The 107,702-nt window shown below is 44.1% G+C and overlaps 1 protein-coding gene and 1 pseudogene across 2 annotated transcripts; one reads left to right on the top strand and one right to left on the bottom strand.

The window, feature by feature from the left end:
* The first annotated feature begins 18,696 nt into the window (after nt 1-18,696).
* LOC120936296 (b(0,+)-type amino acid transporter 1-like) lies at nt 18,697-70,595 on the top strand. 2 transcript variants are annotated; one of them, XM_040348536.1, is made up of 6 exons: nt 18,697-19,498; nt 45,479-45,612; nt 49,410-49,539; nt 57,890-58,014; nt 66,949-67,036; nt 69,883-70,587. In XM_040348536.1, exons 1-6 carry the CDS (start codon nt 18,752-18,754, stop codon nt 70,111-70,113), a joined length of 1,455 nt encoding a protein of 484 aa, XP_040204470.1. In that variant the 5' UTR covers nt 18,697-18,751; the 3' UTR covers nt 70,114-70,587. The 2 variants fall into 2 exon arrangements, with proteins under 2 accessions (XP_040204470.1, XP_040204471.1); XM_040348537.1 differs by lacking the exons at nt 45,479-45,612; nt 49,410-49,539 and having other exon boundaries at nt 69,883-70,595.
* LOC120938738 lies at nt 63,155-63,306 on the bottom strand (annotated as a pseudogene).
* Nucleotides 70,596-107,702: the final 37,107 nt, after the last annotated feature.

The following is a 107,702-nucleotide window of genomic DNA, read 5'->3' as shown; positions in this document are numbered from 1 at the left end:
GAGATCACTTTACTAAGATTAGATTGTTAGTACAGCGGCTCCTACTGAGTTCTTCCATTTGTTTTCATTCAGCCTGCTGGGTTGAATATAAAAAACAGATAGTGTGCACCAGGCTTAAGGATTTCAATTCTAGGTAGAGCTGTATGTCTTTCAATAGGCATTCACTAAGGCCCCTTCACTTGGGTATAGCTGTTGACTAGGAATGAGCTCAGGCTTGTTCGGACGTGAGTTCAAACATGCCTGAGCTATCCAGCCTGGAAGCTATCAAAGCCAACAGCCAATCATAGGCGATGTGTATATATACATTCCTCTGCCACTTATGACTGTCTGTCTTCTGGGTGGAATAGCTTATAATCCACCTGAGCTCATCACTGCTGTTGACTCACGATCCATGGTGGATTGCTGTGTCAGCAGCAGGTGGCCTGTGGTTAGCAGGTGTAGCACTACCCTTGTGAGGACTGCTGGTAGAATCTATACCCCACTGATTGCCCTGACTCTGCAAGTTCTTTGACACCTCTGACACCCTGGGTTCAGTCATTCTTACCAACTATCACCAAAATAATGAACTTACACAATATCAGTGAAACTATATAGATTTGTTTACTGAGGCAAAAATGGCACATAGAAAAGCATAATATAAAACTGTACATCATAAAGGTAACTTGTTAGAAAAAATAAAGCACTAGTATGCAATGTGACCATGCAATCTAAAGACTTCTACTTAGTAACATAAAAGAAATGCAAAGCAACACAGTACATATGTAATCCATTTAAATCCTTGAAGCCTATGTGAACAGGCAGCAGAGAAGCAGGAGACTGACACTTAACAGGACTATGTCAGACCACTCCCCTCTATCTTCTCAGCCCATAGGCATTTGACATCAAGTACTGACAAACATTCAGCAAATGATTGTAATTAGGTTGGCTGGCTCCTTTAAATAACGTTCCAGAGAAATGTGAGCAAACCCCCTTACGCTAAATAATATAAGTCTCCTAGTAAGATGAGGAAAGAACATAAATTGGTTAATAATAACTCAGTGGAATCCGGCAAATCTTCAGCTAGCACTCAAATAATCAATGAAGGAAATAATACTTTGGGTGGTGAAGCAAATTTAGCTGTTGTGTAATCAACTCCTTGTAATCGCAAACTTTCCCTGTTTAAATTCCAAGCACCTGGTCACCATATACAGTTGTGTTTAAAAGTTTGCATACCCTGGCAGAAATTGTGAAATTTTGTCATTTATATGTAGCACTACCCCCGTAAGAGCTGCTGGTTTAGATTTGGGCCTGCCATTACCTTACTGTTCACCATGCCTGTCCTAGGGGTCCTTCTTGAAGAGTTACAAATGTCCACACCAACACTTGTTTTCTTTTTCTTCATGGGTTTTATTAAAGTTCCATTAGAGGGGTAGGGAGAGATTGAGGTACTTTGCGGATCATGGGTATGATCTTGGATCCAGAGGACAAAACGTTTCCACACTGGATTCAGCAACCACCGGATAGGCCTCTCTCACTGACCTAGCAGTCGGTGCGAAGCTCGTTCAAAAGTCTCTGCCACAGACTTGATGAGTGCCGTCAAGTCGTTACACAGTTCTCTGCCACAGGATCATGTAACCGCACACACACTTTGCAGAGTTCCTGTCACGTACCTGGTGGCTGAGCCCGATATGCAGGGAGCGGTAACTCTTACTCCTCTGACCCCTGGTAGAGCAGACAGGGAGTTCGAGAGTGCAGAGTTGCACAAGCACCTGATGTGAACGCTGGTGCTGGAGCTGAGTAAAACTTCTGTGGTCTCCAGGGATGCTTCAGTGGTGCAGGTGCAGACTGGATGGCTGGCAGACTGGAGGTGGAGGTACCAGTAGCAAGAGGCTGCAGCAACGGGCGAAGGTGTACTGTAGTACAGACACAAGCAAGTCCAAACAGGCCGGGTCATACACAGGCGGGCGGATCAGGTACAGGAACAGTAGGCAGAGTCGTGGCTCAGGCCGGTCAGCAACAGGCGGGCAGCAGACGGATCAAGGGAGAGGCAGAAGAGTAGTCACAAACAAGCTGAAGTCAGGGCAGGCAGAAGTCTGGAGCAATCAGGGACAAGCCGGGTCTCAGGAACAGGATCGGTAGCAGATAACGGGTAGCAGGTGGCTCTCACGGAACGCTGTAGACCGAACAGCAAGAGGCCCCAGTGTCAGGTCTCTTAAATGTCCAAATTTGGCACCGAAATGGCATCAGCACGTGCCCGTGCGAACCAATGCGCCGTTACCGCAATTGCGTACGCCCGTGCGCGACGATGCGCCGCTACTGCCATCTAGTGGACAGGGTTGTTCATGACATTGCCCCCCTCCAATGGGCAGCCTCCGGATGCCCAACTGGGACAACTTAAGTGGGTGAGAGTCTTTAAAGGACTGACCTTTCAGCGTGGATATTACACTCAGGTTCCCACGAGTTCTCTTCGGGGCCATATCCTTTCCACTTACCAGATAACGGGTAGCAGGTGGGTCTCACGGAACGCTGTAGACCGGACAGCAAGAGGCCCCAGTGTCAGGTCCCTTAAATGTCCAAATTCGGCGACGAAATGGCGTTAGCACGTGCCCGCGCGCCACTGCTGCTCGTGCCCATTAAAGTGCCGCGATTGCGCGCTCCTGTGTGCACTGATGCGCCGTTACCGCAATTGCGCGCGCCTGTGCTTGCCGATGCGCCGCTATCGCCATCTAGTGGACAGGGTTGTTCATGACAGTTCCAAAGAAATTACACAGCTCATGGTGCCAGGATCTTTTAGCCAAGCCGGCCACACAGTGCGGTAAATTGGTCAGGATGCATCCTCTAATTGGATCCACAACTGTTCGGCTTCTTCTCGCAGGCAAAACAGCACAGGACCACCCCTGGACCAGCAGGCCCCCAGAAACCCCTGGGCCCACTTTCAGCAACAGAGCCTCAGGGCAGCAGGCCCTGAGATCAAAAGGCTACTAACACATCCCTGAGGCCAGGAGGGCCATCAGGTCAGGATCGGAAGACCACCGCCAGAACGGTGTCTGTCCCTTAAGTACCCCTCCCCAGAATGCACAGCGGCAGGGACCACGTCACTGAGCTGCTCCTGGGAAAGAGGCACCCAATACACCCAGCCCATCGCATTTCCAACCCTGACTCCTGGTGACAGCGACACCCGCAGTCAGGCGGAAGATGTGCAACTGTCAGTAAAGGTTCCTCCCGCTGGTGATACTGCCTGATATTTGGCGTGCAGTACTGTGGTTCACCACCAGGTGTCTCCTGGCAGTCTGGAACTGCCAGGGGAGCTCTCTCCTGGTGGTATTATGTGATCTTTGGGCTGCAGTACTGGCGTCCACCAGCGGGGGGTTCCTGGCAGTGTGGGGCCGACATCTCCTGCGATCAGGCATTACCTGAGCCTGATTGTAGGAGATGTGTATAAATACCTGGCAGTGACAATTAGACCTTGCCTTGATATCTTTCTATGCGCCCTGAACCTGAAACCTGTACCTGAGCCTGAAATCCTGTGATCCTGTACCCTGTGCTCCGTACCTATACCTGTTCCCCCTGTGATCCATCCATCCCCTCCTTGTCTTGTTTGTGCTCCCTTTCCCCAGCTGCTGACCTCCCGTTGACGATCCTGGCCTGGCCCTGTTGTGATTCCGGTTTGTCCCTATTACTTGTACATATTGGTCTATTACTGTTATTATTTGTGGTTTCTGTTGGTGTTGGTTGGAGTGTTTATTGGAGGTTGTTATTTTAATATTATTTCACTATCCTTAATAAATTATATTTGTACTTAAAACACGTCTGGTTTCCCTCTGTTACAGTCTACACAGTTCTGATCACATCTGATTCATGACTGTATATCAAGGCCCTCCCTGATCAGAAGTGGCTGCACAGAGGAACCATATTGGTTCCGTTGGCTTGCTGAAATGAACCCTAACGTGATTCCCTATTATGCTTTGCTGGTGTCTAAAAGTGGTGACTATCTACGCCAGACACTAAAAGAGTGGACCCGTGACCAGCTGCTTGAGATTATCTGTTTGGCCCACTCCCAGGTTGACCAAGGTTGTGTTTTGTTTGGAGAGGTGCAACCTTTGATCCAAATATGTGCTGAGCTAGCACTGTCCTGTGTTCCAGGGACCTGTGATGATTTTTCTCCCCCTTTCAGTGCTGATCAGGTGTAATCTCTGGTGTGGCTGCTAGAGGATGATCCCTCATGCTTTTGTGAGCACTATTCAGTTTGTTCCCGGCAAAAACTTTTGGAATGTATTCACTCAGTACAGACCCTTGTCAGACAGGCAGCATGTGATTTATTCTTTGTCCAACCAATACTCTCTGCATTGTCTGATATGTTACAATCAATCCCAGCCAACCCACAGCAAACCACTTCTACGATCAGACACCTACCTTTCTCAAGAGTCTTTTCTCCCATCACCCAAAACCCCAGTTGCAGTTCAGTATACACTGCTTCCCACCAGATACCAATATCTAGTCTCTGCTCCCTGTACCTATCCTGCATTCAACCCACCTGTCTCTTCTCAGCTGCCTACAAATCCACAAAAACTTCCTCCAGCTACTGTTACCTCCTCTCTGCCATATCCCAAACACGTCTAGGTTCCCTCTGTTGCAGTCCACACAGTTCTGATCACATCTGATTCATGACAGCAACGCAGTTGAACTGGAACAGAAACCCATAATTTGGCATGAAATTCTGAGCTAAAGTACAGCTCAGATAACTAAATTTACAAATAATGCCTACTCAACAGGAGCAGGGCTCTACACACTCCCCCCACCGCAAAAAGACGATGTCCTCGTCGTCGAGAAAAAAAACACTCTCACTCCTAAGAGTCAGTGCCTGAATCCAAAAAACTTGGAGAAAGGGAAGGGGTAAAACAATGAAAGAAAATTACACATTTAACATGAACATACAGTAAAGTCACATCTGTGTACATTACTATTTCCCTGTCTCTCTATCTAATCCACCCATTCTCCGGTGGTTCGACAGAGGATCCAAATGCACCTGAAAGACAAAATCAAAACAGACACAGGCAACAATATAAAACGTCTCACTATACAACAGGAAGCAAAGCCTCACTTCCGGAGAAATTAGCCTCTCTTTCCCCATATATATACCTTATTAGGTGTGAGTAGCTGAGGGTAAAAGAGAGAAAAAAATCCAGTTTTGCTGAGCAAACTCTCACCACCTAGTGGCAGAAGAACAGCACGACCAAAGTCCTCAAAATACAGGTACTGGACCCGGTAGGGAATGAAGACTGAATACCTCTGGATTGGTGGGTGTTTAAAGGCAACACAAATATTGGTGACAACTAAGGTCATAAAAAATTATTGGATTTATTACACCACATATTTATATATCAATATTTTTACAAAATGTCAATACAAAGTTAAAATTTGTAGAAAAATACTGTATGTCACCGCATGCCCCATGCCCCCTTCTTCAATTATACAGTATCAGTTTCTAGAAAAGAAAACAAAAATATAATACATAATCAATAACAACAACAAACAGCAATAAGGACAAATTCAGACACGACTGGGCATGAAGGAGAGGGGAACTGTCAAAGAAAACACTCCCATAAAAGGAGGGATCATCACACTCACCCTCTCCGTGATGGAGAACACCCCAGGATCCAAGACCCGAACACCCAAACCCGAGCAGCGGGCGTCACAGAGGACACAGCGAGTCAGTACAGGACCGATGATTTCCCAGACTCCAACACCATAGGGGGCGGAATAAAGAAAGAATTCCTCTTAGGCCAGCATCCAAAAATGAGGCTCATCTCCCGTAGTGTCACTAAAGGGTATGCGGATATATATGATATAAATAAACATCAAAATCTCTAAATCAATAGAGTGTATATATATTCCAACACCAATAAAGGTGGAGGAGAACACTCACCAATCCCAAGAAAAAAACCCACTCGCAGAGAGCTCCGTCCCCTCACACACACACTGGAAGGTACGGGTCTTGTACAGAGAAAACAAGCAAATAACCGCATAAACTCCCACTCCTTCTGGAGTTAGGAGAGAAATGGATGCCCAGGCCACCCCCTTGGCATCCTTAAATACCTACCTTGATCACTGATTGGCCTAATGATAACCTCCTCCACTTGATCCTTGAAAATTGGCGGGAAAAAAAGGAAGCCTCCAAAGGGCCCATAGACTGCAGGGGGGAGATAAAATTCCGGACGCCATTGCGTCTTCCTGTCCCCCTGTTATTGGGCCGCGTCACTCCCGTGTGCCCGACGCATACACATACGTCACTGGGTCACGTGTCCCTGACGCACAGCGCCACAAGGAGGCGGCGCATATACAGAAGCCACGCTAGCATCCCATGTGTCCCTAGCGCAGCGCGTCACCATGACGCGGCACGCACAGGACAACAGCGCCGGCATCTCCCACCGCAATATGCGGCGACGCAGACGCCAGACGTCAACGAAAGACAACAACAACTGTGCAGCGTCACCAAAAGGCGACGCCAGGAGTACAGCGCAGCAGGGGGAACCTCCACAAGTACATGGGGATCCCCCGAACCACACAGGCCCAAAAACCGGAGGATATTTCAAAACAGAAATCCCCAAATTCCATCCTAAAAAAGGGGAAAAAAAACCATAATGTTAATATTCATAAAATAATATTTAAGGAGGTTTGACAGAGGTAAAAAAGGCCAAGAGGGGGAATAAGTCTCATAGCCATTGTCCCTATTAAAAAGAGAAAATGGAGACTGATGGAAAACCTCCCCTGAAAGGACCAGAAAGGGGCAAAAGATGTGAAACATTGCCCTAAGTGATATAGAAAGCTTACCGCTAAATTGCACAACGAAGCGTTCAAAAAGTAAAGACAAAAAAACACCACTGCCGGGGGGTTAAAAGCCCTATTGGATGCAAAAATTGCATCCCTGATGGGCCGGGAAAACACCAGAGGCCGGTGCTACCTCCGGCAGTGGATGGGAGGAGATCTGGGAAAAATCTCAAGGACCTGACTCCAACTCGCATCCATCCCCAGACCCCCCAGTGACCAGGGCTAGGGCGCCACGTCTCCTATGGGTCCAGGAGTGTTCCCCAATTGTAGGCCCACATATCTGAAAAGGTCCACATCTGGATGCTGTAACAGGATCAGAATGCATAGACACAATGTTAGTTATATTTGCAAAATTCCTAACAATATATACACAATATCAACCAATTGAATAATCAATTGATTCCTGTAATACATTTCTTTAATTTAAAAAAGAAAAGGCAAAACAAAACAAAAACAGAAAATCCTACTTTTAAGATTCTAACGGACTATATCCTCAATTCGGAAACCGGGGAAGAAATTCCCTGCATGTATTACAGGAATCAATTGATTATTCAATTGGTTGATATTGTGTATATATTGTTAGGGATTTTGCAAATATAACTAACGTTGTGTTTATGCATTCTGATCCTGTTACAGCATCCAGATGTGGACCTTTTTAGATATGTGGGCCTACAATTGGGGAACACTCCTGGACCCATAGTAGACGTTGCGCCCTAGCCCTGGGCCCTGGGGGGTCTGGGGATGGATGCGAGTTGGAGTCAGGTCCTTGAGATTTTTCCCAGATCTCCTCCCATCCACTGCCGGGGGGGGGGGGGGGTAGCACAGGCCTCCGGTGTTTTCCCGGCCCATCAGGGATGCAATTTTTGCATCCAATAGGGCTTTTAACCCCCCGGCAGTGGTGTTTTTTTTGTCTTTACTTTTTGAACGCTCCATTGTGCAATTCAGCGGTAAGCTTTCTATATCACTTAGGACAATGTTTCACATCTTTTGCCCCTTTCTGGTCCTTTCAGGGGAGGTTTTTCATCAGTCTCCATTTTCTCTTTTTAATAGGGACAATGACTATGAGACTTAATCCCCCCCCCCTCCTTGGCCTTTTTTACCTCCGTCAAACCTCCTTAAATATTATTTTATGAATATTAACATTATGTTTTTTTCCCCCCCTTTTTTAGGATGGAATTTGGGGATTTCTGTTTTGAAATACCCTCCGGTTTTTGGGCCTGTGTGGTTCGGGGGATCCCCATGTACTTGTAGAGGTTCCCCCTGCTGCGCTGTACTCATGGCGTCGCCTTTTGGTGACGCTGCACAGTTGTTGTTGTCTTTCGTTGACGTCTGGCGTCGCCGCATATTTGGAGGTTGGAGGAGAACCACCTTGCCTTCAAAAGAAAGATCAAAACTCATCTCTTTTGATATCAAAGGAGAAAGGAACAACAAGCGCCCAGAGACGATTTAGTTTGCATGTGCCATGCTATATAAGTTTTTCATTCATTCATATTGCGGTGGGAGATGCCGGCGCCGTTGTCCTGTGTGTGCCGTGTCATGGTGACGCGCTGGGCTAGGGACACATGATCTGTAACCTGGCAACCTTGGGATGCTAGCGCGGCTTCTGTATATGCGCCGCCTCCTTGTGGCGCTGTGCGTCAGGGAAACGTGACCCAGTGACGTATGTGTATGCGTCGGGCACACGGGAGTGACGCGGCCCAATAACAGGGGGACAGGAAGACACAATGGCGTCCGGAATTTTATCTCCCCCTGCAGTCTATGGGCCCTTTGGAGGCTTCCTTTTTTCCCCGCCATTTTTTAAGGATCAAGTGGAGGAGGTTATCATTAGGCCAATTAGTGATCAAGGTAGGTATTTAAGGATGCCAAGGGGGTGGCCTGGGCATCCATTTCTCTCCTAACTTCTGAAGGAGTGGGAGTTTATGCGGTTATTTGCTTGTTTTCTCTGTACAAGACCCACACCTTCCAGTGTGTGTGTGAGGGGACGGAGCTCTCTGCGAGTGGGGTTTTTTCTTGGGATTGGTGAGTGTTCTCCTCCACCTTTATTGGTGTTGGAATATATATACACTCTATTGATTTAGAGATTTTTATGTTTATTCATATCATATATATCTGCATAACCCTTTAGTGACACTACGGGAGATGAGCCTCGTTTTTGGATGCTGGCCTAAGAGGAATTATTTCCTTATTCCGCCCCCTATGGTGTTGGAGTCTGGGAAATCATCGGTCCTGTACTGACTCGCTGTGTCCTCTGTGACGCCCGCTGCTCGGGTTTGGGTGTTCGGGTCTTGGATCCTGGGGTGTTCTCCATCACGGAGAGGGTGAGTGTGATGATCCCTCCTTTTATGGGAGTGTTTTCTTTGACAGTTCCCCTCTCCTTCATGCCCAGTCGTGTCTGAATTTGTCCTTATTGCTGTTTGTTGTTGTTATTGATTATGTATTATATTTTTGTTTTCTTTTCTAGAAACTGATACTGTATAATATTTCCCTGAAGAAGGATGTATACTTGGTAACTGGCCGCGGGCCACAATTAGCGGAGCGGGCAGATGCCACTCCTTAGATGTGAATGGAGGGTCCAATTGGGTCGGACTGACCGTGTAAAAGGGGACCATGGCTGCTTTCACACTGATGCGCTGCGGTTTACTCGCACCACAGGTGTAACAGTGTACATTTGGCTTTTCTGTACTTTGCAATAGATTTCTTTTATATTCTGAAGGTTTGGTGCACTTTCACAAAGCTCACCAAACTCGCAAGTAATAATAGAAGTCTATGGCTCAGTGCAGGTAACCCGCACCAGCACTGCTCTGCATCTGCGGATTAGTTTGAAAGCAGCCCAGTAACCACCAGAGAACAGATATGCCCATATATACCCTGTGATTTTAGTAATAAACTGACCTATAATAACAGTATTCTATTCTTTCCCAGAGCCGGAGGTCGCGGGCCACATCAGAGGGCTCCGCGGGCCACATGTGGCCCCCGTGCCACTGGTTGGGCACCCCTGATGTATACCATTTGAAACGCGATGGAAATTGTCCTGCACACCCTTAGCCTAGTCCTGGGGCATGCGGTGACATACAGTATTTTTCTACAACTTTTAACTTTGTATTAAAATTTTGTAAAAATATTGATATATAAATATGTGGTGTATTAAATCCAATAATTTTTTATGACCTTAGTTGTCACCAATATTTTTGTTGCCTTTAAAATTCCACCAATCAAGAGGTATTCAGTCTTCATTTGATACTAGGGATGATGGCAACCACATGCCACTATACATGAACTACCTTTTCTGGACCAGTAGGGAATCTTGACTCCGAAGTCTTCCGGTAACCTAACACTACCTAGCTACATAGCCACAGTTCTTCAGAAAAATAAAATCTTATTTTTCTTTTGGCAGAGTGAAAAAAACAAACCCGGACAGTCACTGTAAATTGTCACCAGTAAAACCAGGGATCGGGCAAAATCAGATGTCTCCAGGCCTCTTCTCAGTTATTTTTCTCAGCTGGAGAAACTTTCAGCAGCAGCTGCAGATAAGGAGTGATGGATCGGAAACACTTGGAGGACCATTTAAAATAGACCACAGGAATGTAAACAAACAACATGGGTTCCCCCCAGTCCATTGCCAGGCCCTTCAGGTCTGGTAGGAAAAGAGAGGGGAGAGAGAGAGCGGCCACCCCCTCCTGAACCGTACCAGGCCACATGCCCTCAACATGGGGAGGATGTCCCGATGTTGATGGGGACAGGGGCCTCATCCCCATAACCCTTGCCCGGTGGTTGTGGGGGTCTGCAGACGGGGGGCTTATCGGAATCTGGAAGCCCCCTTTAACAAAAGGGACCCCCAGATCCCACCCCTCGTTTTTTCAATGACTTTTATCTGTAATGTCGGGACCCGACAATTCATTATAACCGCGAGTAGTTTTAAATGACTTTTTTTCCTTTAGAAATGTCATTTTGTGCAGGGACTGTTATAAACTTTTATTGTTTTACTTTAAGCATTAATAAAATCACTGCTTCCGAAAAAACTGACTTTTTTTGCATTGATACATGTCCCCTGGGGCAGGACCCGGGTCCACAAACACTTTTTATGACAATAACTTGCATATTAACCTTTAAAATTAGCACTTTTGATTTCTCCCATAGACTTTTAAAGGGTGTTCCACGGCTTTCGAAATTGCCGTGAACACCCCAAATTGTTTGCTATTCGGCGAACGGGCAAACAGCCAATGTTCGAGTCGAACTCATGTTCGACCCAAACATAAAGCTCATCCCTATTACACAACCTATCACATTGCGATAATATTTTTATATGGATTATAAACGGAAGGACTTATGAATAAATGGTTGTGGAATGAATCATCTGAGTTTCCATTATTTCTTATGGGGAAATTTGCAGTGCCTTGCATTACAAGCATGTTTCCGGAACAAATAATGCTTGCAAACCAAGGTTTTAATGCAAAGTGTTTTTTTTTTCTCTTTTCTTTTTTTTTCTTTTGTTGTTTTGATAAAGATAAAAACAATCTCTATAAGCAGAGAAATCAATACTTAAATAACATACTTGTGTAAAGACCAGAAGAGGTAGGATTGGGACTTTAAATGAGACCTGTGGGTGTGTGTAATGATGTGGATATGACACATGAAACTGATTGCCAAAGATCCCTAGGAACAGTACATGATAGTACAATTGGAAAACATAATAAGACCATATAGTAATAAAGCATTCGTGATGTAAAAATACAGTCGCACAAATTCAACATAAGTTGATATAATTATATACATTTAATAATAGAAAATTGATCACTAGGGCATAGTGATTTAAGTTTGCACAAAGGGTAAGACCTATCTCTACCTGGGATTATACACCCACAGGCCTATATCCCTGCATATATATGTGTGTAAAGACCAGAAGGGGTAGGATTGGGACTTTAAATGAGACCTGTGGGTGTGTGTAATTATGTGGATATGTCACATGAAAGGAAACTGATTTCCAAAGATCCCTAGGAACAGTACATGATAGTACAATTGGAAAACATAATAAGACCATATAATAAAAATAAAGCATTCGTGATGTAAAAATACAGTCGCACAAATTCAACATAAGTTGATATAATTGTATAAATTTAATAATAATAGAAAATTGATCACTAGGGCATAATTAACGGCAGGCAGTAAAATTCATGACATCAAATAATTACAATTCAGACATAAAAAATATATACAAATTCATAAAATGAGTACAAGCAAAGAACATGATTAGTAAGATATATTAGAAAAAACATGATTGGGCATCACTAGATGGACACTCTACGCATTTCATGGCCTCCCGCCACTCATCAGGAGTCTGATGCATGTGTTGTACTCTAAATAGGATGTGAAACAATTTTAGTGGTTATCTAGGTATTATGCTCCAGGATGGAAAAATATATAAAATATATATATTTTTTTTTACCACCCCCCCCCCCCCTTTTCTCTGTCTGTTTCTCTACTTTATGGTTTACAGATTTTATATCATCCTGCATCCAGTATGCATTATACATATACTTTCAAACTTGGTGACCGTTGGCCCGCCCCTGCTGCTGTATCCGCTTCGGATCACACCTGTTCTTTCCCCGCCTCAGTCCCGGGTGAGACCCTTCCTACCGGATTCCCGCACACCTCCACCTTTGGAATTGCTTCCCATTTCTGGGTTACTCTATGAGTAATATAGCAACTATTTGTTCTATATATTTTTCCATCTTGGAGCATAATACCTAGCTAACCACTAAAATCGTTTCACATCCTATTTAGAGTACAACGCATGCATCAGACTCCTGATGAGTGGCGGAAGGCCATGAAACGCGTAGAGTGTCCATCTAGTGATGCCCAATCATGTTTTTTCTAATATATCTTACTAATCATGTTCATTGCTTGTACTAATTTTATGAATGTGTATATATTATTTATGTCTGAATTGTAATTATTTGATGTTATGAATTTTACTGCCTGCCGTTAATTATGCTCTAGTGATCAATTTTCTATTATTATTAAATTTATATAATTATATCAACTTATGTTGAATTTGTGCGACTGTATTTTTACATCACAAATGCTTTATTTTTATTATATGGTCTTATTATGTTTTCCAATTGTACTATCATGTACTGTTTCTAGGGATCTTTGGGAATCAGTTTCCTTTCATGTGACATATCCATATCATTACACACACCCACAGGTCTCATTTAAAGTCCCAATCCTACCCCTTCTGGTCTTTACACATATATATGCAGGGATGGAGGCCTGTGGGTGTATAATCCCAGGTAGAGATAGGTCTTACCCTTTGTGCAAACTTAAATAACATACTTGTTTTAGATATCTATACAATATATTTCCTTTTTTTAATTAATTTTTTTGCAAGAGCTAAAATGCCTGATTACATTTCTTTGTTCTTTGTGTATTTGTGTTAGAAATGGCAATAAAAAGTAATTAAATAAAATAAAAAAATAAAAAGCAATGCAAAGTGTTGAGCATAAGGTGAAATAAAGTGCTTTTTTGTTAACTTTTAATAAAGTTTAAAAAATGTAAACACTACAGGTCATTGTTACAGTTCATTGCACAAGACTCGCCATATGCACCATCAGGGCTTTTTTTCTCATAAAATAGGTGCAGGGATTTCTGTTTTTCCGAGTCGTTCTTTGGCTCTGTCCCCTAACTACTTCTGAGCATCGTCCCTTGGTTCCACCCCTACCCCCCCCCCCCCTTCCACTACTGACACTTTTATTGAATAGAGAACCAAGTATCATTTTGTGGTGCTAAATAATTTGTATGGAGCCAGTAACGATAGACCCCCCCAGCAACAACAGATCCCTATCAGCAACCATAGATCCCCAGCCGTAATAGATCCCTCAGAAACAATTGACCCCTGCTGCAACAATAGACCCCAAGCAATAAAATACCCCCCCCCCCAGTAAAAATAGATTGACTCCAGAAACAATAGACGACCTCAGCAATAATAGATCCACCTGCATCAATAGACCCCGAGCAACAAAATAACCCCCAGTAACAATAGATCCACTCCATCAACAATAGATTTCCCAGCAGCCAGCAGTAATAGACCCTCCAGCACACCCCAGCACCTCTTGTCATTACATATACTCAGTCCTGCAGGTGCCGGAACTGCGTTCCCGCTGAAAAAACCCTGTGCCCCATAATGTACGCTCATGGTGTGAATGGGCCCTAAATGACCTGGTTGCTGGATGTGCTCCAATGTCTCTAGTTATCGGTATAGTTTAGGTGGTTGGTTTTGTGTGTGAGCTTGTTTTATTTCTACCTGTCTGATCCTCACTTTCCCCTGATGAGCGGAAGTTTTCTTTTATCTGTCCTTCTCAGGGAATATCTTATTTTGGATAAAATCATGTCTACACAAAGTCAGCGTTCTGGTGCTTTAACCTTTAGTTTTAGATAGAACACTTTGTTATAACGGATTTTCATGTTTTATTGTTTTTATTTTTCCATGGCGTTTTTAATGTTTTTATAATCCCTAAACGCCTAATGTGTAACTCACCAAATATTTCAGCTAAGGCCTAAGTTAGGCAACCTATGTTAATGTGTATGTATGTGTCAGTTATATCTGTTATTTAAAAAATTGATGTTAAAGTTCCTAAGGGGTAAAGTCTTTCAACTTGTATTTGTCCGTAGTTTGCAGGGAGTTGTGATTGCCTAAAAGAAAAACTAGATTTTTTTATAGACAGAAATTAGTGAAGCTATACAGTCTGCCAAAAAGGTAAGAATGTAGGGCCAGATTCACAAAAGATTCTGTGATCCGCCCGTCGTAACTATGCGGCTGATTCATAGAATCAGTTACGCATAGATAGCCCTAAGATCCGACAGGTGTAATTGACTTACACCGTCGGATCTTAGGATGCAATTCTAGGCCGGCCGCTAGGTGGCGATTCCATTGCGGTCGGCGTAGAATATGCAAATGACTACTTACGCCGATTCACGAACGTCCGCTTTGCCCGTCGCTCTAAATTTACGTTGTTTCCGTAGAGATGCGTCGCGTAAAACTAAGCATGCCCTCTAGGTGGTCTAACCAATGTTAAGTATGGCCGTCGTTCCCGCGTCGAATTTTTACATTTCACGTCGTTTGCGTAAGTTGTCCGTGAATGGCGCTGGACGCCATTTACGTTAACGTCGAAACCAATGACGTCCTTGCGACGTCATTTAGCGCAATGCACGTCGGGTAATTTGACGGATGGAGCATGCGCAGTACGTTCGGCGCGGGAACGCGCCTAATTTAAATGGTGCCCACCCCATTTGAATTAGGCGGGCTTGCGCCGAGCGGATTTACGTTACAACGCCGCAAGTTTACAGGTAAGTGCTTTGTGAATCAGGCACTTACGCTGTAAACCTGCGGTGGTGTAACGTAAATGGGATACGTTACGCCGCCGCTGCGCAACGTATTTGTACCTGAATCTGGCCCCAAGCAATTAACATCTTTAAAACCTGTGCTGGCCCATAACAGGACTGATGATGATGACAGCCTGGCAGAGGGGGTATAGGAGCGTATTTGGCAAAGCGGTTAGGAACACCTATTTAAAGAATAAAACTAAACTTAGCCAAACTTAGGTAATTTTTGTTTTTCTTCAAGTGCCCCCAAAAAATCTGTCTAAAACCAAAATATATTGGCTGCACATACACTTTAAAGTCTGTGTAAGGTTAGATCCAGCCTCATAGTGCTTCAAAGTTTAAATCTTTTCTATTTTAAAATTATAAAGGAACAAAAATGTATTAGAAAATGGCCAGAATTTCCAGCTCACCTCTTATTGACACACTATCGAAAACAAAATCATATGTATTAATGTAATCATAATGTAATGTACTAATGTAATCATATGTATCTTGCAACAATATTACCCTGGCCTCCTTGAAAATGGAAATGGCCAATCAGTGGCTGCTTAAAAAAAGAAACAGAATTATGCTACATGTTTCATGACCTTCCGAGGCTTGTCCTAGCACTTGCCGCCCACAGTAAATATATGTAATTACTTTGAAGTTAAAAACCAGGGTTATATCAGCAGCTAGCTGCCATAACCCCAGTATCGTTATTTACTGTGGCTGATTTTGCATCTGATAAAAGTGGTGCCACAGGTGCATTCACCGCAGGATCACTTTTATAGGCGGCGAGAGAGATGCCCCGGATGTTTCTGAGCTTACCGGAGCCATTGGTACACCCAGAAGCGATCCGGTGCGGCCGATCACTGGGCAGGAAGTCAAGATCGCCCACATTCATCTCTATGCCCTTGGAGGTCTGAAAAGACCTCTGACATTGCTTCTGGTTCTTGGGCATTAACAAAGGACTTTTTTTTATTAAAGTAAAAATGTCATAAAAAAAAACAGTTCTTTTTTTTTTAAAGGTAAATGAAAGATCTGGGGTCTTTTGACCCCAGATCTCTCAATAAAGAGGATCTTTCATGCATATTTCTATTACAAGGGATGTTTACATTCCTTGTAATAAGAATAAAAGTGATACAAAAATAAATAAAGGGACAGTGTGAAAATAAAAAATAAAAAGTAAGATAAATACGATTTTTTTTTTTTTAGAACGTCCCATCCCTCCTTGCTTATGCGCATAAACATAAACATATGTAAGACAAGAGGGAGAGCAGTGCCAATTAAGTGTAGCAGTAAAGGTTTTAATAGGCACAATAAGTAAAGCAACTCACAGGATTGTGGTTGACAATGCTCCTCAGTAAGTGGACAGACCCCACTGTGGGTGGCCAGCTGGCCAGCGTTCCTCCTCGACGGGACAGGATGACTCCCTCTGCAGTGTCGGTGAGCGGCAACACTACCAGGAGGTGTTACGAGAGTCCCAGGTGGATGAGGATCAGGCTGGTGTCGTGGGGGTCACTAACAGTGGGCATGGTGGAACGCCGGACAGCTGGCCACCTATAGTGGGGTCTATACACTTACTGACGAGCATTGTCGACCACAATCCTGAGAGTTGCCTTATTTATTGTGCTTATTAGAACTTTTACTGCTACACTTAGTTGGCGCTGCTCTCCCTCTTGTCTTCTCTGCAGAGTCACTTCTAGCTGCTCTACAGCGGCTGCCACTCAGTTAGCACCTTGGGCTTTCTTCCTTGTGTGACTGTCCTTATTGTGATTCATTTATTTGCTTATCCAACCTAGCGTGTTTGGGTTTGATAGCATCTAGTATGCCAAATTTCTCACCTCTTAAACACATATGTAAGTAGCGACCGCACATGTAAATGGTGTTCAAACCACACATGTGAGGTATTGCTGTGATCGTTAGATTGAGAGCAATAATTCTAGTGCAAAACTTCCTCTGTAACTCTAAACAGGTAATCTGTAAAAAATTTGAAACTATCGCCTATATAGATTTTTAGGTACCGTAGTTTATCGCCATTCCATAAGCGAACGCAATTTTAAAGCATGACATGTTAGGTATCTATTTAATCAGCATAACATCATCTTTCACATTATACAAAAAAAATTGGGGTAACTGTTATGTTTTTTTTTTTTATTCATTAAAGTATTTTTTCTAAAATAATTGTGTTTGAAAGACCACTGCGCAATTACAGTGGGACATAAAATTTTGTAACAATCGCCATTTTATTCTCCAGTTTCTTCGCTAAAAGTATATATAATGGTGGGGGTCTAAGTACGATAATTTTCTAGCAAAAAATACTAATTTAAAATTGTAAAGAAAAGTTCCAGAAAAGGCTTGGTAAGCAAATGGAAACAGTAGCATCAGTGTATAGGTACTCTTGCACATCTAAATTTGATTGTTGATATTTCCGTTGTATCAATTTTAATCTACTCCTCAAGAATCTAAGAACCTATCTTTCTAGTATAATATTGTGATAATATTGTGATTTAAAGTGTGTGTGCAAATCTTTTTTTTCTAGTTTTGGAATTCCTTTTTTTTTTATTTGGCTCACTGGAGAGATTTCCCCTTAAAGTTTTGTTCTGGAGATACAGCAGGACGTGAAGGGAAATTTCTACCAGTTGAGGTGTTTTCCTTTGTTAGAAGAACAGGTGTCATCCATGAAAGATTTACCCTCACCTCTTGCCGTGTTGAAAACCCCAAAACATTTTGTTTTTTCCATCACTTTGATTCTCTGTGACAATGGTCAGTAGGAATACACAGGACACAAAATACAAACTTTGTAATGTAGTAAATCCTTCCTCGGTCTATCCAAAACAAAAGTTTTGGCTTTGAATATACTTTTACCATTTACGTAAGCCCCTTGTGATCATTTACAGTCTAAAAAATATTCTCTACAGATGATAGACCCATGTAAGGGCAGCATAGTAACATTTTCATTTACTGACCCAAGGACTTGTCTGAGTCAATGGCAGGTGAATTAAGAAACCTGTTTTTGGCCAGCTACAGCTCCTATATTGTAGCATCTTTTATTCTAAAGCCGGGTTCACACCTATGCAAATTGAATGTGTGTTTCCCTGCATTCAATTCGCATAGCAGGAGAATGTGACTGGCTCTCTATGGAGGCGGGTCCGGTGTGGTGTGCCGGAAAAACGCGTGCCTTTTTGGTGAGTTTCAGTTTCGATTTCAGCCCAAAATTCAGGCTGAATATGGATCTGAACTGGTGAACCAGCATGCCCCGGACCCCTGCTGTGCACCGCATGCGGCGACAGTGTGAACCCGGACAAAAGCATGCTATAATTTGTATTATTCCATAGCTAAAGTGCCCCCATAGTAGCCTGAACTAAGAGCACAAAACTATACCTGATGATTGCATTTATGTTCAGTCATTACTTTTGGAAATATGCATCACTGGTTTAACGTAATTGATTATTAACAGCAGTAATAAAGGATCTGTGTTATTCTTTGTAATTATTAACATTGGTGTTAATTGTCACACTTTAGCTGTGAAAAAGCACACTTTGTTTTAGAAGAATCCAAAAAAAGAAGCCTCTGGTATTCCACGATGCATCGAAGGACAAAAAGAGACTCCTCTTCATCCTATGATGGAAAAATGGAACATGAGACCCAAAAATTACAACTCAAACGTGAACTTGGCCTGGTTAGTGCTGTGTCACTGATAACTGGCACCATGATTGGTTCTGGTATCTTCATGTCTCCTCAGTGGGTCCTCCATTACATGGGCAGTCCTGGAGCCAGCCTGTTAATATGGGCAGCCTGTGGTGTTCTATCGATGTTAGGTGCCCTTTCCTATGCTGAACTTGGCACTGTCATTAGGGAATCTGGAGGGGAGTACATTTATATTTTACGGAATGTTGGCACCTTACCAGCCTTCCTTATGGCATATACATCAATCATTGTGTTAAGACCAGCTAGCATTGCTGCTATCTCAATTGGTTTTTCAGAATATGTGGTGGCTGCATTCTACCAGGACTGCCCACTGCCTCAAGTAGCGGTGAAGTGCACAGCAGCTGCCTGTATCCTCGTCCTGAGCATCATCAACTGCCTCAATGTAAGGCTTTCTGCTTCTTTGATGAACTTCTTCACAGCTGCCAAGTTGATTGCCCTGTTGATCATAACTGTGGGTGGTATGGTTTTCTTGGCCAAAGGAAACACTCAAGTCTTCCAGAATGCCTTTGAAAATACAGCTGTAGGATTTGGTCCAGTTGGAGTGGCTTTTTATCAAGGACTCTGGTCTTATGATGGATGGAACAATCTGAACCCTGTAATAGAAGAACTGAAAAACCCAGAGGTAAGTTAATGCACCAAACACAATCAATACATAGTACATGCTTGCTAGGGATGAGCTTCGTGTTCGAGTCGAACGTATGTTCGACTCGAACATCGTATGTTCGATCGTTCGTCGAAATACGAAACAAAACGGGTCGTTTGCGCCAAATTCGAGTGACGCGCCACGGCCCATAATTCACTACAGCATTGCGCGCTGATGATTGGCCAAGCATGCTCTATGACCCGCATGCTTGGCCAATCACAGCGCCGTCAGTACAGAGAGCCGTAATTGGCCAAAGCCAGGGTGGCTTTGGCCAATTATGGCTCAGGGGGTTTAGTACACGCCCCACACTATAAAAGGCAGCCTGCAGGTCAGCCTTGTGTAGTGTGTTCCGGCGCTGGTTAGAGATCAGTCAGAGATAGAGAGCGTGTCATTTTTTCTAGGTAGATAGAGCAGGCAGGCAGGCAGGTTAGTCAGTTAATGTTACAGTGTGTAGAGGATATATATACATCCCAGGTGTTGTACATATATTTATACACTGCATAGCTTAGCAAGATCAGTTCTTCCTAATTTACTGGCAGGTAATTGATTGTGCTAGCTGCAGTATTCTCACGTGGTTTATTGCCTGTCTCCTCTGCAGTGTGCACCATAAAGCTACACAGGCCCAGCAGGTACAAAATTTAAAGGCATTTTTCATTTTTTTTTTATTTAAGCATCATGATGATGAAAATTCCTTTAAATGTTGTACCTGCTGGGTGTCTATAGTATGCCTGTGAAAACGTCTTTGAGAAACCGGGTTTTGCCCCAGGGAACATGTATCAATGGAATTTTTTTTTAAAAATGGTCGTTTTTCTGGACCAGTGTGTTTAATGATGCTGCATCATTAAAATCACTGCTCCAGAAAAAACAACAGTTTTTAAAACTTTTTTTCCATTGATACATGTTCCCTGGGGCAAGACCCGGGTTCTCAAAGACGTTTTCCGACAATAACTTGCATATGGGGCTTTAAAATGAGCACTTTTGAATTCGAACATTCGAGTCCCATTGACATCAATGGGGTCCGCTCGAAGGTTCTGGTGCGAACCGAATGCGGGGGTGTTCGGCTCATCCCTAATGCTTTCTAGCAAACTTGCATTTCCAGGGGTTCTGCAGATTATCTGTTAATGAAAGGTGGGACTGCATCAATTTATGGGTAGAACATACAGTACTGTGCAGAAGTTTTTGGCAGGTGTGAAGAAATGTTGTAAACTTAAGAAAGCTTTAAAAAAATAAATCTAAGTGTTTTTATCAAATTACAAAATGCAAAGGGAGTGAAAAGAAATAAAATCAAAATAAAATCAGTATTGATTGGTGTGAATACCCTTTGGCATCAATTCCTACATTTCCACACTTTGTACACTTGCACAATGCCAGGGATGTTGTAGGATTAGAGTCAGTTGTATGATTAATTAATTATACCAAGCAGATGCTAATGATCATTAAAGTTTTTGTATAGTAATTTTTTTAACTTTTACCTATATAATAAGGCTTATCTGTAGGTAAAAAGAATATCTCCTAAACCTGTATGGTTTAGGAAATATTCCCCTCACAATGGGCCGCTGACTTCAGCGGTGCATGCGCCTAGGGGATTCTCGGCTGAAAGCCCGGCAGACGCTGTGCATATTAGCTCATTATGCCTTTTGCCTTATGCCGCATACACACGATCGTTTGTCTGATGAAAACAGACCGATGCACTGTTTTCATCGGACAAACCGATCGTGTGTGGGCCCCATAGTTTTTTTTCCCATCGGGGAAAAAACGTAGAACTTGTTTTAAAATTATCTGATGGTTAAAAAACTGATAGAAAAAAACGATCGTCTGTGGGCAAGTTTCCATCGGTTAAATCGGTTAAATCAGTTAAAAATCCACGCATGCTCAGAATCAAGTCCACGCATGCTCGGAAGCATTGAACTTCTATTTTCTCAGCATGTCGTAGTGTTTTACGTCACCGCGTTCTGACACAAACAGATTTTTAACTGATGGTGTGTAGGCAAGACTGATGAAAGTCAGCTTCATCGGACATCTGTTGAAAAAATCTATTGGTCCGTTTTCATCGGATGAACCGATCGTGTGTACGTGGCATTACAGTTGTACACAAAAAAAAGTGTCAGCGGGTATACAACCGCTTTAATTTCATTTGTATGTTGAAACACAGTCATTACCCGAAACAGAAATACCTGTGTAGGAGGTTTAAAATTAGGTGAGGAACAGTCAAACTCTGCTACTAAGGTGAGGTTGTGGAAGACTTGTGTAACAAATCATGAACCATGGCAAGACTGAGCACAACAACAAGACACAAGGTAGTTATACTGCATCAGCAGAGTCTCTACCAGGCAACGATTTCAAAGCAGACTGGGATTTTTATGATGTGCAGTTCAAGCTTTTTGAAGAAGCACAAAGAAATAGGCAATGTTGAGGACCGCAGACTCAGTGGTCAGCCAAGGAAACTTAATGCAGCATCATGCTTACTTCCCTTCAGGCATGAGCTTCGAGTTCGAGTCGAATGTTCGCCTGTTCGGCGAACAACGAACAATTAGGGGTGTTAGGGGTGTTCACGGCAAATTCGAAAAGCCGCGGAACACCCTGTTAAAGTCTATGGGAGAAATCTAAATTGTTAATTTTAAAGGCTAATATGCAATTTATTGTCCTAAAAAGTGTTTGGAGACCTGTGTCCTGTCCCAGGAAACATGTATCAATGCAAAAGTTTTAAAAACGGACGGTTTTTCAGGAGCAGTGAATTTAATAATGCTAAAAGTGAAACAATAAAAGTGTAATATTACTTTAAATTTCGTACCTAGGGGGGGTGTAAAGTCAGCATGTGAAAAAGCGCATGTTTCCCGTACATAGAACTGGTCTGCACTGTCATTTCTGAAAGAAAAAAAGGCATTTAAAACTGGCTTTGCGGCTCTAATGAATTGTCGGCTCTGGCAATTACAGAGATGATTCATTCATAAAAAATAAAAATAAAAAAGCTGGGGGTCCCCCTAAATTCCATTAACAGGCCCTTCAGGTCTGATATGGATATTAAGGGGAACCCCACCATCAATTTAAAAAAAAATGACGTGGGGTTCCCCCCAAATATCCATACCAGACCCTTCAGGTCTGGTGTGGATTTTAAGGGGAACTCCACCCCAAATTTAAAAAAAATGTCGTGGAGTTCCCCCAAAAATCCACACCAGACCCTTATCTGAGCACGTTAACCTGACCGGCTGCAGAAAAGAGGGGGGGACAGAGTGCGGCCCCCCCCCTCTCCTGAACCGCACCAGGCCACATGCCCTCAACATGGGGAGGATGTCCCCATATTGATGGGGACAAGGGCCTCATCCTCACAACCCTTGCCTGGTGGTTGTGGGGGTCTGCGGGCAGGGGGCTTATCAGAATCTGGAAGACCCCTTTAACAAAGGGGACCCCCAGATCCTGCCCCCCCCTATGTGAATTGGTAATGGGGTACACTGTACCCCTACCATTTCTTGAAGGAAGTGTAAATAGTTAAAAAAAAAAACACAGACACCGTAGAAAAAAATCCTTTATTAAAAAAAAAAAATAATCCAGCGATGTAAATCCACTCTCGGCCCGGCCCCCCGCTCCAACGTTGTCTTCTATCCAGCGACGGATGATCTCTCCAGCGACTGGTGATCAGCGGTCCGGTCCAGCGATGAGAAGATCCAGAGCGCAGCAGGCGAGCTCCTCTCTCCGCTGGACACAGCCCAGCGGAATGACGCGCTGGAGCTGTGACATTTCTTATATAGGGGAAGCGGCCACCCGTCACGTGACCCCGCCACCTCTGAGGCACCCACGTATGTCACTGGGAAAGCCCGGTCTTTCCCGGTCTTTCCCAGTGAGGAGCTCGCCTGCTGCGCTCTGGACGGATGGATCTTCTCATCGCTGGACCGGACCGCTGATCACCCGTCGCTGGAGAGGGAACTCCATCCCAAATGTAAAAAAAAATGGCGTGGAGACATGGCTGCATATGGGGGGGGGACATGGCTGCATATGGGGGGGGAGACATGGCTGCATATGGGGGGGGAGACATGGCTGCATATGGGGGGGAGACATGGCTGCATATGGGGGGGAGACATGGCTGCATATGAGGGGGGAGACATGGCTGCATATGGGGGGGAGACATGGCTGCATATGGGGGGGAGACATGGCTGCATATGGGGGGGAGACATGGCTGCATATGGGGGGGGAGACATGGCTGCATATGGGGGGGAGACATGGCTGCATATGGGGGGGGGAGACATGGCTGCATATGGGGGGGGGAGACGTGGCTGCATATGGGGGGGAGATGTGGCTGCATATGGGGGGGAGACATGGCTGCTTTTGGGGGGGGGGACATGGCTGCATATGGGGGGGACACAAGGCTGCATTTGGCAGGTCCTGACTCCCAGACGCTCGGGGCTAAAAATGTGCTTGGATGTTGCCCCACCTTCTGGAGTCTGCAGCGCCAATGGCGGGACGCGGGACGTGTGACGTCCATCATAGGCGCTGCAGGATCCACGGCGGGAATTACAATTCGGCTGCCGCACGGCTCTCCTCGGCTTCTCTGACTGCCAGTGCCTGCCCTGCTGTGACCGCACACCAACTTAAGGCTGAGGCTGCTAAGGTAGGTGACTCAGTGTGCTGTGGAGCCCTTACTGATCTTCAGTTGACCTAAATGAACATAAAAGCTGCAATACTGTTCACAATAAGAAATTGTTGTTCACAGAATTACAGGTTTGTGATTAGATTGCTAACATTGCCAGTTTGATGTATCCGTAAGGTGTCCTGTGGGGGGAGAAAAACCCTGTATTCGAGTGAGAATTTTTATTTTTGTCCTTGTAGAAAAAATGACAAAAAATACAAAAAAAATCAGCAGTAATAGCAATAGTGGCAATGGTAAACGTCATACATTTATCTCTCTACAAACGTATTGAAGATTTCAAATACTGTGTCATTCCCACTATGTGAATCATATGTACGGTATTTGTCAGGATTTACTGAAGTATGCTAGCCTAGTCATTTTTACCACTTCAGCCCCAGAAGAATCCCCCCCCCCCTCCTGACCAGAGCACGTTTTGCGATTCGGCACTGCGTCGCTTTAACTGACAATTGTGCAGTCGTGGCACGTTGCACCTAAACAATTTTTTTATTTTTTTATTTATTATATGGTTATTTAAATTTTGTTTTTCTGTTCAAAATTAATATAAGCTGTTTCTTGGGTACTGTGCCACATGAGTGTAGTAATGTGTTGTTCAATGGCATTAGTTAATTTTTTTTTGGAGGGGGGCCCCATACAACATTTTGCTATGGGGCCCTGTGATTTCTAGTTACGCCCCTGCTTAAGGGCCTGTTAATGGAATTTGGGGGGACCCCCAGCTTTTTTATTTTATTTTTTATGAATGAATCATCTCTGTAATTGCCAGAGCCGACAATTCATTAGAGCCGCAAGTCCGGTTTTAAATGCCTTTTTTTCTTTCAGAAATGACACTTTTATGCAGGGACAGTTCTATATACGGGAAACATGCGCTTTTTCACATGCTGACTTTACACCCCCCCTAGGTACAAAATTTAAAGTAATATTACACTTTTATTGTTTCACTTTTAGCATTATTAAATTCACTGCTCCTGAAAAAACGCAATTTTTTAAAACTTTTTTTGCATTGATACATGTTTCCTGGGACAGGACCCAGGTCCCCAAACACTTTTTAGGACAATAACTTGCATATTAGCCTTTAAAATTAACACTTTAGATTTCAAATGTTCGAGTCCCATAGACTTTTTTTTTTTTATCTTAATTTTTCTTTATTGTTTTCCAAAGAATAGACATATCTACAGATTTATATGTTTACATGACTATAGTTTACATTGTCTGGTACAGTTACATTATATTTCTACATATAACCAAGCATATATTATTTAAATTCCTTAATTTACCCCATCCCCACCCTCTCTTCTCCCCCCTCCCACCCTCCCTATTAATATTATGAATTTGTTATAAAAAATAGAGGCAGATATCTTGGTCTAGATTGTCTTTTGATTGGTTGACATGGGATAAAATAAAGGGGTAAAAGAAAAAAAAATAGACTGAGAAAGAGAGCGAAAAGAGAGAGAAGGAACACAAGAAGGGAGAAAGGGTCTAATCTCAAAGACCTGGAAAGGGAATCCAGCATATCCAGAACTGGATAGAGCGCTATTGGATTAATTTATCCTTGTCATTCGGCTTTATCATCTACTGGGATAAGGGGAGGGTTTGTGGTCCCCCTATAGAGACTATCTCTCCACGGGTATTCCCATTTCTGTCAGCCAGGGCTCCCACACTCTTCTAAACCTGTTGTAGTTTCCTTGCTTAATAAAGGCCACCCTCTCGCACCAAATCAGAGCATTGATGGTTTCAACCCAGTTCTCGACTGTTGGAGGAACATGCGCTTGCCATCTCTGTGCTATTAGCTTTCGAGCTTGGAAAAGGCACCTAAGCACGCTTTCCAATGCTCCTGCCGGGATTCTATGGTCTTCCGTGTCTCCTAGGAGGCAAGTTCTGGCCTCCGGCTCTAAAGAGGTCTTAAAGATTTTATTAATCCTATTTATCACTTCTATCCAATATCTAAAAAGCTTGGGGCATCTCCAGAACATGTGGATAAAATCCCCTGTTGCTTTGCATCTGGGGCATTCATCATTTGCATTCCAGCCTAGTACAAACATTTTTTTAGGGGTGTGATAGACCCTATACAGTAGGAATAAATGGGACAATCTCTGTGCAGGGGCAATTGACACCAATGTTCCTCTCTGTAAGATTTGGTTCCACTGCTCAGAGGTTAGCAATCCAATGTCTCTTTCCCACCTTTCTCGGCTTTTAGAGACCCCGGTTTGACTTATGGCTTTAGCCCCCAATTTCCCGTACAGTACAGAGATTTGACCTTTTGTAATGTTAGTCTGAATCATTTTAAGGAGCGCAGGGGTATGGGTCCTAACCATCGGATGGATCTTAAACTGGGTTTGGAGGGCGTGCCTGACTTGTAAATAATTAAAGAATGTTTTGTTTGGTATGTTGAATTCACCCCTCAATTTCGAAAACGTTTTAATTAAGTTTCCCTCATACAAGTGTAATACCCGTGTTATCCCCTGATTCTCCCAGATCTTAGGGATTTCGATATCTTTGAGTTCTGTCAAATTTTCATTGTGCCCAAGGGGGGCATACTCAGTTACACCAGTATATCCCAGCAAAGCTTTAGTAGTTTGCCACACCTTGTTGATTAGCTTTACAGTTGGGCACTGATGATGAAATGAGTTTGCCTCCAGGGCTTCTATTAGGATTTTATGTGGGGACCTTAATAGGATTAATCTAAAGTCGTTATTACCCGGATTTTGAATACCACAACCCACCATGTGTTGCAACTGAGATGCCAAAAAATATGTTCTAGGGTGTGGGACCGCCATCCCCCCCTCCTTCACCGGGAGCTGCATAGTCTGCAGTCTAATTCTGGCCTGGCCTCCCTTCCACATTAACTCCCTGAATAGTGTTTCCATTCGTTTGAACCATATTTGGTTCACCCAAATTGGAGAGTTGTGGAGAACATATAATATCTGGGGCAGCCAGATCATTTTTATCAGGTTGCATCTCCCAGCTACAGAGAGGGGGAAGCGGCCCCAGACATCCTTCTTTAATCTCAGTCTCAACAATAGTGGAGCTATATTATTGGTGGTGTACTCCTTAACTTCACTAGTGATCCAAACCCCCAAATATTTCAATTTTGTTGATATTTTCAGCTGGGGCATTTCGGCAATTGTCTGATCCCCCAACGGATCTAATGGGAGTAGGGCCGACTTATCCCAATTAACACTTAGCCCCGAGAATCTTCCAAACTCCTTAACCATTTGGACCACTGTAATCAGCGAACTATCCACATTTCCTATAAAAAACAGGACGTCGTCCGCAAAAAGCGATATCTTGTCCTCCTCTATACCTCTTCTAAACCCTTGTATGTCTTTATTTAATCTGGTTTTGATAGCAAGAGGTTCCATAGCAAGTGCGAACAGAAGCGGTGAAAGGGGACAGCCCTGTCTCGTCCCTCTCTCGAGCTCAAATATATCTGAGACTTCACCGTTAATTTTAATTTTTGCTCGTGGTTCGCTGTATAGGAGTTTGACCCACTTAATAAATGTTGGGCCAAATCCAAAGCTTTCTAATACCTTCCATAGGTATGGCCACTCGATGCTATCAAAAGCTTTAGCGGCGTCTAAAGCCAACAGAGCTCTAGGGCCCTCATTGTCAATGGGAATCTGTATATTTAAGAAGGCTCTTCTGATGTTTTTGCTAGTTGACCTGTTTGGGATGAATCCTGATTGATCAGAGTGGATAAGGCTCTCAATACACCCTTTTAAGCGATCTGCCAGTACTTTGGCAAGGATTTTTGCATCTGTACAGAGCAATGATATTGGGCGGTAGGAAATCGGGTCTAGTTTATCCTTTCCCTCTTTATGGATTACAACAATCGTTGCCTCCATCATGGAGGAGGGAAGCTGCCCTTCCAAAAAAGCACTTTTCAATGTCTGAAGCAATTCTGGTAGCAAAGCTTCACCAAAGCGCCTATAGATCTCTATTGGGAGCCCGTCCGGGCCGGGTGATTTGTGGCTGGACATCCCCGCTACTGCCAACTGTAGTTCTTCCAATGTAACTGGAGAATCCAACTTTTCCCTATCTTTATCTGACAGTGTTGGAGCTGGAATTCCCTGGAAGAAGGTTTCCATTCCTTCGTTTCCTCCCCTTGATTTATAGAGAGATTTATAAAAGCCGTGGAATATTTGTCTTATCTCACTACCATCTGTAGAAATATCACCTGTTAAGAACCTAATTGCCAAAATATTTGAAGAGGGGGAGTTGGCCCGAGTCAGCAAGGACAAGACTCGCCCCACTTTCTCCCCCTCCCCAAATTGGGTTTGTCTTTGAAATATTCGATGGTTCTCTGCCTTTCTCATAGTAGCCATTTTATAGACCTTCTGTTTGTCGAGCCACTCTCTTTGCCTGCTTGGGGACGGGGTCTCAATATATCTTTGTTCAGCTAGCATCACTTCACTTCTAAGATCCTCCTCCCATGTCCTAGACTCTCTCTGTACTCTTGCCACTCTCTGGATCAGCAAACCCCTCAAGTAAGCCTTCAGCGAATCCCAGACCACTCCAGGCTTTGCAGAGCCTGTGTTTATTTCGACATATTCTTTCAAGCTATTTAACAGCTCCTGTGAGTCTCCCAACAGCTCAAGCCAGTATGGACTAATTTTCCACTCTCTTAGAGAGGTGTTCTTACTCCTCCTAATCACTAAGTCCAATGGTGAGTGGTCTGAGATTCCCCTTGGCCCATATTCTATCTTCTCAACCATGCCCAGAGCCAACTCGTTTCCCAAGGCCATGTCGATTCTGGACAAAGTAGCATGGGAGCTAGATAGACAAGAATACTGTCGGATACAAGGATGTCGAGTACGCCAAATGTCCTTTAATCCCATCTCATCCAGAAAATGGGCCAGTCGGCTCCCTTGTTCCATATTTGGATCGTATGTCGAGGGGAATCTATCATAGGCTCTGTCTAGCACTTCATTATAGTCACCCACTGCTATTAAGGGAATGTCAGTTTTGTCCAACATAAATTCCACTAATTTCTGTAAGACATCAAACTTAAATGGGGGGGGGATATAAATATTGGCAATAATATACTGTTTATTTTCAATAGAGCAGGCCAGGAACACATACTGCCCCTGCTCATCTATCGAACTTCTCTCACATGTAAATGGCACACCTTTCCCCACCATTATGCTCACTCCTCTCGAATATGAGGAGTGTACAGAATGGTAGCGAAACGGGAATTTTCGTAGACCCAGCTGGGTCATCGTGTCCTTGGTCAGGTGTGTCTCCTGTAAGCAGAGTATCCCTGGCCCCCTTCCCTCCATTGAAGCCAGCACCAGTGCTTTCTTAGTGGGGTCCCCTAGCCCTCGTACGTTCCAAGATTTAATCCTCAAAGCCATGGACTAAATAAAGTAGCAATGACATAAAATAGGATAGCATAGCATAGAGCAACCAATTTTTTCTCATCCCCTTCTCTCTCCCCTTCCCCATCTCTCTGCCACTTATCAAAACCAAGACCTCTCCTCTCCTCTATGATGACCAAGATACCTCTTTCCCCCAAAATTCCCTCCCACTTTTCCACTCCCCCCTCCCAACCTCCCCCCTCCCCAATCCCCCCTCCCCCCTGCCCACCTGGGCTTCCCCATAGGGCTTCACCTGTGACCTCACCACCCTCACCTAACCGCGACCATCCTCCCATTCTCACACTTATTCACCTCTCTCCCTCAGCAGAGGAGCGAGAGCCTCTCATCTCCCCCCCCCATCCCCCAGTCAAATTCAAATTCCGAGCCTCCATCTCTCAGGGCCGAAAAAGAGAATATCTGCCTTCCCCCCCTCCCCAAAAAAAAGAAAAAAAAAGAGAAGAAAAGAAAGAGAAAAAATAAATAAATAAATAAATAAATAAAAAGGGGGGGGAAATAAAGAAAGGAGGAAGGAGAAGAGGGACTCCACAGTTGTTCAAATTAGTCCAATTTACCCAACCTACATAATTGGAATCATTAGCGTAATAAAAGTGAACATAGTACACCCCCACCCCCCAGTTAGTTGGGTAAACCAATTATCCGTGTATGTGGTAGCTCAGGCAGACTGGAACCTCTAATAATATATGAATAAGCATAATACAACTATAAAAGTGTCAATAAAGTGTCAATCAATTCAAAGCAACACCCTCTATACCCCAAATACCCCCCATCCCCTTATAGAAAACGAAGGGTCCCCCTCCTTCTCCCCTCCCCCACCACCTACCCCCTCTCCCTCTCCCTAAAGCAAGAAGAGAAAGCCTCAAAGTGGAATATTTAGTGTCATTAATCTTATAGTGCAAGTTTCCTTGTATACCCAATTGAACTATATATAGAAAAAAAAAAAAAAATGTCAGCTAATTGTCTGTAAATATACAGACTTAAAGACTTAAACAGTTTGGGATCATTAGCAATTTGCATATGAACGTTGTGTGACTATATAAGTAACAGTGAGTGACAATAAGTACGTATCACACCCTCCCTAAAGAAAAAAAAAAAAAAAAAAAAAAAAAATTCTCTTCCTCTTATTACCCCCCCCCAAAAGAAAAGGATTTCAATATAATATATATTTTCATTGCCTTCAGAAACCTCCCCCTCCCCCCCTCCCCTCTCCACTTCTAAAAAAAAAAAAACCCAAACCCCCCCCCCCCGAATAGTGAGTCATTATAGTGTTATTATTCTGTAATGTTATTCTCCTTGTGTAATCGATCAAATTGTGAAAAAAAAGAAAAAAAAAAGGGGAAAAAAAAAAGGGGAAAAAAAACAAAAAAAAAAAAAAAAAAACACCCCCCCCCCCCCACAAAATAGTGAGTCTTTATAGTGTTGTTCATCTTATAGTGTTTTTTTCCCTTGTGTAGGCAATCAAGTTGTGAGAGAGAAAAAAAAAAAAAAAAAAGGGGGAAATTATTTTGGTAGCATAGCTACTACCTTAAAAAAAGAAAAGAAAAAGAAAATGTCCCTCCAAAAAAAAGGGGGAAGACATATAGTTATGTTGTATTGATGTCTAGAGATCCTTGCTGTTTGCCTCCAGCCATTGTACCACCTCTGCCGGTGAGTTGAAAAAAAAGGTTCGGCCCAAGGCTGTAACCCGTAAACGGGCCGGGTACTGTAAGGCGTAGACCACCTTATGTTGCTGTAGGGTGCGCTTTATTTGCGTAAATTCCGCTCTGCGTTTTTGTAGGTCTGGAGAGAAGTCGGGGTAAAATGAAATTCTTACTCCGTTGTACGTAATATCTCCCCTTTCCCTGGCTTTTTGTAGAAGAGTGACTTTATCGCCATAGTAGAAGAGCTTAAAAAGTAGTGATCTAGGGCGCCCTCCTTCCTGCGGGGGTTTGAAAGGAACTCGATGGGCCCTCTCAATGGAAAAAAAGGGCGAGAAAGTGTCAGGGCCAAAAATTTCCCTGAGCCAGCCCTCTATGAAGAATATAGTGTTGGGCCCCTCACTCCGTTCCGGAAGACCAATCACTCGAACGTTATTTCTTCGAAGTCTGTTCTCGATTTCATCTAGTTTGGCTGCTTGTTGGTTTGTTTTCTCCTGTAGTTCCCAGAGTTCCTTCTCAAACGGATATAGGGTGTCCTCTACCGTACTAACTCGTTCTTCCAGGGTAGTGACTCGTTCGACAGTCTTGCGCATGTCTTGATGAATTGAAGAAAGTTCGTCCCTCAGGCTCTTTAGCTGGTTGTCGAAGCCTACCATGAATTCCTTACAATCATTGACAGCCCGCAGAACATCCTTCAATGTGGGCTCATCTACTGGTTCAGGACTGGGTAGGGTGGTAAGATCTGATATCGCAGGCGCAGCCAATGCAGTTCCGTGTACCTCCCCCCCAGGTCCTTTAGCGGTCTGGGCCTTAGTCGCAGTTGAGTTTGTGGGGTTAGTTGATTTAAGGACCCCCGACCCCTGACTTTTCCTAACAGCCGATGATCCTACAGGACCCTTGGTATGTGTAGCTGATGGCGATAGGCCTCCTTTTATAGGCGATTGGGATACAGGCTGAGAGGGGTGAAAAAAGCGCTCCAGCTTAGCTGCTGCAGCCTGGCTACCCTTTTCCTTTCCCTTAGCGGACCGTGTGGTAGGGGCTCCCTCTGAGTGTTGCTGATCCTCAGGCCCACGTTTATTGGTCATGGTGAACATGGGGACGAAAAAAAACACAAAGCAAAACGTCTCACCAGTAATGGAGAAAAAAAAAGGGGGGGGGGGTAAATCTCCTAGCAGCACCTCAGTCCTGTCAGTACTGTCAGGGACCCCCCTATCCTAATAGTCTATGATAGTCTATATGGGAGCGCAATCCCCCTTTGGGGTAAAGTAGCCTGCAGGTTATGGAAGTTATAGTTCTTGTGATGTAGCATATGCCCCATATACACTAACCATCACTCTATGCAAATAGCAAAATCAGTTGATTTTTATAGATTCTCATAGAACATTTAAGTCCGCTCCTCCCTTTTCTCTCCCCCCTCCTTGAAAGGTAACCAGATCCACTATCCTCGTTCCTCTACAGATACCAGTCTATTGGAAATAGAAAGAGGTAACACAGGGATTCAACAAAGTCTCAATACCAGGGAATAGAGCAGCCACCAGGGAGCCTTAAATGGCTATACCTGCATATTGGAGCAGTCTCCTTACCGGTACCTCCGTAAACAGTGTCCCGGTCCTCTGTGGTCTCCTCTATCCCCTCCGGTTGTACCACTGATGGGGCCCGTCGCCTCCCTCCGGCTCTCCAGTCCGTCTCTCCAGCTCCGACCAGCGTGTCAGCAAAAACCCCCCTCGCGAGATCCCATAGTCTCGCGATATCTCGGGAGCGGCGTCGGGGAAACTCCAGTCCCACACTTCTCTCCTGCACAGTGCGATGCAGCTCCGACCGAGCAGACCCACGGGCGCACAGCTAGGAAGCAGTCAGGGGACCCGCTCGCTGCCCGGCACCCAGCAGCCACAATATTCCTCCTTCAACTCCGGTCAGTCAAACACAGTCCAAGGCGGGAGGTAGAAGGCAGTTTTTTAAGATGGTGACCTCCAGGGACAAAGGTCCATTATTAGATGCAGTGGTTCTCACACGGGAACGGGGAGGTGCGGAGGCTCTCACACTCTCATGCTTCCACCACTCTCGCTCTCACTCCCTCATGCATCCGGTCACGCCCCCATCCATTAGTCCCATAGACTTTAACGGGGTTCTAAAGTTCACAAAAAAACTCATCATAGTGTAAAATCCTCAAAAAATGTATTGAATATCGGCATCTAACGTGTTAAAAATACATTATGATTGAATAGTCATATGTAACCCGACTGGAAGTGACTGAACACACAAACGACCCTACACTAGCATAGATAGTGGTCACTGCCCCTGGTACAGCGTGCGTTCCACTGTCTGGGCCGGTAGAGACGTGTCAGGCATTCAGCTGGATGCGTTTCGTCATCTATGTGTGACGTTATCAAAAGCAGTATGTAACCAGTCAGGTTACATACTACCAGATCAGACAGTGGAAAGCACACAAAAGTGAGTGCACCCCTCACATTTTTGTAAATATTTTATTATATCTTTTCATGTGACAACACTGAAGAAATGACACTTTGCTACAATGTAAAGTAGTGAGTGTACAGCTTGTATAACAGTGTACAATTGCTGTCCCCTCAATATAACTCAACGCACACCCATTAATGTCTAAGCCGCTGACAACAAAAGTGAGTACACCCCTAAGTGAAAATTTCCAAATTGGGCCCAAAGTGTCAATATTTTGTGTGGTCCCCATTATTTTCCAGCACTGGCTTAACACTCTTGTGCATGAAGTTCCCCAGCGCTTCAGAGGCTGCCACTGGAATCCTCTTCCACTCCTCCGTGACAACGTCACAGAGCTTGTAGATGTTTGAGACCTTGCGCCTTCCATTTCATGATGCCCCATAGTCTGGAGACATGCTTGGCCAGTCCATCACCTTTACCATCAGCTTCTTGAGCAAGGCAGTGGTCATGTTGGAGGTGTGTTTAGGGTCAATATCATGTTGGAATACTGCCCTGTGGCCCAGTCTCCATAAGGAGGGGATCATGCTCTGCTTCAGTATGTCACAGTACATGTTGGCATTCATGGTTCCCTCAATAAACTGTAGCTCCCCAGTGCAGGCAGCACTCATGCAGCCGCATACCATGACACTCCCACCACCATGCTTGACTGTAGGCAAGACACACTTCTCTTTGTACTCCTCACCTGGTTGCTGCCACACACCCTTGACACCATCTGAACCAAGTAAGTTTATCTTGGTCTCATCAGACCACAGGACATGGTTGCGGTAATCCATGTCCTTAGTCTGCTGGTCTTCAGCAAACTGTTTGTGGGCTTTCTTGTGCTTCATCTTTAGAAGAGGCTACCTTCTGGGACGACTGCCATACAGACCAATTTGATGCAGTGTCAGGCTGACCCCCCTCTCCTTCAACCTCTGCAGCAATGCATATGTTTATTGCCCAAAGACAACCTCTGGATATGACGCTGAGCATGTGTACTCAACTTCTTTGGTTGACCATGGCGAAGGCCTGTTTTGAATGGAACCTGTCCTGTTTAACCGCTGTATGGTCTTGGCCACCATGCTGCAGCTCAGTTTCAGGGTCTTGCCAATCTCCTTATAGCCTATGCCATCTTTATGTAGAGCAACAATTCTTTTTTTCAGATCCTTAGAGAGTTCTTTGCCATGAGGTGTCATGTTGAACTTCCACTGACCAGTAGGAGAGAGTGAAAGCGATAACACCAAATTTAACACACCTGCTCCCTATTCACAACTGAGACCTTGTAACACTTAGGCCTTGTACTCACGACCGGATCTGTGCGCTGAAAACTGTCTGCCGGACAGTTTCCGGCGTACAAGGCTGATTTTTGTTTGGTTACGCTGGCTTGTACACACCAGCGGACCAAATTACCGTCGTACCGGAACGCGTGCACGTAAACCACGTACGACGTCACTATAAAGGGGAAGACCAAACTTAATGGCGCCGCCCTCTGTTCCTCTTTTGCTAGTTACGGGTTTGCTCGTGTTAGTGAAGGTTTGGTTAGAGCTGATTCGCGCTTCTCGGTCTCCAGGCTTTGACAGCGTGTATTCACGGGTTCAGTGCGTGTGCTTGCGGTAACGTAGTTGTCATTCGGCTATAGGCTAGCAGGTTGTTTCTGCTTTTGCAGTTGCATCCTGTGCGCTCGTATCTGTTTGTCACGCGTTCGTCGCAGGTAGTGCTGGATTTGCGAGTGCTTTCTGTTTGAGTGTGTTCTTGACTGACCAGCCGGCCGGTTTGAAGCCATGATGGAGCAGCAGCGTCAATTTTCGCGAGTTGGTGCTGTTTATGGGATGGCTGCTGGATATGTTCATTATTCCAGTACTTTGGCCAGAAACAGGGGGCGGAGGCGTTTCTGGACCAAGAATTGGTTGCGCCAGCGTGACCAGTTCTCACATATGCCTCTGCTTAGGGAAATCCAGGAGAATAATCCTAATGACTTTAGGAACTTTCTCCGCATGACGGACCCCGTATTCAACAGTCTGCTGGATCTTCTGTCCCCCTATATCACGAGGCAGGACACTGTGATGCGCCAAGCCATCACGGCCGAGCAGAGGCTTATTGCCACGTTGCGGTACCTGGCGACTGGGAGGAGCCTGCAGGACCTCAAGTTCTCGACAGGCATCTCTCCGCAGGCGCTTGGGGTCATCATACCGGACACGTGTGCTGCCATCATCAAAGTTCTGCATGAGGAGTATATTAAGGTAAGTTTCCTGGCTGTAATAATGTGGCCAACTAACTTTATTTTTAAATTCCCAGATATGCTGTGTGTTTAACTAACGTTGCCTTTTCTCCCTATGCATGTTGATATAAGCTTTACATGTTTTATTCTTGGCCTACCTGCATATTTGTCCCTGACCCAATATTAACCTGTCCAGCATGCTATCCTAGGGACAAACCCACCTTGCCATTTTTTCAAACACGACTTTTTGGTTTTTTTGTCCCCCCCCCCCCTTCAAACTTTTTTATTCCCCATCAGAGGGCTGTGGAGTCTCTTAATTAAGTGGCCCTATATATTTCATTCCCCAAATTCTCCCTGCACATTTTTCAAATGCAATTTTAATACTGTGAAGTTTCACAAGGATGCTTGTAGGATGTTTATGTGCCAAAGTACTAAATCTCTTTTTTTGTTTGTCCCCACAGCTACCCTCCACACCACAGGAATGGCAGTCTGTGGCTTCCCAATTTGCCCAGCGGTGGGATTTTCCTAACTGCGGTGGAGCAATAGATGGGAAACACGTCCGCATTGTGCCCCCACCCCACTCGGGGTCCTACTATTATAATTACAAGGGTTATCATAGTATTGTGTTGATGGCGGTGGTGTCGGCACAGTATGAGTTTCTATATGTGGACGTGGGAAAGAATGGCCGGATGTCTGATGGGGGAGTGTTCGCACGGACTGATTTCTATGATCGTCTCCAAGCTGGTGGTCTGGCATTGCCACCAGATGAAGAGAATGTGGAAGGACTTCCGTTTGTGTTCCTAGCGGACGAGGCTTTCGGGCTTGGTCCTCACCTCATGCGGCCTTTTCCCCAGAGGACCCTCACCTCAGAGAGGAGTGTGTTTAATTTTCGGTTGGCCAGGGCTCGGAGGGTAGTCGAGAATGCCTTTGGGATACTCACCAACCGGTTCCGCCTGTTCAGGACATCGATACATCTGGCGGAATATAAATTGGACACCGTTGTATTTGCCTGCTGCATTTTGCACAACTTTTTACGCAGGCACTCCCAGACGTACCTACCCGACATCGGTTCTGAGGCAAGACTACCCTCAGATCCCCTTCCCGGGCTGGACACTGGTCGCGCTGGCTTGGCCCCCCAATCAGCTCGTGAGGTACGCGACAAATATGTTGAGTACTTCATGGGTCGGGGGGCCATTGCTATGCCAGATCATATTTCTTTCTAATTTGGCCCCCAAAGAAAGGAATATTCTCACAACTAATAAATAATTAGACCATTGGACTTTATACAGTTGTTTGTCATTAATGCTTTTTCTCTTTTTATCTGTCTTCCTGGTTTTCAAACTAACTTCTGCAATTTTAGTTCATAATTGATTTCTCCACTTTTAGTAAATAACCACATTTTGCACAGTATTCACTCATCTACAAACAGGGTATTGAGTCTAGAAATAAGAAGCAACTCCATTTTAAAATTTTGAGGTCAAGTGTTTTAATTTTTGCTTGTTCATGACCACAAAAATTCTTTTAGATTTTTTTCATTACTCCCTGCTTTTGTACTTAGGAGTCTACAATATTTTTTGGACTTTTTTTTTTTTTTTTTTCAGGTAATTCAACCAAAAATATTATCAAGATTATACATTTTTCACAGTTTTGTTTATCAAATATAGTTCGATTTATTGTTTACATATATATATATATATATAGAATATTTTTGGTGGGGTGTTTACCGCCTTTGTATTTTTTCTTCTCGGCATATTTTTTTTTTTTTCCATTTTTTTGTGTGTTTTTAAATACGAATATTTGTTGGGGAGATTTAGGAGTCAAATCTCGACTTCACTAAATTCAGTGATTAGAGAGATTTATAATTCTATATATATATATATATTTTATTTTTTTGGGTGTTTATTCTTTATGGTCTAAACTTTATAGTATCCAAAAATGTACAACATGGACAAAAAAAAAAAATTAAAACTTATAAAAATATCAAATTTCACAACAGCAGTCAGTCATGGTGTGCTTTCACACTGGAACACGCCAAAATTTGAAGATACACACATTCAGTGCAAACTCGCCAAATGTCATTGGTTCAACAGACAAATGGCCACATGTGCTATCTGACATCATGGGTGATCAATGTCTGTGTTTTGTGGGAGCAAACCCTTCCTCTCAACTACTTGAGGATGTAGGAGGGGGTTGGACCCACAAAGCACAAACACTAGATATTCTGTGATGGCAGATAGCACATGTTGGCACACTGTGTGTGTATCTTCAAATTTTGGCGTATTCATTATTAAAACAGTAAAAATGTTTGTGGGGGCGGGGGATGGGCGGGGGGTGTTTCAGTCTTTGACACGGCCCATCATGTCAATAATATTTTTAAAATTAGATTCGATGACCATCATTCTTTGCCGCATATTGTCCATTTCCGTGCTGCATTCCAAAAGGACATTTGTTACATTCTGTTCCATGACAACCATCCTTTCACGCATATTGTGCATTTCAGTGCTGCACTCCATTACCTGTTGAATAATTATAGCAGCACTTGCACGTGAAAATATTGACACACCATCCTCCTCCCCTAAAAAATAAAAAAATGGGCATTCAAAATTTTTTTATTTGATGAGGCCTATCTACATATGTTTTATTTAAATCAAGCTAGGGTGACACTGACCTGATGGGCTTCTCCTTTCCACCTCTTCGACATCTTCTATCACTCCTCCTTCTTCCACCACCTCCCCATCATCTTCTATCACTCCTCCTTCTTCCACCACTTCCCCATCATCTTCGACTCCTCCTTCATCCATCAATCCACCTTCTTTCAATTCGCCAAATTGTTCTTCCGCCACTTGCCCTTCATCTGCTAGAAATTCTAAGTCCAAAATTACTTCTTCCTCCTCTCTTCCTTCCTCCTTTCTTCCTTCCTCCTCTCCTTCCACATCCTCTTCTCCTTCCACATCCTCTTCTCCTTCCACATCCTCTTCTCCTTCCACATCCTCTTCTCCCTCCACATCCTCTTCTCCTTCCACATCCTCCTCCTCCTCCACATGTCGAGATGGAAGATTTTGGCCTTGTCTGGCCCTCTCTGCCTCCTCCAAATGCTGGCGACTTCTTTCCCCTTAAATAACAACAAAAAAAATGTAGACTCATCAGCACACAGATATTGGAGAGCATAAATCGCACACATTGCTTAGAAGAGGCTTTCATTTAGTTACTTTTATCTTTCACCAAACCTACATTTTGGAATTACTTCTATGGCAAGCTCTGATCCTGCCCCTTTTTAGCAAAGTGACACACATGGATGTCCCCCCTAAACTGTATTTCTGGGAGACCCTACCAAAACCCATTTTTGATTTGGGGAGACACAGGTGCTCTGCATTGCAGATGTGAAAACATCTGCTTTATTACCACTGTTTTTAGAATGAATCCTGTTTGCCTTTCACATTCTCCGAATTATATTTTTTATAACTAGCTTTTACACAAAGTTTACCAACAAAGTTTTTGGCCAGTGAGCCATGTCCAGGTGTGTTGTTCCTGGAATAACCGAGCCTTTCTGAGAAACTATGTGATGTTACGTGGTTTACTAAGAACACTATTTGTAAATATGTAGTTATTTATGTCCTAAAAAATAAATGACAACATGTCTTTAAAATTACAAGCAGGCCAAGGAGGCAGATGGTGAAATATACATGGCAACACATTATTGCAGACTATCAACCCCCCCCCAACCCCAAAATATATTTACTTACTTTTACGCAGAATTTTAAGTATCTTCTTCATCTGATGTGGCTCCCTCAATTTTAAGTCTGACCAGCGTTTCCTCAGCTGTTCCTTGGACCTGGTGATCCCAAACATCCTCTGCATTCTCCTCGCCACCTTGTCCATAATATGTGCCTTTCGGCGGTTAGGGGTCTTGTATGGCCCTAATTCACCATCATAGTCCTTCCTCCACATGATGGAAACTAACTCCACCATTTCCTGGAACCGCATATTAGTGGCTTTGTATCTTCTTTGCCTTGATCGGGACGTCCCTGCCTCTGTCCCTTCACTTGTGGCATGAGAGCATCGTGCCCGCTCGTGTGACATCGCCATCTTTCTTTTCCCACAGAGATTATGGGCGGGGAAAAGATGAATTGTTACGCCATGGGCGGAGAAGAGGGCGGCGTTTAATACATACGCGGAGTGTAGAGAATGCAAACAACGTGTTTACGTAGTTTACGCGGAGAATCTTCGAGCGCATCCAGAACATACACAGTTAACGCCATATTTCCTAAACACATTGATTAGGGGCCTAGCAAAGGTGACGAGGGCGGGGTTTAATAAATACGCGGAGTGTTTAAAAGGTGCACGCCGTGATTACGCATCTTACGCGGTAATTAGGCGAGCGTGAGAAACGAGGAGCGAGAGACAGGAAGGTAAGGAAATTAAAAATGGGATCAGCAGAGGCCTAGAAAATGTAGACACATGGGATGGGGGTTTGGCCTGTTGGTTGCACCCTTTTTAAGCTATTCTGTCTATGGGGTACCACAATGTTATTTTGGTGTCCAAATGCTTTTGGACACCTCACAAAATAGAGATGTGAACAATGCTGTACCTCATTGACAAGTTTTTGAATGGTGTATTCTGATCAGGCAAAGTATTGTTCAAGTGTTGGTTGTACAGAGGTCATTAGGAAGTGTGATTGATTGATTGATTTTAATATTTCTTTACAGCGCCACATACACCCTGAAGGGTGTGTCTAAGCGCTGGAAGGAGGTCCGCTGGTCTATTCTGGACCAAAAAGCAATCCAAGGGAAGAAAGAAAAAAGACTTCGTAGACGAACTGATGGCTCGTGTACATAAATAAAAAGGGAAACCATATAAAGTATCAACAATAAAAACAAATGGTAGCAAGGGGGTTTGGAGTGAGGGGGACATAGGGTGAGGGAAGGAGGGGCCAGGTCAGTTTAATTAGGCGTGGTCATAATCAACTTGCCCCAAAGAGGAAGGTTTTTAGAGCCTTTCTGAAGGTAATAAGAACAGTGTACTTCCTCAAAGACAACGGGAGAAGGTTCCAAAGCGAGGCGGCTCTGGCTCTGAAAGATCGGCCACCGAACGAAATCAACCTTACTAGAGGGATGACAGCAAAGTCCTGATCGGCCGATCTCAGTGCCCTGGGGGGGTGGTAATGTATGGCCATGTTATTAATGAACAGTGGGCCATGTTGTTTGAAGGCCCTGAACATAACACACAAAGCCTTGAATTCAATCCTCCTTGCGCATGGGAGCCAATGAAGTAGTCTGAGAACGGGTGATATATGGTCCCATCTTGAGGTCCCCGTAATCAACCTAGCTGCCTGGTTCTGCACCAGCTGCAGCTTGGAGAGCCATTTAGTAGGGAGTCCAAGGTATACCACATTGCAAAAGTCAAGACGTGAGATGACTAAGGCCTGTACTAGTGTATTTCTGTGTGTTTGGGAGAGCAGATGTTTTACCCGTCGCAGCATCCGAAGATAGTAAAGGGCATTCTTGGTACAATTCCTCACCTGTGGAATCCAGTGTCTTTTATGTCATCCATTGTCAGGGGCATGAGATTTACACATGAAAGAGTGCCTAGATGAATACTGTCATTTGTAATCATTGTTTATTTTTCGATATTAAAAATAGTTACTGCAATGTTAAGAATGGCTCTGCATCTAGCAAAGCAATGTTTGGTACAACCAATGCGGCCGAGCTGCCAATCATTGTTTAAACAAGAGAGACTGTGTTTGTAATTAGATATAGGTAATAAATTTGAAGACACATATTATATCAAGGTCAACGCTGATCCTTTTGAATATCTATTTTTCTTTGGTTTATGTTTTGCGAATCTAGACTCAAAAAGAAATATCATATTTTATAACGGGAAATGGACCAACTACAAACAAAGGAAGCTATAGAGGCCTTACTACAAAAATATCAGGACACGCCCATCCTGTGGAATTCCAAACACGCGTTATATTGTAATAAAGATGTACGAGCGGCAGCACTAGAGGAGCTAGCAAACTATATGCAAACATGGGTGCCAGGATGCACTGCCAACATGGTGAAGGATAAACTTGCCAACCTGAGAAGCACATACAGAAGAGCATATAAAGCTAATAAAAGCAAAAAATCGGGAGCAGCAGCAACACAAGCAAAGGAACCCAAACTGTGGTATTACAAACAGATGGCTTTTTTGCGGGACGAAATGGAAGGCAGGAAAACGATGTCTAGTCTTGCTTCCAACCTTTCCTCCATGCTACCTTCCAGCGGACATTCCCCAGATGACCACAGCCCTGAAGAGTCGGAGGAAGAGGGCCTGGCTGACAGAGATGCAGATCTGCCACCCTTCGATGAGGAGGTATAGTAGTTTCCTCTATATTTCTGACCTAAATAATTAGTGGTGGATTAATGATTTGATATTGTAAAAGAAAAGCCAAGCTGGGAAAAAGCACAAAAAAAGGTGTCAGGGATGACAACTGCAGGGGTCAGAAGTAGAGTCTATTCAAGTAATAATGAACAGAAAATGCTAAACGAAAAACATGAAAATGAGTGTGGTTTTATTTAGCGAAATTGTAAAAAATGTCCTTTTTTTGGCACACAGGAAGAAGAGATCAGCCAGGAGGTGGCAGATCCTCACGTGTCTGTCAGCCAGGAGGAGGCCGGGGTCAGTGGCAGCCAGGAGGAGGCCGGGGTCAGTGGCAGCCAGGAGGAGGCTGGGCCCAGTGGCCTGCAGCAGGTCCCCCCGGCCAGGAGAACCACCACCAGCCAGTCTTCTCCCCCCAGGTGAGGCCATCAGGCCGAAGGAGGCAGTTGAGGCCTGTGGAGGAGGCAAGCCTCTGCATGATACAGGAGGCAAGCGCCATCATGAGGGCCCCCCTCAACCCCACAGAGGCCTTCAGTGCCTCATTGGCACACGATTTGAATGAAGGGGAGGAGGGCCAGAGAAGACTGGCAAAGGCCCTGATGAACCAGGTCCTTTGGTGGATGCAGAAGGGCCTGCTGACCCCAGACACTGGGCTATGTGACCCGGCCCGGCTTGCGGAACACCATCCTCCTGCTGCCACATCGACCCCACCTGCAAGAGCCCGTGTAAGATCCGCTGGAAGGCTGCCTGGAGGGAAGGCTGGAAAGAGGAGGAAACGTTGATTCTCTGCCTTCCATTTCCTTCCACATAAAGGACATATTGTTTGGACTACCACAGTTTGGGTTCCTTTGTTTCTGTGCTGCTGCTTCATATTTTTGGGTTTGGCTCCTGAGGCTTGGAAGTTTATCCTTCACCATGTTGGAAATGCAAGTTTGCATATAGTTTGCTATCTATTCTAGTGCTGCCGTTCTGTTTATTTTTTGTGATGACATTTGCCTAAATAAAAGGCTTTTTGCTTTCATTTGAAAACATGTCTATTGTTTGTTATACTGTGGGGATTATTAGGCAGCAAACCTTTAATAAATATACAATGGGTCATTTACAAAGGACACACTCCTTGGGGGGGGGGGGGACATTTGGTGTGCCAACATGGTTCAATATTCTCAAATGAAACATAAAAAAAAAAAAAAATTAAATAAAAAAAAAATAAACATGTAAAAAAAAAATAAAGAAAATGGTGACATAACTAGAAACAAAAAAAAAAAAAAAAAAAGATGCACATTCCTTTACAAAAATTACTACAATAAATTATGGAGGACCACCAACCAAAACACACGTCTGGCATAGAAAACCTTATTAAAGGATTACATCACAAGCAAGAAATGTGACATTTCAGTATGGGACAACTCTATTGAAATTGCATCAGCAAGAGAACGGGGTTATTCTAGCAAGAGAAGAATTAATAAAACGAGGCAAGAAACTGTGGTTTAGTGCGCCTTTTTAAGACATTGTTCTCTTGCTAGAATAAAAGGTTTCTAATGACGAATGTGCCATATCCCAAACAAACGCGAGTTTTACCTGAACGAGCGCTCCCGTCTCCTCATTTGGACTGAGCATGCGCAGGGTTTTTGTACGCTGCTTTTGTGTACAGACGACCGAACATGTCTGATGGACACGATTCCAGCAGACTGTTTTAAAGCAAGACCAGGAAACAGTTGTTCGTTGGAAAACGGTCTGGCCGACGAATGTTTGCTGGAATCCTGTCCGTTACTGCCTACACACGATCGAACATGTCCGCTGAAACTGGTCCGCGGACCAGTTTCAGCAGACATGTTTGGTCGTGAGTACGGGGCCTAAGAGTTATGTAGCACTACCCCTGGAGGAGCTGCTGATTTGTTTTGGGTGGCACATTACCTTGTGGCTCTTCCGCCGTCCTAGGGGTGTATGGTGCATATAGCAGTAATGGAATGTCCACGACAGGTGTCTTTTGCTGTGCTCTTTATTACCCAGCCGGGTAAAAACAGTAAAACTTGTGATGAAGAGTAGAGGTGAAGTAAAAGAAGAAGTAGCAGACTCAGTAGCAACAATAGGGAAACAGTCCTGCTCCCAACAATGCTTTGTATTCTTCGCCCTTTAGCCAGAGTGGGTATAGCGCACCTGGATAGGCCTACTCTCACCAGCCTGGCAGCCAAGGTATCGCTCGAACTTGAAGGAAAAGTCTTTGCCACAGACCCTCCTGAAATGGACTGAGAGGTGACCAGTCTCTCAGTGTCTGGCTACCTTGATCCCCGGTGGTTTGTCGAGACCCTATTGGATCGCCAGCCTCTCATTGGCTTTCCTCAGATGGACTCCCCACCGAACAGCTACCTCGCTTGAGATCTTCAGGGTTGGGAACCCAGTCGACTACTGGGCTCCCTGCTACAGGGCTCCCTGGCTCGAGGTCCGTGATGGTCGTTTAGCCTCGGGCCTTGTTGGCCAGAGGCTGTACTTCTACCAAGTAGGCCCAGCCATCCTGACTGGGGCCTATGATTTCAAGTGATCCTGAGCTGTCTGTCTCACGAGAGGAAGCTACTTAATGGAGGAAACCAGGGGAGGACCTGCCCAGGATGGGACCTAGCGGAAGGCTGATGTCTCGGATAGGCCTGGTGACTCTATTAAGGGATGATCTACAATCCATGTTACCCTACAGTTTCGCCGGGTCGGCTTAAAGGCTCTTAAACCGTATGGCTGGAAGTTCGGGTACCAAATCCTGTGGCAGAGAATTTCGGACTGTTCACTTTTGCTTGCAATCAGTCTGTGGCAGAGCTGCTACGCCAGGTGAGGGTGCCTATCCAGGTGAGCAATACCCACTCAAGAGGAAGTGGTGAGTGAATTTTTTGGAACTTAGAAGTTTTCCCCAGTGATCTGTACTATGCGCCTGAACCTTCCCCTGCTCCTCCATCCTTCTACTTTCTTGCAAATTATGAGAAAAATAAAACCTAACAGCTAAAGGTTTTACAACTTGTGTGGACATTGGACTTCTTTACAGACATTCTTCCCCTAGACAACGAATGTTGAGGTAATATGCAAGGCCCAAATCTAATCCAGCAGCTCCTATGGGGGTAGTGCTACATATATATATATATATATATATATATATATATATATATATATATATATATATATACACACACACACATATTTATATATATATATATATATATATTAAATTATTATAATTGAAACAAATGATGAAAGCAGTAGATTATGATGATTTTTTTTTCATTTTCGTTTATTGTGTTTTAGGTGAGTCTCCCACGAGCGCTGATGATTTCTATTCCACTAGTAACATGCATCTATCTCCTGGTCAATGTCAGCTATTTTGCAGTGATGACTCCACAGGAATTTCTATCTTCAGATGCTGTGGCCATCAGCTGGGGGTCAGTTTATTGGTTATATTAACAATTATAAAATTCTATTTGTTTTGGGACTAAAGCTAGCTCAATTGCTCCCCTATTTTTCTATCAATAGGTTTCTTATTTTAAGCATTTTATCAAAAATACTCCCCAACCCTTATATAGTGATGAGTGCATTTATTTCCTTAGAAACAACATTCGACCCAGACTGAAATGACTCATAGGAAGCAAACTTCACCGTGCCTCTTTTTGATCAATCAGGTAAACTATCTGCTCTACTAGCACAGTAGTAATCTAGGGCCATATTCTCAGTGAAGTTACGATGGAGTAAGTCAGATACTCCATCGTAACTCCCTTTTTTGGCCAGTGTATCTATGCTCCTGATTCTCAGAATCATTTTTGCATAGATACACTTAAGATCCGCCATCTGTAAGTCACTTACACTGGCGGATCTTAAATGCAATGACGCCGGCCGCCGCTAGATGGCATTTACGTGAAGGAGTTATTTGCATATGCAAATGATCCTTCTACGCCGATTCCCAAACGAGTTCGCGTCGCGTAACCGTCGCTAACGTCGTTTGCGTAAGCGGAAATTTAGTCCTGCTATATGGAGGATTAAATTTCCGCAAGTCTCGCGTAGGCCATGTTACGGATGGCGTCGGGTCCCCGTCGTGTTTTTTCGTCGGGTACGTCGTTTACGTAAGTCGTTCTTGAATACGACTTTACGTCAATGACGCACACGTCGGCGTCATTGACGTTTTCCGCCGAGAACTGGAGCATGCGCACTGGGCTTTTTGCAGCCCGGCGCATGCCCAGTTCTTTCGCATCGGGGGCGCGCTTCATTTGAATAGAAGACGCCCCCTTGGAGATCCGCCAGGCTACGCCGGGACACTTACACTCCGCTGTCCCAACTTATGGAGCAAGTGTTTGGGGAATACAACACCTGCTCCAGTAAGTTGGGACAGCGGAGTGTAAGTGCCCTAAGCGCAGAAGGCGGATATGGCCCCTAGTATTTTGGACTCTGATTTTGTTTATCCTGGGAGCCCATGTTGCATCCTGGACCTTAATCAGACTGGGACACCTGGTCAGATGGTTAGTGGGATCCAAAAGGGTTCCTTCTTTTATTGACTGACAGGGGAGCAGGACATTATTGGAGAACCTTTACATTGCATTTATACTAAAAAATAAGTGCCTTATGGGCTTGTTCAGATGGGCACAGTGGGACATATAGCATAAAATGTGCAAATATTTTGGCACCCCAGGGCCACAGGTATTGAATATGTAGCCAGGTATTGTAACATGGACCCCTCTAATGGAAAAAGATAAATTAACGTTGCAGATTACCGTTGTGGGACAACAAGTCCTGGCATATCCATTCACTATGTTCCCAATAGCACTGCATGCTATCTATTGATTGGACAACAGACTGAAAAGATGGAGACACTGTTAAAAAAATTATTGTGGGAGATGCATATTCACTATGTACAGGCGGCACTGCTTTACAGCTGAAGGAAACTATAGTTCCCAAGGAGCCATCAAGTCAGAGAACAGTGGAGGCATGCTTATTGAACTGCTTAGGCAAACTCGGGGCTCTTGACCCCAGAACTGGGAAAGAGAACAGACATCCAGGCTAGAGTGCTGAGCCATCTAGGAACTTGCCCAACAGTGCAGCCTAAGCAGCAGTGGCCACAATGTTCCAGTGGGGGTTGGCCAGCCATCCTCTGCATCCAAGGCATTCAAGTGCTGGTTTGCCGGCCCTCTTCTTGCATCCATGGTGTCCCAGTGCGGGTTTGCCGGCCATCTTCTGCATCTCACAGCCCAACACAGCCTCATCCTCCTGCTCCTTGAGCATTTCCCTGCCTGTTTAGTCTACCATAAAACACTATCATTGTATCCATGCAGGATTGCCCCATTTACATAGAATTATCTATTTTTTAATCTGTTACATTTCTTGCTGCAGTTAGGTTGTTCTGCAAGCTAACTTCAATAAACACCCCCCTAATAGTTTGTAATTTTGAATTGAAAGTAGACGGAAACCACCAAACATCCCCAGCTGTGCACGATTGTAAACTAGATACCAGAAGTAACTATCCTAAGACTGCACTATTCTATCTCATAGCAATCTGTATAGATCTTGGTAAAAATGGTACAACTGATAAACGTAGTCAAAAAATAGCCAGGGTTCAGTAGCCAAATCGGGTAGTCAGAACAAGCCAGGAAATTAGGAAGCCAGAGATCAGCATAGTCAGAGGCAGCAGACAGAATCAGGAACCATACAAGACATCTGCCAGGCAAGTCTTCAATAGGAACACAGCAGAGAGTCTCTAGATATGTTGACCAAGGTGAAGGCATTGAAGAAATGGACCAGGCAGTTTAAATAGCCATAAGGGGCTGGCTGTGGGCTTGACTGACTAGCAGGAGATGATCAACAGGCGAGCCACTGTGGAACGATGAGTACTGGCAATTAACCGACAGCTGAGCAACCTGAGCACAGAGAAGGAAGGGCTGAGAGCCCAGTTTTGACAGTTTGGTATAGAATTACTCTGTATAAACTAAATATGTGACTCTAAATTTGGAGTCCATACAGTAGATTTTGTATTTGGCTCTTGAAATTAGACAACATTTTTTTAACCTGGATTGCAGCCTTAATGATTTATCAATGTTCATCATGTGAGATGATGTTAGGAACTCACTTTAGGAGAGCTTTTTTTAGTTTTTTTTTACTAAAGGCTCATCAGTCAATCAATTAACAAAATAAAATTCACTTTGCAATTACATTTTTCTGGGAGCTTAGTGAACATGGTGAAACTTCACTTTGTAAAGAACACCCAATCACGTGCAAAGAAAAAAAACACCATTTTAGATCATGGAAGTCAGCAGAGCTTCACCCTATTCATTAAGCTCTGGGGATAATTCCCCTGCAAAGTGCTATTTTCCTTGAAAAGAGGACAGTCCGGGCCAGGTTCAGATAGAATTGCCTATCTTTAGGCGGGCGTAGCGTATCTCAGATACACTACGCCGCCGTAACTTAGTGAGGCAGGTACCGTATTCACAAGGATCTTGCGTCCTAAGTTACGGCGGCGTAGTGTAAATGGGCCGGCGTAAGCCCGCCTAATTCAAATTATCCAGGCAGTGGGCGTGTTGTATTATAATGAGCCTTGACCCCACGTAATTCACGCTCCTAACGAACAGCGCATGCGCCGTCCCTGAACGTATCCCAGTGCGCATGCTCGAAATCACGTCGCAAATAGTCAATGCTTTAGACGTGAACGTAACTTACGCACAGCCCTATTCACGTACGACTTACGCAACCGACGTAAACAACGGAAAAATCGACGCTGTCCCGACGTCCATAGTTAACATTGGCTACGCCTCATATAGCAGGGGTAACTTTACGCCGAAAAAAGCCTTATGTAAACGGGGTAAATCAATGCGCCGGGCGGACGTACGTTTTTGAATCGGCGTATCTAGCTCATTTGCATATTCTACGCGTAAATCTACGGAAGCGCCCCTAGCGGCCAACATAAATATGCACCCTAAGGTACGAAGGCGTAGGAGACTTACGCCACTCGTATCTAGGCCAAATCTATGCGTAACTGATTCTATGAATTAGGTGCATAGATACGACGCGCTCATTCGGACATACGACGGCGTATCTGGAGATACGCCGTCGTATGTCCTTTATGAATCTGGCCCAATGTCTTTATTACAGGACAAATTGCCCTCACAGCATCTTGTATATTTTGCCTGCCTCCTGCCATTAGTGCCTTTAGAAATAAATCTGCTTTCTGAGTTATTTTATATAGTCATTTTTATTGCAGACTGAAGGTTCTGGGAAGCTGGACTTGGATAATGTCTCTAGGTGCGGCACTTTCTACTTTCGGCTCAGCAAATGGAGTATTCTTTAGCGGAGGACGCGTGTGCTTTGTGGCAGCCAGAGAGGGTCACTTGGTAGGCATTATTTTTAAGTCATTATAAAATGGTACTCAAAACATTATAAAATATTAGATCAAGATAGCTTTGTGACAATGTCCTGATTTGTATGTCACGAAACCCATTTATGGTATCCCCAGACCTTTTTTTCTCATGGTGGTGCAAATTTACATTGGTTTTGTTGCATTGGTTTTCTCCATTTGACAATGGGTAATTATGTATCTATAATCTCATGTCAGTATAAATCTGGCTATAGATATAGAACAGTCCAGCATGCAAGTGTGGTCTCACAATGTCTTGAGCTTTAAACAGGAATACATTGGCGCCAAATTCGAGTGGCGTGTCACGGCCTATAATTCACTGCGGCATCGCAGTGCATTGCTGGCTGATGATTGGCCAAGCATGCACTATGACCTGCATGCTTGACCAATCACAGCTTGCAAAAAACGGAGAGACATAATTGGCCAAAGCCATGGTGGGTTTGGCTAATTATGGCTCAGGGGGTTTAGTACACGCCCCACACAATATACGGCCGCCTCCCTGGCAACCTTGTGTAGTGTGTTGCGGTGGTTTACAGAGACAAGACAGAGAGAGAGAGAGAGAGTGTCATTTTTTGCAGTTAGATAAGGCAGGCTGGCAGGCTAGTCACTTAGAGTTACAGGCCCAGATTCACGTAGGGCGACGTAAATATATGCGGGCGTAGCGTATCGTATTTACGCTACGCCGCCACAACTTAGAGAGGCAAGTGCAGTATTCACAAAGCACTTGCATCCAAAGTTACGGCAGCGTAGCGTAAATGTTCCGGCGTAAGCCCGCGTAATTCAAAGTAGGCTGGTGTGGGCGTGTTTTATGCTAATGAATCGTGACCCGACGTGATTGACGTTTTTAACGAACGGCGCATGCACCGTCCGTGAACGTATCCCAGTGCGCATGCTCCAAATTTTGCCGCAAATAGTCAATGCTTTCGACGTGAACGTAACGTCCAGCCCCATTCATGGACGACTTACGCAAACGACGTAAAATGCGACGCTGTTCGTACGTTTCCGACGTCCATACCTAACATGACTTACCCCTGCTTTATGAGGGGTAACTTTACGCCGGTGTATGTCTTACGTAATCAACGTATCTTGCTATGCCGGGCGCACGTATGTTCGTGAATCGGCGTATCTAGCTAATTTGCATATTCGATGCGGAAATCTACGGAAGCGCCACCTAGCGGCTAGCGTAAATATGCAACTAAGATACGACAGTGTAAGAGACTTACGCCGCTCGTATCTTAGCCAAATTAATGCGTAACTGATTCTAAGAATCAGCCGCATAGATACGACGGCTCTCATTCGGACTTACGACGGCGTACATGGCGATACGCCGTCGTAAGTCCTTTGAGAATCTGGGCCACAGTGTGTAGAGGATATATATGCATCCCAGGTGTTTTTTATATATTTATACACTGTATTGAGTTTAGCTAGATCTGCTCTTCCTAATATACTGACAGGCAGGCAGGTGATTGTGCTAGCTGCAGTATTTTCAAGTGGTGTACTGTCTGTGTCCTCTGTACAGTGTGCACCTAAAGCTACGTAAAGCGGGTGTTTCTCATATTAGAGGCAGGGATCTGCTCATATTAATACCACAGGCAGGGGATCATTCTGCAAGTACTTTCACGTGGTGTACTGTCTGTGTCCTCTGTACAGTGTGCACCTAAAGCTACGTAAAGCTGGTGTTTCTCATATTAGAGGCAGAGATCTGCTCATATTAATATCACAAGCAGGGGATTATTCTGCAAGTACTTTCACATGGTGTACTGTCTGTGTCCTCTGTACATTGTGCAACTAAAACTACGTAAAGCTGGTGTTTCTCATATTAAAGGCAGGGATCTGCTCATATTAATAACACAGGCAGGGGATCATTCTGCAAGTACTTTCACGTGGTTTACTGTCTGTGTCCTCTGTACAGTGTTCACCTAAAGCTACGTAAAGCTGGTGTTTCTCATATTAGAGGCAGAAATCTGCTCATATTAATACCACAGGCAGGGGATCATTCTGCAAGTACTTTCACGTGGTGTACTGTCTGTGTCCTCTGTACATGTGCACCTAAAGCTACATAAAGGAGACAACAGGAAGTGAGAGGAAATCTACCCCTAGGAAGGGAAATTCTCTTCTGTAAGATGTGTCTCCTGTCCACTGATGCTTTATCACCAATCCTTGTTTCACTAAAAAAAACTACATTTTTAAAAAATCATTCGTCATTGGGACAGAAAGTGAGTTGCAATCTTCTGAACAGATGCACACAGACAGCAAAACAAATGTTACAGGGGTGATAACCCTTCTCTATGTTTTCCGAAAAGCTTAAAAATAGATTTTTTGGCTGGAGCTACACTTTAAAAAAGTACCAGTTCAAAATTACAAAGAGATTCTACTTAACAACAAACCTACAGTCCCGGTGTTGTTTGCACCGCCTGTATACTGCTGTTTAAAGTATATAGGAGGTGGGGAAACCCATGCTATTTTTTAAATAATTTTCATCCATATTGCAGAGACCAGACATTATATTAAAGCCGCAAGCAGTTTTAACCACTTAAGACCTGGACCATTATGTAGGTTAAGGACTTTGCCCCTTTTTGCGATTCGGCACTGCGGCGCTTTAACAAACAAAATTGGCGTAATTTTTTCCCACAAATAGAGCTTTCTTTTGGTGGTATTTGATCACCTCTGCAGTTTTTATTTTTTGCGCTATAAACAAAAATAGAGAGACAATTTTGAAAAAAATTCAATATTTTTTACTTTTTGCTATAATAAATATCCCCCCAAAAATATATATAAAAAAACGTTTTTTTCCCTCAGTTTAGGCCGATACGTATTCTTCTACCTATTTTTGGTAAAAAAAAATCGCAATAAGCGTTTATCGATTGGTTTGCGCAAAATTTATAGCATTTACAAAATAGGGGATAGTTTTTGGCATTTTTATTAATATATGTTTTTTTACTACTAATGGCGGCGATCAGCGATTTTTTCATGACTGCGTCATTATGGCGGACACATCGGACAATTTTGACACATTTTTGGGACCATTGTCATTTTCACAGCAAAAAGTGCTATACAAATGCATTGTTTACTGTGAAAATGACAATTTCAGTTTGGGAGTTAACCACTAGGGGGTGCTGAAGGGGTTAAGTGTGACCTCATATGTGTTTCTAACTGTAGGGGGGCGGGGATGGACGTGTGACGTCATTGATCGTCTTTCCCAGACGATCAATGACACTGCCACTGTGAAGAACGGGGAAGGTGTGTTTACACACACCTCTCCCCGTTCTTCAGCTCATGTGACCGATCGCGGAACACCGGCGGTGATCGGGCCTGCGGGTACTGCGGCCGCGGAGCTTTGGACGCGCGACCCCACGGCTGGGCTTAAAGAGACACGTACAGGTACGTGATTGTGCCCAGCCGTGCCATTCTGACGACGTATATCGGCGTGAATGGGTCCTTAAGTGGTTAAATTACTTATTTTTTTCTTATAGTAATGTCATTTTGTGCAGAGACAGTTCTAAACACGCGCCACTTCACAGGCATACTATAGACACCCAGCAGGCACAATATTTAAAGGAATTTTAGTCCCATAGACTTCAATGGTGTTCTAAAGTTTGCGCAAACGTTTGGTCCGTTCGAAGGTTCTGGTACGAACCGAACGGGGGGGGGGGTTGCTCGGCTCATCCCTAATGGTAGTGTATGTTATTAGCTGACACTTTTCAGTAGGCACGCCCTCTTCCTTAGTGGGGCCTGTGACAGTCTTCCATCTAGAACCGTTTTAATACTTGGAGTAGGAAGCATGTCACATGAGAAAGTGGGGATGCCCACTGAAACCGATCGTCTAATGATGTCAACACCATAGCGGTTGTCACTATGAATTGGAGTACAACAGTGAAATACATCCACTCTGTTTAAAGAACAAAAATGCATGATGTAGAGGGAATAGTCCAGCTGTCAGGACCTGGACTTGAACATTGGACCTCCTCTGTGTCTGACATTGACTCTTTCCTCTGAGCTAACTGGGATGCTGGACTGTTCCCTGCCTGATCTGCTGGATAAACCTATCTGATCCATTAGACTACTCTGCTTGTTGTCTTGATTGTTGTTGAACCTTGAACCCCTTGCTCCTCCCATGAACTTCCTATAAAAGCCTTGGCTCAGCACTTCCTCTTTGCCAGGTTATTGTGCCTTCCCTGCCAGTGCCTTGCTGTTGTCTTTCCTGCTGTCTGATTCCAGCCTGCAACCATCCGTGTTTGACCCTTGACCTGTTCCTGGACTACTCTACTGCCTGATCCCAATCTGCAACCACCCGTGTTTGTCCCTCGGGCTGTTCTTTGATTACTCTACTGCTTGATCCCAACCTGCAGCCACTCGTGATTGATCCCTTGGCTTGTTTACTGACTACGCTGCTGTTTCATCCTTGTCTGTTTATCTGCTATTGGACCGCGGCTTGCTCACACCCTGGTGGGCAAACTTGAGGACCGCGACCTGGTACTAGCTTGCAGCTAAATCCATCTACACCATCAGGAGCTCTGGGGAAATCCAGCTAGTACTTAGACTCCGCACCTCAGGGGAGCCTGTATCATCTGCCAGAAGTGACTGCCTGTATGCCTGTCCTGCCACTGCCATTGCAATTGGCCTCCAAGCCCGGCGCCTGATCGTGACATTGTATTAATATGACTGATTCCCCCCACCCACCCCCCCCCAAATGTCATGTTTGTAATGATTAGAACTGAAAAAAAATTAAATTAAAAAATAATTTTACTTTGTTTCATGTTTTCGTAGACAGCCAGTAAATGTAACACACACATAATTTCCACATGTTTTCTAGACGCTCCATAAAGCTGACCATAGATGGTGTGAATCTTGGTTGATTTGAACCATGTATGGACAGGCTGATAGTACCCAAGTTGATAGATCTCAAACTATCATCTATACAGATCACTCTAGATAAACAGCATAATCAAATACACAAGAGAAATATCAGTGCATGCTATAAACATAAACATTGATAATAATGATAAATACACAGTAACAATGTAAAACAGACACAAGTGAAATCACCCAAGTGAAAATAAACATAAAAATGAAAAAAATGTAAAATATATATATATTTTTTTGTATAACAAGTCCATAGAACTGAATGCCACAATATGCCACAATACAATTAAAAGTCTTCCAAATACGAGAGTTCTTCACACCACACCACTTGTGCGCCAATCGCCTCTTCCCCATAAGAATTGAACTCACATCTAATTGCCTCTCATGCCGGTGATTGGCAATAATGCAGTTTAACCACACCGGGTTAATAAATCAGATATAACGATATCCATCTCTTCAGATATGTATCAGCTCACTCATGTATGGGAAGAAAGAGGAGAGCTCCACTAGTGCAGTATGTTTCAAATGTGGGTTATTAAAAAAATAATGAAATCATTGCACTTACATTATTCCAATTAAAAACAAGCATGAATTGCATTTGTCCAAATTGTAACAACGGTTAGACCTAATGCCCACAGGCAATGTCTCACCCGACTGGAGAAGAGGCGGATATCGCTATATCAGATTTATTATATTTATTGCCAAAAATGCAAATGAGAAGCAATTAGATTTGAGTTAAGTTCTTAAGGGCAAAAGGCAATTGGCGCACAAGTGGTGTTGTGAAGAACTCTACATATTTGGAAGACTTTTAAGTGCACTGTGACATACTTTGGTATTCAGTTCTATGGACTTGAGTTATACTATATTTTTTTCTTTTTTATGTTTATTAGTACTTGGGTGATTTCACTTAATCACTTTATGCTTGTGTTTGTTATCACACTGTTACTGTGTATTTATCATTATTATCAGTGTTTGTGTTTATAGCATGCACTGATATTTTTATTGTGTATTGGATTTTGCACTTTAGCACTGCTGTTCACCTAGAGTGATCTGTGTGGGTGATAGCTTGAGATTTTTATTATTAAATGTGGCAGCTACACATCAATTTCGTTTTTTCGCACTTGATTTTTTACATATTTATATATATATTTTTTTGTGGCTCATTAATGGATTGGTGTTTTATACATATTTTAGATCACTTATCCATAAGTGGTAACTAATAAATTATCCATATTTTAGATCACTTATCCTACAAGTTGATAGATCGATCAACTTGGGTACAACCAGCATGTTGGATTTTTAATGCGATTTTTGCCAATGGATCCTAGCAATAATCACTGTGTCTTCTCCCGGCAGCAGGGACAGCTCCGCACGCCCCCCTACCTGGGAGAACACAATAGCTCCACATCCACCCATCACCACTAATGCCGCGTACACATGGTCGTTTTTCGACATGAAAAAAATGACGTTTTCATCATGAAAAAAAACGAAGTTTTTCCAACTTCATCATTAAACACGTCGTTGCCGAAACACCATCGTTTTAGAAAAATGATGAACAAAGCGCGGTGACGTACAACACGTACGACGGCACTCTGAAGGGGAAGTTCTATTCGCCTTTGGGCTGCTTTTAGCTGATTCCTTGTGAGTAAAAGACGATTCGTGCATTTTTGTCTGTTACAGCGTGATGAATGTGCTTACTCCATTATGAATGGTAGTTTTACCTGAACGAGCGCTCTGTCTCATAACTCGCTTCTGGGCATGCGCGGGTTTAAAACGTCATTTTAGCCCACACACGATCATTTTTGACAACACGAAAAACAACATTTTGAAAAACGACATTAAAAAATGCAGCATGTCCGAATTTTTTTTTGGTCGTTTTTCAGAAGCCGAAAAACGATGTGAAGCCCACACACCAGATCATTTTAAATTACATTTTTAAAAAATTTGTTTTATTTCATGCCGAAAAACGACCGTGTGTACGCGGCATAACTGTGTTGAAGGGGGAATCCAGCAATGTTCTTTCCTATGGGTCGGTGGCTTAACTCTGCTGCAGAAAGCCTGCTGTCTTCGAAGTTCAATAGCTCAAGCTGAAATTTAGACATACAACTGAATGAGTCACAGGAGTGACTTATCTTCTTCCTTTTTTTTCCCTTCAGACATGGAGATCCCTGTAAATGTGTATAATATATATATCTATCTATCGATCTGTCTATTTATATACAATATATATATATATATATATATATATATATATATATATATATATATATATATATATATATATATATATACACACACAGTGGGGATCGAAAGTTTGGGCACCCCAGGCAAAAATTTGTATTAATGTGCATAACGAAGTCAAGAAAAGATGGAAAAATCTCCAAAAGGCATCAAATTACAGATTAGACATTCTTATAATATGTCAAAAAAAGTTAGATTTTATTTCCATCATTTACACTTTCAAAATTACAGAAAACAAAAAAATGGCGTCTGCAAAGGTTTGGGCACCCTGCAGAATTTCTAGCATGCACTGCCCCCTTTGCAAAGCTGAGACCTGCCAGTGTCATGGATTGTTCTCAATCATCGTCTGGGAAGACCAGGTGATGTCAATCTCAAAGGTTTTAAATGCCCAGACTCATCTGACCTTGCCCCAACAATCAGCACCATGGGTTCTTCTAAGCAGTTGTCTAGAAAACTGAAAATAGTTGACACTCACAAAGCTGGAGAAGGCTATAAGAAGATAGCAAAGTGTTTTCAGATGTCAATATCCTCTGTTCGGAATGTAATTAAGAAATGGCAGTCATCAGGAACAATGGAAGTTAAAGCAAGATCTGGAAGACCAAGAAAAATATCAGACAGAACAGCCCGCAGGATTGTAAGAAAAGCAATTCAAAACCCACGTTTGACTGCACGATCCCTCCAGAAAGATCTGTCAGACACTGGAGTTGTGGTACACTATTCCACTATAAAGAGATACTTGTACAAATTTGGTCTTCATGGAAAAAATCTGTGTTTGAACTTTGCAAATGAACATATAGACAAGCCTGATGCATTTTGGAAACAAGTTCTGTGGACCGATGAGGTTAAAATAGAACTTTTTTGGCCGGAATGAGCAAAGGTACGTTTGGAGAAGAAAGGGCACAGAATTTAATGAAAAGAACCTCTGTCCAACTGTTAAGCATTTTTTGACATATTATAAGAATGTCTAATCTGTAATTTGATGCCTTTTGGAGATTTTTCCATCTTTCCTCGGCTTCGTTATGCACATTAATACAAATTTTTACCTGGGGTGCCCAAACTTTCGATCCCCACTGTGTATATATATATATATATATATATATATATATATATATACACAATATATAAACAAAGTGTGCATCCACCTTCATGATAATGTTAACTGTCCTTATTTGTTATCATACGTTTATTTTTTTAATAATCGTTATGAATTATCTCACTTGCAGCCAAATATTCTCTCGATGGTTCATGTGAAACGGCTCACACCCTCCCCTGCCCTCATCTTAACATCTGCCATCTCATTAATAATGATCATTCCCTCTGATTTCAGTACTATTGTAAACTATACCAGGTAGGTGAGCTAATTTTTTCCTCATAATACAGTATTCTTTGTCCATCAGATGTTCATTTTCCAGGCACTTAGCCTTGTACACAGTAAATTATAAAATGTATGCTGTACCTTTGAAAAGCATTGGTGTCTGGCACTGGGTGACCCCCTAGGGCAGTGGTTCTCAACCTTCTAGTGCTGTGACCCCTTAATAAAATTTCCCAAGTTGTGGGGACCCCTAACAGTAAAATTTGTCAGCACCCGAGGCAAGACAAGTAATTTGCGCCCCTAACCCACTGACATTTAGCGCTACCTGAGTCCTTTTAATGGTAATAATTATAATCACAGGTAGTGTTACTCACTGTGTCCCTGACTTTGTGGTGTCTTGTAGCAGTGACATCTATGCCGAAATCAGGAGATAGGGTCTCCTCCAGCCCCTCCCACTTCACATTCCTCACCAGTCAGCTGACCTCTAGTCTTTGCCCCCCAGCCATGCTGTGAACTGAATAGGCACCTGCGAAGAGGCTGAGTGGGCGGCTCCGGGCTCCAGGAACACCACAGCTGGGCTGCCACAGGCTCCAGGGATAGCCCTGCTGGGTGGCCGCAAAAAGGCTGGGAGAGTGGTGTGGGCTTCAGGAACAGCCCAGAATTGGGTGACCCCTGGCAAATCATCATTTGACCCCCAGGTTGAGAACCACTGCCCTAGGGGAACAAAACCAATCAAAATGCAGTGTCAGATGATGTGAGAAACTTTATTTGGCACAAGTGCCATGCAATTCAAAGCCAACTTGAAAGATAGCTGACTCTTTTGGCTACACTATATGTGGCCCTAAGTATAAGGGGCATTAAAGGAGTTGTAAAGGAAAACATTTTTTTGCCTAAAATTAATGGCCCGGATTCAGAAACAACTTACGACGGCGTATCTCCAGATACGCCATCGTAAGTCTGAATGTGAGGCGTCGTATCTTGGCGCCTGATTCAAAGAATCAGATACGCCTCACTATTGGCAAGATACGAGCAGCGCAAGTCTCCTACGCCGTCGTATCTTGGGGTGCATATTTACGCTGGCCGCTAGGGGCGCTTCCGTATATTTCCGCGTCAAATATGCAAATGAGCTAGATACGCCGATTCACGAATGTACTTGCGCCCGGCTTATTAAAATACGTTGTTTACGTAAGGCGTATGACCGGCGTAACTTTACCCCTCATAAAGCAGGGATAAGTCATGTTAAGGTATGGACGTCGGAAACGTCGGAACAGCGTCGTATTTTACGTTGTTTGCGTAAGTCGTATGTGAATGGGGATGGGCGTAGGTTACGTTCACGTCGACTAAGCATTGAGCCGGCGTAATTTACGGAGAAAATTTGACGTGATACTGAGCATGCGCGCGAATGCGCCGTTCGTAAGGCGCGTCATTTACGTGGGGTCACGATTCATTACCATACAACACGCCCCCTACCAGCATACTTTGAATTACGCGGGCTTACGCCGGCCCATTTACACTACGCCACCGTAAATTAGGGCGCAAGTTCTTTGTGAATACGGTACTCGCCTCTCTAAGTTATGGCGGCGTAGCGTATATGAGATGTGCTACGTCCGCCTAAACTTACGCCATTCTCTCTGAAACTGGCCCAATGTCTGCAAGGTAGACAGACAGAATAGTGTATTGATTCTGTTAAAAAACAAGTAAATACCTATTTAATTCCTTCATCTATATCACCTCCGGCGTTCTAGTTTCTGTTCTCTCATTCACTTCCTGGTTTGCGGCACTCGTTCATGTATGAACTACATTTCCCAGTATGCATTGCGGCACGCCCAGTAATTCACACCTCCTTGAAGTCTCTAACATGTAGAGAGCGTCCTGCCGCACAGATGTACTTCCCAGGAGGGGGCGAGCACGTCACTGAACACAGCAGTAAAGCCTCCCTTCACTGTGGTGAGTAATGCCCTGTACACACGATCGGTCAATCCGATGAGAACGGTCTGATGGATTTTTCCATCAGTTAACCGATGAAGCTGACTGATGATCAGTCGTGCCTACACACCATCAGTTAAAAAACCAATCGTGTCAGAACGCGGTGACGTAAAACACAATGATGTGCTGAAAAAAATGAAGTTCAATGCTTCCAAGCATGCGTCGACTTGATTCTGAGCATGCGTGGATTTTTAGCCAATGGACGTGCCTACAAACTATCGTTTTTTTTCTATCGGTTAGGTATCCAACGGTTCATTTTAAAACAAGTTTCAAATTTTTTAACCGATGGATAAATAATCAATAGGGCCTACACACGATCGGTTTGGTCTGATAAAAACGGTCCATCAGACCATTCTCATCAGATTGACCGATCGTGTGTATGCAGCATAACGATCAGACAAGCAGGAAGTGAACAGAACAGAGAATAAATAGTGCAACTTCTGAGCAAAAAAACGAACAATGAGGAAGTGAAAAGAGGAATGTCTGCAGGTAAAGGATGCTTATTATAAAAAAATTTCTTTATAACCCCTTTAAGGACTGGTACACCATTGTGATGCAGCCATTACAAGGTTTTCCTCTAGATTAAAGGATTGTCTTTCAGAAAGAAATGATCATAGGATGACTGAGATAAACCATGTCTATGGGCAACATCACACAGCAGTAGACCCCGAAAGATCCTAGGGGATATCTAAAAGGCAAACAGGAATATTTTTGTAGTACACATGAATTCTCAAAAAAGGTCTATACTGTATGTAATGATATTCAGTGTTCTGGATCACCAGCCAACTTTTTTTTAAACAAAGTCGTTTTTATTTTTCAAAACATGCAAACTTTTTTTTCTTCAGCAGACAAAACAAAAGCAATCCATAAACTCTGGAACAATGTAAAAACTTTGGCTCACTGCCAGGAAAGCTTGTCCCTTACCAGGGTTTTAAAACCCTCGCCTGCATCAGGTTCCAAAGAAAAGGACACCAAAGCTCAGCCATGTCTCAATTACAAACTGAACTCAGCTTCCTCACAAGCATGTCCTGTTCCAAGTTACACCTCAATTATACCTGCTGACTGTTTCCTGACCATTGTCAGCCCCCTCCAAAAGGGGGTTAACCTTTTTAGAACAATAGTACCAGTAATCAGGGTGGGAGACTCTTTCCCACCAAAACTCTCCCCATTCTCTAAATTCCAGGTCCCATATAAGGGCTTAAAAGGGTTGTAAACCTTCGTGTTTTTTCACCTTAATGCATCCTATGGATGCCGATTGTATGACACAGGAGCGTGCCCGCAAGGTATCCCCCACAGGAGAGAACTTCCCAGAGGGGGTTATCTATTGTGAGGAGGAGCCTAGAGAGCCACCTTGGGACCCCAGAAGAGGACGTTTGGGGCCACTCTGTGCAAAACGAACTGCACAGTGGAGGTAAGTATGACGTTTGTTATTTAAAAAAGAAAAGTGAACATTTAGTGTCACTTTAACAATTTTGGGGAAGATGCAAGTAAGTTTTTCTGTTGTTGAATCACCCCAGAACCCTGACTACTTCAGCCTGTTATTTGTCATCCCTTTAAAAGGAATAACGACCCAAACAAAGGGGACACATATGGTACCTACTATGCAGGGCCGATCCCTAGTGTCCTGTACTATGTATAAGTAACATTCAAAGCTTAAAAAAAAATAAGGCTTTGTAAAATTAATTAATTAGACAAACACTTGGGTTTTACTTATAAAAAAAAATGCGCATTTGTTAGATGGGGTGCCACTAACAAACCCTATAACAAATGTGCATCCAACGAGGGCAGCATATTCTCATTTATTCGCTCCTGGCCACTGAACAGAGTGACAGGGAAGTGAAGGAAAGGTAAGTACAGTATGTGCAAAGGGGAAGAGTACAAGTGAACCTTTGCCATTTATTTCCAATTTTGCAGTCAAATTGGGATAATATCTACTTTATATTTGTTACATGTCACTATTCATATAGCATACCTTAAAAAACAAATACAAATGGCAGATTCCTTTTTTTTTTATGCTCTATTCTGAACCCTCTAGCATAAAAAAAAATAAGGGGGGTGGGCACCTTTTTTCTTTTTTTAATCCATGGTGGTACTGAAAACCAAAAAATGTAAAAAACGTTAAAGGGGTTGTAAAGGCACACATTTTTTCACCTTAATGCATTAAGGTGAAAAAACATCTGAGGATTAGTGGCCCCCCAACCCCCCGTTTACTTACCTGACCCCTCGAAAGTCCTGCGCCGTGAACGCGCTGGATTCTCGGCCGGGCTTCTCGGCTCATTCATTGGTTGATTAAAAGCAGCGCAGCCACAGGAGCGAGCCCGCAAGAACTAACCCCCATGGGAGAGAGCTTGCATGAAGGGGGTTAGTTCTTGCGGGGAGGAGCCGAGACAGCCACAAGGTACCCCAGGGGCTACTCTGTGCAAAACGAGCTGCACAGTGGAGGGAAGTATGACATGTTTGTTATTTAAAAAAAAAAATACCTTTACAACCCCTTTAAGTAAACAAAAAAACATGCATGTGAATACACACTAGAAAGTGCTCTTTAGGGTGTGATTTGTCCATCCCCCAAAGGGGTAGGACCTCTTCCTGATCCCCCGGGGCGCAAGGCTCCTGACAGGTACCTAGGGTATGAAATGGTCCACCTAGCCAAAAGGCCTGGTCGACCCCTTTCCTTATGGCCAGCCGAAGCCGAGTACTAGGTCAAGGGGCTCTCCAGAGGACAGACCCCCAGGTTTGGGGGAGAAAGGAACCTAAGGGCCAAACATCCTGCCCCGAAACATCAGGGCAAGCCCGAGGACTCACATCCTTCACCCAGTGAGAAAAAAAAACACACACAAAGGTGAAAGGTGACAAACAGAGAAAAATAAATAAAATAAACGCACTGGCTAGACCCTAAGGCCTGGTAACAAAAATTGCCTCAGACTTCGCCAAAAGGCCTAGCCCAAGGCGCAGTGCAGAAATGGTGCCGTGACCATGTGCCTTTTCAAATCGCGGATTCCCACACCCCAGTGTTACTAAGAGCACCCCTAGGGTGACCACACCCAGGGAGCAAGGACACGGTGGACTCTCTGCCTTCTTAGGCCACGGCCAGACAGGGTAGATCTATTAAAACTAGAAGGAGTTTTCCAGGGGCAATTACTCCCGTGCCCCAACTGCCTGTGGGTGCCCTGGTTTCTGTTCCAGCTGATACTAGCCTTCAGAGCCCCCATCATTCCTGCAGGGGGACTATATAGCCAGCCATCCCAGCCCCCCTTTAGGCCAGAATGACAGCATAGCACCCCTACTGGACACTGATAAGAACAGATACCACACTTGATCATAGCCAAAGAGCAGAGAAGCGATATTGGCAGCAGCTGTGTTTGCCATAATGAACCCTGTTTGTACTGTGCAGGCAGATCTTCATTATCAGTGGTAACTAGATTTGAACACTGTCTGTTCTAACAAAGAGTTAAAGGTGTTGAGACTTGGCTTCTTGCATTGTATGTTAATGAGGACAGATTTGGGACGGGCTCAATTTAACATTGTTCAAAAAACCTTTCAGTCAGCCATGACACATTACATTTGTTTTAGGCATTCTGTGTGAATAGGAACACATACAAACATGTAGTGGGGTTTTCTCAAATTTGACTGCAAACCTGAAAATATCCTTTAGGCCCTTTTCACACATGCGGACTGTATGTCCACTTTTTCATCCATCCTTTTACGGATGAAAAAGGGACATACATTAATCCCTATGAGATAGCGGGTGTCAGCGGATGAACATCTGCTGACACCCGATCTCATCGGTGTCTGCAATGCTCCGATTCTGAAGACGGAGGAAAATCCTATTTTTCCATCCGTCTGCAGAGCGGATCGGGTGAACACAGACAGATGGTCAGTGTCCATCCGATCCACCCCAGAGGGGAGAGCGGAGATCTGACAGGGCAGTCCCTGCACAGTGTCATCTGCCGGCTCAGCGGGGATCAACAGAGCGATCGCCTCTGAGCAAGCGGATACACATGTATGGATCCTCACGGGATTCGTACATGTGAAAGGGACCTTAAGGTTGATTTTAAAAGGGGTGGAGCCCATTAATTCTTTCCCTAGAACAGAGGGTTTCTAACTATATCCCTGCTACTGTCAAATTCACCTTGGGGCTTTACACAGCATCCTAGCCTATTCTTGGAGCCATCCAGATCTATGTAACATGTATACAGTGATAAGTAACAAGTGATCTGACTATAAAGACTGTGTAATGCATGGTTCATCTGCATTCTCTGAATATTCAGTAATAATTATAATACTGGAAGATGAATGTTGCAGAAGGCAAATGCCCAATGCAATGAAGGGTACTGGGTAAATGTGAGGCAGATCTGTAATGGCTCTTAGCCATGTGTGCGTAAGCAGGTCATACTCCCATAGATTTCTTTCATTCAGTCTGTAGCCTCGTACACGCGCTCGGTTTTCTCTGCAAGAACCAGCAAGAAAACTACTGGCAGAGCTTTCTTGCCGAGTATACCGAGCGTGTGTACGAGGCTTTCAGGTTTCTCGTCAAGAAAACTGCCTAAAATCTTGACTAAAAAAACAGAGAACCTGCTCTCTATTTTCTTGTCGTGATTCTCGTCAGGAAAATTTCCTGCCGAGAAACCCGAGAGTGTGTATACTTGCCTGTCGCTGTGGAAACCCGTGCATGCTCGAAATGACTTTGACGCAAGCGCGGTAGCTTCCTAGGCATAGGAAGGGTGCAGCAAGATGGCGGTAGCGGCATCTCTCCAAGCCTATTCACGTTCAGAAAAAAGCTGAAGACCTGGCTATTCTGCCAAGCATTCCAATCCTAGGCTAATTTTCTTCTGTTCATTTATTCGCTGACTTCTAAATCTTTTTCTCCCTTTCCCTTTCTCTTTTCTTCTTCTCTTCTTTGTCTTTTCCTCTGCTTTGTTGCAGTTTCGTTTATTTATGCTACTCTCGCCAGAACATCCGGGCATTCTGTCACTAAGCGCTTTGGCACCACCGACTGGTGGTATATGTGCACTTCATAAACAAATAGTAATAAATAAATAAATAAATAAATAGATGGAATGTGACGAGCGCATGCTCGTCGTACGCGATCATGTCACCGCATTCTTGCCTTTCAAAAGAATCACGGTTCTTTTGAAAGGAGTGTGTGTACACTCGGGCGGCAAGAGATTCTTGACAATGTTTTTTTCCTGACAAGATTCTGGCCCGTGTGTACAGGGCTTCAGGGCTAAACAAAAGAAATAGAACTGTAGCGCTCACCCCCGAAGGAGCCGCTGGTTTGTTTTTGGGATTGGATTATTGAGTTACCTTGATATGGCAGAGGGGTGCAGTGGTAGGAGACAAACAGCGAGCGAAGGTCCAGACAGTGAATAAGGGTTTCTTTCCAATGCTTTATTTTCCAGGCCAACATAGCCAACATCAACATAAATTGGGAATGACAAGGTTGATGAAGAGAGAGAGAGAAACTTTGCAGTATCAGGCCTGGATATTAAATGGAACAGTCAGTACTGCTCTGTATAGTACCAATTTGTAACTCGTTGCCACTCCAACTGAGTGGGTAAAGTGCCCCCGGACAGACCCGTTTCCACAAGCCTGGCAGCTGAGATGTCACTTAGGATTTCTGGGAGGAAACAGGCCTGGCTCTAGGGCCTCTGTCACAGGCTAATTACAATAACTGAGCTAGGTAGATAAATGAAGCGAAACCTCCCAGTAGATTTCTGCATTGGTCACCAGACGACAGCAAACATACCTGTCAGTACTCTGGTCACCGGATCCCCGATTGGTTTGTTCAGGCTCTGTTGGACGACCGGCCTCCGGGTCCTCATCAAACCAACTCCCCAATCGTATGGCACTTAGCCTAGGATCCTTTTAGTAGAATCGGGAACCCAGCAAGTCACTGGGGTCCCCTTGTACCTCCGGATGAGGGTTTTCGTAGCCTGCAATTTCGGCCAGGTGGGCCACGCCGGCGGGGTCCATGGATGCGCGCACCCTGAAGGTGGATGCCGCACCTGGAACGGGGACCACGCAAAGATTTTAGAACACATGACACCTGTCACAGATATACCCCAGCATGCCTTGCGAGGGAAAACTTCTCTAATTGGCTGCTGGGGAAAGCTTGCTCTGCCCGAACCCCTCTGGCGCCAACTGCTGGCCAGGGATGACATTGCATCCCTGGACCACAGACTGACCCAGTGGACATTTCTGGAATGACAGAAGCCCCAAAATTTAAACAAATAGTGAATGGGAGCAAGGTAACTCTCCCATTCCCCACTAACTTTAGCGTAGTGCCCATACTGAAAGTAAGGGGGGCGCTACATAACATATTATTTTATTACACCTTGGCGACAGCCGTACACATATATCTTGGCAGTTGGGCCATGAAGCATATATGCGGTCACCCTGTGTTTTTCAACTTACCATGCTTTTAATGCACTCCCAGCATGGTAGCCAGTGGGATCGGTAAGCTTCCTATCCCTGGGAGGGGATCTTAAAGGGCAGGGAGGCAATTAGCGCGAAAAGGTTAAACATAAACAGTGTAGATAAATAAAATTTCCTGTTGTAACAATTATATTCTGACAGCTGCCACCAAAGGCTGTCAGAACACCCGAACACTGGCTATATATGATTGGATGCTTGCTCTGTTCAGCAAACAATTTTCCATCTGACCCCTTTGTATTTTCAATAAAACTACCCACTGATTGAATTGTGTCCGGTTCATCAGCAGCTGGTCAAATGTTATTCAATGGAAAGACCAGCTTTAATGTAATCTCAGGTAAAGGAGAAGTCCAGACCATTTATGGAAATTTAGCAGGTCATCCAAAAATGTCCTCTTTGTTATTGCTAGCTTTATGATTGCTAAAGGTGGTTAGCTGTCACATTATCTTATCCTTATTTCAGACATCATTGCTCTTTACAATGCCTGAACATTTCAGTATATACAGTGATAAATTCTGATTACTGCAATCTTGTTCTCTTGTCTACATTCAGCTTTACAACCTGGCTTTTCTATGGTACAACGATTGCTGGCTTGATATATATGAAGATTAAGAAGCCGGATATTCCCCGACCATATAAAGTAAGTGATAAAATGTTCGGCTTCTTAGCTGTATCCACAAGTTATTTCTACCTTAACCTCTTCAGCCGATAGAGACGGAGCCCTTTAGGAACTGACCATACAGCCATCTAGTAGCCTTTTTGATGTCGGCAGGTTTGACTGGGACTATTCTCATGTGCACCAAAGGTACAATTGGGCCCCAACGATAGAAAAATACAGAAAAGAGGGTGCCCCAGCCTAGTGCATTATTCCAAGTATATTTATTAATACTGATAACAAATTAAAAACTACTCACAAACATGTGGAAAAATTTAGTTTTGTAAAAGCCACCTTGTCGTGGCAATCAGTCCTGAAACTGACAGTCTCCAGATAACACAGAAGAAGACATTGGGGTCTCTGCTGGCTGATGAAGTAATACATTTTTCCTCAGAGCCTCTGGGTCCCAATGCTACACAGAGACCTACACCTATTGCTTATGCAAAGAGTTACCTCTCAGGGGACATTGCACCAAATCCTAGCCATTCTCCAGGAGTGGACTCTAAACTAGTTATAGTATTACTATTCACATTGCAGTTAATGCTTCTATGCACTGTTTATTGTTGACCTTGCTGAGTCATGAGTTAATTCCAGCCTAGTGGTATGGAACTCTGTTCTAAGTTCCTTTTGCATAGTGATTATACTGTCTAGCCCTAAGTTCCTTTGGCATAGTGATTATACTGTCTAGCACGCAGGAGCTTGGTAATTTGGATTCTCTGCTCTGCTCCTCAACTTCAACAACAACCTCGGCCACTCTGACACACCTGGTTAAATAAAACTTACTGCAAGCCCTTATAAGAACATAAGTACAGATAACTTTAACTTGGCTGCAAATTAGCATCAGGAAATAGATTCAAGACCGTTTAGTGGTATATGAACTCAATGTATTGTTACGGTTTATAACAAATAGTTTGAACATGATGGAACACACAGAAGGTAGGTTCAGACACAGTATAATTACTATGCCAAAGTAGCTTCGAAAAGAGTTCTGTACCACTAGACTGGGAATTAACTCTTGAACCAGCAAAGTCCACAAAAAAAAACTGTGCATTAATGCAATAACTGCAATGTGAATAATAATACTATAACTAGTCTAGAGTGCTCTCTCAGAGAATGGCCAGAATATGGTGCAATGTCCACTGAGAGGTACCTCTTAGCATAAGCCAAAGGTGAAGGTATCTTGGAAGCAGTTGTAAAGGGACAGTCTTTAATCCCAACTTTTCTGCCGGCTAGCGCTGGGGCCCAGTTGTACTGTTAGTGCATATAAGAATAGTCCCAGTCAAGCCTGCTGTCAGCAATAAGGCTACTAGGTGGCTGTATAGTGAGTTATTAAAGGCTTTTGTCTCTCTAAAAGCAAATAATAAATCCTCACAGCAGGAACTCACCAGTCCCAGTGATATCACAGCTCACCATCCGGTTATACACAGGGATTAGTCTATTCACTGCTCTGCACACAGGTGACCCTGGCTGTCTGAACCCCCAAACTCAACACTTTGGAACCCATTCAGGCTGCCGATATGCAGCAGTGATGGTGCACACTGGACAGCAATGTGCACTCTCTGGTCTTTCTCATGGCAAATGGAAGCTGTGTCCTGTACAGTCTGAGAAAAATTCAGCTCTTTCCCCTCCTGCCAATCTCTCTCTGAAAAATGCAGTTTAAAAGCTCTTGATTATAGTATAATCTCTCTCCTCTGGACTGCAGTTCACACAGTACAGTGCTGTCTGACTCAGTCTATTGGACTCTTCCTGCTCAGCAGCTTCCTCCTCTGGGTGATATAGCTGGTAACCAGTTCAGCATTGCAGGGAAGCGTCTATAGAGAGCAGCAGCAGTCAATGTTTCTTTCATTCTCCATTCTTAGCCAAGCACCTGGCTACACTAGTAAACTAGACTTTAGGATGTTGCTAATGCATTTAACGTTAATGTAATCAAAACTGTCCTTTAACTTCTTTTTTTTTTTTGTAAAATTATTTTTATTGAATTTTCAAAACACGTATACAATAACAGGCCACAAGCGTGAACAACATTGACCAGTCAGAACACAGAGACCGGTGTACAAAAACAGAACATGACAAAAAGATAAAAAAAATAAAAAAGGGGGGGGGGAGGAGGAAGAAGGGGGGGACAGAAATGCTTGCATCAGACACTGTCAACATCTGCCAAACGGAATGGGATGAACAGGAATGAAATGGGGTCAGAGCATAACTGTTCCCCCCCACACAATATATGTAAGACCTTTCTGCCTGCTCCCAAATCCAGTGCTAAACAAAAGAACGTATGGCCCCACTCCCTCTCAAGGAGCCCATCCGTAACAATAGACTACAACAAGTACCCCTACCAAAATGAACAGTCACCCTGAAGCGTATAGGTTATTTTTCCCATCATTCCGTCCTTTAACTTCTTGCTGCATGTAACGCATACGTGCGGCAGCAAAGAGGGCGGGATTTAACGACCATGCTTCACATGTATCATCCATGAAGGGCCGTGCTAAGAGTGCGCTCTCTGTGAACTCCCAGCAAAGTGACCAAGCTGTCATAGACAGCTCTCGCTCACTAGTCATAATTGAGAATCAGAGAGATTGACTTGTGATCATGTGGCCACCGTGACAGCCAATCACAGTGATCATGTGATCAGGAAGTTTGTCCTGCCCCCAGGCATAAAGACCCATTTAAAGGGTGCGGGGACTGGGTGAGAAGGAGTTTAAAGAAGACTAGAATAAACAAAAAATTGAATAACCCTCATCTGTTTCTGTTCTTCAGCCAACAATTCTAATGAAAGCAAAAGACAGGAATCAAAGTTTTTTTCCATAACCACGACAATATATTTATTTCAGGTTCCGATCATTATCCCAGGGATTGTACTTATCGCCGCCATATACCTGGTCCTGGCACCGATCATCGACAGTCCTCAGCTGGAGTATCTATACGTTGTTCTCTTTATCCTAAGCGGAGTTATTGTTTACATACCTGTGGTCCATTATAAATGGTCCCCCAAATGTTTCCGATCCATCACTCTTTATCTGCAGCTGCTGCTGGAAGTTTCTCCAGCTGAGAAAAATGACTGAGAAGAGGCCTGGAGACATCTGCTGCCCCTTTGTGAGCAGATATCACATCTTCCAGTTCCTCTGGACTGCTGAAGGTTTATATAAAATACTTCTGTGACAAATTCAATAATGTGAAATATAGAAAATAGAAATAGAAAATAGAAATTGTTCTTTAACTTGTTTCATATAAAATGTATTCTCTGTCTAGTTGACTTATGAATATATGCATTCAATGTAAAGATTAGAACATTTCTTTTTATTGTTCTCACTCATGTGTAAAATAAAGCTTAGGTCATCATAACAAGGATTTCTTTTGTTTCCAGAGAAGAGTGCCAGGACACACATCACTAAAGAGCCATACACATGGGCCAAATATTGGGCAGCATTGGCCGTTTTAATAGAAACAGCCGGGCCAACTTTTGGAGAGGCATGATCAAAAAAGGTCTGTCAAATTAGCACCCGATCAACACTCTCAGCCAATAGCTGAGAGCCCTGATCTGGTGTGTCCTCACCGGGGGGCCATCCCCCTGTCAGAAAACAATAGCTCAGCAGGGGAGATCACTGTACCAACATCAGATTGTTGGTACAGCAGCTCCTCCTAAGTTCTTCCATTTTTTTTCATTCAGCCTGTTGGGTTGAATGTAAAAAACAGATAGTGTGCACCAGGCTTAAGGATTTCAATTCTAGGTAGAGGTGTGTGTCTTTACATAGGCATTCACTAAGGCCCCTTCACTTGGGTATAGCTGTTGACTAGGAATGAGCTCAGGCTTGTTCGGACATGAGTTCAAACATGTAGGGAAAGGGAGTCACCGCTCCAGGTAGATCAGATTGTAATGAACCTCTCCTCCAGATAAGAAGCCACAGGTGCTGGCAATGCGTATAGCAATAAGGATGAAGGAAAATTCTGGACAGCCACACTCCAAAAAATATTTTTGCCTTTAATGTTTAAAAAATTGAATCAAGGGAGGATGAGGACGTGACGTGGCGTGAGTGAGGTGGGAGGTACCGGACGGCTCCATGGCGGCAGGAGACACACGCCGCTCTGAGGCCCCGTCAGCACCGCTCGTGGCCCCGCAGACTACAGCGTGAGAGCCCGGACGCTGCGGGGAACGAGCGGGTATCCCATCCCCGCCGGGACCAGACATACTCGGGGGTCTTTACCTGAAGAGCGCCGGCGGACGAGTTCCTGCTAGACACGCTGCGCCGGAGAAACCGAAGCTGCTGCGCACTCAGCGCTGGATGAAAGGAAGCCGACTGGCAATCTGAGTATGCCGTGCGGGGTTCTCAGAAGCCCATAAGTCCACCGGAGACACGCAGCCGGGCAGCGGTCCAGGAGGATAACCAAAGGGTCTGGTGAGGCGCTCAGTAGAGCCGAGTCTGATCGGGTCCCCCCCCCCGTGACCCCCCCCGTTTGTTATGACATTGCCCTCCAGAAGTATGTACACTTACACCCCATAAGGTGCCCTCTTATGTAAAAATTGGACAATGACTAGATGCCAGTCCTCTACTGGGTTTGTTATCCGTGACAGCTGCAATTGAAGGGAATATGAAGACAAAATGTAATTGAACTTATAACTCATACTGGTATAGGATGAAGTAATAGAGGGAATATCTGAGGGGTATGATATCTGGACTAATTTAGTTCTCCACCTGTTGCAATATCTCTACACTGCTTGCTGTTTATGATTTATTTAAGAGTCTGGCTCCCTGTCCTTACTGAATAGAACTGTATGGAACCGCTTCAATTGGCTTAGGCTGGTCTGTGGAGTTAAATAAGAGGACAATTTAAGGGGTGATATAATTTCTGATTTCTCCTCTTGTGAGTTGCCTAAATGCTCTTCATATAGTTGAATTACCGACATCTCCGATGGCCTGGGATTTGAAGAATTAGCGCTCTGAGGGAAAATTCATGTTGGTGAAGGGTGGTCATAAATATATTATTTTTCTAGACATTACTGGTATAAGACGCACATGTGATTATGAGAAGCTGGAAAATCCCAGTTTTGATGAATGGGGGACAGTGAAAAGATTATCAAGACCCTTCCTGACATAAAGCATCTCCCTCATTTTCTGGAACAATTAGGACGTATTGGGTTGCTGAAACACAGGAGATAACTTTGTAAAGACACTGTAGGTATTCTCCTATAAGAAGAGAATCCGGTAGCCCCAGTAATCCTGCTTGAAGCAGTAAACGTCCTCTTTTCTGTTGCTCTGCCCCTGGCCCTCTCCCTTCAGTTCGGGGCCCCTGCTTTCCTTTGGCCCTCTCCTTATTAAAATATCTACTTGCTCAGGGTTTGAGTAGTAGTTAAGGGAAGGCAGGAGCATACACCGGTGAAGGAGATTGTGGGCCGATAAGGGGCCTAAATATATTAAAAAAAAAAAAAAAAAAAACATTTTCAAACTGGGGAAGAGAATTAGACCCTCCAACAAAATGGATAGATCGACGAGGGGTGGCACTACAAAACCAACGAAGAATAAAACGGGGAATAGCTCCATACAGCAATATATGACTCAAGAAGGGAGCCTTAAAAGCCCAGGACTCGCAAAAAAAACAGAAAAGAAGAAGATCGATACAAAAAAAGGTGTAGGAGCAGGTAGTGCGGAGAGCTCTATAGGTGAAACGACACTAGAAAGCGAGCAAGGGCAGAATAATGCAGAGGAGCTACCCCAAGATACACAGCCCCCTACAAAGGCAGAGATGAACGCAATGCTGTTGAGGATGGAAAATGTCATGGAAAATATCATAAGGACAGAAATTAACAAGGTAAGAATAGACCTTGGAGGACTCCGCGAAAGAGTGGTAGAGACGGAAAAGAGAATAGAGGAGCAGGATCAGGAAATAAACTCCTTGAAAGAGCAAGTAAAGGCTTTGACTGAAAATCAGAGACTGGCGGCATATAGGATCGAGGACCAGGAGAATCGCAACAGGCGACAGAACCTTAGAATCAGGGGGTTGATAGAACAAAAGGATGAAGACCTTAGAAGCATTATGAATACAATTTTTAACCCTCTGCTAGAGAGATCAGTAGAATCTAAGCCCCTTAAGATTGAGAGAGTGCATCGAGTAGGGAACCCCCAACAGATGGAAAAATACGGCCCAAGGGATGTGGTCGTGAGATTCAGGAATTACGTCGATAAGGCAGAAATATGGAGTAGGCTTAGGGGAAAACCACCCCTGAGATATAGAGACACAGACTTACAAATATTCTCCGATCTGGCGAAAGAAACACTGGCAAGGAGGAGATGCTTGAAACCCCTCTTAGAACTGATGCGGGCACAAAATATTAAGTACCAATGGGGATTCCCGGCATGCCTCATAGGTATAAAGGGGGGTAAAACAGCACGACTTAGGTACCCGGAGGAACTGAACGTATTTTGCCTTAAAATGGAAATAACAATTCCTGAACTCCCTGATTGGGTCGATTAGATTGGCTCTGTCTAGCATGGAACTTTAAGAAGCGGGACGGTGAGGTGGGGGGAGGGGGTGGGGAGGGGGGGCCAAGGGGGAGCCCCGAATACCACCACGAAAGAGGAGCCAAGGATGAAGGCGAGGAGTCTTCTACCAGCGGCTCCCAGGCCAAGAGTGGGCCAGGGTGGGGGAGGGAGGGAGGGGGGGCTTGGGCGAGGGGGAGGGGGGGAAGTGGGGGGAGGGAAACGGGGGGTGGGGGAAAGGAGGGTAATGGGAGGGGGACCATCTGAACGACTCCACAGGAATTCTTCTCAAACTCAAAAAAAAAAAAAAAAAAAAAAAAGAGAGATAAATGACAGATATTAAGTTCTTATCATATAATGTAAAAGGATTAAACTCTCATATTAAGAGACATAAAATTCTTGCCGAACTTACGCAGTATAAAGCAGACATCGTCTACCTACAAGAGACCCACATTACCTTAGAGTCTAATATAAAGATATATTCATCTGATTATCCCGTCTGGTATTATGGAGACACAGTATCATCGAGATCTCGGGGGGTTGCTATAGGATTTGCAAGAGGAGTTAGATACACACTGGTGGACAGATTGAATGATCTGGAGGGGAGGTTCTTGTTTTTAAAAATAAAACTAGGGGAGCAGGACTACACTCTGGCAAACGTATATGCACCCAATGTGAATTCGGCTAAATATATTAGTAAAAAACCCAGAAAATTGAAAGATTTTGAAGAGGGACATGTGGTGTTGATGGGGGACTTTAACCTTTGCATGTGCCCGAGCCTCGATAGTACGTCCCATGTTCAGGGGAATAACGGTGAGCATCTTAAGCTACTGAAAAAACAAATGATACAAAACCAAATGGTAGATGTTTGGCGAATTTTCAACCCCAAGACAAGAGACTACACGTTTTTTTCCCCTGTGCATGGGACGTACTCGAGGATCGACTACATCCTCGTAGACCACAGACTTTTGGAGAGGGTGGTCGAAGCAAGATGTGAGATCATAACGCTATCAGACCACGCCCCTATAACCATCAAAATAAGCACATCCATACAAAAATGCATCCCTCCTGAGTGGAGATTGGATGAAAGTCTGCTGAGGGACGAGGATGTGGTCGAGAGAGTACAGAAAGAATTGGAATGGTATTTCCAGGAGAATGACAAGGAGGGAATCACAGGAGCAACCCTGTGGGACGCCCACAAAGCGTATATAAGAGGGATTTTTATTGCTGAAGGGGCAAAGAAAAATAAAGCAAGAATGAGTAAACTAAAAACATTAAAAGAGGAGATATATAGGCTGGAACAGGAACATAAATTACAGGGCCAAAAGAGGGAAACACTCCGTAAGTTAACTTTAACAAGGGATGAATATAAAGCCCTTGCCGGGCAAGAAACCAAGAATTTCATAGACAGGGTAGAGAGTGAAAGTTATGTCTGGGGAAATAAACCTAGTAAAAACCTGGCCAGAATGGTAAGAAAAAAGAAAACCAGGAACTTTATCGAAAAAATCAGGAATGGGGATGGAGACTTAGTTTACGCAACGAATAAAATAGCAGAATCTTTTAGAAGCTATTACGAAAAACTATACAATGTCCAACAGAAGACCAGGGACCATGTCGAAAAAAAGGATAAGATCAGGGAAGTTTTACGGCAAACTAATCTACCGAAGATAGAAGAGTATGAGATAGAAAGAATGGAGGAAAGTATTACTGAACAGGAGATAAGTGAGGTCTTAAAAAACACTCCCAAAGGGAAAAGCCCGGGACCAGACGGCTTCACGTCGGCCTACATACAAAGGTTTAGTACTATCTTAGTCCCTAGACTATGTCAATATTTCAATGGGTTGGGGCGAGACTATGAGATGAGCAGAGAGGCATTAACAGCTACGATCACTGTCATTAAAAAAGAGGGAAAGGACAATACGAATTGCTCAGGGTTCAGACCTATCTCACTCCTGAATGCAGATACCAAACTGTATGCAAAAATTTTGGCCGAACGAATGAAGGGGGTGATGACTGCCATTGTTCACCCAGACCAGGTCGGTTTCATACCTGGGAGAGAGGGAAAGGATAATGGGGTTAGGGCACTCCTTCTAATGGAGCTGATCAAAGAAAGAGGGACCCCCGGTCTATTCCTGTCAGTAGACGCTGAGAAAGCGTTTGACAGGGTAGACTGGGGGTTCCTGATACAAACTCTAGAATGTATAGGAATTGGCCCAAGCATGATCAAATGGATCAAAACGCTTTATTTCCACCCATGTGCTAGGATCAAGATCAATGGATCTTTATCCGCACCCTTTGAGATGAGAAATGGAACCAGGCAGGGCTGTCCCCTCTTCTTTTTGTCATATCATTGGAACCCCTGCTGGCAATGGTCCGACAAAATCCAGAAATATATGGAATGGAGGTGGGAGAAGATGAGCATAAATTATCTGCTTTTGCAGACGACATTCTTTTCTATATAAGTAGCCCAAGAGTCACCCTCCCAAAGTTAATAGCCACCTTAAAACAATATGGTGAGGTGTCAAATTTCAAAATGAATATAGAAAAGACGGAGATCCTAAATATCAACATTCTTAAAGAAGAAGAACAATATCTGCGGAAGAAATATAATTTTAAATGGCAAAAAGAAATAAAATACCTGGGAATAAAACTGGCAAATACCATCAAGAAAATATATAGAATAAATTTTGTCCCTCTGCTCAACGAAATAAAAAGTGAAATTAAAAACATATATAATAGACCAATTTCGTGGTTCGGGAGGATAAATGTAGTAAAAATGGTTCTTATCCCAAAAATCCTATACAAGTTTCAAATGGTCCCAATATACTTACCACCGTCTTATATTAAAATAATTAACTCCCTCATAATGAACTATATTTGGAATAATAAAAAACACAGGGTGTCTGCTCAAATCCTAAAACGGGCCAAGAAAAAGGGAGGCTTAGCTGTACCCGACATCAGATTGTATTATAATGCTTCGGTTCTCTCACGGGTTATAGAATGGGCTAAAGAATCCCAGGACAAAAGATGGATAAATATTGAATGCACATTAGCGAGGGCACAGTTAGGGAGATTAATTTGGAACCCACCACAACACAGATCCTTACACACCTCAACACACACAATTACTCATAATGCATGGAGGATCTGGGATAGACTTCACAAACAATTAAAAACAGAATTCAACTCACCCTTTATCGATTTAAAAGAAAATGAATATTTCACCCCAGGGACAAAAGAAGTAGGGGGGAATTGGATCACAAATAGAACACAGTTAAAAGATATAACACTAGATGGCAAAATTAGGACACTTCACGATATTAAATATAGGACTGGAATTAGGGCGCTCGACGAGTGGAGATACTTGCAGTTAGTGTCATTCGTCAAGCGCCTACCACATCCTTTGAGGTCACAAGAGGACTACACCTTATTGGAACAATTGTGTAGCATCGAAAGCTCAAAGGGAAATATATCTAAAATCTATAGTTACTTGCTGAGAACGGAAGAGTTGGACACGCTTAAATACATCCAAAAATGGGAAACAGACTTAGGGGTCCCAAGGGGGAAAACGACCATAGGAAGAATCCTGAAAATGACTCACACCTCGGCAGTAGATGTAAGAACTGCCGAGATGAACTTCAAATGTTTGACGAGGTGGTACGCCACCCCAGACAAAATGGCAAAATTCAGAGGGGGAGAGTCAGAGAAATGCTGGAGAGGTTGTGAGTCTAGAGGAACAATGGCACACCTTTGGTGGGACTGCTTGAAAATTAAAGCTTACTGGAAAAAAATCTTGGCCCTTATAAAGGTAATAACAAAAAAAGAAGTGGAAGATAACCCATGGGTAGTTCTCTTTCATGGGGGGGAGATTCCAGAGAAGGAGTATAAGGGTTCACTGATCCCTCATCTGTTGAACGCGGCGAAACGATTGATTCCCCTTAAATGGAGAGACGCGAAAAGTCCGCAAATGTGGGAGTGGATCGACTCCGTAGAGGACACTTATAGGAGAGAGAAATTAAAATACGGGAGTTATAAACACAAGGTAGGGGAAAAGGATATATGGGTACCCTGGTTGGAATTTAAAAAGTCCTGGAGGTTCGCAGAAAACCTGAGAGAGGAATAGTAACGCATTTTTCAATTAAGGGAATGAATTCTTATAGTGGAGTCGTGGGATGGTCAAGGGCGGGGGTGGGTAGGGGGGGGAGGGGGGATTTAGTCTTGGGAGGGGGGAGATGGGGAGTTGGGTATTTCTTTGTCACGCAGATAAAACCTTTTAAAAAATTCCGTACTCACTATAAAAGAGTGAGTTTTAAACGGTGAGGAAAAAAAAAAAAAAAAGGAAAAGATAAAAATAAACAAATAAACAAAATAAAAATTATATAAACTTGCAAAAGAAATACACCACAAATGATGCTAAACCAGATGTAGAGACGGAATTATGAATAAAATTATGAGCAAGTCTCTCGCTGTGGTGAAGTCTGAAGTGGAAAAAAAAAAAAAAAAAAAAAAATTGAATCAAAAATACATGCCGCAGCAAAACGGACAGACGGGCTGACGCGTTTCACACTATCAAACATTGCTTAACCAAAGCGATAATTAAAGTGGAGGTTCACCCTATAAAAAATTTCTAACACTGCATCCAGCCCAGTTGTGCATATAAAATGACACTGACCTTTTTTTTTCTTTTTCGTAGATATTGTTTAGCCATGGAATTCACCGCTGCTACCGGGTAGGGAATCCCGCGGGAGTGGGCGTTCCTATTGACATGCCAATTGATTGACATGCTAAACGACGGCGCACACAGTGCGTCACGACTTCCCGAAGGAAGCTCGGGTCGGCTCGGCTCGGCTCTATTCGGCGCTGGTGCGCAGTACAAGTACAAAAATGACCCGTTCAACTGCACAACATTGTTATGAAGACATTTGGCTCGCAATTATCAGATAACCACGTCAAATATCACTCCAACCCTCCACGGACACCGAGCACATAGTTCTAGGTAGAGATATGGCACACATTACTTTACCTCTTATAGACATTGCAAAATTCTTTCGGCTTAAACCAGGTGTATCCAGCCATCTAGACCATATCCGTTCAAACCTGCCCGGGCACCCACTGTGCTCGTAAATATATTTTTCCATAATACGGGTATTTCCCATATGAATTATCCATGAGGAATGAGTGGGTGGTGAGGCGGACTTCCATCCCATTAAAAGAAGCTTCCTTGTTTTGAAACAGCTCCCTAGATATTACCACCCTAATCAATTCCTCCGGTATCACCTCCTCTAGGACCCCCAGTATACAACACATAGGGTCAAGATGGACTTTAGTTTGAAACACCAAATTGAGTGTCCCCACCACCTCACTCCAGTATCTGTGTAGCTTTGGGCAGCGCCACAGAAGATGTATAAGATCCCCGTCATGCCGCTGACATCTGCAGCATACCTGATCTGCCACTCTACCCATCCTATGGAGTTTCACTGGAGTGTAATGTACTCTTAGTAGTATATACAATTGGGAAACTGTGCTATGTTTAAAGAGCAAGTAACTATAGATTGAAGAGCTTCCTCCCATTGGTCGCCCGTAATCTGGCCGAGGTCCCTCTTTCACAAAGACACTGCCTTACACGGGTAGGCCCGTAGGTGTCTGGAACGTAGCATTTGATAACATTGGGATATAATCCCTTTATTCGACAAAGTCCACTCCCCCGCATCCACCTGTGCCGCAATGGCGTACCTGAGCTGAAGGTATGGGAACCACATATTGACTGGGAGGTTGAAGGTAGCTTGTTGTTCAGGGAAGGATAGCAATCTACCATTGTTAAATATGTGAGACAGCATAGTCACACCATGGGCTCTCCATCGGGGCTCCTGTTACAACTTAGCCAACTCTACATATGAATGATTAGCCCAGATTGGGCTAAAGTCTGTAAACCCCTGCACCCCCGGAAACTGTTTGCCCTTGTTCCATATTTTTTGGGTTAACACTAACGTTGGGATCTGTTTATTGGATCTCAGAAACATTTGCGCCTCCAGGCCCAGAGGGATGGTCTCAGCTCCTGAAGCAAACAGCATCAGCTGTGCCGCCGAGCTCACCGGCTCCCGAGCCATAGAGCCTACCAAATGTTGCAACTGGGCAACAATATAGTACAGTCAAGGGTTGGGGACCGCTAACCCTCCACTTCTTTAGAATGTTGTAGCTGCTCCAGCCTAAACCTGGGAGCCTTAACATTCCACAGCAACTTCAGAAAAAGGGTGTTCACAACCCTGAAATTTTTTAGGTGTATGACCACTGGCGAGTTATGTAAAAAGTACAATAGCTTGGGCATCAGGATCATTTTAATTAAGTTAGCCTTGCCCGCCAGTGACATTCTAAGATTATTCCAGGTGTTAATCTTATCCCGAAAACGGGACAATAATGGGTACACGTTCAGGGAGCAGTATTCTGAAATTTTGGGCGAGATCTACACCCCTAGATATTTAAAGCTGATAACTATCGGGATGGGACAAGAGGCCAGGAGGAGCACCTCCCGGTCTCCATCCAGCATCATCAGGGCTGACTTAGACCAATTTTTAGTTAGACCTGAAAAGTGACCAAACTGCTCTATTATGGACATAACCCCAGGCAGTGAATTGCTGGGATCCTCCAGAAAGAGTAAAATGTCGTCCGCATATAGCATCATTTTTTCATGTATAGTTCCATACCTAAATCCACATATCTGGGTACTTAATCGCAAAGAGCAAGGGGGACAACGGGCATCCCTGCCGTCCCCCCTGCCCAGAGCAAAGGCAGGTGACATTTTGCCGCCACCCTAATGGTCGCCTGAGGGAACGCATAGAGTAGCCGAGTCCATGCCACGAACCGGTCCTCAAAGCCAAACTTGGCTATCACTGCCCATAGGTACCTCCAACTGACACTATGAAAAAGAAAAATCTCACGCCAAATCAATTAAACTATATATATACACTTAGAAATGTACGTGAATTAATAAGTGAAGCTGCTCCCAAAAAAATCAGGGTACTGAATTTTATAGAATGTGGTAATACGTGAGGGGCGTTGTTGGCATCAAGGGATAAGAGAGCCCTGCGTCCCCCATTGTCCGCTTGAATTTGCATGTACCCGTACGTCCTCTGCTTGACATGGGTGGGGGGTCCGATCGGGACCCCCCCCCGATACATGCGGCGGTCAGTAAGCCTCGGGGAGCGATCCGGGACGACGGCGCGGCTGTTCGTTTATAGCCGCCCCGTCGCGATCGCTCCCCGGAGCTGAAGAACGGGGAGAGCCGTGTGTAAACACGACTTCCCCGTGCTTCACTATGGCGGCACATCGATCGATGATGTCAGTCCTACAGCCACACCCCCCTACAGTAGTAAACACACACTAAGTGAACACTAAATGTTACAGCGCCCCCTGTGTTTAACTCCCAAACTGCAACTGTCATTTTCACAATAAAGAATGCAATTTAAATGCATTTTTTGCTGTGAAAATTACAATGGTCCCAAAAATGTGTCAAAATTGTCCGAAGTGTCCGCCATAATGTTGCAGTCACGAAAAAAATCGCTGATCGCCGCCATTAGTAGTAAAAAAAATAAAAATGCAATAAAACTATCCCCTATTTTGTAAACGCTATAAATTTTGCGCAAACCAACCGATAAACGATTATTGCGATTTTTTTTACCAAAAATAGGTAGAAGAATACGTATCGGCCTAAACTGAGGGAAAAAAAAAATGCATATATGTTTTTGGGGGATATTTATTATAGCAAAAAGTAAAAAATATTGCATTTTTTTCAAAATTGTCGCTCTATTTTTGTTTATAGCGCAAAAAATAAAAACCGCAGAGGTGATCAAATACCACCAAAAGAAAGCTCTATTTGTGGGGAAAAAAGGACGCCAATTTTGTTTGGGAGCCATGTCGCACGACCGCGCAATTGTCTGTTAAAGCGACGCAGTCCCGAACTGTAAAAACCCCTTGGGTCTTTAGGCAGCATATTGGTCCGGGGCTTAAGTGGTTAAGTAAAGTCTCCGTAAGTTAGTAGCCGTGGACTTCTGCGGCATAAAGCCAGCCTGGTCCTTGTGGATAATGGAGGATATTATCCCATTTACCCGAAGCACCAGGACCATAGCAAGGATCTTCACGTTGCTCTGAAGCAATGAGATAGGCCTGTAGGAACCTGGGTCAACCGAATCTTTCCATGGCTTCAGTAACAGAATCACGTTTGCTCTAGTCATAGACTCAGGGAGGGTACCTTCCTCCAATGAGGCATTGAAAACTTTTAGTAGTTCTGGCAGTAGATGCTTACCATACTAAGTGAACACCTTCATAGGTAAGACATCCTCCCCAGGCGCCTTGCATGTGGGGAAAGAGCAGGCCGCCACCTGCAGCTCCTCTAAGGTAATCGGGGCATCTAGTTGCTGTCTTGCCTCAGCAGACAGCGAGGGTAAATCTATAGGGGTCATATAGGTAGCCAGTTCCTCATTCGAGTAGGCCTCCCTCGACCCGTAAAGGGGCGTATAGAAGGAAGCCAGCTCGGCTACAATGGCATCAGGAGAGTTAACTAATTTACCACTAGAGGCACGAATGGCATCAATAGCGGGACTGTTGTTGGGATCGTGCTGTTTTGGCTAGTAGGCGGCCCGTCTTCTCCCCTTCCTCATAGAACACCAATGTCGTAATAAAAAATGTTTACGCTCCGCGGTGGAGTATCTCAGACGGTCCAGGGAGTCCTGGGCCGCCATCCATGCCTCTCTTGCAGAGTCAGTAGGGCTAGTCACATACACCAGTTCAAGCCGTTTAACCTGGTCTCCCACCTGTTCCACCAAAGCAGACGAGTTCTGTTTAACAATTTGTATTTCATGGATGAATACACCCCTAATGTAAGCTATAAAGGTTTCCCATTTATGCAGGCTATTAGTGTACCGGTGAATCTGAATCTGAGAAACTATGCTTTCCTGTGAGGTGAACAGTTTAAACCAAAACGCAAAGGGGTAACTGTAACTTTTGTAGACACTTTTTGACATCCGCAAACTTAGAGCGTCTGCGTTGCACCTCTGCTGAGAAGTCAGGGTAGAAGGATATTTTAGTGACATTGTGTTGCACAGCACCCTTTTCTCTTGCAAGTCGCAGCACCACCTCTCGGTCCCTGTAGTTCAGGAGCCTTGCCAGCATCGCTCTCGGAGGGTGGCAGGGGTCGCGGCGGCACCCTGTGTGCCCTTTCAATTGTGTATAGAGGGGAGAACGCGTCCTTACTGAACACCTCTTGCAGTCCCCCTTGATGAAAGCCGTGAGGTTCCTGCCCTGCCCTTTGGAGGGGTATGTCACCGTGGGACTGTTCTAAATGTGGCCATAGCTTGGTGTCTTGGTGCCAGCACCAATCTATTAGCCTGCCCATTTGTGTTGCGTGGTAGTATGTGCATAAGTCTGGCATTGCCAAGCCTCCGTGTTGTTTGGGAAAGGAAAGTATTCTCTTGATTAGACGTTGTCACGTACCTTGTAACGGTATGGCCCGTGGGACCCAGAGGCTCTTGAAGGGTGTGGGGTACTCCTGTTTCAGCTTCACCAATGACTCTTGTGTCTAGGGTCATCCTATGTCCACTAGGGGCATAGGATGACTGAGAAATTTTATCTCGGATTACATGAGATGGGACAGTAATGATAATTCATGTATTGCAGGATATCTTGAAATATTACAAGTTGTTGATTCTGAACCCAACAGGTCAATAGGAGAGTGACTCATTCAATGTGGAACATAGACTGTTAAGGGGGTAATTAATTCTGCTACTGTCATGTAAACTAGCCTTAGTCTGGATTCTAAAAACCTTTTCATTGTGTGATGCCAATTTACTGTTTTGTGTGAAGTTCTATTGATGATAAATGTGTATTGTATAGCAGGTGAGAAAAGCTGGAGTCTTGATGTCTGACTTGTCAGCTGTAGCTAATTAGCTCATGTGGATTATATCGGTGCCAGAAAGTCTGACTAAAAATGTGTATTTGGCTCCTTGTGTCATGTTGTGGGTGGAGTTCAGTCATTGTTCATATTTGGTTGCTAACTGTATAAGAGCCTGAGTGTACCATTAAAAGATCTATCCGTTTTGAACCAGAGAACAGAGCTGTGTGTCTCGTTTTCTGGGGAATCCTATGGGCCGTGTTCGTCTGCTGGATTGTGGAGTGTCGATTAGCTGTCGTGGGTTGGTGGAATGGAATATCGTAAACGGTGTTAACCCCTGACCATTACAAGCCTGATATGCAGAGGACGGCCTCTCTTACAGCTCTAACTCCAGGCCCCTGGTAGATCAGACATGAGGCATAAGAGTGCAGAGTCGCATGAGTGCCTGGCAGGATCGCTGATAATGTCGCTGGACTGGAACCCCTGAAGAGACTGCGGAGGAAGACCGGTACAGGAGAAGACCAGGAGCAGCTGTCAGCAGATTGCAGGAACTGGCTTGATGCAGGAACACCACAGACAGGAGAGCAGATGTAGCTGCGGATAGGTGGAAGCTCAATAGGACTCAGAAGTGCTGGAGAGATAGCAGGTGAAGGCAGGCCGGGTCATACACTGGCGGACAAGTCAGGAACAGAAGCGTAGGCTGGAGCAGAGTCAAGGTACAGGCCGGATCAGTATTGGGCTGGCAGCGAGGTAGCAGGAGGAGCAGGCAGATGCAAGGTCAAACAAGCCAGATTGGGTGCAGGCAGAAAGCAGGAGCATCAAGGACAAACCGGGTCGGATAACAGGAACAGGAATCAGATTCTGCAACAGAACACACAAACGCTGTAGAACGGACAGCACCTGAGTCTGGGTACTGACCCAGTTTAAATAGCCTGTCTGGTGCCAAGACTGTCATGGGGTGCGCGCTGCGGCGTGCACACGCACAGGCGTAAACAACAGGCGCGCAAGTGCGCGTGCATGCGCACCAGTGGTGTTCTGACAGGTGCTGAAGTTACAGGCCGCCATCTTGGATGTTGGCATGCCCTTCCTGACAGACGTGGTCATTTATGGGCCCAAATAAATTCTATAAACAGAGATTGTGTCAATTTGAAATCACTAAAGGGCATATACCGGTACGTCTAACACTTTTAGGCCCCTTTCACACGGACGGCTGTTTTGTCGCAGATAAAAGCATGTTTATCTTTTGCTGGAATTCAAGACTCCAGGCATAGCGGTCAGCTGCATTTGTACAGTGCGATTAGGTTTTGCTGATGCACGTTATTGAACGGGGATCCGACTTGGATCCCCGCCAATACCAAGCACTGTGTCTGGTATGAATTTGAGGGGGAACTCCACGCCAAATTTCAAATAAAAAATGGCATGGGCTCCCCCTCCAAGAGCATACCAGGCCCTTGGGTCTGCTATGGATTTTAAAGGGGAACCCCCGTACAGTAATAGGGATAATCTATATCCCAAAATATATAGAATTTATATTCTATATATTTTAAAAGTTAAAATAACACTATCTGTTGGTTTTATATAATTAATGAGGATGGCTCGCGCGATTTATATAGGCCTCTTATGACTTCACAGTCCCATCATGCTCCGGGTGGTGACGACGTAAGGGGGCGGATACCACCCGGAGCATGATGGGACTGTGACGTCATAAGAGGCTTATATAAATCGGTATAAGCTGCACACATGGCATTACAGCAGGAGGAAGCGACATGTCAACATCGAAGAAGAGAAGAGAAGAAGGCAGCAGGCAGAAGGCGACAGAAGCCCGGGGCCCCCCGCTCGTAAAAGAGCTAAAGAAGAGAGCGGGGGCCCAGACAGCCCGGGACACCCCCCCACACCGCAGAAGACGCCAAAGAAGCCCGGAAGGGGGGCCGCTCGTAAAAGAGCAAAAGAAGAAAGCGCCCCCGGCGGAAGAGAACCAGACGGTGGTGAAGACCGGCCCGGGACCCCCCCCACCCCGCAGAAGATGCCGAAAAAGCATGGAGCCCTCGCTCGTAAAAGAGCTTAAAAGAAGAAAGCAGGGGCTCCGACAGAGCGCCCCCCGGAGCTGACTAATAAATTACTTTAAAAACCCTGTGTAGTGTGTTGTTTACATTTTTTTACCGCCAGGTGAAACAGCTAGGGTTGTCGGGAAGAGGCCCTATCCTCATCAAAATGGGGACAGGGTGCTTTGGGGTGGGGGGGCCACAGGGCGCCCCCCTGCCCCAAAGCACCTACCTCCCCACCGTTTTTTTGGCGTACGGGGGTTCCCCATAAGATCCATAGCAGACCCAAGGGCCTGGTATGCTCTTGGAGAAGGAACCCATGCCGTTTTTTTATTTGAAATTTGGCGTGGAGTTCCCCCTTAAGATTCATACCAAACGCAGCTGACAGTGCACTGCGGTTACCTGCGGTTATGTGTCGATAGCTGCGGCATTTCGCAGCTGGACGCATTCAGTTCTATTTTTTCTATCCGCACAAAACCGTGGGTAACAAAACCGCAGGAAACGGTAGTGTGTGAAGGGTGTCATAGGAAAGCATTGTGTGCTTCTAGCTGCGGTAAAATCCGCAGCTAAAAGCACCATTCTATCTGTCCGTGTGAAAGGGGCCTTAAACACAATTACAACCAGCCTGGGCCAATCTAATCAAATACCAAGCCATCCTCATTAATTATATAAAACCAACCAACAGATAGTGTTATTTTAACTTTTAAAATATATAGAATATAAATTCTATATATTTTGGGATATAGATTATCCCTATTACCATTAGTGCCTATCTGCTAGGTAGAAAAGGGCACTGAGGGCCTCTAGTGGCCACTATGGATATTATAAAAGGTATATATGATTTCTATGCTCTCCTCTAGTGGTAGGAAGATGTAATAACATTGATAATTTTTCTCTCATAATGGCCAAATAAAGGGCACCTCTACTGCTTAGCCGTGAATAACACATCCTTTCCAGATTAAAATTTATATTCTCTCCGGAGTTGAAAGAAATAACCCAGACTTACAATATACCATCAATAATTAAATTAAAAATGCGAATAAAACGATTCAAATCAATTTCTATATTCAAACCTGCAGGCCTTAAAGTGTTGAGGTCAAATATCCACTTAGTTTCATTCCTTGAAACAGCTTGGCTCATATTGTTTCCCCTCCAGTAATTTTCTACCCTATTTATCCCACAAAATTCTAAGAACAGTGTTAATTTAACCATAAGTAGGATACTTTTAATCAGGGATAATAGGCCAAAATGTACTAAAGACAAAAACAAAGGTAATTTATAGACATGTGCATTCGTTTTCGTCCGAATGCATTTTCGTCCGAATCTCAGGTATTTTCGTTATCGTTTTAACAAATGATAACGAAAGCACAGAAAACTAAAACCGAAAGACTCGACATAAACAAATGCTTTATTTTCGTTTTCGTTGCGGTCGAATGTGCCTAACCTTAACTCTATTAGTCCAATATTATTCTACATAAAGAGAAAAGATTCGACATAGAGAGAAAAGATTCGACATTATAGAGACATGAAGAAGAGTCGACATAGAGAGAATAGACTTGACATAGAGAGAATAGATTTGACATAGAGAGAAAAGATTCGACATAGAGAGACATGAAGATTCGACATAGAGAGACATAAAGATTCGACATAGAGAGACATGAAGAGTCAAATTTTTATTTTATTTTTTTAAAGATTCTGTTGAATCTTCTTTTTTCTTCTTCTTCTTCTTCTTAGAACATTCGACAGACACCATAAGCCTTCAATGACAGATTCTACCTTAATTTGGATTTTCGGACGAATACATTTTATTAACGAAAAACAAAATTAATAAAAACGAATTTCGGGAGTAACTAAATAAATTTATTTTTCGGATGAAAACGAAATTATGAAACAAAATATTTCAGTGTGCACATGTCTAGTAATTTACAAAATAAAATAAAGAGACTGCAGATAATACAGTAGTGTAAAATTGACCAACAGAACAATTTTACTACGGACAATTAGAACAGAACAAGGTCTTTTTGGCAGAATAAAACTACTTCAGTGGATACAGCAGTGTAAAATTGACCAGCAGCAGAGAATTCCTATTAGGGGTAATAGGCCTCACTGTGTTTGCCTAACTTTTATATGGAGATAGTGAGGGTGAGTGGTATAATGCAATGTACTTTTTATATTTGAGACAGGTATTGTTGCATTAAAAGAATAACCGTTTTTAATAACATAAACACTAATAACGTAACATATTTACATGAATAGGATATCAATCCCTGCTTGGTATATAAAAAAATATAACACAAGTCAATAATTCCAAAATAGAGGTAAAATGACAAAAAATGTACCATGGGTGAGCCATTATGAAACGTAACATGAAATCTAGATATGATGGAACTTGTAGATGTAACCAGATCGTAAAGTGGAGTAAAAATGTATGTATGTAAAGTTGAAACCCTGTAGGGGATTGAAACTGCATCCTGTATAGCTCAACACGTTTCATGGATAAGTTCCACTCATCAGGAGTGGAAGCTAAGCCGATTTGAAAAAAATATGTAGGTGACATTATAATCTAGATAAAAATCAAGAAACTGGAAAAAGAGAAAAGATTGTGAGGAAGTAAATTTTCCAACCAGCAAAAACTCACATATAAAAAATCAGGTTCCACCTTTGCAGAATTATGAAGCAGAAGGGCTGCCAAGGATGTCTGGCCCGGGAGCTGAGGTCACAGAGGTCGATGGGGACATCGGGTACACACATGGCCACCGACAGCAAGTGAAGAACACCAAAGGTGATGGATTCAGTGTTAATGAGGAGGGGAAGACTCAGCTCCTTGAACAGATAGAAAGGGCTGCAAAGGCTGGGACAGTGATAATAATGGGGGATTTCAACTACTCGGAAATTGACTGGAGTATTGGCACTGCTGGGACAGTTAAAGGGCAAACATTTATAAACCCATTACAGGACAATTTTATGGTCCACTTTATTGAGGCCCCGACTAGGAAAGATGCTCTGCTGGACCTGGTAATCTCAAACCATGCAGAGCTTATTACCAATTTTCATATAAAAGAACATCTGGGTAGCCGTGACCATAACATTATTTAATTTAATGTTAGCTGTAGGCAACAAACACAGTAGATTTCTACTGTACATGTACATAATATAACTGGATACTAACATTTATAGGTAAAGTTGATCCGGGGAAAATCCAATTGCCCCTTGGGGGATCAGGAAGGATTTTTTTCTCCTGCTGTAGCAGATTGGAGCATGCTTTTCTGGGGTTTTTCACCTTCCTCTGGATCAACTGTGGGTGAAGGATTGTGTAAATGGGATTGTGTTTTTTTTTGGTTGAACCAGATAGACTTGTTTCTTTTTTCAACCTGACTAACCATGTAACACTCAAGATTGAATCCTGTGAATTCCAGGTAAGGCTGTGGCAGGACATGAGTGATAGGCAACAGAAGCTGTGAGATTGACCAATCAGGTTTTACTTTTTAGGCTCTGTATATACGTGCGGTAGAGTTTACCACCACTCTGCATTGCACAGTGGATTGCTTTTTTAGAGGCATTTGGCTCAGAGGCCATGTGCCACCTCCTGAATGCCTATTTTAACTATTGACATTCTGCCTCAGCCTCTTGTATTATATAAGGTTGCAGCAAGGTTGCAGTGCAATCTCATTAATTTGATTGACATGTTGTATATGTTTTACAGCAGCCACTGACCGTGTTATCTTGCGCCTCTGCGGTTGGAGGGTAATGAAAACGCAGACCTCCTGCTTTTACCAACCCTTAGTCTCTTGAAGAAGTAATATCTTCTTACTGGTTTCCAGGGACATACTAGAAAATCAATTATTTCTCCCAAATACACAGAAAACCAAGTAATGCAGAAACCAGTGTAAGACCATTCCCAAAATTCTCATGTCAGGCATCACACAGCACATAGTCATTTTTCTCACAGGCTCAGTCACAGCCAGGTCCAGGACAAAGACTGTGTATAGCACTGTGCCCCACTGCCTCTGACATTGTGCCCTCTTCTATGGTCTTCCCACATATTCCGCCATGTGAGATTTCAAACACTGGCTATACTATAAGTTATCAGACAGTGAACAATGCTTCTGTGTCCCAGCTTATTAGACTATAATAGTCGATTATAACATCCAATATATCATGGCACAAACATTAGTGATGGATCTCTTTACAGTTAGGGACCAGGAAATATTTAGGGCCCTTAAAATGTTAAAAATTATGCAGGTCACTAGCTGTAAATTTTTAGGCTTAATTCCAGGTATGCCAATTTTAGTCAAACTTGGACCAATCTAAGTGACTGCCCTTCTGCTTAGTGAAAGCAGGGGGTTGCTCACCTGGAAGCAAGTGGAGGTCACTGTAGTAGCTGTGTCTATTGCATTGATTTCTAGATTCTAGAGTGATCCTCCAGCTATGACATGCACATACTTACACCTATCCAAGCTGGACCATTGTAACTAAGTAAAAATTATCATACTTGGAATTCAGTTTAAAATGCTTACAGACATATTTTGTCAATTAAACTAGCGCCATGATTTCCCCCTCTGCAGCAGCTGTCATTTTCTTCTTCTGTCTGCCTGTACCAACAACACATGTTAGAACGGAGGGAAGCTAGGTTCCTTCTTTGCTCTGATGTGTATGTAAGCGGGTTGAAATTTAGCCATTTAGGTGCTGTCCCGTACAGGTGGGTAAGGGTTAATGTCTTTCCCAGTTCTTTGTTTTTAGTGAGTTAGCTCTAGGTCTGACCCACTGGTCCTGCGTTGTCAAAGAGGGATAGTTGTCCGGAATGGGGGAGCCTAGGCCCCCGAGTGGAAGTGGGCGTGCTAGAGTTACAAGAGAACCCCGTGAGGGAGAAGATCGGAAAGACGCACCCGGGAGGAGCACAATAATGTCACCTGCTACTGCTATAGTGTAGAAGGTCCTCTGTACCTGGGGCTTGTGCCCAAAGATTACAACGCTGGGACATGCCACTGACAGACACCTGTTTTTCATAGACTCAACTATAGCAGGTATGCCGGGGCAGCACAAAGCCTGGGTTAGGATTAGGAACATAGGAAAAAAATTGTTCTTGCCCGTTGGACTTTTAGATGTTCATTCAGTACTTTTTCAAGTAAAGCTTTAAAAGCTTGTTCCTGCCTGGTCTGAAATTACTGAATTACTCAGGTGTAATGCAAGTAACTGTCACATATAGTCTGTGGCATGGGGCATTAAACACATTGGGGTATAAAGACAGCTCTGTAAGAATTAGTACAGTGTGAAGACATAAATGGTTGCCTTGGTAATGGAAGTTCACAAAGCAGTCTGTCATTAAGTGTGTGTCTGAGATAGGTGGGATAACTTCTTGCAGAAGGGAGTTGTTGTCAGCACTCTCTCCATGAGTGGTCTGTCACCCATAGCAATGGGAGTGGACTTGTGCCGCAGAGGTCCCCAGCCTGTACACAGGTTGGGGTTAAGTGAAGTTAAGTGCAAGCATGGGGTTTGCGCTAGGTGTATGGCTGGGCCCCATACTGTTCCTGGAAGTGAGTGATATGCTGGACAGGTGGATGTGGACAGGGCTCAGCATGTCCCTCCAAATGCAAATGACTGAGACAGTGTACATTGACACTAGGACCCGAGTGTTACCTGGAGAACAGTTATGGTACACAGTGTATGTTCATCTGTAAAAGTAAAGGCCCACCTTAAGGTTGAGTATTCCCCCATGGTCGCCTTGTCCCAGGGCATTGATGGAAATGGCACAGAAGTAAAGGTACAGTTGCTTAGCGTAGCCCAGAAGAACCCATGGAGGATGTGACGACCACCCTGTCATCTCAACCCTACCCTTTTCACATGTATTATGCACAAGAGAGTTGCTGGGAGTGGGCTATCTCCGTGTATTGATGGTGGAGAGGATTTGTGCTGAAAGGGAGGATTTGGGGTGGGGTTACAAAGATTTATGCTAGAAGGGTAACAGGATTTGAGGGCAAGATATATATATGTACATATATATATATATATATAATATTTGTACACAGTATCTCACAAAAGTGAGTAAACCCCCTCACATTTTTGTAAATAATTTATTATATATTTTCATGTGACAACACTGAAGAAATTACACTTTACTACAATGTAAATTAGTGAGTGTACAGCTTGTATTACAGTGTAAATTTGCTGTCCCCTCAATATAACTCAACACACAGCCATTAATGTCTAAACCGCTGACAACAAAAGTGAGTACACCCCTAAGTGAAAATGTCCAAATTGGGCCAATTGAGAAAAATAAATAAAGGGTCTGGTGTCACCAGAGACACACCTCCATCCCTGTGTTTTGCGTCAAAAAAATAAAAATTCGCCCTTGGGACTTTGAGTGAGGTGAGCACTGTGGAGCCAATAAAATAACAGGAATAATTACAGTATATGTTTAATTCAAGTAAAAAGCAGTACATACATAGATGTCATGAACATAAGCCAATTCATACAGAATACAGAAAATAGGTAAAATTAGATTGCAAGTAACTGTCCATAATAAAACACACAAGCATCAAGTGTATACCCGACAAGTTTTGCAAGGCTTTGCTCTCTCTTCAGGGGTAGATGCTCGTGGTATACCTAAAATTCAAATGAAAGGATATAGTATGTAGTATGATATAAAGGGCACAGGGTAGGGGGGCCCTTGATATGGAAAACCCCATACTCACCAATGGACATGGCCAAAGACCAGCGCATGTGAGGCTCCCAAACGGCGGCAGCGAGTGTCCCGCCAGGGAGCAGAGGAGGCAGGGCCAAACAAAGTCCCAACCGGGGCCCAAACGGAAGGAGGGCACAGCATGGATGGAGTTTGTGCATCCCCAAGAGTCTCAATGGGTCCATAAGGAATATTGGCTCTAAACATAAATATGTAAATGAGATAGTTAGTAATAAGGTAGATAAGCGTACAAAAACGCATGTATATCTATATGTAGATGAAGGACCTGAGCCAAGCGTGGTGAGAACGTAGAGACTGAAGGGGAATGTGGTGAAAGATGCCAGAAACTGGCTGGTGTGATAAAAAGAAAAAATCAGATAAGAAAGCAGAAAGAAAAGGAGAGTGAGAGTGAAATAGAGTGCAGGTGTGAGGTGAAGATTGTAATGAAGCAACAGGCTGCAGGTAAATTCTCCAAGTAAGTCATATGCAAACATGTAATGTGTACATAGATAATTGAAATAGTAAGGTAGGTAAGCATTAGGGATGAGCTTCGTGTTTGAGTCAAACCCATGTTCAACTCGAACATCGCATGTTCGACCGTTCGTTGAAATACGAACGTTACGGGCCGTTCGCGCCAAATTTGATTGGCGCGTCACGGCCCATAATTCACTACGGCAACGCAGTGCATTGCTGGCTGATGATTGGCCAAGCTTGCACTATGACCCGCATGCTTGGCCAATCACAGTGCGCAAAAAACGGAGAGCCATAATTGGCCAAAGCCAGGGTTATTCCAAAAGTTCTTTGGTGTGGGCCTTTTTTGAGACGAGTGCATTAGATCGCACCGCTGCTATTTGCAACATATGTCTCAAGCGTTTCTCGTGCGGCCAAAACATCATCCGCTTGGGCACCACATGCTTGACCAGACATATGTCGACCTGCCATGCAGTTCGTTGGTAAGCGTACCTCAAAGACCCACACCAAAGAACAAAGCGGACCTCCCCTTGCCCCTCATCAGTTGGGATCTCCAACCCCACTATACCCTCAGTCCTCTCTGAAAGCTGCACTGATAGGACTGAAGGTGTAGAATTAGGTGTGTCACAGCCTAGTACATGCAGGCAATCTACTATCGGTACACCGATGGCAGATTGTACCAGGCAAATTTCCCTGCCCCAGCTGCTGCAGCGCCAGAAGAAGTTCTCTCCCAGCCATCCACATACCCAGCGGTTGAATGCTAGCTTAGCTAAATTGCTAAGTTGGTAGATTCTGCCCCCTCCATGAGTTTGTGGAATGTGCGGATCCTCAGTGGCAAGTTCCCAAACGCCACTTTTTCTCACGGAAGGCGATTCCGGCTCTCTACCGGCATGTGGAAGGCAATGTCCATGCCTCGCTGGACAGGGCGGTCAGTGGTAAGGTGCACTCATGGTCCAGCAGGCATGGACAGGGACGTTACCTATCTTTCATGGCGAATTGGGTGACTCTGCTGGCAGCTGGGAATGACGCAGGACAAGGTACAGTAGTGTTGGAGGTTGTTCCGCCACCACGCCTCCAAAATGCTACTACTGGTTGTGACACACCTCTCTCCTCCACCCCCTCCTCTTCTTCTTCCTCTGTGGCCTCTTCCTGTGCTGATGTGTTTTCAGAACCAGCGGTGCTCCGTAGGCGTTCAAGGGGCTACGCAGGTACGCAGGCAAAGAGATGCCATGCGGTGCTTGAGCTGGTGTGCTTGGGGGACAGGAGCCACACTGGGGCAGAGGTTCTGTCAGCTCTGCAGGGGCAGGCTCAGAGGTGGTTGACGCCATTCCAGCTTAAGCCAGGAATGGTGGTTTGTGACAATGGCACCAACCTCCTCTCCGCCCTGCGACAGGGACAACTGACCCATGTGCCCTGTTTTGCTCATGTCCTTAATTTGGTGGTGCAGCGGTTCTTGGGCAGCTACCCAGGCTTACAGGATGTCCTGAAGCAGGCCAGGAAAGTCTGTGTGCATTTCGGATGGTCATATAATGCCAGAGCTCGGCTGGCAGACCTCCAAATGGAATACAACCTGCCCAAGAACCGCCTAATCTGTGACATGCCCACCAGGTGGAACTCTACGTTGGCTATGCTGCAGCGGTTGCACACGCAGCAGAGGGCCATCAATGAGTATCTGTGCCAATATGGCAGCAGAACTGGGTCAGGGGAGCTTGGTTTTTTTCCCCACGCCAGTGGGCCATGATCAGGGATGCATGCATTGTCCTGTCACGATTTGAGGAGGCCACGAGGATGGTGAGCAGAGGAGGAGGAGGAGGAGGATTGTGTCAGCATGGAGGTGGAGCCTAGCACTCAGCATCAGCAGCAGTCTTCAAGGGATAAATTACAGTCCCAAGGAACCCATGGACTTGTACGTGGCTGGGATGGGGTGGCTGCGGATCATGTTGTCCTCAGTGACCCAGAGGACTCCGCACCGAATGCCTCAGTAAACCTACGTTGTATGGCCTCCCAGATCCTGCAAAGCCTGCGAAAGGATCTTCGTATTCGTGCTATCAAGGAGAGGGATCATTACTGGCTGGCAACTCTCCTTGATCCACGTTACAAGAATAAAGTTGCGGACCTTATCTTTCCAGCGCAGAGGGAGCAGAAGATGAAACATCTTCGGGAGGCCTTGCAGAAAGGTCCGTGCAACGCGTTCCCAGAGACTGGGGGGGTTACAAAATCCAGGTCCTGGACAACGTGTTGCTGAGGCTTTGGTCAGTCACAGAAGGAGCGGTGGAAAAGGTGGCCGTCTGACCGATGCGGTCAGACAATTTTTTAGTCCGCAGCCCCAAGGTATGATCGGTTCCAGCAACTATCGCCAGCGTCTGTTTTACATGGTGCAGGAATACCTTGGGGCAATCTCAGACTTGGACAGCTTTCCCAACTGAAAATCCTCTGGCTTACTGGGCCTTGAGAATGGATCACTGGCCAGAGCTTGCACTGTATGCTATTGAGCTACTGGCTTTTCCTGCATCCAGCGTTCTTTTAGAACGCACATTCAGTGCTGCTGGAGGCTTTGTAACCGATCACAGGTTGCGCCTCTCCACCGACTCAGTCGATCGACTGACCTTCATAAAAATGAATAAGGCTTGGATCACCACCAGCTACCAAGCACCTGATGCTGATGTAACTGAGTAATTTTTTTTTAAAAGTCAGATCCCTTCAAGACTGCCTATGCTGATGCTGAGTGACTATCCTGTTATGCTGAGTGACTATCTTTGTCCTCCTCAATGATCATGCTAATAGCTTATAAGACATTTTTGGTTCTGGGCACTGCTACCAGTGGCTAAGGCCCAATTTTTCTGCCCCTGTTTAACAGGGGCGTGTAATTACAATTTTTGATGCAATACTTTGCAAAAGGGCTCGTTCCTGCGCTCCAACTAGAGTATCTGTGAGGGGTTGCAGTGTTGTGGCACCAGCACCAGTGCCTAAGACCCAATTCTTCTGCCCCTGTATAACAGGGGCATGTAATTACAATTTTTGATGCAATACTTTGCAGTGGGCTCATTCCTGCTCTCCAACTAGAGTATCTGTGAGGGGTTGCAGTGTTGTGGCACCAGCACCAGTGCCTAAGGCCCAATTTTTCTGCCCCTGTTTAACAGGGGGGTGTAATTACAATTTTTGATGCAATACTTTGCAGCAGGCTCATTGCTGCGCTCCAACTAGAGTATCTGTGAGGGGTTGCAGTGTTGTGGCACCAGCACCAGTGCCTAAGACCCAATTTTTCTTCCCCTGTTTAACAGGGGCGTGTAATTACAATTTTTGATGCAATACTTTGCAGCAGGCTCATTCCTGCGCTCCAACTAGAGTATCTGTGAGGGGTTGCAGTGTTGTGGCACCAGCACCACCACCACCACCAACAAAGGCCCAATTTTTCAGCCCCTGTTCAACAGGGGCATGTAATTACAATTTTTGATGCAATACTTTGCAGTGGGCTCATTCCTGCTCTCCAACTAGAGTATCTGTGAGGGGTTGCAGTGTTGTGGCACCAGCACCAGTGCCTAAGGCCCAATTTTTCTGCCCCTGTTTAACAGGGGAGTGTAATTACAATTTTTGATGCAATACTTTGCAGCAGGCTCATTGCTGCGCTCCAACTAGAGTATCTGTGAGGGGTTGCAGTGTTGTGGCACCAGCACCAGTGCCTAAGACCCAATTTTTCTTCCCCTGTTTAACAGGGGCGTGTAATTACAATTTTTGATGCAATACTTTGCAGCAGGCTCATTCCTGCGCTCCAACTAGAGTATCTGTGAGGGGTTGCAGTGTTGTGGCACCAGCACCACCACCACCACCAACAAAGGCCCAATTTTTCAGCCCCTGTTCAACAGGGGCATGTAATTACAATTTTTGATGCAATACTTTGCAGTGGGCTCATTCCTGCTCTCCAACTAGAGTATCTGTGAGGGGTTGCAGTGTTGTGGCACCAGCACCAGTGCCTAAGGCCCAATTTTTCTGCCCCTGTTTAACAGGGGAGTGTAATTACAATTTTTGATGCAATACTTTGCAGCAGGCTCATTGCTGCGCTCCAACTAGAGTATCTGTGAGGGGTTGCAGTGTTGTGGCACCAGCACCAGTGCCTAAGACCCAATTTTTCTTCCCCTGTTTAACAGGGGCGTGTAATTACAATTTTTGATGCAATACTTTGCAGCAGGCTCATTCCTGCGCTCCAACTAGAGTATCTGTGAGGGGTTGCAGTGTTGTGGCACCAGCACCACCACCACCACCAACAAAGGCCCAATTTTTCAGCCCCTGTTCAACAGGGACATGTAATTACAATTTTTGATGCAATACTTTGCAGTGGGCTCATTCCTGCTCTCCAACTAGAGTATCTGTGAGGGGTTGCAGTGTTGTGGCACCAGCACCAGTGCCTAAGGCCCAATTTTTCTGCCCCTGTTTAACAGGGGAGTGTAATTACAATTTTTGATGCAATACTTTGCAGCAGGCTCATTGCTGCGCTCCAACTAGAGTATCTGTGAGGGGTTGCAGTGTTGTGGCACCAGCACCAGTGCCTAAGACCCAATTTTTCTTCCCCTGTTTAACAGGGGCGTGTAATTACAATTTTTGATGCAATACTTTGCAGCAGGCTCATTCCTGCGCTCCAACTAGAGTATCTGTGAGGGGTTGCAGTGTTGTGGCACCAGCACCACCACCACCACCAACAAAGGCCCAATTTTTCAGCCCCTGTTGAACAGGGGCATGTAATTACAATTTTTGATGCAATACTTTGCAGTGGGCTCATTCCTGCTCTCCAACTAGAGTATCTGTGAGGGGTTGCAGTGTTGTGGCACCAGCACCAGTGCCTAAGACCCAATTTTTCTGCCCCTGTTTAACAGGGGAGTGTAATTACAATTTTTGATGCAATACTTTGCAGCAGGCTCATTGCTGCGCTCCAACTAGAGTATCTGTGAGGGGTTGCAGTGTTGTGGCACCAGCACCAGTGCCTAAGACCCAATTTTTCTTCCCCTGTTTAACAGGGGCGTGTAATTACAATTTTTGATGCAATACTTTGCAGCAGGCTCATTCCTGCGCTCCAACTAGAGTATCTGTGAGGGGTTGCAGTGTTGTGGCACCAGCACCACCACCACCACCAACAAAGGCCCAATTTTTCAGCCCCTGTTCAACAGGGACATGTAATTACAATTATCGATCTAATATTTCACAGCAGGGACCATTCCTGTGCCCACCAAGAGTAACTGTGAGGGCTTACAGAGTTGTGGCACCAGCGCCAGCACCAAATGCCTAATTTTTCTACCACTGTTCAACAATGGCATGTAATTACAATTCTTGATATAATAGTTCACACAGCAGGGCGTTCCAGCGCCCACCAAGACTAACTTTGAGGGCTTACAGTGTTGTGGCAACACCAACACCTAGGGCCCAAATTTCTGCAGAGTATATATGGCAGGCCCCTACTTTCAAACATCCAACTTACAAAAGACTCCTACTTGCAAACGGAAGGAGACAACAGGAAGTGAGAGGAAATCTACCCCTAGGAAGGGAAATTCTCTTCTGTAAGAGATGTCTCCTGTCCACTGATGCTTTATCACCAATCCTTGTTTCACAAAAAAAAACTAATTTTCAAAACATAATGTGTCATTGGGACAGAAAGTGAATTGCATTCTTCTGAACAGATGCACACAGACAGCAAAACAAATGTTTACAGGGGTGATAACCCTTCTCTATGTTTTCAGAAAAGCTTAGAAATAGATTTTATGGCTGGAGCTACAAAAAAGTACCAGTTCAAAATTACAAACAGATTCTACTTAACAACAAACCTACAGTGCCTGTCTTGTTTGCACCGCCTGTATAATGCTGTTCAAAGTTTATACAGTGGGGATCGAAAGTTTGGGCACCCCAGGTAAAAATGTGTATTAATGTGCATAACAAAGCCAAGGAAAGATGGAAAAATCTCCGAAAGGCATCAAATTACAGATTAGACATTCTTATATGTCAAAAAAAGTTAGATTTTATTTCCATCATTTACACTTTCAAAATTACAGAAAACAAAAAAATGACGTCTGTAAAAGTTTGGGCACCCTGCAGAGTAAATATCTTGTACTGCCCCCTTTGGCAAGTATCACAGCTTGTAAACGCTTTTTGTAGCCAGCCAAGAGTCTTTCAATTCTTGTTTGAGGTATCTTTGCCCATTCTTCCTTACAAAAGTCTTCCAGTTCTTTGAGATTTCTGGGCTGTCTGTCACGCACTGTTCTTTTAAGGTCTATCCATAGATTTTCAATTATGTTGAGGTCAGGAGATTGTGAAGGCTATGGCAAAACCTTCAGTTTACGCCTCTTGATGTAATCCCCTGTGGATTTTGAGGTGTGTTTAGGATCATTATCCATTTGTAGAAGCCATCCTCTCTTTAACTTCAGCTTTTTCACAGATGGCATCAAGTTACCATCCAAAATTTGCTGAAATTTTATTGAATCCATTTTTCCTTCTACTCGTGAAATGTCCCCTGTGCCACTGGCTGCAATACAACCCCAAAGCATGATTGATCCACCCCCATGCTTAACAGTTGGACAGAGGTCCTTTTCATAAAATTCTGTGCCCTTTCTTCTCCAAACGTACCTTTGCTCATTCCGGCCAAAAAGTTATATTTTAACCACATCGGTCCACAGAACTTGTTTCCAAAATGCATCAGGCTTGTCTATATGTTCATTTGCAAAGTTCAAACGCTGATTTTTGTGGTGAGGACGTAGAAGAGGTTTTCTTCTGATGACTCTTCCATGAAGACCATATTTGTACAAGTATCTCTTTATAGTGGAATAGTGTACCACAACTCCAGTGTCTGCCAGATCTTTCTGAAGGGATCGTGCAGTCAAACGTGGGTTTTGAATTACTTTTCTCACAATCCTGCGAGCTGTTCTGTCTAATATTTTTCTTGGTCTTCCAGATCTTGCTGTAACTTCCACTGTTCCTGATGACTGCCATTTCTTAATTACATTCCGAACAGAGGATATTGACATCTGAAAACGCTTTGCTATCTTCGTATAGCCTTCTCCAGTTTTGTGAGCGTCAACTATTTTCAGTTTCAGTTTTCTAGACAACTGCTTAGAAGAACCCATGGTGCTGATTGTTGGGGCAAGGTCAGATGAGTCTGGCCATTTAAAACCTTTGAGATTGACATCACCTGGTCTCCCCAGACGATGATTGAGAACAATCCATGACACTGGCAGGTCTCAGCTTTGCAAAGGGGGCAGTGCATGCTATATATTCTGCAGGGTGCCCAAACTTTTGCAGACCCCGCAAGCAGTTTTAAATTACTTTTTTCTTATAGTAATCTCATTTTGTGCAGGGACAGTTCTAAACACGTGCCACCTCACAGGCATACTATAGACACCCAGCAGGTACAATATTTAAAGGAATTTTTCATTTTTTTTTTCACTTTAAGCATCATTAAAATCACTGCTCCAGAAAAAACGACCGTTTTTAAAACTTTTTTTCCATTGATACACCCGTTTTCCGACAATAAATTGCATATTAGGCTTTAAAATGAGCACTTTTGAATTCAAACGTTCGAGTCCCATTGACGTCAATGGGGTTCTAAATGTTCGCGCGAATGTTCGGTCTGTTCGAAGGTTCTGGTGCGAACCGAACGGGGGGGGGGGGGGGTTGCTCGGCTCATTCCTAGTAAGCATACAAAAACGCAGGTATATCTATATTACCGGTTGGAGGAGAACCACTTGGCCTTTAGGAGAAAGATCAAAACCCACCTCTTCTGAGCTCAAAGGAGAAGTGCTCAATCAAGCGCCCAGAGGCGATTCAGTTCACATGTGTAGCGCTATATACATTTTTCACTCACTCACTCATATATGGATGAAAGACCTGAGCCGAGAGTAGTGAGAACATAGAGACTGAAGGGGAAGGTGGTGAGAAAATGCCAGAAAACTGTCTGGTATGATGGAGGAAACATCAGGTGAGAAAGCAGGAAAGAAAGGAGAGTGAGAGTAAAATGGGGTGCAAATTTTCTGGCATTTTCTTACCACCTTCCCCTTCAGTCTCTATTGCTACGTTTCCACTGAGCGGATCGGTTCGGTACGGTTCGGTACGGTACGCTATTTTGGGTGTTTCCATTATGAAAGCGTGCCATAAAACCGAACCGTACCGCACCATTCAGGGTCCTGCTTCTCATGTGGGTCCATAGAAAATGGAACGGTACGGTTAGGGCGGAGCTACTGGCGTCACACAGTACTTTCCACTGATTGGTGGTCAGAAAACATCAATGCTGACGTCAAAGCAAAGCGCCAAACAATCACCACGTCGCCTTATTAGTCCATATAAAGGAGAAGGATGCCAGCAAACAACAGCAGGGTCTGGTTATCTGAGGAACTATCTACGTTCTTAGCAATCATCGGCGATGGCGTTATTCAGAGTGAGCTTGATGGATCAGTGAGAAATGAAAAGGTCTATAAAGATATTTCTCAGCGGATGGCAGCCGAGGGATTTGAACGGACGTCGGGCCAGTGTAGGGCAAAGCTTAAAAAGCTTAAAGCACAATATAAAAAAATTAAGGACGCCAACAGCCGTAGTGGAAACTGTCCAACTGCTTGGAGGTGGTACGACGCCATGGACGCCATTTACGGTCATCGGCCAGCAAACCAAGGCAGGGAGGGAGGTCTGGACTCTGCAACTGTAATTCTCGAATCTATGGTAGACCCCTTTGGTAAGTTTTTTTTTTTTTAAAACTTGGCATAGGATATCGCTCTGCTTACCATTTAAAATATAATATCTAACCATATGTTTATTTTCAGAAACAGTTGATGGACTCTCCACTGATGCATCAAACTTATCAGAAGATGGACCTTCAATGTCTTTCAGCAGCAACAGCAGCAGTATTTCCTCAAGCCAACCACAGAGTAGCCAACCACAGAGTAGCCAACCACAGAGTAGCCAACTACAGAGTACTCCCAATGCACCAAGGCACAATGGTAAGACATGATGATAATAAAGTAATTTTTAACTGCATTTTCTTAAACTAAAACAGCAGTGGGGCAGATGTGCAGGAGGTACAGTGTTGGAATAGATAAGAAGGGGGAGATCAGCTGTGGGGGAGATGTGCATGAGGTACAGTGGTGGAAGGGGGGGACCAGCTGTGGGGGAGATGTGCAGGAGGTACAGTGGTTGAATAGATGAGGAGGGGGAGATCAGCTGTGGGGGAGATGTGCATGAGGTACAGTGGTGGAAGAGATGAGAAGGGGGGGATTAGCAGGAGGTACAGTGGTAGAAGAGATGAGAAGGGGGTTCAGCAGTGGGCAGATGAGCAGTGCTGTGTATTGGTGTAGCAGATGAGCGGGGGGAACAGAGGTGTGGCAGTGAATCAGTGTGGTACAGTCTAGTGGGGCAGATGAGAAAGGAGCTTACAGTATTGGTTTGGCAGATGTTACCAAAAGCAATATTTAGGTCTTTTGTATATTACAGGTGAAAGGAGAAGGTTCCAGTTGGATCTGCGCACAGTTATGGAGGATATGCGGGCAGCAGAAGAAAGGCAGCTGGAAAGAATGGATAACCTTTCTGAGAGGCGGTTTCAAGCACTACGTCAGGATGCACAGGAAGCTATGCGCCAGGAGGCAGAAATTGCCCGGCAGCAGATGGAGCAGTTGGCTACCTTCAACCAGGCCTTCCTCTGTGTCCTTGGTCAGCTTGTTCAAGTGATTGGAGCCAATCGTCAACCCAGGTCACCACCCAGACATTAGTGCCTTTCATGCAGCACAGGACCTGTACCCATGTTTACGTTTAAAAATAAAGTGGGTTTTAAAGGTTAGATTTTTTTTTTAATAGGCTCCTTTGAGCCATCAGCGATCACACAAGATTGGACACATTTGCTCCTTGCTGCACATGGCTTTCTTTGTGCTGCTGCTCTGATTCCCTTCTGCCTCCTTTGCGTTATCACCCCCCTTGGACGGTGGAGCCTGGATTTCAACAAAGGGCACCCCCGATCGCTTAATTTCTTCTCATTTTTGCATTGTAGATGTAATTGCGAATATACTTGGCATTTTTGGTTTACCTTTTCCTTTAATTTCCTTTTTAGATGTTTTTTTTCTTGGTCTGAATTTCTCACTTCCTGTTCCTTCTCAGTAAACCTGACAACATCATCTGAGCTGTGTTTAGTCAGTCAGCACAGCTTATTGAACAGCTTACTAAGGAGGAACAGGAAGTGAGAAATTCATACAAAGAAAACAAAAAAAAAACATTTATTGGTAGTGAAATTGAAGAAAAAAACTACAATGCAATAGCTTAGGGATATGCAATTAGTGGATATCCAACTGTTTCAGAACTACGATTCCCATGTGGCATAGCAAGACTCTGACAGTCACAAGCATGACACCCAGAGGCAAAAGCATGATGGGACTTGTAGTTCTGCAAAACAGCTGGATTTCCGCTAATTGCGTATCCCTGCACTAGCTTAATAAAAAACAAACCTTTACAAGCTCTTTATTGTAAACAATGTTTCTACATTTTGTTTTTCTTGGTCTGAATTTCTCACTTCCTGTTCCTTCTCAGTAAACCTGACAACATCATCTGAGCTGTGTTTAGTCAGTCAGCACAGCTTATTGAACAGCTTACTAAGGAGGAACAGGAAGTGAGAAATTCATACAAAGAAAACAAAAAAAAAAACATTTATTGGTAGTGAAATTGAAGAAAAAAACTACAATGCAATAGCTTAGGGATATGCAATTAGTGGATATCCAACTGTTTCAGAACTACGATTCCCATGTGGCATAGCAAGACTCTGACAGTCACAAGCATGACACCCAGAGGCAAAAGCATGATGGGACTTGTAGTTCTGCAAAACAGCTGGATTTCCGCTAATTGCGTATCCCTGCACTAGCTTAATAAAAAACAAACCTTTACAAGCTCTTTATTGTAAACAATGTTTTTACATTTTTTTTTCTTGGTCTGAATTTCTCACTTCCTGTTCCTTCTCAGTAAACCTGACAACATCATCTGAGCTGTGTTTAGTCAGTCAGCACAGCTTATTGAACAGCTTACTAAGGAGGAACAGGAAGTGAGAAATTCATACAAAGAAAACAAAAAAAAAACATTTATTGGTAGTGAAATTGAAGAAAAAAACTACAATGCAATAGCTTAGGGATATGCAATTAGTGGATATCCAACTGTTTCAGAACTACGATTCCCATGTGGCATAGCAAGACTCTGACAGTCACAAGCATGACACCCAGAGGCAAAAGCATGATGGGACTTGTAGTTCTGCAAAACAGCTGGATTTCCGCTAATTGCGTATCCCTGCACTAGCTTAATAAAAAACAAACCTTTACAAGCTCTTTATTGTAAACAATGTTTCTACATTATCAAAATTTTGCTTTTACAAAATATGTATGAAGATGATTTTTTTTGTGGAATAAAAAACAAGAACGACTTCTCTGAGTATGTCTGATTTTATTTAGCATTTAGCAAAAAGTAATTAAAGATTTTAATTATTCACGGTAACAACGTTAACGTTAAGGTGCCTCATCAGAGCCTGACGTATTTCGCTGCACTCTTCTTCCATATCCTGTGCTGCTATTACTGGTACTGGCTCTTCTGGAGATGTATTCCAATCCTGGTCAAAGTCTTCTCCATGGCTTTCACAAAGATTGTGAAGAGTACAGCACGTTAGGACCATGGATTTTGTAAGTTGAATGTCACTGTCATTCCTCTTCATAAGACACCTCCATCTACCCTTTAGTCTTCCAAACGCATTTTCCACTACAACACGTGCCCTGGATGTTTTCTTGTTGTAGATTTGCTGCTCTGTTGTTAGGCGCCCATTGTCAGAAAATGGTTTCAGGAGCCAATTTTGTAAAGGATAGGCAGAGTCCCCAAGCACATAATAGCCAACATTCACCCCACAAATGTTCTTAGTGCTAACAGGATACAGGCCTCCCTGGCCAACCCAATCCCAAAATGTTGACAATCGGAGAACCCGAGCATCATGCAAACTCCCAGGCTTTCCTACATTCACATTCCAGAATAGTCCCTTGCCATCCACTACTCCCTGGAGGACGATGGAATGCCAGCCTTTTCGGTTGAAGTAGTCAGTGTGGTATTCTTGTGGTGCTATTATTGGTATGTGTGAGCCATCAATAGCACCAACACACTGTGGAAGGCCCCACCTGTTCTCAAAGTACTCAGCCATGTCTTTGAGCTTTTCCCTGTTAGGAAAATGAACAATTTCAGGAGCTAGCAATGTGCACACAGCCTTACAGAAGTCCTGCACACACCGGCACACTGATGATTTGCTGACACCAAAAAGATGACCTATACTCCTATATTCACTGTTGGTAGCCAGCTTCCACAGTGCAATGGCAATTCTTTTCCTTACAGGCAAACAGGCTCTGAAGTTGGTGCTTTTCTTTTCCATCACTGGACGTAGCTTGGCACAAAGGAATGAGAAGGTTTCCTCTGACATCCTTAAATTCTGCACCCACTGTCTGTGGGTGAATCCTGGGACGGTCACATTCCACCACTCATTGGCACGAGGGAATGCCCAAATCACTGGTCGGCGGCGCTGCTTTGCCAAAAGGAGAAGCATCTGTAAAAAATGCAGTGTGTCAGTGTGTATAGGTCAGTGTGTGTGTGTGTGTGTGTGTGTGTGTCTCAGTGTGTGTGTGTGTATAGGTCAGTGTGTGTCAGTGTGTGTGTGTCAGTGTGTGTATAGGTCAGTGTGTGTGTGTGTGTCAGTGTGTGTATAGGTCAGTGTGTGTGTCTGTGTGTCAGTGTGTGTATAGGTCAGTGTGTGTCAGTGTGTGTGTGTATAGGTCAGTGTGTGTCAGTCAGTGTGTGTATAGGTCAGTGTGTGTGTGTGTGTGTGTCAGTGTGTGTATAGGTCAGTGTGTGTCAGTGTGTGTGTGTATAGGTCAGTGTGTGTCAGTGTGTGTATAGGCCAGTGTGTGTGTGTGTGTCAGTGTGTGTATAGGTCAGTGTGTGTGTGTGTGTCAGTGTGTGTGTATAGGTCAGTGTGTGTGTGTGTGTCAGTGTGTGTGTGTGTATAGGTCAGTGTGTGTCAGTGTGTGTGTCAGTGTGTGTATAGGTCAGTGTGTGTCAGTGTGTGTGTGTCAGTGTGTGTATAGGTCAGTGTGTGTCAGTGTGTGTGTGTATAGGTCAGTGTGTGTCAGTGTGTGTGTGTCAGTGTGTGTATAGGTCAGTGTGTGTGTGTGTGTGTCAGTGTGTGTATAGGTCAGTGTGTGTCAGTGTGTGTGTGTATAGGTCAGTGTGTGTCAGTGTGTGTATAGGTCAGTGTGTGTGTGTGTGTCAGTGTGTGTATAGGTCAGTGTGTGTGTGTGTGTCAGTGTGTGTGTATAGGTCAGTGTGTGTGTGTGTGTGTGTGTGTGTCAGTGTGTGTGTGTGTATAGGTCAGTGTGTGTCAGTGTGTGTGTGTCAGTGTGTGTATAGGTCAGTGTGTGTGTGTGTGTCAGTGTGTGTGTGTGTATAGGTCAGTGTGTGTCAGTGTGTGTGTGTCAGTGTGTGTATAGGTCAGTGTGTGTGTCTGTGTGTCAGTGTGTGTATAGGTCAGTGTGTGTCAGTGTGTGTGTGTATAGGTCAGTGTGTGTGAGTGTGTGTGTGTCAGTGTGTGTATAGGTCAGTGTGTGTGTCAGTGTGTGTATAGGTCAGTGTGTGTCAGTGTGTGTGTGTATAGGTCAGTGTGTGTCAGTGTGTGTATAGGTCAGTGTGTGTGTGTGTGTCAGTGTGTGTATAGGTCAGTGTGTGTGTGTGTGTCAGTGTGTGTGTATAGGTCAGTGTGTGTGTGTGTGTCAGTGTGTGTGTATAGGTCAGTGTGTGTGTGTGTGTCAGTGTGTGTGTATAGGTCAGTGTGTGTGTCAGTGTGTGTATAGGTCAGTGTGTGTGTCTGTGTGTCAGTGTGTGTATAGGTCAGTGTGTGTCAGTGTGTGTGTGTATAGGTCAGTGTGTGTCAGTGTGTGTGTGTATAGGTCAGTGTGTGTCAGTGTGTGTGTAGGTCAGTGTGTGTTTCAGTGTGTCAGTGTATGTGTGTGTGTGTGTGTGTTTCAGGTAAGTCAGTCAGTTGTGCTTACCCTATAGCGCTGCCGTCTTTGTCTTAGCAGCACAAATGTATACTTCTCCTCCCGGCTACACATCCAAGCTAAAAGTTTTCTTCTCTTTTCGGCTGTGTTTCTCATTGCTGCTCGCAACCTTCTCTCATACAGTGCGGTATGAATTTTGCCTATAAAGAACCAAAAGGCTAGCAGAGAAAAGACGAGCTGCTGAATGACCTCCATTGTTGTTGTTGTTGTTTGGCTGACGCTGAGTGACGCTGCATCACGTTTCTCGTCGCACTAGTGTGACATCATGAGAGGCATTTTTTCTAAAACCTGTATGGCCCTGGCGGTCCGATTTGCAGTGGAAACGCTCACCAGAATAGACCGGACCATTCAAACCCGTTCCATTCTAAACGACCCGAACCGATCCGCTCAGTGGAAACGTAGCATAAGTTCTCACTACCCTCGGCTCAGGATTTTCATCCATATATAGATATACATGTGTTTTTGTATGTTTACCAACCTTACTATTTCAATTATCTATGAACACATTACATGTTTGCATATGACTCACTACTACTTTACATTGTGACAAAGTGCCATTTCTTCAGTGTTGTCACATGAAAAGATATAATAAAATATTTAAAAAAATGGGGTGTACTAACTTTTGTGATATACTGTATATATACTGTATATTCTGGTGACAGAGACTCAGAAAGTCTGGGTTAGATGGCACAATACTTGCCTTGCCCTGGGCACTGGCTGAACTCTCTCTATGTGTTCTGTTACATGGTTGGAGTTCTGACCTTCCCCTATTCTATCCAATACTAAAACAAAACTATTAAACTCAAAGTAAATCAAATAGCACAAATCTATTTAATTTTTCCTTTAAAATTCAATTTTTTTATTTTTCCATAAACCCATTCATGACCAGTTCTCTTTATAGGACTTTTCTAGAAGAAGTGAACATTTCTGCTGCCTGTGCATGTCATTTGTCATTGTAAGTGGCTTATTTAAACAGCTGCCCCTTGATGGAAGGAATATGGTGGCCTTGGAGTTCCCATGATAAT

This window comes from Rana temporaria, chromosome 4 (genome assembly GCF_905171775.1).
Source record: "Rana temporaria chromosome 4, aRanTem1.1, whole genome shotgun sequence".
NCBI classification, from domain to species: domain Eukaryota; kingdom Metazoa; phylum Chordata; class Amphibia; order Anura; family Ranidae; genus Rana; species Rana temporaria.
Note: the sequence above shows the minus strand (reverse complement) of the source record. Positions and strands in the feature narration are given on the sequence as shown.

Coding starts and splice junctions, on each gene's coding strand:
- LOC120936296 (XM_040348536.1), top strand. CDS start 18,752: ATGCATCGAAGGACAAAAAGAGACTCCTCTTCATCCTATGATGGAAAA. Junction 45,613..49,409: donor GCTGTGGCCATCAGCTGGGG/GTCAGTTTATTG, acceptor TTTTTATTGCAG/ACTGAAGGTTCTGGGAAGCT. Junction 49,540..57,889: donor CAGCCAGAGAGGGTCACTTG/GTAGGCATTATT, acceptor TCTCACTTGCAG/CCAAATATTCTCTCGATGGT.